The sequence below is a fragment of the Sardina pilchardus genome, chromosome 2, assembly GCF_963854185.1.
Source record: "Sardina pilchardus chromosome 2, fSarPil1.1, whole genome shotgun sequence".
Taxonomy (NCBI): domain Eukaryota; kingdom Metazoa; phylum Chordata; class Actinopteri; order Clupeiformes; family Clupeidae; genus Sardina; species Sardina pilchardus.
In genome coordinates, this window is record NC_084995.1 from 22,576,387 (window position 1) to 22,696,834 (window position 120,448).

The 120,448-nt window shown below is 42.9% G+C and overlaps 10 protein-coding genes across 13 annotated transcripts; 4 read left to right on the top strand and 6 right to left on the bottom strand.

Moving 5' to 3' along the window:
• Window positions 1-3,823: 3,823 nt before the first annotated feature.
• On the bottom strand, window positions 3,824-26,942 carry ap1m1 (adaptor related protein complex 1 subunit mu 1). Of its 2 annotated transcripts, none has more exons than XM_062522092.1 (12): window positions 26,832-26,942; window positions 18,031-18,187; window positions 17,554-17,621; window positions 16,915-17,045; window positions 15,714-15,861; window positions 14,964-15,090; window positions 14,234-14,376; window positions 13,906-13,977; window positions 13,254-13,412; window positions 12,825-12,950; window positions 6,905-6,980; window positions 3,824-5,090 (listed from the first exon to the last, which is right to left on the bottom strand). In XM_062522092.1, exons 1-12 carry the CDS (start codon window positions 26,880-26,882, stop codon window positions 5,068-5,070), a joined length of 1,281 nt encoding a protein of 426 aa, XP_062378076.1. In that variant the 5' UTR covers window positions 26,883-26,942; the 3' UTR covers window positions 3,824-5,067. The 2 variants fall into 2 exon arrangements, with proteins under 2 accessions (XP_062378076.1, XP_062378084.1); XM_062522100.1 differs by lacking the exon at window positions 26,832-26,942 and adding an exon at window positions 22,232-22,437.
• Window positions 26,943-31,975: 5,033 nt separating this feature from the next.
• LOC134067057 (lipoprotein lipase) lies at window positions 31,976-36,941 on the bottom strand. The gene is made up of 10 exons (XM_062522114.1): window positions 36,742-36,941; window positions 36,295-36,470; window positions 35,696-35,875; window positions 35,029-35,137; window positions 34,231-34,464; window positions 33,766-34,008; window positions 33,354-33,474; window positions 32,834-33,010; window positions 32,570-32,677; window positions 31,976-32,416 (listed from the first exon to the last, which is right to left on the bottom strand). The coding sequence occupies exons 1-10, from the start codon at window positions 36,833-36,835 to the stop codon at window positions 32,365-32,367; spliced, it is 1,494 nt and encodes a 497-aa protein (XP_062378098.1). The 5' UTR covers window positions 36,836-36,941; the 3' UTR covers window positions 31,976-32,364.
• Window positions 36,942-50,379: 13,438 nt separating this feature from the next.
• Window positions 50,380-64,285, top strand: tpm4b (tropomyosin 4b). Of its 3 annotated transcripts, none has more exons than XM_062522143.1 (9): window positions 50,380-50,821; window positions 52,998-53,123; window positions 60,152-60,285; window positions 60,574-60,691; window positions 61,383-61,453; window positions 61,665-61,740; window positions 61,880-61,942; window positions 62,037-62,106; window positions 62,662-62,940. In XM_062522143.1, exons 1-9 carry the CDS (start codon window positions 50,708-50,710, stop codon window positions 62,742-62,744), a joined length of 855 nt encoding a protein of 284 aa, XP_062378127.1. In that variant the 5' UTR covers window positions 50,380-50,707; the 3' UTR covers window positions 62,745-62,940. The 3 variants fall into 3 exon arrangements, with proteins under 3 accessions (XP_062378127.1, XP_062378111.1, XP_062378119.1); XM_062522127.1 differs by lacking the exon at window positions 62,662-62,940 and adding an exon at window positions 63,391-64,285 and having other exon boundaries at window positions 50,383-50,821; XM_062522135.1 differs by lacking the exons at window positions 50,380-50,821; window positions 52,998-53,123; window positions 62,662-62,940 and adding exons at window positions 55,966-56,405; window positions 63,391-64,285.
• A 445-nt stretch (window positions 64,286-64,730) lies between these two features.
• rab8a (RAB8A, member RAS oncogene family) lies at window positions 64,731-69,366 on the top strand. Its single transcript, XM_062522157.1, has 8 exons — window positions 64,731-64,893; window positions 66,010-66,070; window positions 66,196-66,256; window positions 66,441-66,518; window positions 66,766-66,855; window positions 67,167-67,232; window positions 67,363-67,413; window positions 67,528-69,366. The coding sequence occupies exons 1-8, from the start codon at window positions 64,770-64,772 to the stop codon at window positions 67,621-67,623; spliced, it is 627 nt and encodes a 208-aa protein (XP_062378141.1). The 5' UTR covers window positions 64,731-64,769; the 3' UTR covers window positions 67,624-69,366.
• Window positions 69,367-72,021: 2,655 nt separating this feature from the next.
• On the bottom strand, window positions 72,022-76,698 carry cib3 (calcium and integrin binding family member 3). Its single transcript, XM_062522168.1, has 6 exons — window positions 76,648-76,698; window positions 76,074-76,108; window positions 74,877-74,988; window positions 74,056-74,203; window positions 72,865-73,060; window positions 72,022-72,043 (listed from the first exon to the last, which is right to left on the bottom strand). The coding sequence occupies exons 1-6, from the start codon at window positions 76,696-76,698 to the stop codon at window positions 72,022-72,024; spliced, it is 564 nt and encodes a 187-aa protein (XP_062378152.1).
• Window positions 76,699-79,355: 2,657 nt separating this feature from the next.
• On the top strand, window positions 79,356-84,600 carry LOC134067098 (excitatory amino acid transporter 1-like). The gene is made up of 10 exons (XM_062522178.1): window positions 79,356-79,441; window positions 79,941-80,085; window positions 80,188-80,328; window positions 81,445-81,655; window positions 81,786-81,828; window positions 81,924-82,126; window positions 82,583-82,816; window positions 83,182-83,376; window positions 83,544-83,678; window positions 84,027-84,600. Exons 2-10 carry the CDS (start codon window positions 79,944-79,946, stop codon window positions 84,223-84,225), a joined length of 1,503 nt encoding a protein of 500 aa, XP_062378162.1. The 5' UTR covers window positions 79,356-79,441; window positions 79,941-79,943; the 3' UTR covers window positions 84,226-84,600.
• admp (anti-dorsalizing morphogenic protein) lies at window positions 84,562-87,240 on the bottom strand. Its single transcript, XM_062522188.1, has 5 exons — window positions 86,787-87,240; window positions 86,507-86,643; window positions 86,269-86,391; window positions 85,942-86,137; window positions 84,562-85,615 (listed from the first exon to the last, which is right to left on the bottom strand). The coding sequence occupies exons 1-5, from the start codon at window positions 87,079-87,081 to the stop codon at window positions 85,200-85,202; spliced, it is 1,167 nt and encodes a 388-aa protein (XP_062378172.1). The 5' UTR covers window positions 87,082-87,240; the 3' UTR covers window positions 84,562-85,199.
• A 2,516-nt stretch (window positions 87,241-89,756) lies between these two features.
• On the bottom strand, window positions 89,757-93,869 carry pnhd (pinhead). The gene is made up of 6 exons (XM_062551658.1): window positions 93,797-93,869; window positions 93,058-93,203; window positions 92,500-92,776; window positions 91,783-91,964; window positions 90,591-90,649; window positions 89,757-89,907 (listed from the first exon to the last, which is right to left on the bottom strand). The coding sequence occupies exons 1-6, from the start codon at window positions 93,867-93,869 to the stop codon at window positions 89,757-89,759; spliced, it is 888 nt and encodes a 295-aa protein (XP_062407642.1).
• Window positions 93,870-98,202: 4,333 nt separating this feature from the next.
• Window positions 98,203-101,748, top strand: LOC134098601 (serine/threonine-protein kinase NIM1). Its single transcript, XM_062551659.1, has 3 exons — window positions 98,203-98,506; window positions 99,647-99,915; window positions 100,711-101,748. The coding sequence occupies exons 1-3, from the start codon at window positions 98,203-98,205 to the stop codon at window positions 101,473-101,475; spliced, it is 1,338 nt and encodes a 445-aa protein (XP_062407643.1). The 3' UTR covers window positions 101,476-101,748.
• Window positions 101,749-108,295: 6,547 nt separating this feature from the next.
• Window positions 108,296-110,840, bottom strand: ccl25a (chemokine (C-C motif) ligand 25a). The gene is made up of 5 exons (XM_062522199.1): window positions 110,674-110,840; window positions 109,982-110,058; window positions 109,315-109,438; window positions 108,999-109,110; window positions 108,296-108,897 (listed from the first exon to the last, which is right to left on the bottom strand). The coding sequence occupies exons 1-5, from the start codon at window positions 110,823-110,825 to the stop codon at window positions 108,883-108,885; spliced, it is 480 nt and encodes a 159-aa protein (XP_062378183.1). The 5' UTR covers window positions 110,826-110,840; the 3' UTR covers window positions 108,296-108,882.
• Between the last annotated feature and the right edge of the window lie 9,608 nt (window positions 110,841-120,448).

A 120,448-nucleotide genomic window follows, 5' to 3' on the forward strand; every position in this document is an offset into this window, starting at 1 on the left:
CAAATTGAAGTGTGTGTGTGTGTGTTTATGTGCATGTGCGTGTGTGTGTGTGTGTATGAACATCATTGTGTGTTGAAAAATGCTCCCATCTAGTAACAGCTGTCAACTCGGCGTCCCTGCTTTTGGAGAACCGTGCATGGCTCAGATCTCGTCTCCTGGCCTGATGTGTGAGCTGATGTTGGAATGTTTAACATGGGTAGGAAATGCTGCCGGAGTGTGTTACGTAAGATGTGGCAGCCTGCCCTCCTACACCCCGCCGCCCCCCCTCCCCTCTGCACGCCACTCACGTCAGGGCTCCCTCTACAATGGCCCAGACTTTGATCTTTCCCCGGGAGTCCTGCTTCCAAGGCAACGCGAAATCACAACACAAACGTGCTGCGTGACCTGCTGCCTGCTGTTGGCTCTGCTGGTGCTGGTCGAAGATCCTCCGATTTAGTGCTTTAGCGCTTATCACGTAGAAAACATTGGGAAAGCGGTTATGAAAGTAGGCCAGTGGCCAAGGCCGAAGCAGTGAAAGCGTTTCCAACACAGAAGAGTTGAAAAGGTCATGATCAACTGACTGAATACAGTCGAGTAACATGATCACTTTACACTATGAGTCACTATGAATTGGCATCAAGTGATTTGTCGAGTGTGTGGGTAGTTATTGGGCAAATATTTTAAATCGTCGGCCTATATCATTTGATTAAGCATCATGTATTTTATCAAAAAGTCTGAGCAAAAAGGTCAAAAAGGTTCTGGAAAATAGGCATGTTGAAGGCATGGACATGGACAATAGACAGCCACTATATGCATATATTAGTCATGTAGTTTAGTGTTTAAAATTGTTTTTATCATGTCATTTTGCCAGCTATGACTCAAATGTTTTGAAATGTAACAGGTAAGCTTTTTTGAGATACACTTTCAGCAGTTTTGTACTTTGTTGGTCTGAATATAATTGCAAATCAAGCCTACAGTATGAACTAACTCCTGACATAGCCTAATTGCACACAGACACAAGGCTACAGATCTGTAGATTATTATTCGAATAAAAACTAGTAATATATTGGCAAAGCAAACAAACGTTTGTGATGCTGTGTAGTCTAAGAAAAGCAATAAAATATCAAAATCTGGTCTAATCTGGTGTGTATTCTGAGACCTGTTGCTGAGTTTGCTGATAACTGTGGTAACTTTCCATGTTCTCTGTTCGGTTCAAATTTCATGACTATCTTGCAAAGGCCTGTGTCATGTTAATTACAGGGCTCGCACGACAGGTACGGGGAACGACCGTCCATTGACGTCACGCAGGGGATCACAGTCCGCCTGAAGCGCTAGGGCTTCCCCAGGACTAGTACTGTTGCTAGGCACCGGAGTCCCGATGCTGAAACAAACAAGGAGATCCCCTTTGTGGCGCACCTCGCAGCGACCCTTTGGAATGCCACGCGGTAGGTCAGAGCACCCTGAATCTGTGTCAAAAGTCCCACGCTTACGTGCGAGTAAATGCCATACAGTTATTAAACATTATTGCACCTGCTTCCGGTGGAATATCCTATCGACACAAAGGTGCCACGTTGATAATAGTGTCGCCTGTGAATGAACAATAACGAGAATTTTCATGTCTAAGTGAAACCATCCTGCTCTGTAGTCTCCATGCGTGATTTGCCGAGAGATCATTGCAAATGCAACAAACGCATCGTCATCATAAATAATTTAGCCTACGACATCATGATATGAAGTGATAGCCTACATAAACGATTAAAAGGTTTCAGAATGCGTGGAATACTTGGCTAGGTTGTTCAAGATTGTTTCCTTGCCAAGTGGTGTAAAAGAGTTAGGCTACCTGTAAAACAACTGACAAGAGGACAGGATTTTTTGTTCTGTTTTTGTTTCCGCCTTGGGTAGGCTAACTACACCGTGTGAAAATACTTTTACAACAAAATAATTACAATGACACATGCGAAAAAAAATTGTTCGCATGTTCGTGTGATATTTTGGAATGCAACGATTTGCTTTGACGCACCTTAACACTCGCCCACGCACCGTCTGGCAGGTGATAAACTTGCAGGTAAGTAGGATGGGCTGTGTTTCGGAAATTTGAGGCGCCAAAATAGTAGTCATAGCAACTGTAAGGAGCGCTTTGTGAAAAGTGTGGTGAGAGCAGGAAGGTAGGCTAAGGTAGCCAAGGTAATGTAATATTTTGAACCGCATGTTTTTGTTTTGCTTCAAGTACTTCAAGTACAAGTATTCATATATTGCCTCATAAACCACAAGATGAGACAGGCTAAAGAACCTCAATCTATAAGTGCATGTATTTTCTCACATAGCCTACCTAGGCCTACAGCAAGCAAGGCAGGGACATCAGCAGGGTTGTAGTGGAGGCTAAACGCAAGGAAACGTTTATCCTCTGAAATGTCATAAATAGAGTTTGTCCATCACTCAAAAGTTGATTCACTTATTGCAACTTCTAACATCAAAAATCACTCTGTATTATCCACATTCACAAGATGTAGGTTACACTCATCAACATTCTAAGAAGCATTAAATACCACTAGTAATGTTATGAACATTAGACAATAACCTCCACCATCATCAAACATGCTCTGAATGGCTTTAAAAAAAAAAAAAAACTCAGAATGCAGAATTCATAGTTTACCCACCTCTAATTTTACACCTACACTGCTGGACGTCAGTGGCCCTTAGTGTATTTTTCCAGACACTAATCAGGACCTTGATCTGAAAGCCCAGTCAATCATGATAACAGTTACACAGAAAACATACATTTAAACCTGTCAATCAAAATGTCTGACAAAATGCACGGAATGAAGACTGCGTGGGCTGTGCATGTTTTTTTTTTTAACGGCGGTTCAAAGGAGGCCAAAGGGCTGCTCTTTTAGCAAACCAAAGTGAACATTAAGGTAAGGAAGAATGCAAATAAATAAGCAAAAGAAATGGCCTCCTGAGGCCCGGTTCTCACTGCTCCGTGGCTCCGAGAGGTTCCAGGAAACCCTGCGGTGAGAGAGCGGCTCACGGGCCTAAAGTGAGAGCCATGACCTCACTCCAGTCCAGGGTCTGGCGGCGTGGGAACAATGGCTGCTCTATGCGCAGCCGAACGTCCCCCGCCGTAATGGCCGGAGGGAGGCCGCTGGGGTGAGATGGCGTAGCGCTGGTCCGATGCCTGAGTCACTTCCTCCCGCGCATTCCTCCCGCTTTAGCCAGCGTCGGATGAAACCGGCAGGTGACATCAGAGGCCCAGTAGCCCACATAACACCACAGTGGGAGTTTAAAATCAAGTAAAGAAAATTAAAAAAAAAAAAAACAGCACCAAACTCTTTTACTGACTCAAAATATCTCCTGGAAATGTGTGTGGACATTCAATCTTGTTTGTCATGGAGCAGTGTTAAAGATTTCTCTGAAAGGGGACGGCAAGCTTAAAAGGGGCCTAGAGCAGGTGCACGGAGGTGAACTTTTGTTAAGTCTCTTATAACACAACCACAACAAAAGGTTTCATAATGAAGTTTGATAGGGAGTTGGGGATAAAAGAGTCATCCGCCATCAGGAAAGTGTTCTGCCACAGGCTTCCTGTTTGACCGGCCAGAACTAATAAACGCAGTTGCCCTTCCGAACCTCTGAGGTCCACAGAGGCAGTGCCAAACAGGAGCCAATACCACCAGCCACATGATCAGAGGGGGCAACACTCACACAGCTGTTTGGGTATAGGCCTATTACCAAGATCCGTCTGGTTAGAATCTGCCTACAATTTCCATTTAGAAAGTGCTTTTTAAAACATGGCTCTTGCAACAGCCAACGGCCATGAACAAAGCTGACACAGCAGAGACAGAAAGAGTTGTTTTCAAAAGAGGTACTTTATATGATTTCCAGAGTAAAGACAGAGCCACTGTTTGGGAGATGTGGGAGGAAGTTGATAGGAATTTAACCGACAGCATTGTACCCTAAAACTTCCGCTCATGGCCATCTTTAAAAAGGGGAGTTAGATCATGGCAACGCAGCAAACTTCATTGTAATTGTTTTTTGGCTTACTAAGGGTCATTTCATAGAACATATATATATATATAAAAAAAAATACAACTTTTTATCCATGGTCAAAACACCATGAAATGGCATCAAACATTACATGCAGGTCTACTGATGGGAGTGAAAGATTAAGTGCTAGCTTAAGCAAAGCGATAACCTGCTTCGACATGGCACAAAGAGCTCTACGGCAAACGAACATCGGACTAACAGCGCTCTAAGTGTAGACAGTCATGACGTCTCTCTCGCTGTAAACTGAAGGCTAAAACAGCAACAGTGGTTTGAACATTCACCTTCAATACAGTCCTGGCAATACTGAATTGAATATGGACAAGAAAAAAAAAAACAAAACAAAAAAAAACACACACACATACAGAGACACAAAAGAAACAATAAATACTGACACTGTAACTGTTTGTCATGGAATATGGTTGGGGAAAAAATACTGATGACAAAAGAATAATAAAAAAAAAAATACTAAGATTGACCTTTCAATGACACTGCTGATGACGGAGCGTGCGAGTGGATATGACCCGTTGACCTCTCTACGCATCGCTTCTGTGTAACATCTAATCTACTCTCTAAAGGCGGTCATGTTAGTGACTAATATAACGTAACCGAGGTTTTGGCCAAGCTACGTGTGATTTCTTTAACCGTCAAATAGTCCCCCCCTCCCCTCCTTCATACGGACACAATTGGCCTGTTAGTGAGTTTGCGGCGTAGATTAAGATGGGAGTTTTGTTTGTTTGTTTGCTTAAGTAAACCTCTTGTTTTGCATTGATTCTGAAATGAACATGATCTGACTCACACAGAGACATGCTCACCCATACTTTCTCTCTCTCAGTCAAACACACACACACACACACACACACACACACACACAGACAGACAGACACACACACACGCAATAAAGACACTGGTGGTCCGTGGAAAAACGGGGACTGGGGTTTCGCTCTCTCGCTCTCTCTCTCTCTCTCTCTCTCTCTCTCTCTCTCTCTCATTCTGTTTTCGTTGACGGCCCTTGATGATGAATGAGGGACGGTGATCCGCATCTCTCCTCTACTGGGTCCTGAGCTGGTAGTCTGCAGAACAGAAGGAAATGGACTCACTTAATTAAAAGACCCAAACGACAGGAAATCAGGAGGAGAAAAAAAAAACACAAAGAAAATGAAGAAGAACAAGAAAAAGAAGAAAAGAAGCTAATTGTGACAGCTGGGTAGCTCCACCCTGAACAGGGAGAGCGCAAGAAGGGCAGGAACTGCAGGAGAGGATGTACACCAGAGGCGAGCAGGGACACACAGGGCTTACACAACTAGCTAGCCACCGGAAGGACCCATCAAGAGACATTACGCGGAAAGAGACAAATCACTGGAGGGAAAAACCAACGGGGGGTTCACTGTGACTGTAAATATGGCAGATCTTTAACTGTACGCCCTGCCCTGGTCAAATCACACGGTCAGAAGAACCACAACTGGTGTTTCGTCTCACCTGAAAGTTCAGTTCATATGCACTGATAGGAAAAGCAGCACGGCTACATTTGATGCATACACAACGAGCCAATCAATCAGAAACAGAATTTGCTGGTTAATAGCTAATGTCATGTACGTCACTTGTGGAGTCTCTCCCCAAGTCTCCATTCATTCCTCTTGTTTGGTCGAAAACGCAAGACTTTAAGCAGCCTATGAGCGTCAATTTGTCACTAGTCGAGTCCAACACCAATGTGCTGATTAACAGAAACGAGAGGGACGCAAAGGACCAATTAGGCTGGACTGTACAACCCGCGACATCCGTTACATTTTTATTCATGGTCAACGTGGGGCAAGATTTCAGTGTCCCTGCCACTGATGCTGCACCAGCAGCACCACGGGTCCAGAGTAGGAGCTCAGAGAGCGCCCTGTTCCAGACAGCCTTTAGATGATGAGCAATTTCCTCACGCGGCTCGCCCCTGTCCGCTTTCACTTCAGCAACAGTGAGGCCTTTACGAGAAACTTCACACAGTTTCAACATCGCAAGATCAGGAATTGATATTGTTGTCCCATTGCATATTCTGGGGTCGACTTGGATTTGGCAATAAGTCATTGCTCAAACGGTGTTTTGCTGCTCTACTCCGACTCCAATTGACGGTCATGCAGTGGAACGCCTGATCTCTTTCCAAGGAGCCTCTATGAATGCAGGCCCAGGCTACATTCTGCATTGGAGATGTTATGCTTTCCGTAAAACGCTTTCCTAACAACTACAGGTTAAGTGCAGGAATGTTGGCCAGGTGTAGTGGCCCTTTTGTGACACTGCTGATTAATCCACCTGGCTCAAGACTGGCTCATTGCCTGAACAGCATCATGTTTAGGCAAATTATGCATTTCCCAATTCAGGTGCGGGCGCGGCTGAGAAACCCTAGCGACTGACTGTTATCTGGACCCTGCTACAGAAAATAATATTGATTCGCCCCCATATGCTACATTTAACATGCATCTGGATTCATTCATATGCACACACAGTCTACAGAAGGCTTAGAATCTGAATCCTTGCTGTGCTGCTTTTCCAACAAAATGCCATCGATGCTTCTGTTCGGCGTGGAGCATTACGGAGATTGCCATCTTCAAATTGACATTTCATTTCTAAACTACAGCACTTCAACACATTATATTAACAAAACCTTACGGTAGGAAGGAAGCTGAATCACACTAGGACATTCTGCAAATATGTCACAAATGATTATGAAAATAGGGTAGAATTATCATCATTTCAACGGAAATGGTGGGCATTTCCGTCAAACTTAGATTTCTAAATATAGTTGAACTGGTTTAATTTATTTAGCAGAGAAAATGCTCCAGATGTACATCAGACTTAGTGCCAGTCTACCAAACAAAGTGTCCAGATATTCAAGGTCTGTTCTTACCCCCGTTCTGGGTGATGTAGCGCACCCATGGTAAGGCCTGGTAACCACTCTTCTCAATGATCTTCAGGTAACGCACCTGCAACAAGAAAACACACACACAAACAAACATAAGGGTAAATAAAAAAGTCAGAGTACACCTGAACTCAGACAGAGCATGCGAGTCATGGAAAAACTGGAAGAAAAAAAAAGTCAGCCGCAACATCATCATCCAGCCGCAACATCATTGTGAACTGATCGACATTCCACGGCCCATTTAAATGCTATACTTTTCACCACATGGACAGTCGTCCAAAGAGAAGTAGTGGCCTCACATTGTTCTACTGTACAACACAAACAAATTGCAGGACTAAATGCAGATGCGAGCTGGCACAGACTGCTCGGGCCAATCGTACGACAGGAGTTCACTGTCAAGTCAAACCATCTCTCCAGCCGCATTTGTAACACTTTAAATAAACTTCCCACGCCCATGCTTGTTGTCAAGGTCACGCAAGTTCGAGTTTAAGAAAAAAGTTTATTTATAAAAGTCTATTTGCATGCCATGTACATTAAATAAAGGCTTCATGCATCAACGCGCTTTAATACGCAAATCTGTGCGCGCGTGTAGGTTTTTGTGGGTACCACAAAAAAAAAAAAAAAAGCTCGAGTCGGTTTCGGTCAAGCACGTGCCTCGTACTACAACGTTACAACAGCAAGCAGGATCTGGGTAGCGAGGAGCGAGAGTATCGGAGCCTGGGAAAGTTCACGCGCTCTGAGCCGTGAGCAGCTGCAGATGAAGAAGTGGTTAAGATAGGCACGGCGATTGAGGAACTGGCACCTTCTGCCCCTTCCATGACTGTGCTGTCATGCTCATGCCCCCAACCGCCACGCCGTTGCACAACCCAATAGATCGAGTAATTTAAAACTAAACAAAAAAAAAATCATGTTCCCTCAGCAGCTCCTGAAAGTGCCTGTGTGCGCAGTCTCCACTGCATTCCCCAGCACAAACACACACACACACACACACACACACACACACACACACACACACACACACGTCTCTGGAGATGATTTAGCAACAGCGCTGACATGCCAAACACTACACCAATGCTCTTGCCAGTAACTGCATGGAACACCATGACATGCTAGGCTTTGCGTTCAAGCTGTGGGTCCCAGTAAGAGTTAATTAGTATGCGAGTTTATCTTTAAAAAAAAAAAAAAAACGCAGGAGGTGAAATGGATGGCACCACTCCTGAGACATTTTCGGAGAGGAGAGATTTTTCCATGTTAAGAGAACCACTCCTGTCTCAAAGAATGAAAATAGCCGTTCGCAAAACAACATGGCAGCCGAGCAGAGGTCGCTTTTACGCAGGTTAAAAATGATTCGAGACACTGTAAAAACTGGTATTTACAACGAAGGTATGGCAGAACACTCCTTTCCACACACACAGAAAACACACACAGGCACGCACGCACACACACACACACACACTCACTCGCGGAGTGCTGTCTCGCCTCATAGAGCCGCCAGGCGAGCAGGCAGACAGACAGACAGACAGTCAGGAGTCTAAAACTGACTACAGACGCCTTCCATACGCTCGACTCTGACAGCTCTGAACAACGCAGCCAGGATTTATGGGTTGGGATTAAGTGAGGAGTTTGTGTTGAATTTGGAGTGCTGTTGGTCTTTTTATGGCACTTTATAGTTGTGCGTACATGTGGGTGTGGGTGTGTGTGTGTGTGTGTGTGTGTGTGTGTATTCTCTCACTGGCTCCCCAAGAAATCTCTTACTATCGGTCCTTCCCCACCCCCAAAACACACACATCCACCCACCCTCCAAATCATTCACACACACACACACACACACACACACGTGCCCCCAATTCCACCCCAACACACACACATGCTCCCTCAGATTCTCCTGCAGGGTCAGTGTAAACTACATGCTGCTTTTCTGGCAGTGCGGTGTCTCCAGGGAGCCGTAAGGCCCTCTGACCGTCCTGATGGTCGGTGCTGGACACCCTCTCATTACTGCGGTGGTGTGTGTGTGTGTGTGTGTGTGTGTGTGTGTGTGTGTGTGTGTGTGTGTGTGTATGCCCTTGTTCACGGGCCGGTGCACTTCAGGGAAATCTGATGGCGAGACTCTCATAGGCTCTCATAAGTCACGTAGACAATGACTCTGGGTGCTTGGAGGAGAGAGACCCGTGCCAGCAGCTGGCGACCAGCTGGAGCGACTCGGCCCTGCGGCTCCACTGCCATATATCTGTCATTTCGCAAAAACTCCAATCTGATTTGAATTTGATTTGAAGTTTTGCATGACTGTTTGACGTGTACGACATATTTAGCAATCTTGAGTATACACACTCACGCATACACACACACACACACACATGTAATGTAAATGTGAATACTCAATTACAAGTGACTAAAAGAATGGACTTCATCCATCATGGCAGGACGAAAAAAAACAACAAAACAAAAAACACGCTGTTAAACACTGCAAACATGCCTGGTTGTCTGGAGGGTAGCCGCAGTGGCCCAGCTCAGCGCTCCATGAGAGGCTGTGGTCAGCTACACCAGACTGCCAAGCAAGCACCTGATCTGGGGCCAGCCTGGGACTGCCTCCTGTCTCCTGTCATGATGGGGCATTCCCAATTAGAGCTGGCACAATTAATGTGGTGACTTTGACGCCTGGATCAGTGTGCCAGAGGCGGCCGGCGGGAGTGCAATTGCAAGTGTATGTGAGTATGTGTGTGTGTGTGTGTGTGTGTGTGTGTGTGTGTGTGTGTGTGTGTGTGTGTGCGTGTGTGTGTGTGTATGTATGTGGATGTGTGTGTGCATGTGTGTGAGTATTTGTGTGTGGGTGTGCATGTGTGTGTCTCTGTGTGTGTGTGTCTGTGTGGGTGTGCATGTGTATGTCTGTGTGTGTGTGTGTGTGTGCGTCTGAATGTCTGCCTCAGGACCATCAAACCCGTCTGCAGACAGCCCGACCACACACGCATCGGGGGGTGGAAGATTATCAAAAAGCGCCTCGGCGGTTTCGCTCCGGGTTCTTGGCCTCGCCGCTCCGAGACTCGGCTGGTGTGTGTGAAAATGGCTGCCAGTCGCCGCGGCGACAGCGGAGCTAACCTCGGTGAACTCCGGCTCAGGCCTCGCGCTTCTCCCGCCATGCTGCGCTGCGCCAGTAATGACATGGTGAAAAATACGGAAAGTTACGAAAGCCTTATTTTTATTCGGCTTCTCTTTTTTTCTCTCTCTCTTTCTCATTCGAAAACCTCAGCGGTACCTGCCAAAGAGGCACTGTGTGCAGTTGGACGACTCGAGCTCGGTGCACCTGCCTTTCCACTGGCGCAAGGTGGATAGAATGGAGCAGGAGAGCCATGGAAAAACAAACAAACAAACAAACAAACAAACAAACAAACAAACACACACACACACAAACAAATAATCCAAACTAACAAAAAATCCAACATCTTTATCTACAATGTGTCAAAACACGACAGTGTACCGCTGGGGAGTGCGGAAGACAGAATAAAAGAAAAAAGGGAACATACAAAGAGTATGTGGAGTGGTGGTGGGCTGGGGGGGTCAAGAAGAGGAAATCAATTTTAAATGGGTAAATCAGTGTCTTAATCTGATTAAAAGATGACTGACTTTTTCATAACCCTGCCAAAAGTCCGTCTCATTTGCTGGCAGATTGGATTAAAACAGTGGTTTTCTGCCCTTGATTTCCGTGTGGGCAGTTTTAATACAACTTATTACTCCACAAAGGAGGAAATTCTGCGCTCCTCCCTAGCTTAACGCAGGGAGAAAATAAGATCACTTCTGACTAATTATCATTAAAAAACCAATGCAGACCAAGGAGTTCAGCAGGAACGCAGGCACAGAGAGAGAGAGAGAGAGAGAGAGAGAGAGAGAGAGAGAGAGAGAGAGAGAGAGAGAGAGAGAGAGAGAGAGAGAGAGAGAGAGAGAGAGAGAGAGAGAGAGAGAGAGAGAGAGAGCCCTGGTCACACGCTAGGTCTCTGGACACACCGTCTGCTGTGTCCATGTTCCACGGGACAGGTGACATCGGACAGGCTGGATACAACACGGCCTAATTCAGCCCTGGAGCTTTTTATCTTTACTGAGCTTTTATGTGGAAGTTATGCTTAACACACACAGATATGGAGTGATAGAAACACAAGCATACACACCTGCACACACATATGACACACACTAAAAATCACAAGATCATGCTGACTGATGAAAACACTCTCACACACACACTCACATATATGAGTATCCACACTGATAACACATTCATGACCAGGCTAAAACACATACTGTACACACAGTCACACACACACACACACACACACACACACACACACAGAAACAAAGTGACTCAGTCCCAACAAAAACACACACAGTCAGTGTTTTTCTAGGAGGCCTCGGTCAGAAGGTCCAGTGGATTAGGCAGTCAGCTATCCGTCACCACGGATACATTCTCTGCTGTCTTTCCCACACACACACACACACCACTTGGAAACTATGAGCCCTACGGCTCAATCTGTGACACATCCAGATGAGGCCGTATGGATTCTGTGCGTGCCTGCAACAGTCACGAGGACACGGAGAGGGAACCACCCAACACAACACAACACAACAAAACACACACACACACGCTCACACTCGCATTCTGCCTGCGCTGACTTCAGTCCCAGACCTGCCAGTGATGTGTGGAACTCTGATTAAGAGAGTCCAACTCTATCTCAGGTCAACTGAGCACGTGTGTGTGTGTGTGTGTGTGTGTGTGTGAGAGACAGAGAGAGAGAGAGACACACACACACAGTGAGAGATAGAGAGAGAGAGAGAGAAGGAGGGAGTATTTGGGGTGAGTATGAGTAAGTGTCAGTGAATGTGTGTGTGTGAGTAAGTGTCAGCGACTGTATGCGTGTGTGTGTGTGAGAGAGTAAGTGTGAGTGAATGTGTGTGTGTGTGTGTGTGTGTGTGTGTGTGTGTGTCTCAGGTGGCGGGAGAGGGGAGGGGTGGGACGGCCAGGATTCCTGCCTCCCAGCGTGAGGCGGGCCGCGGGCCGTAACGTGAGCCCGGCTCCGCTCCTCTCCCACCTGCTCTCCACCAGATGTGGGTCAGAGGGGGGTCATCATTACGCATTCACCGGCCCGTCCAAAACACACAGATCCCTTTACACCGTCCCCGTCCCCGTCCCGCACACGAGAGGAGTGCAGAGCGCACGTACGAAGCAGGACGGCGCACCTGAGGAGTCGACGTGAGGCCGAGTAATCGCAACGGCGCATACGGAACGGAACATATCGATTACGTCTTGATGAATTTAGTATGCTAGAGCTTAATAAGTAGCAGAAAACAGCCTCTGTGGTGGCGAAACGATACTATCGTAAACACTGAACGCTCCGAGTACTTCAACATCTCAACAGCAACACTGGCAAAAGCTGCACGACTATATAGAGGACTTGCTCTGTGGACCATGTTACAATACGGGCAGATTAATCACTCTGCCAGTTGCAATGGCGCCATCTTGTGTTTGAATTGGGTAGCACTCACCCAGCCCTGCACATAACTGCAGCAGAGAGTCAACAAGACAGCCTGTGTTTGTGCAGTCAAAATGATTCCTTTATTTTTCCCACTTTTTTTTTTTTTTTTTTTTTTTTTATAAGAGTCCCACTTTTCTTGTACGGTTTTCTTGTAAACCATCTACACTGTTATCCGCGATTTACGGTTAAGGTCATGGGTTGGGTTTGGTTACGGTGATGAAGGTTCAGTAACCTATTCAAAAACCATTTTACAGACCGAAACTGAATTTCAACAAACCACCTGTAAAAGTCTCTGTATAGGCAGACCACTCAAGTGAAGTGAAGTGTTAACCAAGAGGAGTTCTCCTGCAGCTGTCTAAAGGTGTGGGCACTGGGTGGAGGGTGTGACTGACCTGGATACCGGAGGTGGTGAAGTAGGGGATCTCAAACTTCACGCTGATGGGCGGCTTCCCCTCTTTGTCCTCAGCCTCCACACTGGGCAGCCCAAAGTGAGCCCGCATCAGGTACTCCTTCCCACCCTGAGACACACACACACACACACACACACACACACACACACACACACACACACACACACACACACACACACACACACACACACACACACACACACACACACACACACACACACACACACACACACACACACACACACACACACACACACACACACACACACACACACACACACACACACACAACACACAACACAGCCTTAAGTTCTCGCAAATGACTCCATTACAGAACTCTGCGGTGAGTGCCGACCAAACTTCATGTCCATAGAACACCACAATCATCCCGTGTAGCGGGCGTCTACTCACAGGGAAGGACTTGATGGACCAAACGATCTCACTGTTCTCTGGCACCCACTTCACGCTACCCACTGTGGTCTTGAACTTGGGCGAGTCGGCATCGGTGGGCACGGGAATGTGGATCTCGACATTGTTGGCGGTCGAGCGCCTCTTAAACTGGCTCTTCGCCTGGGTGAGGAGAAAAAGGACACGTGTGAAAAGACAAGCTTTCGATCAAAAACAAATAACCATCCGTCAGAACACAGCACCCTTGCAAAACGTATCCAAAAAATGCGCTGGCATTTTGCTATTTCATGAGAAGAAATAAAAGTGGTTATGTCACTAAAAATACTACCGTAATTTCCCAACTATTATAACTATTAACTCTTATCCCAACTTATACACTGATTTTGCAAAATTTCTTCAGCTATGAGGTTAATACACAAGGACAGTTATTATGGTTTTGTTTCTTTTAACTTGCATAAAACACTGTCCTGCGGCTTATAAACAGGAAATTACTGTAGTGATTTAATGAACACAACAAAAGCATTTGGAATAACTACTGTGGAGCTGAATTTAAATAAAACCATACACGAATAACAAAATCTACACAAGGGAGAGCTGTTGCTGAGCTGGGGTCATTTGGTGCTGCTGAGGTCATTTGATGCTGCTGAGGTCGTACCTTGATCATGTACTCGATTCTGCTGTGGGAGTGTTTCTCAATCACAGACTCAATCCAGATCAGAGGCTTCACCTGCAAATCAGAGAGAGAGAGAGACGGTTCAACCCTCAACCTCAAACATCAATGAAGAGATTGTACGTGGTGAACCACAACACAGACGTCACAGGGCTAAAGCACGATTGCCACCTACTGGCATTGCTTTGACATTACAGGCTTCCGCTCTGATGAACATGGGGACAATTAACACTCCAACCAGAACATGCCGACGTCTCATGCGTGTGCATGCACACAGAACGCTAGGGCATCAAAGCGTGATACGAACACTCACGTGTGTGTTGAGTCGGTACGACATGAGCTCAAACTCGCCGTCGGGCGGGATGAAGGAGATGGTGCGGTCGTTCTCAAAGCGAGACAGACGCACGCACTGGTGGAACTTCACATCCTCAAGCTCCACAGACTTGCTCTTACCACCTGGGCCACATACATGAACACACACACACACACACATATAGGCAGGCAGACAGACAGACAAACAGACACACACAGACAGACACACCATCCTTAAATACCAGCAGAATCACTGCTACTGCTTGGCACCAGATAAATACATACATACAGACCAAACTTTTGTTTATCCGTATGCTGCACACTTTTGCTTCAATACGTATACTATCCTTTCAAACACTTCAACGTCACTGCATTATATCAAGAAAACAAAATAAACGATAAAACTTTTTTTCCATGTAGTCATATTTGTGTTACTCTATATACACTGCATTTAAATGAGATAAGATCTGCCTTGAGCTTATTTATGCCGTCTAACGTCTTGAGGCTTGACATCATACAGAACTGTTCTGTAAGAATGCATTGAAACTAATCTAATGACTACAGCGTGGCAAAGGGACACCGCGGCCATTTTCACTCCGCAAACAGATTAATGTCCACTTAATTAGCCCACTTATCTAAATGGCCTATGCAGTGGCTCTGAATGTGAGGCCGATAGGCCTTTCCCTATCTGGGGCATCTCTGGTGCCGCGGAGGCGAAGAGTGGAACTCACGGCCAGTGTTCTCAAAGAGAACCTTGTCGTTGAGGCCCAGGCGCAGTTCTGGCATGCCGGACAGGAACACGCGCATTTTGATGGAGCCCACGATCTCGCTGCGGAGCACGTTGCCGTTGGCGCTCACCTGCGGAAAAAGAAAACACGTCGGCTGAGAGCTCCCTTCTCCAGCCTCGCGGCCACGGCCTATTTAACGCTAAATAGTCGCGGCAAATAGTGCAGCGTCACAAAACTCTTCAATTGTGGCACAGTGGACGCTTGTGCACGCTGGTTTATGAATACCATTTGTGGTCGTATTTTTCGAGACATTAAAAGGGCATTTTTACGGAGCACAGAAATTACTCAAGTCCGGAACTAGGGGAAAAAAAGCAGCCCAAAATAATCTCAATCTTATATCACATTTAAATTACAGAGGTGCTAAAAATACGAGCAGGGGTAAGTGGTAAGGCTAAATCATATTCAATATTTACATCTGAATCACCCCTTGTTAGTGGCGCTCATGAATCAAGCCATTGTTGAGCTAAATAGCCACAGAGCTAAACATGGAAACAACTAATATTCACAGCAGTCAGCAGAGCCCATGGAGTTTACTCCTGAAATGACTGTTGTTTCCACACACACTCCCAAGCACACACACACACACACACACGCGCACATATTCAGAGACACAAACACAAAGAAACAGTCTGAGGAACAGGAAAGGTGCCATCCAAGAAAAGCAGAAGGGCTTTCTAAAAACGGTCTTCCTACCAGCAGGTTGACCGACTCGATGACGTCCAGGAACACCTCGTTCTTCCTGTACTTGATGCCCTCTGACCTCCAGGAGACGGCGTTGGTGACCGTGGCGGGGGGGCGGGGAGCCCCCGTGTCCAGCTTGTGGCCCTCCTGAGTGATGTATCTAAACACACACACACACACACACACACACACACAGAAACATAGACACAAACACACACAAACCCACATACACACAGTCAGCGAGAAACACAAGAAAGAGAGAGCTAGACTGTTGGCCAAAAGACTTGGCATACAGAGACACAACTCTTCACTTCTTCTGAACCCCTCTCCACTGGAAGGGGGATGTTTGGAACAAGAGGAAGTACAGCAGGAAGCCCAGCACCACTCACGCTACAATCAGTCAGTACACATAAGCAGTCACAAACATTAAACAGGATAGCCAGTCAGTGGTAACTGTTGACTCATGGGAAGTGCACAAATGTGTAGACGAGCTAATCTCTCACTGTGCACCTGATTTGCTAGAGCAGGTACTATGTTTCTTTACTGAGAATCGTCTCCGTGTATTATCTGAATAGACTACAATAGACTACAAACTCAACCATGATTGCTTGCTATTCCACTGAATAAAAACTGCCACAGTATTTTGGCAGAATCGGTATGTTTTTAATGCAATCCATCAAAGAATTCACTTAGTAGCCACAGTGTCTCAGTCACTTTCAAAGAGCTTTCACTCCTTCCTCTGTCCCTTGGAGTACAAAGAATCAGTAGACTGGCTGTTTCTCAAAGTCAAGGTTGGATCCTTCAAGGCTGCTATTTGAAGGATGCTACATCATAAAGTCCCACCAAAGTACTGTTCCAATGTCAAGCACCCATTAAATTCTACCATGGCTGAAGGCCTTCATTCTGATTAATTTTCAAGGATGCATGTGTATATGGGAGCGGGTAGGAGGCGTGATGTTCAATAATGCACACCTGCAGCTTCCAGCACACTCACTAGTCTGTTCCATTGTGTTTTCCGAAGGCTAAGAAGGAGCCTTGCCTCGTCTTTGAAGGATTTGTCTCGGCAGGACTCCGTTCTACCCAGCATGAATCTTTGAGGCTCCTCGACTTTGAGAAACAGCCTACTAGTATGCTTGACCTTATGGGTCAAAGTACAGCAGCAGAGCCCAAGGCTCCCTGTGGTGGTAAGTCTGAATGTGACACGGCCACTCACTCCTGCAGGATTTTGCTGTCTGTGGTCTGCGGGTAGCCAAAGTCCATGAGCTCGTCCAGCAGCTCGTAGATGATGACAAAGTTGTCCCTGATGCTCTCCTCCTCCAGCTCCTTGAAGTACTCCGAGAACACCTGAACAATGAACAAGACCCAACAACAACAGCATGAGGAGGGAGCAAGCACTTCCCAGAGGTCAAAGGTCAGGCCAGAGGTCGGAGGGCACCGGCCAGTAACTGGTGGCACCGCTGATATGTGCTTTAACCTGTTAAACATTTTCAATTTCACTTCATCAATCAGATAAACTTCATCGGTTGACCAGAGCTCATTTGGAGATCAGATCAATCATACAATGCTCATGATGGGTGTACACCATTAGTATGTAGTAGGCTGTGAACACATCACCAAACAGATTTGTCATAGATGACCATGCAGCAAGAACAACTGTAACTGATTTTTCAGATCCCTCCTCCCCCCACCCTCTACCCACGCATGTGCCCTTGTTGGAGGCAGCTTGCCCTGCACTTTGAGATGCACTGGATTATGCAAAAGCACACCGTGTGTCGTTCAGACGTCTGTCAGAAAAACATTAACTGATGATCTGGCTGCGATGAGAAATCATTGTTTGAGATGATGGACATACCTGCACAATCTTGTAGAGGAAGGAGAAGACCAGTGAAACACAAGCATTCTTCTTCGATGTAGCAACAACTGGAGACAAGACTGGTCAAGGAGAATCAGCTGTACAGTAGGAACAAGGACACTAGACGCAACATTGTCCACACAAAGATGCTCACCACAGCAAGCTCTACTGTATAAAACCAGCAATACAAACACCTCCGGTTGTTTCTACACACAGCATTACACAGTTCACCTGATTATTGGATGGATTGTGTGTGTTTCTTTCTGTGTGTGTGTGTGTGTGTGTGTGTGTGTGTGTGTGTGTGTGTGTGTGTGTGTGGTATAGAAGCGAGGTTGGTGGTGGTAGAGAAGCTGTTCAAAGAAAACAAGGGTCAAACTCAAACAAAACTCCTCGGTGACCACCGATGGCCATATATGGGTGGGCCATACAGTATGTGGGTGGGGCCAGTGGCCAGGCGTGAGGCGAGGGTTAGGATACGGTAGAGGTTGTTGTGCTTGATCCACATGAAACGCACTGCTCCGTGGGCCAGGATGGGCGAGAGCGTGCCCTCCTCCTCCTTATCCATCAGCAGGGTCATGAAGTGCTCGATCTCAGACATGTCCACATCGCCGCGGTAGTTACGGCAGATCAGCACCTGCACACAGGAACAAGGCCGCTGCTTTAGAACTGTGAGGATTAGAACCCTTTAGTTAGGGCAGATCAGCACCTGCACACAGGAACAAGGCAGCGGCTTTAGAACTGTGAGGATTAGAACCCTTTAGTTAGGGCAGATCAGCACCTGCACACAGGAACAAGGCCGCTGCTTTAGAACTGTGAGGATTAGAACCCTTTAGTTAGGGCAGATCAGCACCTGCACACAGGAACAAGCCAGCGGCTTTAGAACTGTGAGGAATAGAATGCTTTAGTTACGGCAGATCAGCACCTGCACACAGGAACAAGGCCGCTGCTTTAGAACTACGAGGAATAGAACCCTTTAGTTACGGCAGTGATGTTGGGAAACTCCTCCTGAGTCCTGACAAACCATACAAACAACCTTTAATGGTCAAGCCATACTGAGAAGAACATGTTTGTCTTTCATCCTACAAAGGTTGGTCAGGCTAGCAATTTACTATTTTTAAGTCATTATCCCAAAATATGGCTTTCAAGATAAGCCATTTTGAGAATGTAATATGCATTAGAATAGCATGAGTCGGAGTTATTAAAAATAAACCAGCGCACAAAGCGTCATTGGATTAAGCGGACAAGACAGGTAGCGTCAGGTACAGTAGCTTACAATGAAAGTCCCACATTTTGCGCCAAGGTGCAGCCTAAAACAGGTACACCACTGAAGCATTCAATATGCTGCAACAATTAGTTTCCACAATAGAACAGGTGTAGCCAGTTGAATAGAATCAACCAGTTCATAGTCATCATGACCAACCGAGGGCAAACAAACTTGAAACCATTGGAATAGCGTGTGTCAATAGAACTGGCTAGACCTGACGTGGTGGCAGTGGGAAAGTAGACCTGTCTTCTAAAACTACTTTCATGCTGTGTGAATGGAACCCTTCAGTTACGTGCCTGGTCTAGCCTGCCTGTAACTTATAGGCTGTGGCTAGTAAGGAGCAGTGTCCAAGGGCTTTGCTAATAGCACTGAGATTGGGCAGTGTCATGGAATGCGCATCAACCAAGCAATCAACCCATCAAATCGGGGGGGAAGATTTCATTAAGTGACTGCTAAAAACATAACAATGACGTAAACACTGTTTTCAATGCAATTAGAATTTACAATGGCTGATTGGCATTACAATGGCTGACTGGTGTGCTTTTCAGTGGCCAACATGTCCTACTTGCGGTGTTAGTCAGTTAGTTTGGCTTACAGTACGTGTGATATAGGCTGTTAAGGAAACAAAATGTATGCCACCAACCCACCATGTCATGAATGTTGTTCACATAATTGAAGATGGCAGATAAAAATGCAGATGTTGCATTTGAATCCCTTAAAGACATTCTATGTGTATTCAGACCAGTGCATCATGATGACCAGGTTTAGCAATGACTAAAATCTGAGGCGGTGCAGTAACAATTTTCCTGGATTCTGTCTGATTTGATACTGAATGCTAGCCTGGGTGTTCCCATCCTGCCTTGCACGGTGATTTCATTCACGCTGCTAAGGCAGTCTGGAAACTAACACCCAAATTTTCGCCTGATGTTGGTGACCAATCACAGAACAGGGGAGAAAGCAAGACCATGATGGGCTATGCACAGACACATTTGATATCCGTGGCGCCCAATGAACGGATCTGGGCATTTTTTTCAAATACGAGAAAATGAACGTCTGGTTGCCAGACCACGTCTCATTTGAGATGTGGTAGGCGCTAGCCAGGCTAACTGAATGCCCCAAGAGCATAAAATCCTCAGCTAAGAATGCACAGCTTAACAGCTTAGTCACGAGACAAGCCTATGGAGCCAGTTTCTCATGCACCCCGCATCACTACTGCACAGTCCAGTCATGCACCCTACTAAAAGATAGCCTAGCTCATTTGTCGATCAGACATCCTCAGGACATCAACATAGTATCCTGACCCTGAGTAATGCATTCTCTATTAGACATACACGGACAAATGATATGTCACTGATCTCAGCTCAGCCTTAATATTTGACATCTTAGGCTACATTATGTTCTGTCAAAAGAAGCCACTAACCTTGACCCACTTTTCTGACTACTAGGCAAGGCGATTATTCAAGAATCCACTCTAAAAGCAGACATGCTCGAGCAATACTGCTTGTCTTAAAATGGACTACATGCCACAGAAGGCTCTTCAGCTAGGACATTGTTTTTTCCCAGTGCCAGTAACTGTATCTTCTGTTATAATCTGCTCCTTCCGTGCTCACTCTGACACTTAATATCTTGTTTATGCCCAGAAGAGCAACTCTTTATTCATAAATACACTCATAAATCCTTCAGCGTTTTAACATGCTCATTCACTAGGTATAACACCCAACCGGGTCTGTGTAAACAGGTACACTGAAACAATGCAGGTGATGGCCCATGGGAAATGTTTGTGCTGGCTGAAAAGCCATCAAGGAAGTGTGTGGCATATGCAATTACTATGAGCACATTTTTAAGTGTGTGTACCATGAAACAACGCTTTTTCTGATTGCGGAGTTCCCAAAACCAAACACATCTTTCTCCCAGCCCTTTGACTGTGATAAAGCATCAAGGTCAGCCTGGCATCATTAGGAAAATAATACAATGACACTACAAATGGACATACAAATTTTAGCAATGACATTGAGAATACATTGCTCACTTAATAGAGTAAACGAGTTATTTTTAGCACTGGACACAAAAACAAAAACAGTAAAATCAATGTTTTATATTGCATTTTCTATCAAACTCAAAATCCAGGTTGTAAGTGAGTTTGGCTAATTCTGCATGCCATGCAGCCCCTTGACCTCTCTCTCCAGGCCATAGCCTTTGCTCCCGCCACTCATACACGGTTGTAACCATTACACCCACTGCCCATTACAATGAGAGGAATGGATTATTGCACTTGAAGCACAATATATCCCTAAAAAGAGTATTGTCTACCTTATGGCTACATACCTGCCTTACCTGTGTGTGCAATTTAGGATGTGAACTCGGATTTATATGTAAGTTGGGAAACGTGTTGTCTTCACAATGTTTTGTTTCCCTGCCTAAGAGGTGGATTTATGGACAAATGTAATTGCAATATCTTGGGTTTGAGATACATAAGCAGTAATTAAAGATGGATCAAATACTGACCCTGGGTGTCTGAAGGATAAGTAGGTTGTTGGACACAACACGGAAGTAGATATTTGTGAATATCAAATATCAGGTCAATCAGACATCAATAAACACACATCTTCCAAACACAGACACGAATGCTCATGCATCATCTGAGCATCAGGTGTGCAAAATCTGGCCTGATCACTGTAGGCTCACGTTTTATAAATGTTTTCTTTATTACGAGAACTAGACGCCCTCAATGAAAAAAACAGGCTTTTCAGGCTATAGTTACTTTGATCAAGTAATCTATATTATGATTATCATTGCAGCGCGTGTTATTCAGCCTCTTTCTAGCAGGTGCACCAACTATGGAGCATCATGACAGCTAGCTGGCTATCTAGCTAGCAGCTGCTTACTAGATACAAGTGATAGCAAATGCAACTCACTTCCAATTACAAGTGACAAATGACAAGTCAATTCGGTATATACGGGGTTATCTTGTAGTCCAGTCAATACTAACGTATTAACATCCTGGCTACAACAAACAAGCTAAATGTAGCCAATCTAGCTTACGTTGGCAGGTTGGCTGACGTTGGCAGAGTCAACACAACGCTAGCCAGCAACCTACCTAGCATGCTAATGTATGTCAACGTCAGCTATCTCACTTCTCGTTACCTACCTACGTTAGCTAACTTAGCACCACCGCATCAAACCATCTCTTGGATGAACAAATGTCAGAACACAGATATATGCGTGTTTAAATGGATAAACATGCAACATTGTCTTTTTTTAAATGATAAACCATGCAAGTCAAATACACCATTGCTGCAACTGGCGGACCAGAGCGCGAATACATTACGGACGGCTATCTATCGTAAATGCAGGATTTAGCTGCTTAGCTTAGCGATATACTACTAGCTTCTTGTCAACGTCCCGTTATCTTACCTTGCCTTTGAGATCTAACACATATACGGCACTTGCCGACATCTCGGGCGTCTTCGTTCGCTTCTTAACGAAGCGATTATAGTAACCTTGTTAAATGGTATCTTGTTTTTAAATACCAAATATCTCGCTAAATTGGACCATCGAAGTGTCTCAAATATTTTTAAATCCCGTTTTTTCTCAATGAGGAAAGAGATGCAACCGGTTTTCTTCAGCTGACATTGCGTGTATTCCAACCAAAAGACTCGATACCGCCGTCAATCGTTTTGGAATGAAAAGTGCATGTAAACCATGTAAACCAAGGGCTACACTCTCCAGATCCAGGGCCCCTTGATCAAAGAAAGACGCATTCTTTTATCATTCTTATTTTGGGAAATGTAGGAAATATTTTGGCAGAGGGACATCCCACAATATCGTATGATATTGTGTTGCTTAAACCAATCTAGCAATAAATTGTAGGGTGTGCTACTTTGTTATGATATGCTAAACTTTTCAAGTGAATTGTTGGAAGACTCATTTTTTTTTTGTCATTCTTATTTGGGGAAATTTGGAATCCATTTGATGGATGCCCGCCAAGACAAGGGGTCATGGACCAGATTGGCTTGTTGATCTGCCTTGGTGTCATATAATGAGTGGGCCTTTAGGCTACTGTATGACAGGCTATTAGGCTACTAGTGAAGCTTAAACTGAGTGAAAAATATGTGAAAAAAACTAGGCCTATAGGCTACCATTCAATTATACCAGCAAATGCAGTCTGTCACACCCAGAATCATTCGGCCCTGGTTTCACCATAATGGCTTTTAGGCTAAGGGTCTTAAGATTTCAGATTTTAACTGGACTTGTCTTGATAGGCCCACTGGGGAGATTGATTTAATTGATTACTGTAATGGTGCAGTTTAGGTGGCTACACACAGAGCCAAATGCACATGAAGTGAAGTGTAGTTTTTTCTCTAACCACAAGATGTCCTCACTACACTTTTACTTTGACCACATTCACTTCACCACATGCTGAGGAATTAATCTCTTAAACATTCTCCTGTGTTGAACATTTCATGGCGATTATCTTTAGGTAGCACACAGGCACACAAATCATCGTACACATGTCTATGTGTAATTATGATCGTCATTGTGTCTACTAGTGAAAGTCAAATGTCAGATCAAGTGTGGTGTGGTGTGGTGTGGTGTGGTGTGTGTGTGTGTGTGTGTGTGTGTGTGTGTGTGTGTGTGTGTGTGTGTGTGTGTGTGTGTGTGTGTGTGTGTGTGGGTGGGTGTGTGTGTGTGTGTGTGTGTGTGTGTGTGTGTGTGTGTGTGTGTGTGTGTGTAGCATATCAGAAGCATGCATGTATATCTCTGCATGAGTATGTTTGACTTGCCAAATGAAAACACATAGCTTCTCATGTGTCATTCTATCTCCATGGCCCCGTGCCTGTGTGTTGGGAGCTGAAAGAGGACCTGGGCAGCGTCCTGAGGTCGAGATACCACAGTTTATAAGCCCTCTGCTTTTCCTCTGACGTCAAGGGTATATTTTGAGCGTCATTGACCATACCAAAACTCCGTTTTCCAAAATAGACAACAAACTCATCCCATATAACAAGGAAATGCTAAATGCATGATATATGCTGTTGTATGTATTTATCCAATGTACAGATTTGTATTTAGTTGACTTGGTCAGCCAAAGTAATTACAAATGATCATTTTCTATTCAGAGGAAGCAAGAACGTGCTGGGCTTCTTGAGATGAATATCTGGGGAAAGGGGACAATTTGTGAGATAAAAATGTTACAAAGCAAAAACGAAATAATTCATATTATCCAATGGCTACCCTGGTGAGCTGGCAGACATCTTCCAGTGTTTGTCCAGGCATGCATGGTTCTGTCTGTAACAGTGCAGTGTTTCTGCAATATCTCCCAAGTGGCTTGATTGTCAAACCTTGCACAATTAAGACTACATGTTCTGATTATACACTCATGGCTGTGGGGTCAAAGGTCAAGGTCAGATGTAATCGGTCCAAACGGTTTGTGTTGAGCCCATTCCCATGCATGCCTTTTATCATGTTTTTTTTTTTTATGAACAATTCATTCTAGTGTTAGAATAATATGATTTAGTTAACATTATGTCCTAACAGAATGTCACTAACTCTGAAACGCTGAAACTTTGGGAACCAGCCCAGAGTAGCAACAATGTATGCACAGGCCCTATAGGCCAGTGACTGATAACAGCGAAGTATAAAACCTTAGCTGTAACTGTGAGCTGGAGGAACGCCTTCCCCAGCAGCCCATTGTGATTGCTGTACTCTCTGTCTTACAACCAGTAAACCGTCTTTCTTAACACAATCCTTGTGTCCGTCTCTCTCCCTGAACCAACACGCTGAAGAAAAGCATTTTCTTCTGACACTAGCATGGTCATTAACACTCTTCTTGCTACCTCACATATCAAAGTTGGATGGGGGGAGTATTGATCAGAGCTGCACTGATAAGTTGTTTATATACAGATGTTCTTATTTATGCTTCTTAATATGAGTACGTTTCCGGAATTATGGCTGGATAGAAGAATTGGCTACACTTTACTTGAAGGTATCTACATAACAGTGACATTGAACAACCCTAACCATAACCATAACCATAACCATAACCCTAACCTGGGAACCGCCAACAAACTCTAATCCTTACCCTAACACTAACTTGTCATGACAAAAACCAAATTACACTTAATGACAGTGTTATGTCATAAATGTTTCTGACTTGCTTCTAATGTTTATGACATGTTCACGACGGTGTCATGTCACTCCTATGTAGATAGGCTACTTTCAAGTTAAGTGTGACCGACAGAATGCAGCTCAAAGTGCTTTACATTTGGAACGTGCAACACAATAATGAAAAGAATCAGTCAACTCTTTTCGCTGCTGTGGCAGCTTATGATCTGATCAGCAACATATCAGAAATTACTACTTTCCGTCCTTGTACTTGGCTTAGCATGTCTGTGTGTGACTGAGATAAGGGGTGGATGTTATGGCGCTGTAGTGGTTCACTGTCTGCATCCCCTCTGTCAGTACCTATCTGCTCTGGATTAGAAGGTCACTAATCAGGGTCTGGTTCAGTGTGGTCCACATCACATGGGGTGACCAACGGCATCTCCTGTCAGCCCGGAAGGATACTGAAACCCCAACAATTGTCCTGTTTATTAGAGCAGCCGATGGGTCTAATTCTCCCTTGATGTGCATCATTGTCAATCAAACTGTTCCTGATTTTTGCCTGATGGGGTCATCTTTCATCTGTGGTTTTGAAATTCAAAATCAATGGATGCAATCAATCTCAAAATGCATGAGTAAATATCCAGGGGGGAAATACTCATATGATATATCCTCGACACCAAGGGGTCTGGTGGTGTTTTGTTTATATGTTTATATTAACACCAAAATAAGAATAAACTTATGGCGAAAACAATTAACTAAAAAAGCATGTTTTCAAAGTGAGATAAAAAAGAATACAGCGCTAAAACGGTAGAAAAACATCCACAACATCTGACTGAAAATCATTTATTCATTATTCTCCATTATAAAGGCAGTCATTTGGTTAACTTAGAATGTACTTTGTAGGCGAGCCACACGTCATCTAAGGACACATGTCACTAACTCATATCCTTTCAACATTTTCTGTCTAGACCTTGAACTTGCAGTGAACTAAGCCAGCAGTCACTGGGAAATACTGTATGGTGAAATTTTGGTTTAATTGTGAAATCCAGTAGGTATAATGAGTGTGGAAGATGAGATGGCCATGTAAATGTTTGCACACAGTTTCCCCTCAATGCTGAAATAAACTTTCAAAACATTGACTTTATCGCCATGGTCCTGCTACAAGTGTTGGTGTGTGTGTAAAGAATATACTTTGGAATGAAAGAGTAAACACGACTACGACAGAGAGGTGTATATGACATGCGCAATGACAGTCCATTCACATTGACAGTGTGTAAATACACAGTACCATGCGGGATGTTGGCTAAAAGCCCAGGCAAGCCATCAATAGCCAAAAGCTAGAGAGCAGGGACAAAATTAGCCCCGGCTTGTAAGGCTGTGTTTTCAAATAGAGACAACAGCTTTGTTTGAAAATCATTTGTACAATGACACTGCAGATGACCCATACTGATTGCTGTTAATGCTTGGCTTCATTTTGGATGGCAGCAGTCCCACAATGAAGGCATTGAGGGCAAAACAGATTCTTTCAATATGCTGGCCTAGTTTTCAAGCAGCTGGCCAAGGAAAAAAACAAAGGTCATATCAATGGTGGATGACGCTCTTGACGTTCCTCAACTTCAACAAAAAGGCTATCAAAGCTTAACCCCTATGCCTGCCACTAGAGCCTCACAGTCAAAGCAAATGGGTCATTTCTCTCAGCTCACTGAGCAGAAACGTGTAAACATACACAGACACGGCGGTGAAACCATTCCACTGACAAGGATCCAAGAGCACGTTTCACCTTCATGGTCATGTGACTGGCCAAACGTGTGACAAGGTAGTAGGGTGAACAAGTGCGCTATGTTAACTTTAAAATTTAATGTTTCCTTTAATAGAGACAGTGTTTGGCTACAGTAACCATGGGGACCCTTACCTTTTGGTGCCCTACATTGGGAGAACGAGTCCTATTGAGGCCCTGGAACATAGCAACATCAGCTCTGTGCAGCAGGGCACAGTGACGGGTGCCCTCTCTCCCATGCCCAGCTCTGCACCGCACGCTGTGCCACCATGACCTCTGTGCACCGTTGGTCACTGGTACAGCAGCGTCTGCTAAATCATCTTCCGTGGCTTGTCCTCTCTGGTCTAGTTCTCGACGTATGGCCCAGTTACGAGAACATTGCGTGACTGAGCAAATGCTCTCTAACCGCACAGGGCAGTGTGCCATCCTCTTCTGAGGAAAAGCTGAGAGGAGTTTACCGGTAGTAGGAATAAAATAAATACCAGTGTGGGCGATATACATGTGGGCGATACATGTGGGTGATACATGTGGGCGATCAAACAGAACGCAACTGTGCACTTTACTTATCTCTTTTTTCACTTTTTCTGAAGAGACCTCTAATGTAGATTGCTAAGAATACTAATCTTTGTAACAATCTAATAGCTTTGTAGCATGTAATGTATTGTTTGAACAATGATGGGATGATTAACAGCTCTAATATTTTTGTGAATGGCTATGAGGAGTCTATTTATGTCATTGATGTATCCAAACATGTGTGAGCTGTTCTAAGTTTATGACCTCTCTGATGGCTGAAAATAACAGCCATTCGCTAAAAGACACAAATCAGTGATTTCACTGAAATTACTTTGAAAGTCTTAGAGCAAAAGTATCTCTCAGTAGATCTCTCAGTGGTATGTGTAGGCCTACACGGCAGGCACAGTCACACACAAACTTGTTGTACATTTCTTGTTGAAATGCATAGTTTGTCAGTCACAAGGTGCCAGGCATCTTTCTCTGATCAAAATCCAGAGTCTAGAGTCTGTCTGTGTTCAGATTCATGAGTGGAAACAATCTGTACCGCCATGCCATTAGTGTCGCGGAGGAAGACTAGCTCTTGTGACAGGCTTGTGACATCTGATCTGTCTGCTATTGTAAGGACAGGGGACAAATGGTCCTCCAAATTTACTGTGTCCTCACATGGACGGCACGGTGCCCTTCAAGACCAAGTGACATAACATCTGCCACTTGTAAATGGCAAGCCATGTGCGCCACAACCAGTTCCAAGTACAGCATTGCATGGTTTAACTCCCGATCTTATCCATTGATTTTATTTTTAGATCATTTTCCCTTTTTTCTTTCCAGGGTTTATGTCTCTGGAGACACTTCTATTGCTCAAGCATGAAATAAATCAAGATTGCCAAGGAAGAAAGGAACTAACTTACACAATGATCAACACTAGGGCAAATCGCATCTTTACTCAATTTTGTTTCAGGTGGAACTAGAGTGAATGTGCTGTTGTCTGGTTAGTAGTCCACCTTACATGTGCATCTCTTACAGAATAGCACCATGTCAAACTTCTGAATATGCAAATATGTAAAAAAAAAAAAAAAAAACTTAATAGACAACAGTACAATTTCCTTCATAGGGGGGAACGTTTCCTCTCCGTCAATGTCAAGTGTCCATGGCGGCTGGTCAAGAGCCCAGAGGGGCTTGTGGATGTCTGCATCACGCGCAGGTGACACACCCCTCCAGGCCCACGTGGCAGCCGTGCAGGGAACTTGATACAGGACCACCGAGGAACCTGCCAGCACATAGCAACAGACCTGCAGGCAGGACCACAGACAAATACGGGATTAAAAGTGGGTGGTAAACCAGATCATTACTGTACGGGATCAGTATCAGGAACTGAGTGATTCATACAGTATATTCTGCATACATACAAACATACATTTAATTTAGAGACCTACATTTTTTTTTGTATGGGAAAGCGTGCAGTGCATTGGCACATTAAAGGGTATTAAAGATGTCACATTGAGATGGCCAGTCCTATATTTACACTCTGAGTACTCTATGCTGACTATGTGGGTCAGCTGCAGAGACAGTATATGAACAGGTTTGCAAAAGGTGTATGTGTTCATGGACATAAAAGGCATGGTAAATTGTCCATGTTATATATAAGGGGGACGGTAGATTACTCTTACAATATACAGGAAAATTCAGAAAAGGCTTGCACGACACCAGAGGAATTTTACTTCCATAAGGTAAAGTCCACTTTATGTGTACAGAAATTGTGTATTCAAGCTTATGCTGTGTTCAAAATGTAATGTAGCTGTTGCTAATTTACTTTTCTTTTTTTTTTTTTTTTTACAGTTGATTGAAATGAATGTTTGGTGCTGGTCCATGATGGATCAGCCGCATGGTTTGCCAGTGTTTTCTAGTTCCATCTCATGACCTCTCCTCCAGTGACTCTCCAGCACAAACACATCCGCAACCACACACGCTTACACTTCAGCATGCCAGCTATGCATGCAACGGCACATTACGTAAAGGAGTGAAATAACTATTGCTGTGATGTCAGTTTCACGACTTCCCATGCACATATGGCGGTGGGAGGCTGTGTTAATGACCCTAAACACTTCAAAGCCACTGCACGCCGCATCAGAATCATTGTAGGGGCCGCTCCACGGGGACCACATTCGTTCTGCACACTCACAGCAACCGAACAGGTGCCTGGACGGACTCACACACCTGTGTGTGTGTGTGTGTGTGTGTGTGTGTGTGTGTGTGTGTGTGTATCTGTAAGGGACAGATGGGAAGCAGGAGTGGTCCATCAGCACAGGCGATTTATGAGGTTGCAGAGGCGTCTGTGCCCTTTGCCCCATTTCGCAGTGTTTACCCCTCGGAGCCTGAGGCCTTGCAGCAGCCCCCATCTCCATCTCCACCTCCACTACTACGGCGATATGACTGTGCGGTTGCCCGCTGGCAGGTCACAGGTGAGTGGCACACATGACTTCCTTGTTTTCACTTGACATATAGCAGTCCTGTCAGACTGGAGTGCAGTGGAACATTTTTGTTATTGTTTTGTTTGATTGTTTTGTCCTGGTAGAGAAATGTTGTCCTCAGAGGTGAAACTTTCTGCTTATCAGTTGTTAGATGATGATATCACTATGGCCTTGAGTTTACTCTTAAATGTCCGTTAGCGAGAAATGGTGTCCGTTAGCAAGGAATGGCATGATGGGGTGTCCCTTCTGCTTTGTATAGAAATAGTGCAGTCATTCTCTCAGCCATGTATTCTGTTTTTCAGCATGATATTTCAGTAATTGATATACTATTTCAGCAGAAGCATAGGATGTTCCTTGGTTTTATAGACTTGTTTTTGTTCTGTCTATGTGTCTATCTGTCATATTTGTGTTTTATGTATCTCAGTGAGCATATCAAATTGAGTATTTCCATCATGTCATCAACAACACTCTGAAATCTGGTCATAGCATGTGTTCTTTTAGCATTGGCCAATAACAGACTGTGAAAGTGCTGCAGAAGTACGTCAGCGATCTGTACAGTGGAATGTGCAGGTACAGGTGTTTAGGACAGAATATTCAAAACAAATGGTGCCTCAATCCCAACCATATCCTGAAACACATCTTTTGGAGAACGGCCAAGAAGCTCACACGGCACTTCAGCCGGTGTTCTCCAGCTGTATGGACGATCGTGGGACGTGTCAGTGATGAATCAGCCTCAAGAGGAAGTGATGTGCGGTGAATTATGGGGCCAAAATGCAACTTTATTATCATTATAATAATATAATATTATTATTATTATTGTTTTTCTACACTGGCCCAATAATTAACATATACTTAAGATACTTTTATCCAGCACTATTTAAGATACTTTTATCCAACACACAACAAGAACCACATTCAAGATGCAAATATTCATATAATGTTCAAGTCTTAATATGATATACAATTCAACATGATATCTTCTTAATTGCACAATGCACATAATATGCACACAAAGTGCAAATGTTCTCATCTGGACCTTCAGAAGGCCTAGTGTTTTTGCACTTGTTGATGCATAACTCAGCTAATCAAAATGTTGCCTACGACCATCACATGTTGGCACTAAGAAATTAAAGTAGGCTTACTGTATGTCCCATCCCCTACTCCTCCAATAAGATGTGTTATGAAACCTTTTTTGCACACATTTACACACATTTTTACCTGAGACACCTTTCTTGGTAAATAACACAAAACCGCTGCACTGCAACAGCACAGGGCTCATAACTTCCTTCCTGAGCTGATGGACCACAAGAGGAGGTGTGTGTGTGTGTGTGTGTGCATCTTTGTGCATGCACACCTGTGCTGTTACACACGTTGTTCTTTTTGTCACAATGTGACATGGTGTCTGCCTTTGTTTATTGAAGATTAAACGAACTACAGTATTATGGTCAAATGCAGTAGCTATAGACTGAGAACCTCCAGAACCATCACACAATGTGTACACTCACTTTGTACACATAATATATAGCAGGAATGAAACAAAATACTGACATTACAAATTCTGAATGTCCATGAGATATTTCTTTCCAATCCACACAACAAATCAGTGATTAACAGGTCAAAACATAAGACACATATTCATGACTTTATCAAGACAGCAGATGAGCTCTGATTTCAGAAAGTGAGTATCCTTCAAGGTAAGCACATTAGCTTTGATCAGTGGTCGTGGCTTTGCGAGTTATACATCTCTGCAGGACTATTACTCTGAGACTGAGAACAGTAGTCTCTTCTGCAAATCCTAACACTGATATTTACACTGAGATCTCTATCCACGTGCAAACCATGGCGGTAATACTGTGGATTGTGTAGAATGATCAGAACCATTTTGTTTGTTGATTTAATTGCTTTAATTGTGGACTTTTACATAAGTTATATACAAAACCATTAACACACTTAGGAAATAGTTTCCTGAGGATCATATTTTATATGATCAAAGGATATGGCAATATACATTTGTATGGCTTCAAAAAGTTCTCCATGCAGCTGTTTAAATGTACACCTTGAGAATATCATGATATATTACAAACCTACAATTTTCATGAAAACAACATGTGTCAAATGTAACAACATTTTCAGCAAATTGTACCGAAGAGTATTTACATCTCCAGAGAGATGGGGAGGAACTAAACTGATGTTTAGACTTGATTGTTCAAATCAAGAGGGAAACATAAGAAAGTCTGCATTTCTAAATGGAATGTTTTCTACAGTAACAGGCAGAAATATGTGGAGGTAGCTTATGGGTGATGTCAGATCACTGTTACTTTATTGACTTCCTGATCATGTCTACATGAGATCTATATTTTCATTTATTATTTACATCTTATTGTTAAGTTAAAACACAAACAAGCAAAGTTAACAATACATCATTTCAAATACATTCAGCAACTTAAGAATTTTTCTAAAGATGTCACTTCATTCCTACAAAGTGATTTTAGTAACATGCTCAATAAGTGCACAGTGCACCGCAAATATAAGATATACAGTATATCAGCTTATTGTTCATCAACACAGCACACTTTGCATTGTCACTGAAACGGCAGTTTGGCTGATAGCCAGACTCTGTTTTTGGTGCAAAATCTTCGACTTCTGGAAGCATTACCGACCCCGAGTGCATTCTCACAGATGATGTTTCACTCTGTGGTCTGATTGAAGAAGCTGCCGTGCATCTTCAGCCTGTGGAGTCTGAAAAAGAAAGGATGATCAACTGTTGAACCTCCGAGGTTTTAATAATACAATAATATTTGATCATGATGCAACCGTTTCAAAAGGATGACTGCCTCTCTCTTTCTATCTATGTTTTTATTCCTTGATCCCAAACACAGTTGGATCACTCACCTTGCCTCTCTCCTGCTCTCTTGGTCCTCCTTGGACTTCACAAAGAGCGTCTCTTCTCCACCCTGGGTCAGATACGCAAACTCACCATCTTTCGAGCTGAAAATCAGCCTGTGAACAAACACACACACACCTCGATCAATCACACTTAATTCCAAAAACGAGAGTTGTACCAGGACATCGCAAAATGAGCTGTGATTAAATAGGGAAAAAAATGGCCATCATTTATAACACAGGAACTGGTATGCATTCTGTGGTGGTGCTTACTTGGACTGAGTTTCTCCAGATTTGACGCGCAGTCTGCGAATCATGAACTCATTCTTGCCAAAGAAACCCGACAGGTAGGAATCCTTCTCCCACTTCAGCTTGATCATCAACAACTCACCGATGTCCACATCAGAGGCCACGAGGAAAGAGATGGTGGTGTTGCTGGACATGATTGGCCTGAGGAAAACCAAGGATTCATACTGTAAGACCCACAATAGAGCATAGCATAGACAAGGCTGTAGAATGACTAGAACAGTATTGCAACAGCAATTATGATCATTATCATAAATATGATAATTGAATACATGTACCGTAAAATACACAGTGACACGGGATACCCATCATTTCTGCTGTAGGTGTTGAACTGAACTGACAGCAGATCATTAACACACTAACAGCATCTGTGACCTTTTTAAGAGAGACTAATTTGCTTTCCTCCTGCTAACATGATGAATGCTGTACATGACAAGAGCTATAGCAGAGTGTTCATAATGTGCACACTCTCTCTGGCTATACATACACAGTCACAGCAATGTCCTCTTGTTCTCCGTGGGTTCCGTGAAGGGACACAAGCATGGGCTGCTCCAAAACAGTGAGGTTCTTCTGACCGAACACATGGACTTTCACCTGGTAGTGGAAAACTTGACACAAAACATACATCTTCACTCACTTGAATTTGCACATTCCATGTAAATATTAATGCTTTCCTATTTCTGGGAGTACCACAAAAGAAACTTTCTAGCACAGACACTTTAAAAGTCATAGAAAGAACTGTCCATGATCTGTTTCTGTGAAAATATGTTCAGAGATTCATCTAGCTAAGCCCTTGTGCTCAAACGGAAAATAGTTCTAATACACACAGTATATACACATTAGCTGAACTGTCACTAAGGATGAGTGACATTTCTGTGCAGACATACTGCATTATATACCTTTGTAAGGCATCATTTCTCTGGTCTTGAGGTACATCTTGGCACTTCTGGTGTTGCGTATCTTCTTGACTCCATAGCCCATCTTATTGCAGCGGTTCTTGCGGCAGCTCAGGCACATGCCCTTGTAGAAGGCCTCCTTGGAGCTACAGCGAAACGCCATGCTCTGCTGTTGCTGGTTCACCAGGGAGTCGATGAAGAGGTGGATGGATCTCTCATGAGAACACTTCACAATCTGGTCCATATCTGCAAGAAATGAACAAGACCGTCGTTAAGAACGATTTTAGTTCTGGGAACTAACAAATGACATATGGTTGAGAAAAATGAATCATTCAAAATTTACCGTACCGTACAGTATATACATGTACACATATCTTGTGAACTACAGTACTTAAAAGCGATCATACTACAAGATTACACATCAAAAAGTGCATGAAAACAATAAAAAAACAATATATTTCTACATACTGTTAATGCCAAAAGAGGCAATCATCTTCATAGTGTTCTGCAGACTGCACCCAGGCTGGAAAGTTCCGCCGTTCGGGTAGATGTCAATATGCCCCACAGGTCTTTGGATACCGATGCTCAAGTCTGGCGTGCCTCTGGTGTTGGTGTGCAGGACATCCACAAAGTTGGCATCGTCAGGAGAGAGACGCCTTACATCTTCTGCATGCTCAAAGCGGGGGCCTGCTGGGTCAAGGCCTACAGAATGACAGAGAGCGAGAGAGAGCGAGAGCGAGAGCGAGAGCTAAGTTGCTGCATTTGAAAAAAGAAGGTGTGTTTTCTTGGAGTTAAGTTGTATGTTTGTTACTGCCAGTCAGAGTGTAACAATGGCTGACCCGATCTGTTATACAAAAGAAGTGCACACAAACAACCTCACTCACAGACAAACAAACTCAACCATAAACACACAGAGCATTCATGAATCATTATGGTTATGGTGCTATTTTTGTCTGCCCTTTTCTTTGAGAACATGGATGAAGTATATAGTACAGCTTGAATGGAACAATAGCACACATCTATCCATATAGTGAAGTTAACGGAAGAATACAGAATATAGAGGTAATAATGGCACAACTGAACCACACTCAGTTCAGACTAACAATGCAGAGAGATCATACCATTTCATATCACTTTGTTTGTGTCTAGTCAACAATGGGGACTTAACAGAGGCCGAGTAAAAAAAAAATGTGCACATCCAGTCCAGTGCGTCCTGTAATTGTGGGCAGGCAAGTGAGGGGACGGCAACAGAGAGCCCACTCTAACCTGTGATTCTGTTGACTTTGTGGTTCATGAGGTTTCCTGCTACTCCAGCCACATGTGCTCCCAAGCTGTAGCCAAGCAGGTGAAGCTTATCCAGGGGATACCCGAGGCCCTGTGCAAAGAAAGAGGCCATGCTGAACGAAATCACAGAGACTCGCAATGACAAAGCGGAAATATTTAATACATCAGTGTTCAGTGGAGGAATATGACATGAGACAAGGCTGAAGAGAATGGCTGTCAGTTTAGACAGACCTGTTTGAAGAAGTTATGTGATGTTGAGACTAGGTGTGGCTCTGTTGCCCAAAATCAAAACAACTTTAATAAATGTAGCCTGTATCTGAGGGTGATAGTGAAATGTTGATTTCCCCCAATAATCCTGTTCCTATCTCTTTTCATTAGTCCCTAGATTTGTTTACACTTTAGATCAGAAAAAGAACACAAATAGCCTAATACGATGCGACATAAGAGAAACAGGACTGTAAAATGCCATACTAGAAGGCAACATCTCTCTGATCAGGCCCAGAATTGGCAAAAGGCCCATTTTAATTTTTTAATAATAAAAAAAATCCCACACACCACTTTGAATTTGTATTGAATGGTCTGGTTTCGGAATGTTTTTTTTACAGACAACAAAATTATAACATTTGAATCCTGGCCCTCCCTTTCTCACCTCCAGCCAGTTGACAAATTTGGCCACATCCTTGCCCACCAATTTGGTGTTTTCCGCAGAGGTGGGGTAGTGTTGGCTGGCCCTGTCTAGCCAGTCCACCACGATGACATTGGCAGTGGGCTCCCGCTCGAAGAGTGCAGTCACCAGCTTGTGGAGCCAGCTCTCAAACAACCCGGCAACCTATCAAGAGACAGTCAGTGGTCAGAACTCAGAAGTATGCTTTCAACACAGGAGAAACCAATGTGTTTACCACCTGTCATTAGCATGCATGGCTAATGGTGTGTTAGCAACGCTGTTAAATGACATGCCTAATCAAAACGTGGTGGTGAATTGTAAACTAACAGGTAAGGAAGCAACTTGTCCTACTTTGTAGCCAATATGCTCACGGTCTAAATTATCTTCAACTGGAGTTTACGTTTTAGAGTGCATGCATGCATGCATGCGTTGTAGGCCTAATCTTTATTTAACAATGTAGCCTATTTCACCCGTTGTTGTAGTCTATGGAGCTGAAAGTAAGGAAAGTACAAACTTGCACGACTAGCCTACTACATCTATACACGACACCGGTATCTGCAAGCCTAAGGCGCACCAATACGCACCGACCATCCGTGGATGACCACAAAAGTTTGCGAGCTGAGATTGAATCCACATTCTGAGATGCTGTCCCTGTTCCCGAGAGTAAGATAGCAGATATCCTCCTCCGGATCTTCAGAGTCCCGCACTGAAAACCTGGTTTCGATGTTGCTGTAATCTTCAGTGTAAAGAGTGGTGTTGCCTGGAAGCGCAAAGGGGAACAATTAACGCAATAGATTGCACCTGTTTCAGCCCCGGTTGAGCATGTGTTCTGATTTTCAGTTGTTCATTGTCCAGTCTTCCACTTCATTTAAGATGAATATTGCATATAAAAATATAAATTCACTGGCAAATGTAACAGATTTAGGCTATTTATATAAAATTAGCTGTTCGATCATTTGTTGTTATATTAGTTAGGATCTTATCAATTAACCAATTAATTTCTTTGAAGTAATACAATCATTGTCACTTACGGTAGAAAACGGACTCAGTTGTCGTGTTTAAAGGTTCGCAGCTCTTAATCAAAGAAAACCCAATCACAAGAAGCCATAGATTTCCTTGTCCCATATTATAGTAGATTCAGACGTGTTAGTAATTACTTTGTTTCAGAGATGAGAAACGGTGTAACCGTTATGTTGTTCCTTGATATCTATCAGTTTATAAACAATCTAACCTTCGTTGCTGTTGGTCTGGCTTTATATCAAGGAGCGACTCTCTATACCCGTTTGCTATTGGCTAAAAGTGAGACAGGGCGTCACCGATTGTCTTGTCCCAACAAACATGCGTTGATTGCTCACGCGCGACCCTGAACTTGAAGGGCTCTGACGCTACTAAAGCAGACAGTGAACGTGCCTTATGTTCTGACACAAATATAGCACAGTCGTATATACATTGATTGTGTATAATGAAGCAATAACTAACATGCTTGGAAACAGACACTCATAGCTAGAGAATAGGTATAAGCACGGAGTGATATTAAGATATATTTTAAGCCACTTTCTTCATGGGAGTAGGCTTAGGCTATACTAAATAACAACCTCATACAGTACATCTTCTCATCTATCAATAACAACCTCATGAATCTTGGCATTGTCACACCGCTTACAGGACCCCACAACAATGCATAAGTAAAGGTTCGCCTACAGATAATATAGTCATGAGTATCACTGAGTAGTGTTTAAGAATCACACTGATTCTAACTGTGCTGATGATATCAATAGGATGGTTGCGTGTTTGATTAAAAAGAAACAATCTGAACTCTGAAGTTCTCTATAGGTCACAGTCACGGTCACCACAAAATTGTTTCATCACTGTTGTTGCAGGGGAGGTGTCTGCAGTCTCTGATATTCTCTGGAAGTGCACCATTGTCAGTGGTTGCTATTCAAACCGTACATAATGATCCTTTATTGGAATCAGAAACAAAATCAATTTGGAAAAATATATATTGAAGCACATATTATGAAGATGACTTGAAACATTCACGGCAAAGCTCCCCTGGGGCACATATACACACTGAAATGTTCAAGACTACCACCTGCCCATTAAAGACAGGTGTTTTCCCCTGAAGCATTTATTTTGGGTTGTAATGTGCTGCATGTTTGGGTAGACGTCAGCCTTGCGTCTCGCCCAATCCCACTCCACCATTACTGACACCTTCCGCACACAACCAATGGAGCAGAGAGAGAGGGCACCTCCCCTGGCCACGCCGTCTGAGTTGCCTGCGCGAGTTGTGCAGCCTGCAGGGGCGTAGCTCTGCATCTTTGGGACCGCTGAACAATCTCAAACCTTTGTTGTCTAAATCTCAAAAAAACCCTAAACCCTATGCTGACTGAGTATGTGCCAGGACCCCTGCCAAGTGATGGGCCCCCTGAAACTTTCAGCCAGAATCCCCCACCCAAGCACACCCACCGACACCCCTCCCGACAGTATAGGCCCCATTCTCCGAACTTCTGTCTACCTCCTGGAAATCCCTGAGACAAGGATCTTTTTTTTTTTTTCGTTCACAAAAAAATGTGAGCACCTTTGTTCTTTTTCAAGCGACAGGTTAATCCAGACGCTGAACTGGATATATGACTGTGAGGCAGCAACAGCATGTCCTCTTTCTGCAGAGGAATGATGGATGTCTGCATTCGTTACCAAAATATTTGTGTACATTTTACTTCCGTTGCAGGTCAGCGATGGCACATCCACAACACCTTTGCTATTGGTACATAGGGGCCTAATCAAGACTAATCTCACTGACATGAGTTTTCTGACAATTCTGTGACAAACTAATTCAGTGAACCTTAAAAGAAATGCACTGATCCCCCTTATGATGGCAGGCAGCTCAAGACACATGACAGCTATCTCATTGGATAACCAATAATCCTTTTTTTTCAGTGCAAAAGAGATTGAACCTGTTGCAGCTTGTTCTTACGTCAGAATAGTTCTTTGAGCTCATGAGCATGTTAGATGAATCAAGAGAAGCAAGGCAGCATATCAAGATATCATAAAACAACAAATTTTTATGCATGGACAAAAAAGCAGCAAATCTTAACTAAACGCAGTTTGATAAAATTGTCCACAATGTTTTAAATGAAGACCTCTTATCATTCTCCTAAAGTAGAGATTAACAGACAAACCTTACTACTATCAATAACCTTTATCAGACTTGCTGTATCAGCATTCAGAATGTAATTTATTTTAGATAAATCAGTACAAAAAACATTGCGCAAATGCTATTAGTCACAGATCTTGTCAACATTTGTCTCAAGGCATTTTCATACATAGTGGCCTTATTGTTGAAATACAAAGATTCTCTCTCCCTGTGACTGCTTGCTGTTACTTAACTGATGTGCCACTGATAGTGGTACTTCTCTATAAAATGATAAGTATTTTGCTCAGATTTGAACTTTTGAAAGAAAGAAGACCCCACTGTAGCATAATACTACATTTCCTATGATGTCACATTTAACCCAAGCCGATTACAGTCAAAAGAGTATGACAAAGCTGGAAAGAAGTGGAAGATGTTGGAAGCTGAGGTCACTAGCCTACCGGATATAATGCTATAGAGTGGACCAGCCCTAATCTCTACAAAGCGGGTCACTTTGGGCTGTCACACATTCTTGAGGATTAAAGATGCCAATGCAACCCATTTCTGTAGGAATTTGGGGCCCTGCGAGTCAAAGAATGGGTGCGTGTCATTCAGAAGCGCTATCTGAATGAGGCTTCGGTTGTCTGAACAATGGCAAACAAGAGCAGGACACATTTACAGACAGGAGATAGAAGGCTTAAGACGCCTCTGGTAGCACTGCAAGTCCCAAAAATGTTCTGTGGAAAAAAAAAGAAAAAAGATTGTTCTCTTGAAAATCATCAGTTTGATATCATGAATGGGTCCATTTTGGGATCACGTTGGGATCAAAAAGGTTCAGAGACACCCACTGAGCTGCCTTACCATGTAGGTGTCATTATTTGTTTTGGTCTCAGGTCAAGCATGCAGGTGCTGTCCCTGCTGTAGTGCTGGACAGGGCCTGATCTCTGATGGTCCTCACTGGGGGTGGTTCTGTATATCTTACACACACACACACACACACACACACACACACACACACACACACACACACACACACACACATAAATACACACACATCTATATACACACACACACACACACACACACATACACACACACACCCACACACATAATACATACACAAACAAGATGTTACCTAACATGTGGACGGACCCCAGTGCCAGTGTGGAGAATAGGATCAGCCTGCACGACAGGATTCCATAGGCAGTTTCAGGTGGGTCTACTCTGGCTCACTAACCGATAGTGAACCCTGGGCATACATACCGCATGACTATACAGTGCATGCACGAGTGACACGTACACACCTCGTCCCATACAAACCCATGGAATACATAGTGTACTCTGTATGTCAGTGAACGTCAGTAAACTTTGTATGTCAGTAAACGGCCACTGTCAGTATTTCTCTCAAATGTCACAGTTTACAAATTCAAATAATGATGAATATTAATCATAACCATATGCCAGAGAAAGAGTATCACACCTACAATCATATGGGATGTCAAAAGGACATGAAAGATGTCAGGAAATTAGTTTTATATATGCATATTAGTAGTAACGTTATGTATGATGAGGACCAAGGCAATTTTCAGGAAGGTGCAAATTCGCCAGCATGCTTCGTGGCACAAACCTTGACTCCCCTGCTTTCCCCCCCTATACACGTGACGTGACTCAAGGCACCAGTTGCCCTGGACCTCCACTCATCTTGCTTTGATCACAAAGCCACACAATCCTACAGTAGTGATGGGTAGTGTTGACTACCTCTTGCTGGTCCTCCTGGAGAGCTCGAGGTAGAGAGGAAGGGGGGGGGGGTGTTTGATCTTTGTCTGGCATTTGTGTGTGTGTGTGTGTGTGTGTCGGGGGGCTCCTCCATTAAACCACTTTCTTTTTCTCTCACCCTCCCTCGCCTCCAAGGCACTTGGACAATATTAGCCTTAGCCCTCTCTTAATGCCTCCATCTCCTGACCTGAGAGAGAGAGAGAGAGAGAGAGAGAGAGAGAGCGCTTGAGTCTGCCACTCATCGCAGCCTGGGCCATAGCTCCCGCCAGCTGCTGTTTGTTTGCCTTGGTCAGGGGGCTCCTGGACTACAGCAGAGATCAAGCGCAGAGAGCCAGACGAGCCTGGAGCGAGGAGAGCCTGGCGGTCGGGACTTCCTCAGCTCCTGTGAGAAAAATAAAGTGAATGTTGTGGAGCAAACTCCCAGCCTCCCTATATAGGCCAAGAGGAGTTAGAGACCGATGATAACAGTGATGATGAATGATCGGCACTGTACACTTGCAGTATTTTTCACACTTCTATGATTCTAACATGGAGAAGGCTGTCCAATTTCCCTTCAACGCTCAACAGCATAGTTCTATTTCTTCATGTCGCAGATGTCTTCATCCAGAGAAACCTTCAATTGTATTAACAATAATCACCCTTTGATAAGTTACTCAACCTGACAAGTATGAAGACATCTACTGTGGGTTTTAGGTTTTGGCTGAATCTTTTGAAGTCTGTGTTCTGCTAGCCTACTCCCATACAACCCCTGCACAACTAGGCAACACAACCGCATGCACAGCATGCCGATGATAAGCAACAACTTTCACTGTTTCAAAACCTTTTTGGAGCAGGGCGCTTGCATTGTGTCATGTAATGATGATTTAATGAAACACTCCCAATTCACCCTACAGTGTATAAAGGATTTGACTGTCTACTGGTTTCTGTAATAGTTCATAAATCTTGTCAATCCATTCAGCACCTGGCTGTTCTCATCAGCCGTGTATTGCCAACAACACCCTGTCCTGTGTCTCCCTCTGCTGGTTACCCAAGCAACTGTATAACATTACTGTAAAATACCCATAGGGAAACTTTAAGAAATTCAAATATGTTTAATATGCCTATTCAGTAGCCTGTAAAAGATAAAGGTTTCTAGAGCAGAATACTAAATGTCAATTCTCCCACAGTAATGGCAAGTGATACATTGGCCTGTCCAATTTATAATCTGTTTCTTTATACTGACAATAGAGAGCACTCTAAATCACAGGCAATAGGGACTGCTTACCGTAACTTTATTGCCAGTTAGGATAAAAGTTAATTGACTGATGACTTGGTTAAGTCTTTCCTATTCATTGAGAATGTCAAAACTGTAGTTTTGTTTAGAGATGGTGATTTATGAGCATGTGGTCAAATAAGAGACAGACATGTTACAGTACCTCAGCCTCATTCCGTTTCACTGAAGTAAGTCAGGCTTGATCCATCATATGTACGTCTATGCATGAATGTATGCATGCATGTACACTATATAGCCTACACTAGGGCACATCAAGTGCCCCTATTTCTCTCAAAACCTCTTCTATGGTGGATAATATCATGCCATTTGATGAATAAACAATAAATATGAAGTTTGGTGAAGATTGCTAATGATCTAGGGGTACCACAATGCACCTGAAGTTTGACAATATCGCCAATTTTGGTTATTTTCCAATAATCTTCTTTACACTAGGCCTACATTTAAACTTAACTTAATAATGTCAATTAATGATATAGCTTCTGATCATTATCAATCTTCACCAAACTTCATGTTTATTGTTTATTCATCAAATGGCATAATATTATCCACCATAGAAGAGGTTTTGAGAGAAAGAGGGGCGCTTGATGCGCCCTAATGTACACTACTGAACAAAAGTTTAAAACACCCCCATTTTTATTTTCATTTTTATTTTTTTTTAACTTGAAGCAGTTCAAGTCCAATGAATAGCTTGGAAGGGTACAAAGTAAGTGCTGAAGTGCCAGAGGTTAAAACATGTAAGGTTACCTAAAATTGAATAATATAAAAAATATATACAGACTAGAAAAGCACTCAGAGAGCGCAGACCTCCGCCTGCATTGTTCTTCCTAGGTTGTCATACATTTGAACCAAATCTATTCAGGTCGCCACCACGTGGCCATACCATGCCATTACACCACTAAGCTAAATACATGAACGCCTCCGGAATCCAGACGGAATTACGGATGACTCCCAACATTTTATCGTTTCTTCCTTCGGTCATGTCTGACCTTCCCTGAAAGTTTCACCAAATTCCATCCATTACTTTTTGAGTTATCATGCTAACAAACAGACAGACAGACAGACAGACAGACAGACAGACAGACAAACACCGGTCCCCGATGAAAACATATACCTCCTTGGCGGAGGTAAAATATACTATTTCAGAAGTACTGTTTCCTTCACCATCAAAAGGCACTCAGAGACTGGGGGAAACTCTGACTTGAAGAAGTCTGGTAGACCAGAGGCACAACAAAACCAGAAGACAAGTTTCTGAGAGCCAACGGCTTGTGTGATAGGCAGCTCACAGGACAACTGCTTCAACCATAGCTTAATGGTGGTCGTAGTAAGCAAGTCTCTGTTTCAACTGTGAAGAGAAGACTTTGACCTGCAGGTTAGACAGGCTGAGTTGCAGCAAGAAAGCCATTCCTAAGGCATCAGAATAAGAAAAAGAGACTTGAATGAATCACCGCCAATGGACTAGTGAAGACTGGAAGAAGATGTTTGAAATCTTTGAAATCTTTGGTTCATCACGCAAGATTTTTGTACGCCATATAATAGGCGAAAGGATGGTTCCTCAGTGTGTGACATCACTGTCAAACATAGAGGAGGAAGCGTGATGGTCTGGGGCTGTTTTGCCGGATGCAGGGTCGGTGACTTGTACAGTGTGATAGGCACCCTGAGCATTCTGCAGTGGCATGTAATACCCTTTGGTCAGGGGTTCATCCTACAGCAAGATAATGACCCAAAACATAAGCTGGAAAACTTGGGGTGTTTTAAATCTATTGACGGTGTTCCATGTATTTCTGTATGTACAGCATATAATGGTTTTCCATGTATGTATGTATTTGTGTATGTATATAATAGTTTTCCACGTGTTTATGTATGTATTTGTGTGTGTATTTAATGGTTTTCCATGTTTATGTACACCACTTATCTACGATCACATGAAGAGCAAACACTTTTTAGACCGCTTTGACATTGGTAGGTGTGGAGTGATGTATATGCTGACGGTGGGTCTATCTATTTGTGCTTGGGTCAGTTCCCTGTGTGGCCATACTTGGAATCCTAACTCGCCTTGGGGAGACCTAGAAGCAGACAGCCAGCTCAAGACCTCTGGCCAACAGATTCTTCCCAGCTAGCCCACAGCTCTTTAAATAGGAATGATTTAGGAAAGACTTGAAAGTGCTAATACAGACATCATTACTCACAATATGTTCTCATAGGTGAGGTTTTGTGTGTGTGTGTGTGTGTGTGTGTGCGCGTGTGTGTGCGCGCGTGCGCATGCGTTCGTGTGTGTGAGTGGGCGCATGTGTGTTTGCTCTGAAGACCATTAGCTTTTGTCAGGTCTTCAGGGTGAAAAACAGCATACCCAAGACGGCTTTGGGAGGATGAATTTTGGACTTTAGCTGCTAGATTCTTTGAATGATGCTGCTGTCTCTGTGTTTATTTCTAATGTCAATGATGTGCTGACCAACCAAGTGCTCTTTGTTCAAGTGGACCATAATCTAATCTACAACAATCAGCAGCAAGTATGTAACTATTGTCCACTGACTGGCAAAGCATGTGTTTTGGATACAAACAATTAGATATCATCATGGTCAGGAATGTTTGCAGCTTAACAAATCAAATTGTGCTAAATAAATTATTTATCAGTGGTGATTCTGACATGAAGATTTACAGATCTCCTTCTTTGGTCATTTCCCTTCCCGACCCTGGTCAGTTTAATTACTTCAGTAAGTCACTCTACGGACGGAAGTGAAGGAATTCCTACCATTCTTAGTACCCTGCATGTCAAATGTATGTACATGTTTTAAAGTGCATAAAATACTTGAAAGGTTATCCACAAAGTTTTTTTTTTACATGCACACTATAAGGTTGAGATAAGGTTGTGTGCATATCTGAAATGATGGAGTGGACACTGTTTTACTGCTAAGGAAATTAATATACGGTACAGTGTGTGTGTGTGTGTGTGTGTGTGTGTGTGTGTGTGTGTACACACCAAGGAGCCAAGACAATGTCTCATCCTTCATTTGCGTACTGCGGTCACTATCTAGAATATTTAATCATTGCCACATTCTTCAGTGGTATCTCAATAGTACCATGTGCTCCCTTTTTTCAACTGACCACATTCATATCCTGATTTTAGTGACGTAAACATCAGACAAGACAAGTTCGGTGTAAAGATTTATGTGTGTGTGTGTGTGTGTATCATCTTGCCTATTGGCCATGGAGTGAATCTGGCACCGTGATCTCTCTCTCTCTCTCACTCTCTAATCCCAGATCCAGGCCTCGGCCAGCGGCTGTCTGGATGCTTCCCTGTCACACACTGAAACACCGCAGGCCTTTAGTCATCGGCCAGGGCCGCGGGGGTGGAGAAAGGGCTTATGGGTAGAGCTGGAGCTGGAGTTCATCAAGCTGTCACAAACAGCCATTATGAATGTTAAGGCTGATGTGGTTACAAGTGATACACAGCAAGATAAATCAGATAACAATCTGACCTTTCAGAAGGAAAAGAAACCACGAAGAGAAGACTTGGAAAGGGACAAAGGAAGGGGGAGAGAGGGACACAGAGAGCAAGAGAGAGAGAGAAAGCAAAAGAAAGAGAGAGATAAAGAGAGAGAGAGAGAGAGAGAGAGAGAGAGAGAGAGAGAGAGAGAGAGAGAGAGAGCAGGCAAGAGAACACTTTGAATGAGTAAATATTCCCAGATAGCAGATTGCCCTGGAACGGCTCCAGGCCTGACCTGGCGTGATTCCACCACATCTGGGCCAGCTCTGGGCCACAGGCGTACCAGACCCGGGTCCCTTGCAGGCTTTTGGCTCCCTGTCAGCTCCCACAGTGCAGGAGCATCACTCCTCTCTCCCCCTTCTTACCCTCTTCCTTCGTCTCTGGGAGAGGAACAACTCCTCCACTATAACTCTATCCAGTCTTTTGCTTGGCTGGAGTTCTATCTGCAGCCCAATGCAGTTAAGGCCTAGAGAGTTCATTCATATCGAGAGCTGTTAAAGGTCGTATTATTTTGGCTTTTGGAGAGAGAATTCCCAAAGACCTACTGTAATTGTGCTGGGCCATTTGCAGAAATGCAAGACAGTTCACACTCCACAGACCCTTTTCGCTCTTACACCCTATAAATCAACATTCATTTGAAACCTGATACTGAACAAATCAGCACACATTTAAACCTTGCAGTGAAAATGTTGTCACCTGTGCCAAATCATATTCGTACACACAATCATGACTAGTGTACTAAACGTCATTTATGTGTACCAAACAGCTGGAGAGCTGCAGACCCCTTTTATATATATAAAAAGAGAGAGAGAGAGAGAGAGAGAGAGAGAGAGAGAGAGAGAGAGAGAGAGAGAGAGAGAGAGAGAGAGAGAGAGAGAGAGAGGGAGTGGGCCACAGATCTCTGTGTAGTTTACATGGTTTTGGCTTCTGGCCTTTACACAAATTCAGTGTTTACATTCTCCTCACAGAGCCTCTCTAACTACCCAGGGTAGCTCTCAGTCTTCCCTCTGGACAGTTTGCGCTTAGCCTACTATTCTTCTCTGCACCTCTCCTGCATCTGCATATATGATGGTGAACCTTTTCGTTCCATCGACTCACACACTACATTTCTGATCCATCAAGTTTCACCAACGGGACTTTGTGCAGTTTAATTATGCCTGTTCTCCACAGCACACTTCATGAAGTCGTACTGATAATGGTTTTCCTCTGGGCTCGAGGGACCTTGTGAGTCCATCCACTCTCTGAGGCCGTTTTTATCTCACTTGCAGAGTATTCCCACGGCGTCCAGGCTTCTTTTTGGGGAGTTTTTACCATAAAAGGAGAAGAGGAGTTGAGTTGTGTTTCCTGTGGGAGGGACAGGGTATCGGAATACCCTGTCAGTGTTAGAGCAAGTGTGGCGATCTCCCTCTCACTCATGCTTCCTTTCTCTCTCTCTCTCTCTCTCTCTCTCTCTTGTTCTCTCTCTCCCCCTCTCTCTCTCCCTAGCTTTCTCTCTCATCCCATTTTCTTCTCTCTTTCTCTCACACTCTCCTACAATTTTCCCTGACTTTCCACTCACCCCAAGATTCTTCAGTATATCTTCTCCCACATCCATGTATGCGAAGACTGAACACAAATTTGACTTCAATTTAAGACTCCTCAATATTTCAGGGAATCAAAGAAGAAATCTACTTACACTACTAGAGAATGAAGAAATCACTAAATGCTGTGGTTTGAACATTACAGTAGTAATGTGAGTCTACACTGCAGATATTACAATGGAATGGGTTGTGGTTTACTTTACAGTGATGCTTTTCACTCCTGATGGCTGCAGTGCAGACACAAGCTAAAACCAAACTCCAACCGCTTGCCTGGCCCGTGGGTTATCCGATGAAACTGACTGGTTAACACCATCCTTTAGAATTCATTATTTACCACAGCATGAAGGGTCCACTGGAGATCTGAATGCGTCACCCAGTGGACGCCACACACTGAACCCATAGACAGTAAAAGGACTGAAACTCATGTTGTTTGTGCCACTTAGAGTGCTATTGCAAACACAGATTAAGTGGCAGGATGTTGCAGATTGTGGTCTTTATATCAGGGAAGACTAAGGTTACCTTTCTATTTAAAAAAGAGAAACTGATGAACATAAAATTCATTTGGACAGTTGCAACTTTCTGTTTTCAAATCCAGCGAGTCAGCTAAAAACACTGAGCTGTCTCAATGCGCAGCTATTGTCATGTTATAAAATTCAACTATCATAAACGTTCAGTCATCTGTTTGCCATAAACAGCCTTGCTAAAGAGGAATCTGACACGGAGGAAATGGCATTATGAACAGGCCATCTCCACCAAAGCCCTTTTGTCTACTCTCTCTCTGGCCTTTGGACTTAAAAACACAACTGAACCATCTCTGCTGGCATACTGTCTGTTATTACCTTAAAGACACAACAACAAAGGGCCTATTTCTCCACGGAGGGCTGCTAGCATGTCGAGACATTCCTCATCTCAGCAGACACTGAAATCCTCTTGGCAGCACCTCTCTCTGTGTGTGTGTGTGTGTGTGTGTGTGTGCATGCGCGCTCGCGTGCGCGCGCCCGCGTGTGTGCTTGTTGGGGCTGAGGATGCCACCGAACTCCTGCAGCTTTGCACCTTAGACACTCTTTCAACATTAGGACAAATGCAATCCCTGTGGCATGGTGAGAACCTGCCACTGTCTGCTGAGAGTGAGTTATTAGGGTCACACACCACCTTCTGTAAATCACGTGCAAAGAAAACTAGTCTCTGATCTCGGTTCCGTGAGGGTAGTCATCTGTGTTCTCTTGACGGCTAACAAGACAGAGGTACGTGTTCTTGTCCAGGATCGTGTGCCGTCCATCTAGAGCGGTAGCTCTGGACATCTGAGCTTGCACACTTGTAGAACGTGAAGCTCTGCTAAACCACAACGCCTCCAGCTATGCAGTCTGATGACAGCTCATCACAAAAACATGTGTTGTTGTGAACAAACATCAATGGAATGTAACTTCAGAACCAATGTGAGGGCCTCAATGTCTTTACGGCCACAAACACAAATTACGAAAATCTAGTGCTGATGTGTGGTATGCGATATGAAAGCTCAAAACTCAGCGTGGCATATTTGTTTTTAGCTGAGACCAGGTCCACTAAATTAGCACTTAAACAGCAACTGGCCACAGCCACTAAACAAGTCCACTTAAATGGGTCTTGTTCTCTTGTCAGATAAGATGGAGTGGTGCAGAGTGTTTAGCCTAGTGTTGGCCTTCCTGCGGCAAAGCTCCTTGACTGGTGTCAACAATGTAGTACTGGGCGAGTGGGAAGTGTTGTAGTAGGACACCTCTCTAATCTAGCGTAAGGCCTTTGAAAGTGTCTTCGCTGCTTGTGAAAGCAACATTCTTCTGGTGATTATCCTCCGGGTCTGCTATATGCCTTGGATCTTTCATTACATTATGCCTTCTGTATTTTTAGAAGCTGCAGCTGCCGCGCTGGTGAACACAGAACAGAGAGGCTGAGGAAAGGAAGAGAGTGTACCACCACCACCAGCACCACCACCACCACCCCCAGCAGCACCACCACCACCACCAGCACAAGGGAAGGTCTCTCCCAAACAACCTTGCTGCCGTTGCTGCCTCTTCCGATGCCTTCCCTGAGTTGGCCTCATATTTGCCACAGCAAGAGTTTGTTCTTTGACTGTTCGTAGAAGCCTCACAAAGCTAGTTGTCCTTAATGATAATAGCCTACTGTCTTAGAAGCAGTAAATCCAGTAAATCATGGACAAAAATGTCAGCTACAGCATATGGACAATGAAACCCTGTTACAGTGTGTGTGTGTGTGTGTGTGTGTGTGTGTGTGTGTGTGTGTGTGTGTGTGTGTGCTTGCTGTTATGCTACTACACCTCATGTTCATATTTCATATTGCATCAGTATCTTCCATTTCCTGCTAATGATGTCAGTGTATGTGGGTACCTTAAGAAGCAGAGCAGCTGCTATGAGAAGAACACTTCTACCCAAGGGGAAGCCCATTTGCTTATGGCAGTCATTAATGCCACAGCAGAACTCTTGAAGTAAAGTATGGATGGCAAATGCCGGAGCACTCCGTTGCCTATGGCAGGCATTATATCCCCAGTGGCATTAAAGTATGTGTGCATGGGAATACCTACTGTATAAGCTTTTCATATGCAGGTTTTACCAGACACTGCTGAACTATTAACAAAGTACAAGCATTCAACTCAATATAGCCACTGGACCTTGAGAGACAATAAACATGAAGGATCAGAGGATCTGTGCAATTCTTCGCCTGAGTTCAGAGGGGTAAAGCTGATCGAACACGAGGTTCACATTTCCGACCCTTTTCTGCTTGGCTCAGGAGGAGCCTTTTTTTCCATGGGCTCTTTTTTCCCCCCTTTCCAGAGGAGGAAGGGAAAACTTTTCACCCTCTTAAAGCTTTAACCAATCCTGTTATTACCATTAATTTCAACATTCCTCCGTGCTAGGACTGCGATTGAAGGAAAACCATGAAGTATCTGCTGTGGAACGAACTGTTGCTCCACCATCATGAAGTGCTTCAAGGACAGAGGCTGCAGACACATTAAAACAGGCATTAAAACTCATTTTTTTTTACAGCTGTGGTCTGATCACAGGATTGTTCAATGTTTTATAATACAGCTGCACCATTTTCTCCCAAACTGCCTGGATCAAATCCACTTGACATGTTCATTCCAGGTGGTCCTCGCAGGTTAAATACAGCATCAAGACCTTTTCCCTTCTCTCCCGGGCTCTCCTCAACCCACTGTAAACAAACCATCACAACCCAAATAAGGAGCTGAGCAGAGGTCCACTCACAGGGGTGCTGGCCCAGCTAAGGGTTTTGGGAAGGGGGGGGGGGTGGGGGGGGGGGTTACTGTATGTTCTAGGGGTGGTCTGTGGTGGTAGTGGTGGAGACTGGGTTAGGGGGGAGTGAACTGGGTACAGGAGGGGAGGGGGTCATTGGGGACCTTGGCTGTCTCCACAACCCCAGGCTTTAAACCACTGAAAGCAGCATCGCATATCAGTCTGCATACTCGGCTCTCTTTTCTCCCTTGCTCTTTCTCTCTCTCTTCTTCACTTTCTCTCTCTCCCTCGCTCCTTGTGGCTGTACTTGCCCCTCTGTTTGACAGGGAAAAAAGGCTGTGCAATTTCCCTCTCTGCTCTTTTGTCCGAGAAGGCAGTACCTCCAACTGCTGCGCCCATTGCTCCTCCACCCCTCTACCTCTCAGACTTTTCTCTCGTGCCTTTATTCTGTTGCCTCCACTCTTTTCTCCTCTTCTTCGTTGAGCTCGACCACACAAAGCGGCAAAAAAATGGAGGCCATCAAGAAGAAGATGCAGATGCTGAAGCTGGATAAGGAGAACGCCATCGACCGGGCGGAGCAGGCAGAGTCGGAGCAGAAAGCAGCGGAGGACAAGTGCAAGCAGGTGAGGATGGAGGGATGGATGGAGGGATGGTGGAGGGATGGAGGGATGGGAGACAGGTTGGTGTGGTCCAGGGTGGAGATGTCTGCATGACTGCACAGGCGATGAAGGACTCAAGTCCACAGAGTGAGGAGAGGAGGTGAGACTCTTAATTCACCAAGAGTAGAGGGAATCTTAATTGTAATGCTTTTTAAAAGCAGTACGCATTGCTATATTTTAAGGACTGTTCGTCTTTGACAGTGTTTTAGGTCTTCGTGTCATGATTGGAAAGCTTGGAGAGTTGTGTTAAGTTTCTACTACTGGGAAGAGCTCACTTATGAAACACATTAGTAGAAGGCTTATACGCTTAGAGACAGAATGTCGAGCATCTGTGTTCCAACAAATAAACACACGCAGTGGCGGTTTTAGGTACGGGCGAACCGGGCGGTCGCCCGGGGCGGCATCTTGTATGGGGCGGCACGAGCGCTTAACCCTATGAGCCCGACTGACGCAAAGTGCGTCAAAAAACACTCATGGGGGCGCTCGTGGAGGATCTCGCCCGGGGAGTAATTCAGTCTAGAACCGCCACTGAACACACGCTTCAGTATCTGCTGACTGTATATTTCTGTAGTTGCACCAGACCTCTCTCTTATCTGTTTATGGGATTCTGATTACAGCCGCTTAAACAATCTTAATTGGCCAGCCAGGATCCTCAATCCAGTTTCATTACGACTGAAGACTCAAGTCAGCCACCAGCACGCATACTGTAAACACTTTAAGCTTTTGACAAGAGTCAGGCAGAATGCGAAGCATCGCTCCTCTGGCGTCCAGCATCCCCCATCAGTATCTCCACTGAGAGATCCCTAACTGCAGCCGCTGATGGAGATGAGACACTGTGGGGGGTGGCAGCATGGATCATCCCTGCGTGGGGCTGGCATCAGATGCCCTTCACCGGTGCAGGGTCCAGAGGGTGGAGCTCGCCCGGAATGAAACCCCAGCCATGTCAGCTGCTGCCAGTCCAGGCCTCACTTTGGTGCTAGTTAAAGGGCTCTGGGGTGCACTGTGGCGTCACTCAGCATTCCACATTCTAGAACATTCCACGGCTCCACTACTTATCACTCGCTCTCTCTCTGTTTCTCCTCCACTCCCTTTCTCTCTCTCCTTACATGTCCTTATTTAGAAGGCTCATATTGGGAGAGTTCTATGGGATCGAGTGCAAAGTATGGGCTCGGTTTTTAGTCCTGATTTCAATCACTTACAAGTCAGACGTATCTCAAAAAAAAAAAAAATGTCTCTTAGAGTCTATGCTCAACAGAATGCACTGATGCTCCTAAAAGACCAGAGGTATAACAGGTATGCAGTGCCTTGAGATGCAGTCAGACAAGACAATGGTATACTGTATAGACAAAGAGGAGTCTAGAAAGAGGAAAATGCCAAAAGGTCATCTAAATGGACTGGACAAAACCAGAGTGGTTGCTAACATGGTAGCAGATGATTGAGCAGTGGCTTTTAGCATCCAAGTGGATTATCAGATGTAGTCCCTTTAGAATCATTTCAGCTTGGTTGAACTTTGACCTTTAAAGAATACCTTGGCGATTTTTGTATGAGCTCATCAGGTGGAGACAGGCAATGAGTGTCACTGAAATAATCTGATTAGTGAGAGACAGACTTAAGCAACCATCTGGTTGCAGTACTTGTCACTCAAGTCAGGTTCATTTTTGGGGTAGCTGAATCAAAATCTATACAATCACTCATTTGCCCTTCAAACAGTTTGGACATACAATTTATCTTCACCTATCTTCACAAACTTATGAATCTAATTCATCCTCCGCAAAGTTGTCAAGTAATATGATAACAAACATTAAGTCAGGTATACATGAGTAAAATTTCTACCTAACTGTTGTCACTGTGTTTACCTAAATAAATACAATCACATTTTCTCGCTATAGGAATTTAAAGTCTAGCTAATATAATAAATAGATTAGCTAATTTAGCACAACAATCCTAAAATAGCTTAAACATCAGTGGATCAGTTCAATGCTCCCATAATGCTCTTTGCCCATCATTTAAATATTGGCCCGCGTATGACATATTTCCCTTTAATCAATAGTCTCCATCACCTCTCACACACAGCACCAGGATCACATAAGACCTTTATGTATGCCCCTTCTGAGGGATTCACTCTGCTGTTGTCCCTCAGCTTGAGGAGGAGTTGGCCGGTCTGCAGAAGAAGCTGAAGGGAACGGAGGATGAGCTGGACACCTTCTCCGAGGCGCTGAAGGATGCCCAGGAGAAGCTCGAACTCTCGGAGAAGAAGGCGGCTGATGTGAGTATCCCTGTGTCAGTCACTGATGATCGGGTGTCCGAAGGGAAATGTCTGAGTCTGTCTGTCTGTCTGTGGCCAGCCTGATAAGGGTCTACACAGAGGCAGGATGTATTCTCACAAAGGAAAAGAGCAAATAAACAGAAACATCTCCAAGAAGCTTGTTTTTATTCAAATGAGGCTCACCACGATAACAAAAAATCTAAGGTGCAAATATTTTATTCTACACTCTTAAAACAAATGTGATAGAAAAAACATAAACTGTGTTGTCCCTATCTGGACACACAGATGTAAGTTGTGTTATGTACAACACATTTGTTGTAAGAGTGTGCACAGTATAACAAAAGCAATGTGTCAGAAACAGCATACATTGCGTTGTCCCTATCTGGGCGTGTTAAAAACAACACAAGATGTGTTATTTTCAACACATTCATTTTGAGAATGTACTGTTGGATTAATTTCTCCAACATCTCCTGTGTTTCCTCTGTTTTGGTGTCATAATTCCGATTGGTATCCTCTATGATCAGATCCAGTTATCATCTGGAAAGGAGAATTGAGTATTTTGAGAATATGAGAATTATGCTCTGTTCAAAGCAGCAGTAGGCTATAGTACTGGCATTGACCACAAAGAATATTACACACACACACTTTGTTTTTGGTGAGGCCCTTTAAACCCAGTACAGTTGCAGCTGGCTGCCTGGGGAATGTGCAGTCTGGCAGGTTAATTACCCGGCATGGAAGGCCTTTGATCATAGTCGGACTGTCAATAGCTATGCTGATGAACAGACAGGGGGGAAAAACACATTTTCATTGCAGTTTGAGAACAGTGGAATTGAGTACAAATGGTAACTTAAACAGAAGAGTTTTGTGTACTGCATCAGCTCTGAGAGATCATCATCACATTGTGAGAAAACACCACAAGTCTCCCAGGTTGAGACATGTATGTGTGCGCACACACACAGACACACTCTCTCTCTCTCTCTCTCTCTCTCTCTCTCTCTCTCTCTCTCTCTCTCTCTCACTCTCTCTCTCTCTCTCACACACACACACATACACATTTCTGTCTGATGCAGTAACTGACTCCAGATCAGGGGCATACCATTTGTTTGTTCCTGTGTATGGGATAAGAGTTGGAGCTGCTCTGGGAGCTGCCTGAAGGCTGCATCCAGCCCCAGTCCCAGCCCCAGCCCCAGCCCCAGCCCCAGCAGTGGGCCCCGCCCCACCATGCCTCAGCAGCCACACTGGAATGCCAGGAATGCAGCTAAAGCAAACAGCACAAACCAACAGACGTGTGTCCAAAGAACCTGGCGCGGAGAGAGAGAGAGAGAGAGAGAGAGAGAGAGAGAGAGAGAGAGAGAGAGAGAGAGAGAGAGAGAGAGAGAGAGAGAGAGAGAGTTAGTGTACTTCCGCTGGGAGGTTGGGATGGGGGGTTATGTTGGAGAAGTATTTGGAATACTCCTCAGCCTACACTTACATTAGCCTCCCTACAGTGATTATAAATACGCTCACAGCACCCAAGGGGATACGCTTACCTGCTGACCTCATGAGGCAACCAAGGTGGTCTAACGCTGTGCTGTGATGTGTTTGTTTTTCTACACTGGCATGGAAGCAACATATGAATGTGATAAATAATAATAATAAAATAAATAAATAAATACATAAATAATAAAAAAAAAATTGTCTCTACGAATGCATGACAAGTCACTCATAGTGAGTAAACTATTTCTGATAAGCCTCTACCTGAGTCTGCTCCTCTCTTAGAGGGAAAGAGAGAGTATGTGCCAAGGACTAAAGAGCATGAGAGACTGACCCAGTCTCCACACAGAGGAGCAGTTTTTAATTGAATTATCTTGGCAGGCTCTATGACGGATGTAAGACAGTGCCTACATGTTGTTTATCAAAGCACTTCCCGTGCTTAGACTCAAGAGCAGCTCGGGCTTACTTTCGTCACATACAGACCGTGCGTTACTGTGACTGATGACGCTCATTATCAGATCACTCTCCACTTTTCTTGCTTGCTGCACAGACATATCACTCACTCACCCATAACACACACACACACACACACACACACACACACACACACACACACACACACACACACACACACACACACTCACGAATTATTGCAGAGTAAGATTCCATCTATATCTGCAGCCTTGCCAGCCATTAGTGTGCCAAACAAAGCTGCTGTATAAACTCCTGAACTCCTGATGGCAAGGTTGAGTCAATATGACTAGTGATTACACTCTTGGTAGTCTTACACAGCCATTGGTTATGTCATCCAGTGCCAATAACAGTTTACAAGGTAGAGCTGAGAGAGAGAGAGAGAGAGAGAGAGAGAGAGAGAGAGAGAGAGAGAGAGAGAATGCAGAGGGCATGATAGGTGCATGTCGCCGCCCCATGGCTACAGGGGATGTCAACAAAAAAGATGAATTAACATTCCACAAGTTGGACATTTGGTATGGTATGCCAATGCACACAGACAATAACGGGTGGAGTTTTTCTATTCAAATCATACAAATGAGTATTTTTAGGTGGATCCTAGTCTTGTAGCCTACGTGACTTCATATGTTTAGCGTATTCAGTGTCCGTAGCTTAATGATGCCACCCATGCGCCCAACCTCACATGCCAAGCGGCTGGTAAACCGCTCTATCTCCCTAGATCATCCCTTTCACTCCAAATATGTTCAGTAAATTACTAAGAGAATCCAGACGCCAACTAGGGGGAAAAAATCAAACAGGAACCCCATCCCCCTCCTGTCCGTGATGTCATCTGAAACCAACTTCTTCCCAGGATTGGAGGATTTAGCCATAACTTTCTTGTAGACTCCTACCCCTTTTCCAAGCTTCCTCATTCTCTCGGCGCTTCTCTAATGCAGCCGCCACTCTTTCAAAAGATTGAATGGCAAATGGAAAATTGCTGCTAGAGGGAATAACAGTGTAGCACCTCGTTTCGAATAGTGTCGTAAGAAACATCTGGAAAGGCGGCGTTTTCTCAGGTTTTTCTTGCCTGTGAAGCAAAGACCAGGCTTACGCTACACCGTCGATATATTCTGACTGAAGCTGGTCTTGGGGATTTGGGTGGTCGATTTTCACCAGAAACATTTTCTATTTCTTGTATAAACGTAGTATTATCAAATCAGTACAACAATGACAGGTGTGAATTCACTGGACGCAGTGAAAAGAAAGATCCAGAGTCTGCAGCAGCAAGCTGACGATGCAGAAGACCGTGCCCAACTTTTGCAGAGAGAACTGGACAATGAACGGGACCAGCGAGAAAAAGTGAGGGCTGACTTTTTTCGAGCCTACCTCGGTTCTTCTTTTCCCTATATTCTTTCCTTCTCTTCCCTCCGTTCCTGCTGCCTTTGCATCCATTTCTCTACTGCTACTGGTCCTCTGCTCTCCGTGATTTTATAAGCACGCATCACAACTCTTGTTTTTTCTTAGTGTGATCATTTTTGTTATATTCTTATGTGCTATATGTATTTTTACAAGTCACCTTTCACCAAGAAAGGCTATCTTTTGATGAGGTGTGCGTCCGAGGTATCCAATAGCACATGCGTTAGTCAGCTCGATTAGATATTCCAATTGAGCTGTTCCAAGGCCTCCCTTTCAAAGCAAATGTGTAGGTGTGGGTGACTGAGAGGTAGTCTTTGCTGTGTAGATCACCAGGTATAATGAGCATAATAGGCTATTGCAGATATGGGTCATTGCAGTTAGTAGGCCTATTTCACTATAGGGCCAGTTATTTTAGGTAGAACCACAGGAAATAATCTTGAAATAGAGATTGATTGTCTAAAATTTGCCAATAGATCCTAATAATCACCCTGTGGTCTATTAAGTATTGATAATCATTTTATAAATTATTGCATAACTCTGGCATTGTAGTCTAAGGGCTTTCGTTGATCGTTTAAGGCCATCAAGAACTTGATCTGACATTGTTCAAAGTTGAAGACACAAACGTTTGTAAAATGAATGAATATCCACTTAGAGTAATTTGCGATCTACGTCACATCCTGTGGTTCCCAGGGAGATGCTATTTCCTGCCAGAGGACCTTTTCTGTTTCACTTCCTGCCATCTGCATGTCCTTTGAGTACTCCTAAATGCACCTCATACTGACCACAACCATTCCCCGGTTTCAAGACCGAAGCTATCTTTTCATCGGAGTGAAAATCCCTTCCTATACGCACCTATACCATACAATGGCCGGGTTTCCCAAAATTGTTAAGAAGCTCTTAAGTGCTAAGAACTTCATAGGAGCGTTGTAAGAATGTTCTAAGAACGCTCCTAAGAAGTTCTTAGGACTTAAGAGCTTCTTAACGATTTTGGGAAACCCGGCCAATGTCAGTGGCCAGTGGTGGGAAGAGAGGCGTGCTCAATGGAGAAGGTTTAAGGTTCTAAGGTTAGGTGTTATGGGAACCTCAAAATCATTTGACCCAAGATAGGGGCTGCACTGCACAGAGGTTTGACCTCCACATTTTTGGTGGACATTTTGCTGCTTTAGGGAATGCAATTTCCAGGTCTGGCCTGTGTTTGTTATACTGGTTGAGTCCTAGTATAGAGTGGAAAGGGATGAGTGCTCAGTCGAGGAGTTTTAATATTCTTAGGTTAGAATGGGAGTCTTGAGACCCATGTTAGTTGTACCAGTTTAGTCCCAAGAAAAGGAAGTAGTCCTAACATAGAAAATCCTTATTTCCCATCCAGCTCACTGACCAATTCCCCAGGGTTATCTGGTGTGTGTGGCCATCCTGTCTGTGAGGACACAGCTAAGCTCCATTTACTCATAAGGAAACCACCACATAGCTTATCTATGGGTATTCTCTCTCTCTCTCTCTCTCTCTCAGCTCAGAAACGAAAGTGATTGTCAGACCTAATTGGCTTGGTGGCTTATCGTGTTAATTGTTTACCTGGATCAAACTTTGTGTCAAGAACCCAGCCCTCAACCTCTGCACCCTTGGAAAAAAAACAGAACATGAGAAAACCATGTGCTCCACTCCCTGAAAATGGTCTCCATATTGTAACTGGAATATAACATGATCTGTCCATAATGGTAAAGAATATGCAGTAAACATGTAAACAAGACTGGCTATAGTTTCTTGTTAGCACTCGTCTGATTGATCAGAAGAGTCCTAATTAAAGCTTAGCTGCACTGCTGAATGACCCCGCTGAGACATCGGCACGCCCTGTGTTGGCAGCCAGGGGTCTAGGGACCTGTCACAGTAATACACGGAATTTCCAATTACTCACATCCTGCTATTTCAAAAGTAGACTTAGATCTCTCACCATTAAACATGACATAGTTTAAGCCGTGCTTGGGTCTCTGACTGCCTCACCGAACTCACTTGAACTCACTAACTTGAGTTTTCTAAAATGTTAAAATACAGGCCTTTCAGCAGACACAAGCTCAAAGTTTCTGGTCTGATTTTCAACTAACTAACAGGAGACTCAAGGGGCTTTTTATATTGCTACTGCTACATAAACCACAACCATATATCCAGAGGTCCATGGCTGTGGATTGTGTGCCTTTACAAAGGCAGTAATATCCTCCAACACTAACATGGCAGTGCTTTATATGCCTACAGGGGTCAAAGATCAATTCTCCCTCACAAGTGTGAATGAACTGTGTTAACCGAATGTGACAGCTATCTATCTGATATGAACTCTTCAACTTCCAAGAAAAGCTTTTAACACAGTGCTATCATTGTTGGCGTTGAGAAACCAAACCCAAGTAAACACAGGTTAAGCGATCGTCCCCTCTGAGTGATTTAAAGGGGTCTCGATGGTACATGCAAGCCCCTTTTAATCACGTTGTAACAGATAGTTTCGTTCTGTGAAACAGCCTGCGGAACTTTGTGACAGTCTCGCGCGCGTTCCCCAGCATCTGTTTTACCATATATGGCGTCTGGCCCAGGCAGCTGTAGAATGTGGTGAGTAAGGAGGGGGCGTGTCCAGCCCTCTGAACCCAACAATAAAGGCAGACAGAGAGACAGAGAGAGAGCGAGAGAGAGAAAGACTGAGAGAGAGGATGTGCACTCGTGGGGAACAGCCCTATTTGTTTACTCCAGGTCCACAGAGACGGTATCTAAGGGTCTTGTGGTTTATTTACTTCATACACGAGGGGTTCCCACACTGGGATATTAACCTTAGATGAATGTTCAAGAGTGCCCCTACTCCTGCGAGGCCTTTGATATGCTCATATGGTGTAAATAAGCACTAACGACCTCTCTCTTACAGTAAACACAGACTTGGCTTTTCTGCTCTCTTTACCTTCATCAGGTGTTGAAGTATTGACCAGTGTGGAAATATATTTCATCGCTTTAACACTGGAGATGAGACCAGTGCATCTATGGAGTGCGTGAGTGTGTGTGTGTGTGTGTGTGTGTGTGTGTGTGTGTGTGTGTGTGTGTGTGTGTTTGTGATTGAGAGAGAGAAAGAGAGAGAGTGAGAGACTTCATGTATCTTCCTGGGGCTCAGGCTAATTAATATCACCATTTTATTTTTTCAGATAAACATATAAAGGAATACTTTAAAAATATTTATGAGTGTGCAGTCACAGTAGCATCTTCAATTTGGCAAAAGAGTGATGATTTTCCACATCTGGGAGACTCAGACGCGGTGACTTGGCATAGAGCCTGGCCCCAGTTCACTACACACCAGAGTAAATCTCACCATGGAGATTGTGCAGACAGATAGGACAGACTCAATAAATACTGGACCATTATTGGAAATAGGTCTTTCAGCCGTCAGTGTTACTTTTTTGGGACCGTGCAATAGTATTTGAAGTCAAGTGTTATAGATGGGTAGAATAAGGGAGTCGGTACATGCGTGAGGACTTGCAGGGTCTGGTCTGGTCTCTGGTCTGGCTGTTGTTTTGCTGCATATTGTCAGGTAAATCCTAATTAAGGTAGTCAGTTGCATACCATACTGTCTCTTGCGAGAGGCGTTGAAAGCCACGGCTACTCCACCACTCTGACCCCAAAACGTTGGCGCTGTCCCTTATCCCTTGTCCCTTGTCCCTTGTGCTCAGGCTGAGGGGGACGTGGCAGCCCTGAACCGCAGGATTCAGCTGGTGGAGGAGGAGCTGGACCGGGCCCAGGAGAGACTGGCCACAGCGCTGCAGAAGCTGGAGGAGGCAGAGAAGGCCGCCGACGAGAGCGAGAGGTAAACACGTCGGGAAGAATCCCACGGATTGGCCTGTCCCGAGCTCTTTTACCATGCTCACACACAGCAGCAGTAATGATAAATAACTCCCTCTCGAAGCACAGAGTTTGCTTTTAACATTTTTCAAAGCTTTTGTGCACTTGGAATTAAAAGCATGCTCATTGCACAATAGACTAATAAATTAATGAGTGCATGTTGACAGAACACTTTAAGGCATTCCTTTAACAGGAGTTAGCTGCATTCACAGATAATTGTGTGTGTGTGTCTGTGTGTGTTCTGTCCCATCAGAGGTATGAAGGTGATTGAGAACCGTGCAATGAAAGACGAGGAGAAGATGGAGATTCAGGAGTTGCAGCTGAAGGAGGCTAAGCACATCGCTGAGGAGGCCGACCGCAAATACGAGGAGGTGAGTGGAGAGAGAGAGAGGTGCCCACAGGACTAAAGTCCCATTCACATATACAAACATACACACATTCACACATTCACACATTCACACATACACAAATATTCATATTCACCCATACACACAATAGCAAGACCATGTTGGCTGATGCTCATGTAATTCAGGCAGGCGGAATAGCCACTGGCAATGCAACATTTTGCACAATGAAGTTCAAATAATGTGAACGTTTTAAGCGACAAATGATTCACCATATTTACTGTATGTGCACGGGTCTTAGAACAGTTGACTGAAATACCTCTGTCACTGACATCTCCAAAATGTGCACAGATATTTCTCCTAATATTGTGGAGGGGCATATTTATTTAACATTTTAAACTATTACATTAATCTTGTGCTCTTAATTCATGTGTTATTAAATCAGAATAACTCACATATTGTATATCTTAATCACTCAAACAAGTATTTGTTTTTGATCAGATATTCTTAATCCAGACTGGCAGCCTAATAATACTTTTCCCCCATGCAAATTAGTCTGTGCCTTACCTACTGTGTATTATAGTCAGCTGCTTGTATCTCAGCAGTGAGTATATGGCTATGATGCTGTCTCTCTCTGTCCTTATATGACTAGTCTGTGCTGCGGGTCACATTGGGAAAGTGAGCTCTATTTTGAGGAAGCTGTGTCTGTGTGTCTCAGGTGGCCCGCAAGCTGGTCATCCTAGAGGGTGACCTGGAGAGAGCCGAGGAGAGGGCCGAGGTGTCAGAACTGTAAGTGTCACACACATCCATCCATCCTGTCCAGTCCTGTTTCACTAGTACAGTAACACAGTACTGTAACTAACTGAAATTGTTAGTGTAACAAGCTAATAGTAACAATTCAAATATGATATTGAAAATTATGGAAGCAGACTTTATGGTTTTTATGAAGTTGGGTGATAGAGACATAGACACAATTACAACTGTTCTTTGTTCTTCTCAGTAAAAGCGGAGATTTGGAAGAGGAATTGAAAAATGTCACTAACAACCTCAAGTCTTTAGAAGCCCAGTCTGAGAAGGTAAGTCAAAAGAGTATGGATTATGTAGACATAATGCTGACTTCAATCCTTTATCTAACAAGAAAATATATTCAGATAGTGTGCATGTGTGATTTTCCCATCCAAATCAAAAGGCACAAAACATTATAATTTATTTCAGTACTCAGAGAAAGAGGACAAATATGAAGAAGAGATCAAGATGCTCACTGACAAGCTGAAAGAGGTAAACTGATGCTCAACACGGTTTGAAAAGCCCTACATAGGAAGTCTTGTGAATATTTGGGAAAGTAGCCTTACCTGTTACCTGTGTGTCACAGGCAGAGACACGGGCCGAGTTTGCAGAGAGGACGGTGGCCAAACTGGAAAAGACCATCGATGATCTAGAGGGTATGAACATTCTCTTATTGCTGTATCCCTGGTGGCTTATGTGTTCCAGTGCCACATTTGTCCGGAATGGGGTTGGTGCACCATTCTTTGATTCCAGAAGTCTTCCTTCAGTACTGCAGGCCTGTTAGTCCTGTGGGCTTGTGTGTGATTTTATTTTTATATGATACATTGGGGCCCCTAGAGCAACACCATAAGGTAAAAGGAGCTTTGCAACATTGCAAGATTTGGACATAGTGTATTTTCAATTTCTCCTTTCATCTCCATAGTGGCTCAGTGGTTGCATCCTTCTAGGACCAGTCCTTAGCAGTTCTTTTCTTTCCCTGACTCCAGGCCTTAGTATTTCCTGTCAGTCTGAAACTGCACTGCTCTTTGTTCTTTTTCTCTTTGTTTGGTAACCTGTGACTTTAGCATCTCTCCTGAGTTATTTTCTCTTTTTCTTTCCTTCTTTCTTTCTTTCTTTCTTTCATCTGTTTCCTGTTCCTGTTTCCTCTGCGCTGCTGACTCTGCTTTGCCCTGTCATCCTTCACCTATCGACCTTTGACCTCCTCCTCCTAGATGAACTGTACGCCCAGAAGCTTAAATATAAGGCCATCAGTGAGGAGCTGGATCATGCTCTTAATGACATGACATCCTTGTAAATGGTCCTGCTGTAGTCTGATATGCTTTGCCAAGTGGCTTCCAGACCATTCTTCTCTGCCACCTGAATTTCTGTTTCCCTTTACCACCCTGTCTCTCTCTGTTTTCTCACTGCTCTTACCAAAATAAAATTCAAATAAAGCTTTGTTTGCTTTTCTGACTTCACTTGCTTTGATTTTATGAAACTGCTCTGTCACATTTATGTAGGCCTACAAAAATAGAATTTCTTAGTGGTTGTTCTTTTTGTCCAAGTATTGATGTTAATATTATAATAGTTTTACGTAACTTGTTTGTGATTGTTGTTTTTTAAATTATCAATGGAATACAATTAGATTGCAAAATGTTCATAACCAGTGGTGTGATCAACGGGGAATAAAACAGGGTGATATTACCCTATCATTCAAACTAATGTTTGAATGTCACTGTCAGTGGCAAACACTAGCCTATATTGATTTTATATAAATATCACCCATTATGTTTAAGCTTTGCTTGTGTATAGATTAGTCTGATATATCTAGATGTTTGTCATAGTTATTTAGATTGTCATACATTTCTTAATTTAGGTTAGAATCCCCTCGCCTTAAATATTTCTGTATCAGATGTCATGCAGAATGCAGTCTGTTTAACAGTACCAAACCTTCACAACAGAAAACCTATCTAATGCAAAAGAGGAGAATCTGGAGATGCAGCAAATGTTGGACCAGACACTACAGGAGCTGAACAGCTTGTAAACACCTGGAGGGACAAAGCAGATTGAATCATCAACATTCCACGGTTTCAGCTTAGAAGTCTCTAAGCTTTTTAAAGCTGGCTTTGTCTCACTCTGTCTCTCTATTTTGTCAAAAAAACATTCCAGAAACTATTTTCAAATTGTCCAGCTTATTGCTATCACTAGTTTGTGTCTGTGCACATTCCTGTTAACCACTTTTTAATTGGTTATATTTTTTTGTTGTTGAAGAAGAATTTCATATCAGTGAATCCACCAGTGAGGTCAAGTCTTATTGAAAAAGTTGAAAAGCAAATGACTCACTATTTGTTTGTATAATCCAGGTCTATTCTTTACATTACGTGTTATTTCACATGAACAAACTACATTCCCAGGTAAAATTGTAATAATAAGTAACACAGACAGAACTTTATTTATTTCTGGTAGGATAATAATAAATCATCTCCAGATGACCTGTGTAAAGAACCGTAGCCTACATGCCATGCCAAGAGCACCCCCTCTCTGTTGTATTCAAAAATATGTGACAATCTTCTAAAAAAAAGTATATACGGTATTATTACTCAAGACTGTTGTAGGCTATAGTCTATAGCTTGATGGTGCTAAAATGTATCATTCTGAAATACTTTTATAAAAATAGTGCTTGTAAAACACACAAAACCAAAGATTTTGACCGTGTTCCCTCAGTGTACTTCCCTTCCCCCACACACCCATACTTGTTTCTTTTATTTTTCTAAGGGCTTCCCTTCCCTTAGCCTATGTCTATCTTAATTTGTTTTGTATCTCTGAAGAAGTTGTAATAAAGTTTTATAAATTTTGGAGAGGTGTTTATGCTGCCATGACAAACATGCAATGTTATGTCACTTGTCAGACAGGGAACCAGTTTAGGCATATAATGACGAGGTAAGCTATAGGTCAGATGTTCAAGGCACTGAAGCATCAGCCAAGCCTACAAGCAGGCTAGGCCTAACCAGTTATGTAGGCCTAGCCCCTTCTAATGATGCTGATAAATATTGAAGGCGAATGGCGACTGCCACAATAGTGGTACAGCAGATGAACTAGCAGTGCCGTGTTCCTCCTATTCATGTCTGTGAGACTGTGAGACACATAGCCTACAGAGTGACGATTTTGTGATTCTAAAGAATAGAAATCTGCACCCATGCTGGAAAATTGACCAACCATTCATCATGCACAGCAAGCAACTTTAAGGGGGGCGTGGTCATAGAGGTGCTAGTCACATTCACCATACCAGTGTCTACGCGGCGCAGAGCTATTGCCGGGCGGGATTTCCGCAATATCAAGTATGGCGAAGACCTACGATTATTTGTTCAAACTACTATTAATCGGAGATTCCGGAGTCGGAAAAACATGCGTATTGTTCAGATTTTCAGAGGATGCATTCAACTCCACCTTTATCTCTACAATAGGTATTTATCATTGGCTTATATAAAGCAGAGGCTGACGTTTTAAGTGTTTGGATTGTTAGCGTTACCCGAGGGCTCAGCTATGCTAGCTGGCAAGGTAGCCACTGTCATCTGCTAGCCTAATAGCTATACCTATCAGGTAGCCTGTGTGAACCTAATTGAATTTAATTGGCCCGACAGCACGATATGTACCAATGTATGTGTAACTGAGATATGCATATCCTAATTGTCATTGAAAACTATTTTCTTCCGCCTTAGTTATGGGATTTAGACCACTAGCGTTAGCTAAACGGGTTATGACGATGGTTATGTTGATGGCTAACATTAGCTGAGTAATAGCTTATTGACGGTAGCATAGCTGACATAGCATGGCAGGTATTTGTTTTCTTAGCTAACAAAACACTGGCCACAACTAACCTAGAGAGTGTGGTATGAATGTGTGTCTGTGTTTTAACACTGTGTGCATTACTTTTGTGTGTATGTTCGAGTGCATATGTTGTGTTCATATCATCTAGGAACTGCTTCCGCTCAACCAAATGGTTAGCCCTTGTGTCAGTTTGATTCACGTTAGCTAGCTAACTTGACAATGACTTAGCCCAATGCTCACCGGTAAGGTATCAACCCAGCTAATTAACTACATTGGCAACTTGGCTGATATGCATGTTGCTAACAACATATCAAAGCATATGTATTTAGTTAAATCACCATAGCTGCATACAGTAGTCAATTGTCGTCATGAATAGGGAATCGCTGTCTTTTGGTCAGTGAGCTTCAAAGCTAACTTGCAGTTTAGTTAGCTGGCTAGCGTCATATATGGCCAGCATTCCAGTTAGATTGGCGAAATGGCAAGCCCCATATGATTTCCTGTGCGAGATGTAGCCTGGAAATTTACTATGTAACTGATGGTTCTTAGTTTAGCAATGACTTAGGCCAACCTATATTCAGCCTATAGCTGTCTTTCCCCTATTTGTCATTTGTTAGACAGCAATTATACTCTTTGTCTTCGCATGACTTCAACAATTGGTAACGCATTGAGTCTCGCTATCAACAGTCCTCACAGTCAACTTGTGCTGCTTTGGCTATTGTACTCTTCCCTGGTAACGAGCATCTATTTTATAGGCATTGACTTCAAGATTAGGACAATAGAACTAGATGGCAAGAAGATTAAGCTGCAGATATGGTAAGTTGACCTATGTCTCCGCACTGTTGGCATTTTCACAGCACTACTGTGTAATACTGCGAGATTGAACCCCCCCCCCCCCCTTTCAGTACAAACTGTTAAATGGCTCTTTGTGTGCTTTGCAGGGACACAGCAGGCCAGGAGAGATTCAGAACGATCACAACAGCATACTACAGGGGAGCCATGGTAAGTTTAGGTTATGCTCATGCACTTCAGACCGAAGACATGCCAGTGACACATTTCGTTGTTCAAATAAGGAGGGATGTTGAGGGAGGGCTATGTTGTGTATGTGTTGGGTTTTGATACCCAGGATCTGTGAATGCTATTTTATCATTACACGAATTGAAACTGATGTGGTTCTCTTTTCCAGGGTATTATGTTGGTGTATGACATCACCAATGAAAAATCCTTCGACAACATAAAGAACTGGATAAGGAACATTGAAGAAGTTAGTATTAGTCATATACTACCAAGACATTGTTTTGTTGTTATGCTAGGGTTTCTAATGTGTCACACCAGCATTAAATATAAAACACACTGATGTTTATTTCAGCTATGACATTCTGTGGTAACAATACCATTCCAACTTTGTTTGAAAAAAATCGTCTATAGAATTGCTATGTTATTGTCTGTAATGTAATACTTTATTAAGGCATACAGTTAAAACTGATGTGATGTTCATGTTTTGTACCTAGCATGCATCGGCAGATGTTGAGAAGATGATTCTTGGCAACAAGTGTGACATCAATGAAAAACGACAGGTTTCCAAAGACAGAGGCGAGAAGGTACAGTTAGTATTTTTGGCTGAGGTTATCCCTGCCCACATAAGAGTTCAGGGACTTGTTTGGGTTGGCAACAAAAGAGTGTAATCTAACTAAAGACGAGAGAAATGGAAAATCTGATGTTTTTGAAAACTGTAGTCTCTGTAGATTGCAGAGGTTGTATCATCATAGATGCATTTTTTGAGAAGATATGGTGCAATTACGTGGATCGCCATCGTAGATTACATGGTTTTGTTTTAATCTTTTGTTTTAATCGTTTGCTGCCCTATGCACTGTACGAGCTCAACCACTGTCTTCCTTCTCTTTTAATGTAGCTGGCTCTGGAGTATGGCATCAAGTTCATGGAGACCAGTGCAAAGGCCAATATAAATGTTGAAAATGTGAGTTAAAAGTACTAAAAAAAGAACAGTTAATGTTTTCAGTAACATACGGTATGTACAGTAATATTGTGGTGCTGTTGGATGTAGTGAGTCCTGTCTGATTGGAGATTGTGTTGTCTTCCATATTCAGGCATTCCTAACACTTGCCAGAGACATCAAAGCAAAAATGGACACGAAATTGGTAAGGTTCTCCTTCTTTTTCCATGTGATATCTGAAGGAAGAAAAGAATGTGCTTTGTGTGTAAAGCAGCCGGGAGACTAAGCTTGTCCTCTGGGGCTCCTTCTTCCTCTGCAGGAGGGCAACAGTCCGCAGGGCAGCAACCACGGGGTGAAAATCACCACGGAGCAGCAGCAGAAAAAGACCAGCTTCTTCCGCTGTGTGCTCCTGTGAGGCTGCGCCTGCCTGTCCGCCTTACCGTCCACCTGTACGAGCTGGACGCCACTGGACTGTGCTCTTGCTCTCAGCACTCCCCAGACCAACCCTTTCCCTCCATCCCTCTCTCTCTCTCTCTCTCTCTCTCTCTCTCTTCCTCTCTGTCTGGATCTGTCTTTTAATCTCTTTTGCTTCTCTCTCTTCGTTTGCCCCCCCCTCTCTCTCTCTCTCTCTCCCTGCCCCACTTTCCTTCTCCTACCAGTTGGCTGATGGACGTAGTTTGCTCTCTGTCCATCTTCTTCCATAAGACACACACACCGGTGATGGCATTCTCTTCCAGGCTTATGATCCTTTGCCAATATTGCCGCGCTTCCGATTGGCTGTACCTGGTCGAGGTGAAGAGCTGAGCCGGCTTGTGCCGGTCTGAAGGGCCGTGCGCTCTCTCTCTCTCTCTCTCTCTCTCTCTCTCTCTCTCTCTCTCTCTCTCTCTCTCTCTCTCTCTCTCTCTCTGTGCGTACATCCACACTTCAGGAAGAAGAGGCCCACCGCTCCTGTTTGTCCAACAGCCCTGTCTTGGAGCGCTCTCATCTGAGCATGTCGCTGCCAAACTCTTGCCCCAGCCCCCTCAGCCCCAGTCAGCCCCGATCTAGTTCCGGAGGTAGCAGATTGGTTTGAGAGTTGTTCTTCCTGGGTCAAGCTGTAGAGCACAATTTGTTGCTGAGTGTTTTGGAGCACTGTTTAAGAAGCTTCTATCCTTCATTCCATTCTGTTGTTTTGTGTTTCTGTTTTTCTAAATCCCCATGCATTCCGTGACAATCACTTGACCTAACTTTTGAGAAAAATAGGAAGCTGGTAGCGGGCCTCTTGTTTTCTGGGCATCGTTCCTCTTGTATGTTAGAATTTATTTTTTCTTCAGAAACTTTTTTTTTTTTTATTTCCCCGAAAAAAATCTCCCATAATCACCATCTGGACATTGGGTCTGAAACGGCATATTTATGCAGATAGTACACCTTGCCATCTTTGTTTACCTTTGTTCATGCTATTGAGATTTTCTTGCAGAATCTGTGCACAACTTGTTATTTCAAGTTAGGCTTATTGATTTTCTTTTGATTTTTTTTTTTTTTCTTTTTTTCACTTTCTTTTTTAAACATGTTTCATGATTTCCCCCCAAAGCATCATATTGACAGTCTGGGCTTTTTTTGTTTGTTGGTTTTTAATCATTATTTTCATCACTTGGCAATTCACTTCTCAAATCCCCCTCCGTGGACGGTCCACTGTGGATGGTATACTGTAAGCGTGTGCCCAGCTCACTGGACTCATTGCTACCATCTGATCCAAAAACCTCAGGACTTGTCTCAGTAAAGATCTGAGGGATTGTAGCAGAATGCCCCCCCCACTCCCCACCTTCCCTTGGTAACAACACACATTTCTTAACCATATACATTTGGCCCTCACGGGTAGCATCAAGACCCAAACTGGCAAAGAACGTCATCTCTGTAGAAAGACATCTTGGGCTGCCTCCAGCAGTGCTTCACTGGGAGGGGGAACTTGTCCGGTCGCCCACGGTCCCTTGCACTTTATGAGTGACCTTTTGTGTCGTGAGTAGTCTGTGTGGAGTGGTAGTGTTTTTGCATAATGCAAAAATGATCTGTTCCTTTTGTCATTATTGGAGAGCGAAAACATATATTGAGACCTAATATAGACCTGATGACTTAATATTTTGATAAGTTTCATTTGACTTGTATTTTTTTTTTTTTTTTTTTTTAAAGACATTTATAAAAATCAAAAAAGGCCACAACCCTGCCCTGTGCAGTCTGAATAATTCTGCCCGCAACACCTGTAGTCTTTATGAAAGCAGTCTTCATCACAAGAGATGTTGCACAATGCACAGCCGATTTGAAATGCCTTGGCTTCCATCAGCTTGCCAAAGTTGACGGCGCAAAGCTCTTGAGCTTCTAGAAACCTCTGCTACTGTGCAGTGAGGGGAGCGGGCTAGTCTCCGGCCTTAGAACTGTGCTGCTGTGTCTTAGCCCTTAGAGCTGTGTTGTGCTGTGCTGTGCAGTGCTGTGTCGTGTGTGTGTGTGTGTGCGTGTGTGTGTGCGTGCGCGTGAGTGTGTGCGTGCGATCAAGATAGCACACCTCAGCCCGTAAGAGCTGTGCTGTCGCTGGCTTCCTCTGTGTGGGATGACTCACCCCCGGCAGAGCAGAGTGGAGGCCGCTCGGCCCCCTCTGGTTTTCCTTTCAGTCACAGGCACTTCCCTACGTCAGCCTTAGGTGGTGCACTCATTCTGGCTAGCTCGCTCACGCGCTCTTGGCCTTCAGTCCAGGGGCGTCTACTCCGTCTGCTCTCTGCTCTCCCTTCGCCCGCAGTTTTGTAGAAGTGAGCCTTTCCGATTGGGTGGAGACGCTCAGACATGGTGTGTTTAGAATAGGAAGGAGATCTTAAACCACAAAGGCCCGGTAGGGGCTGTGGATTTTCACAGAAACCCCAAGGAGTGCAGCTAACATATTTCACCATAACATTACACCAGCACCTTCCAGTCTTTAAATAACCACACACCTTTCCCGGCTGCCAGTCTTTGGGCGTGTTGCAGCCTCACCAGCCCATTGTAGGAGCTTGTCGGTTCTGAGCTTGCTTTTCCCCTTAATTCTCAGCATACCAACATGGCCAGTTGTGACTGCCATCTACTCTTTGGAAGTCAGTTTGTGAGCCAGCATACTGCATTGGAGGTCAGACAAGTACACTGGGGACACTCTGGTGGTTAAAGCATTCCGTTAGAAACAAAAAAAGAACAGTGTTCTGTATGTTGAATCAAGGAGAAGCTTGTGGTGTTTTTTTTTCCTTTTCTTTTTTTTCAGGAGATTAAAAGTTACGGCAACTTTCTCTTCCATTTTGAGGTATTTTTGTCTTGGGTGTTGAGCAGTTTGCCTATTTAAACCAATTTGCTGGCTTCCCCTTTCAATTCATCAATTCCTTTTGTCCAAAGAGATCAAATGATCACATCCCTTTCTTTTTCCCCTTTCCATTGGTACCTTGGATCAAAAGTGTCCCCTATTATTATTATTATTATTATTATTATTATTATTATTATTATTGATGTTATTAATATTATTATAATATGGGCTTGATGCCCTTTTTTTCTGCCACTCTCTGTTGAGTGTTTGCTGAGCTCAGACCCGCATGCGTTCACAGCCGAACCTTTTGTCTTAATTGCTAATACTTGATCTCTTTTCGTTCTGAAACTATGCATCATGAAGGTTCATATTGACAACCTTTAACAACCTACTTGGTTATGATTTTTTTTTTTTTTTTTTTTTTGGAAATGTCAAAAGCTGTTCATTGACACTGAGCACATTCCTGTATGATTTGTGTTGTGGTCCCCTCCATCTTTTCATGTGCAATGCTCTCTTTTTTTGTGATTTTAGTTGAATTCCATTAATCTGTCTGGCTCAGGTGTGAAATTTGGCACAAAACAGTGTTGAGCTTGCCCTTACCGCAAGGGAAGCTGAGGAAGGTCACAGGTCTGCCGTTGGTGGCTGATCACAGATCAGTGATCCTACCTGCGTTTAAGGGAGTCCAGTCACTCAACTCCTGTCAAATCGATTCCTCTCCCAGTGTGCTTTCAGGTCCCCTTCCCTCTCTCTCTCTCTTTCATTCTTTTTGTTTTGTTTTGGCATTGCTGTCTCATATCATATCCATTTCCCCCTTTTTTTTTTTTTTTTTTTAAATGGAAGGCTGTTTTCATGTATCTGTTTATTTGAGAGGTATTTGGGGAGAGAATTTAAAAGAAATGACCTTTTGAAAAAAAAACAAATTGTAAATAACACTCTAAAAAAGAGATCTACGTAAAAAAAAATTGTACTGTACTTTCTAAAATCATATGAAATTGATCTACAGTTTTGTAGATATCTGTACTTTTGATTTATTAAAATAAGACTTTTAAAAAAAGATGTCTCATTAATGTCTTTATTTTACAGAAGTATCCACAATAGTTTGGGTGAGTGTGTTAAACGCAAAGACCTAGGCAGGTGACATGATAACCTTTAATACACTCCAGTACCCAGCTCAGACCAGCCCTGTGTCTCACTCATGGTCTCACTGGCTCCGTGTGTCCCTTCACAACTCGGTGTAACAGAGACCTCCTTCCCACACTCACCACAAGCTACTGTTGCAGGATAGGATCGCCTTTAACGAGGCCCAGTCACCCTGCGGGGCTCTTATTTACCACACACTGGTCAGCTGAGTCTTGCGCAGCCTCCATTGGCCACTGAGATCTGCCTAAGATGAAGTGAAGTCGAAGACCTTTATGTCGAGTGTCACTCAGGAGTGTCGGGCTTGTTGCTCTGGGCGTCCCGTCTTTGTCATACACTGTGCAGCCAGTCTGCTGATCTATCCAGATGGATGCACGGTGGCTTTTATATCCTTATATGGAAAGTGCTGAGGAGAAAAACAAGTTACCGTTTTATAAAGGGGATTCCTACTAACAGTGCCCTACCACCTGATTGAATTTGAAAAGAAAACGGTCACCTTCTTTATAAGGAAACATGAAGAGTGAACTCTATAGCTTTGTGTTCCCTACTAACGTCCTTCATAACATAACGCTCCTACCCCTTATGTTTGTATGAAACTTGCTGCTTATCCATCAGCAGAGAACAATGCCTCAAATGAACCATTAACAGAGCAGTCTGTGAATAACCTAGTCAGATTCACACTTTCTTCGTATGTCTTTCTCCTTATTCTTTTAATTTGGTTGACACTATAATCTGTAACAATTTACAGGCCCGATCGTGTTCAGGCTTGAACTCGGCCATGTATGATGATGTTAGAGAAGGTTATTCTCTATATTGTCTTTGAACGTTTGGTAATTTCAGGCAAGGATAATTTCCTGTCCATCAGCCCTGAATTTGCACACAGTATGTTGATTATCACAGGAGCAAATCTGCTCAGAGTCATTTGGGGTTAAGTGCCTTGTTCAAGAGCGCAACATTGTGCAACCGGAAATAGAACCCACAACTTTTCTGACAACTGCATGCCAGCCAAGTTCTCTGGCCACTATATGCTACTGCCGCCCCCTTTAGTTTTGCTCTGCGTGTTTTCTGTTTATTTACAGTAGCCTATCTGGTTGCTCTGTAATCCGACTGAGTCAATCCGCACATTGCCACAGGAGGAGATGTAGCCAAAAACACACACTACACATTGAAGTCCACACTCTCTTTCTCACACGCACACACACACACACACACACACACAAATCTCACCTAAGGAATTCTGGAGCGCGGACAATCATGTGTTGAAAGTCCTCTAGCGACAGACGCCCGTCATTGTCCAGGTCAGCCTCGTCCATGACCTTTTCACAGACCATCCTGACCTCATCCTCTGTCAGCTCGTTTCGTGTCAGCTTGTTCAGTGTCTTCTCAAGGTCCGACTTACAGATGAAGTCATCATTGTTGAAATCTTTAGAAAACAGACACTACTCATTGTATGTATACATATCCATATTTCTATCCAATTTTCTTTCTTTTTAAAAAAAAAAAAAAAAAAAACAGCACAGTGATATAACAAGTATTAAGTAGTTTTGTTTGTTCATGTTTTCAGTCATTAACTATGAATATAAATGACTGAACTTTAAGGGCTCCTTTAGTCCCACAATCTTCAGGTAACCAATAAACACTTTCCGAAGGACACCACACAATCACACACTCCACAAGTCAAGAATTTCAAGCTTGAGTGGTTTCACCAGCACCTTCTAGGGCACCCTCGAGGATAGAACAACTAACTGACCTTGACCCTGTGATCCTCAACTGCAAGCTCTTTTTCTGAGCGTTGAAACGGTTAACAGCACCAACGTGCTCCTTAAGCTATCTTAAACTATCTCTTCAATACGCCTGAATAATGGATGAAAACTTTCTTTCACCCATGACCAGAGAGCACGGTGCAGGCCCGTGGAACTTCTGCGCTCGCCGTCATTTAATTAGAGCGACTCCCGCACATGCTCCTTTCACGGGCAGACCATGGCTATAACGGACGGGTGAATAATTGAACAGGCTTTTTGTTTGCTTGCTCAAAGACATTGCTTCAGTCTCCATTAGTTATCCTGCATCATCAGACAGACATAATGACTGCTGACAGCAAGTCGGTCACACGTCTCTGGGCCCGGTTATGAGTCCAAGAGCCTGCAGCATATCAAAACCACAACTTCACATTTCATACACTATTGTGAACTCCAGATGTATCTGAAGTGCATAACTAATTCATGATGATGTCATGTTTCTTTCATAATCAGGTGTTTATTTTTTGATACATATACAGTATATACAAAAATACTGGACCATATGAATGAAAAGGATATTGTAATGGTGCATTATGTGGAATTCTTTAAAATAACAAACACAATATGAATATCTGAGATTTGTAGAGTTTAGTAACTTTTGGAGTGGAGTGCTACTAACCATAGATCTTGAAAGCGTAGTAGGCTTTCAGCTCTCTGGGTGCCATTTCACTCAGAACTGAAAACATGTCTAAGAAGTCATCTAGAGTCATGTTTCCCTGGCCATCTTCGGAGAACACCTCAGCTATTCTTTGGCGGAAAGGATTATCCTGCAAGAAAGACACAGAAATGTCATTCAGAGAGTAACGCACTTCCATACAACCTCAATTGATCCACATAGGGGATCAATCAGATCACAAGCAAAATAATATGATTTCTGGAGCTGAAAGCTCAAGCTCAAAACATTTCCTCATTCACACAGAACTGTTTGAGTAATCCCGGCTGGTATGTTGGCAGAACCCATATTATTGGACTTTGGCAGTCCACAACAGGCTAATCTTCTAAGATGGATTTTGAGGCTCAGCATGATGTGAGATCCATTTCAGAATTTTCTTCCTCTCGGCATGGAGGGTTGTTTAGCTGCCATTAAACACCACTAATAGTGTCTGCCACCACTCCTGACCGTGACCCCTCTCTGTTTCTCCGCTCCGCTCTTTCAAAGAGCCGGGGACACACAGGGGGGGGCCCCTCTGCTTTCATGGAGCCTGAAAGGATCTGGTGACACGTAAACTCTCCAAGACTACTGACAATTAGTATGAGATTAATAATACATGAACAACAGAGTACAGGGTGGTGAGTGAGTGAATGAATGAGTGAGAGGGAGGGAAAGAAAGAGAGAAGGAGAGAGAGAGAGAGAAAATTAAGGAAGGAAATAGAGAGTGGACCATGCAGCGGCGTCCACGGAGGCCAAGGTGCCGGTGTTGGGCCAGACGCGGAGCGCACCTTCAACTCTGGCATGCTGCCGATCAGCTCATAGGGCAGCTTCACATCTGGTCGGCTGGTGTAGTCAAGCGGCACTAGCTGTGGGGCCAGGTCACGGTAGCGCTCGTACAGCCTGGCAGGCGGACGCAGAAGAAATCATTCATAAATATGTAGTATACAGTATATGTACTCTTTTGATCCCGTGAGAGAAATTCGATCTCTGTATTTATCCCAATCCATGAATCCACGAATCCGTGAAATATGAAAGAATACCGAGACACATTATATAAACCAACCGTACACTCCACGTCACAGTTATACTGTATTATACTGTATTGTGTGTCAAAAATACACTGGGAAGTAATAAGTCAGTATGTGCAATGGCAAATAAATCAAACAATATAGCAAACACATTTTGAGTGCACAGAAAAAGAACATAATAATTGTGTTTTTAATTTTTAATTTTTATCTAGAGGATAAGGATGCTTTGAAGAGTGCAACCGTACATCCCACATCACAGCTGTACTGTATTATGTTTTGTGTCACAAATACACTGGGAAGTATAGTAATAAGTCAGTATATGCACTGGCAAATAAATCAAACATAGAAAACACATTTTGAGTACACAGAAAATAATATATAATAATAATAATAATACATAATAATTTTTCATTTAAATTTTGAGGATAAGGTCGCTTTGAAGAGTGCATTTTAAAGAGGGTGTATCAACACCTCTAGGCTACCTTACAGCTCAATCTGTAGGAACAGTTTAAAAGCAGCTTTAAGGTGTGGGATACATCTGTACAGCCTGCAGGGAAATAGCTACAGTACATGTCAGTGATGTGATCGATGTGACCTCTTCTGTTTATTTACTTTTACTTCTTACTTCTTACTTACTACTTTACTGGAAAATTCCCTCCTCATCTAAAAATAGATCTTTAGGGGCCTGTGAGGACACATTACCAGCAGACATTTCTCATGTCATCTAGACAGCTATCTCGCCATCTCGCGTGCACTCCTGTAGCAGCTGTGCTTGATCGTGCATAGCATGACTTTCACCTTACTTGGAGATTTACTGAGGCAGAACACAACAAACCACAGAGATGAAAGTAGGGATTGTTGTCTGTTTCAGTCTTGGGATTTGCTCATTAAAGGCTAAAGTTATCCATCTTTGTGCCTTATTCTTTTGGAATTAGCAACAAATAGGCGTCCACTTACCTCAAAATTTCCTTTCTGGTGAAGAATGTGCAGTCCTACAGAATGAAATGCATACTGTAAACTTGCATATTCATGACTCATTCCAAGTGACATATAATGTAGAAAGCCTTACAGGACCATTATCCCTATATTAAGCGCAGGACAAACATAGGCCTATACAGTATATACATTAAAAAAAACGTAGTTACAACGACATACATCCGTCTATCTTCGGCATGAGTGGATTCAAGCAACATCTGTGCAATGTGAAGACAGTGTGTATGATCTGTGTTGTATGTTCATATGGGTTTGTGTCATGTCTCATGTTAGACCCCTCTGTTGTCATAACACTGTCTTCATGAATATTAATTTAATCGTTAAACACTGAACTCCTAATGTGGCTCATCTCGACTTTGTATGAAATAGTGTGTTTGCTTTAAGAAAAATGAGAGTTTGAGAGCTAATCAATAATTATTGGTAAATAAGCTCTCCCAATAATTTTATGAAACAATCATCGTACATCCCACAACCCTATAACTTTACCCTCTGCAGACATTACGTGTAAAGTATTAGAGAGAAGGCTCATGGCACGTACCTGGTAGGCATCTAGCTGCTGTTGGGTGAAGATGGTCTGTTTGTTCCCCATTTCCGAGCAGAGGGGTTTTCCCTCACTGCCATCCCAGATCCATCCAGCACGGAGTGCGTCTGTACCCATCCGGCTGTGTCTGTTATGAAAAGACAGTGTGGAGGTGGGGTGGGGTTGTGTGTGTGTGTGTGTGTATGAGAGAGAGAGAGAGAGAGAGAGAGAGAGAGAGAGAGAGAGAGTGTGTGTGTGTGTGTGTGTGTGTGTGTGTGTGTGTGTGTGTGTGTGTGTTGGGGGTATCAGGTGTCTGTTGGCCCTTTGGTTCTCCATCATAATGGGAGCATTTCAGCATTTCATAGCAGCCCTTTTAGAGTGGAGGAAGATGGGCAGCGGGCCAGCATCAGTCCCAGGGCTGGTGTGGTCAACGTGACGCCCCGGTGCACCGCAGTGCCCCGCACAGGACTCCAGTTACCCAGCAGACACCTCAACAGGTTCAGCTTCTTATGGAGCTCAGAGCTCACAAGCAGCTTCATTTGAGGTGCCCATTTCTGAGTCAGTGTGCACCCTCCCTTTATGGACCATCAGTAGGGTTGGGCATCGATAACCGGTTCCGTCTTGGAACCGGGTTTAACTTATCAATTCCATCGACATCGTACGTCTTTTTTGTTATCGATTCCCTTAACGATTCCCTCAGCCTGCATGACGTCGGACTTTTTCCGGTTTTCCCGAAATTTTGTGTTACTACACGCCCTCTGCGACGACTCTTACTACAAGTCAACCCCGAGAGGAGGAAGAGATCCAAAGCCTGGCCCCATTTCACTAAACGTGATGAATATTCTGCCGTCTGCAACCAGTAGGCCTACTAGTATTGTTATCGTGTAAGGGTAGTAATACCAGCAATATGTTAAAACATTTGTCCGTGAAGCATGGGATTAAGCTCTAGAGTGTCATGTGTTCGACAGCCTACGGAGGGGTGCTAGTCGCCCGGTCCAGGGCTCCAGAGTGCATATGCGCCCAAAATGTTTAAGAGTGTGCCTGAAAATAATTCTAGGTGCACCTGACGCTGCTCGGGTGAAAGCATACGTTTCCTTCACAAGTTTTAATTGTAGATTATGCGTGCAACTTTGCCAAACTGTATAAGTAGCCCCCGCTTGGCCCGCTCTCTCTCCCTCTCCCTCTCCCTCTCCCGTGCGCGCTCAATGGACACCCGCCTCTCGACATGCACATTCACAATCGTGAAAGCAATGACGCATAGAAGACAACTAGCGACATTATAATTCATTTCGGTTAGCATCATAGCGTAGGCTACTGCATAAATTTGATTCAAACTCTTGCATTCAAGTTGACTGATCATCTCAATGTTTTCCAACTCTAAGACTCAAAAGGGCCTGTCCCAAGGACAAAAAAGTATTAGCCTACCTTGCAACTTAAACACACGTGGGGAAACTGAACAGTCCAACCAGTGGACTATAATAAGCTAGCCAACTATGCTACTTTGTTTACAATTTGAGGCTTCAAGCCGACAGCTGAATTAGAGGCAGAGTTGTAATATGAATAGTCATGAATGTCATGAATATCAGAAATGTCAGTAGTATAGATTAGAATATATAAAGAATTATATTATATTATATATATATATATACTGTAGGCTATATATACATATTTATAATTCTTTATAAAGAAAAGGCCTATGTATATTCCTTATTGTGTTTTAAATAAAGACAAGCTTTTTCTACGCCTTATTGTTAAAAAATCATTCACATTATATGAAAGGAGAGCGATAAAAGGTGACCTTTTGGCGTTAAAGGTGATGCAATGAAAAATGTGGGTGCACCTACATTTTTTGGGAATCGATAAGAGAATTGATAAGGAATTGGATTGATAGGCAGAATCGATAATGCCATCGATATTGATAAAAACTTATCAATACCCATCCCTAACCATCAGGGTCATAAAAGTAATTTTTATTGTAATTGTAAAGTACTGTAATTATTGTTTACAGATATTTTCGGGGTAATGAATAGTAGTGGTCAGTGAAAATGTCCATTTTTACTTGTATCAGTGATCAACTCAAAATCCAAGGTTGTGTTTCACAACTTCAGAAAGTATACTGATGACTTTTACTGATGGCAATACTGAATACTTAATACTAATATGGGAAAAACATTGTTCAATAGCTTTGTATATCTTTACTGTAATATAATTTGAGGCACACACGCACGCACGCACGCATGCACGCACGCACGCACACACACACTCACGCACACGCGCACACACACACACACACACACACACACACACACACACACACACACACACACACACACACACACACAGACACGCTATATAAACACAGAAAGGGCTTATCTATTGGCCTGTGCTGCCCACATGTGAGACAGTGGTAAGAAGTGATGATAAGGAGCCAACAGACAGCCTCAAACAGAAAGTTTTACAAAAGTCAAAATGCTTTTCAACCATTTATATCAGGTAACTTGACTTGATATCAGAATAACTGACACGTGTTCTTATTCTTATTCTCTTATGGTTGTTTTGCACGTGGTGATTTTGTTATTATTCAGCAGCCTTGTTCAAGGCTTCAGTTTGTAAACTCACAGCCGTTACTTGGAGCGCCTAATCTGTGGCGGGCCACACTATGATAGATCCATCCACACCCCAAACACTTACGAGAAGTGTTGACATGTGTCCTCATGTACTCCACATGTTAATTCACCACTTTGACTTCGCTCGACGCTTTACACTAGGATTTACACAGCGGTATAAACAAGTGTAGACCTCAGCAGCCAAGGTAACTTAATTGATCAGTGCTTAAATGTTGTGATGTTGTAACATTTTTTACTTGTGGTATATTGAGCATTTGAAGCCTCTGAAATAATTAAAATGACCTCACTGCAGTTGTCATGGGCAAGTATGCATGATCATAATTCTGTGTAAGCATTTGGTTTAGGATTAGGAGCAGTAGTAGACATTGTTATATATCAATATATTCATTATCTGATCAATTGTTTCCACCACATACCGAAGGTATGCTAAATGTAGATTCGTTATGAATCAAAATAATATTTCTGAATTGCATTGTACATTAGGGTTGAAAGGGGTTATTCCCATTCAGGACAAAAGAAAAATAGTATTTCACCTTTTAAAATATTCAACCTGTATGGAAATTATTCTAGACTCTGACTGTGTTGTATAAATTAATTTTAATATGCATAAATTAATGTGTTGTATATTAATTATTATTTTATTTTTAAAGAAGAAAAAAAACATCTCTGATTTTCTTTTTACAGAATATGGAAACAGAGAAATCCCTTCATCTCAACGGACTTCACAAGACAGAAAATAAAGTCAGACGACGAACTTCCTTAGTCTCTGTGCAAACTTTTCTACAACAAAATGCATTTGTTATCCTGACAGTAGCGGCAGTCTTTGCTGGTGGGTGACTTCATCTCTGCTCTTCTTCGCCTCACTCCAGTCTTGCTTTTATACTCTGTAATGCTTCAGCAACTTCCAACTGCTGTCATTGTCCTCTTGCAGGAGTTATACTTGGCTATATGTTGCGATCCTGGTCTCCAAAAGATGTTCAGAGTCAAGACATGATCTCATTCCCTGGAGAGATTCTCATGAGGATGTTGCAGATGCTGGTGTTGCCTTTGATAGTGTCGAGCCTTATCACAGGTATGGGAAGTGCTTTTGTAAAGGTCAAGACTACGGCATAGAAAAACACATTCTTAAAGATGCAGTCAGCGATCGCACAGGAAGTCGCATATGTTTATGTTTATATTCATTAGCAGACACTTTTATCCAAAACAACATACATTGTATTTTAACCAAGGACCAAACAAAACACACTGGAGAGGTAGCTCTCCCCTCCCATCAGTATTCCCTGAGAAATTCCACACAAGATTTTGCTTTTGTTAGGGGGACAGGCTGCCCAGGGAGCCTGGGCTGGGCTATATAGACCTGTACACTGTATACTCATGGAATGGGCAGCCAACGGTTGTGATGATTGCTGAATGTGACCAAAAAGGTTATGATCTTGAAATCACAAATGCTTTCTGTACCTTTAAGGGAAAATGACATACAGTATAGGCATGGTATGTTATATCCAGGGATGGTTTACTGAACGGCCCCCTAAGACTCGTCACGGCCCCCTAAGACTGGTCGCTACTATGTTCTCCACCCCTGATATCTATAAACAGCCCCTCAATAAAATGTGTGGTTTATGTTATGTGATACAGTAGCCTATATCGCAATATCATATACCAAGGGTTATGTTTTTCACCCCTGATATCTGAATGGGGCCCCTCCCCAGATGCAAATTACACAGGTTATGCTATGTGATAATAACTGGCATATTTTTCCACATCAAGTTGTCTCAAACCGCCCATTTATTTCACAAAACTCATCAGAAGCCTTAATATAAGGGGCTATTTCTGAAGGGTAGGCTTTCCAAGGCAGCTGGGGGTTCCCTTTTAATGTCTGTGGCTATGGGCCCAGTGGCTCATGTCATAATTCATCCTTTATCAATATTTATTGATAAAATATGGATAAATTGATCATTTAACAAGTAATTGAAGTGAAGTGAGTGGGGATTAGCAGAGACTTTTAGAAGAAGCTTTTATCAAAATTGACTGCGACTTGCAACATCGGGATTCCAGCATTAAGATTTTAACTCTGGCTCACCTTTGTGGCAATGTGCTGCTCCAACACGCCCAATGATTTTACTATGAGCATCCAGTAAAGTGAACTATATATCATAATATTTCCTTTCCTTTTCTTTCCTTTCTACAGGAATCTCCTCACTGGACAATAATGCCGGCAGGATGGGACTGCAGGCGCTCACATATTACATGCTGACCACCCTCATAGCTGTCTTCACTGGCATCGTTTTGGTGCTGACGCTCCAGCCAGGGAAAAGAGGCAGCGCAGGTCAGACGCCCCCTGGTGGTGGAAGCTATAATAAGTCTGTGCAGGCCACAGACGCATTTCTGGATCTCATCAGGTCTGCAAACCTTCCCATTGCATCCTCTGTCTGTGTTTAAAGCCAATAGAATACATTACATACAGATATCCCATAAGGTACATGACTATAAGCTGCCTGTGATGATGTCGTTTGAAACTTTGTCCCCTAGAAATATGTTCCCATCCAATATTCTGGAGGCTTGCTTCAAACAGGTAACAACATTCAACTCAGTATCTAGTGATTTATCCCCAATTCAACCAATCAGCTCAAACACATCTAACAAAAGCAATTTTCTTGATTTCTACAGTACAAAACTAGTTATAAGACCACCAGTGCCGGGTTGGTGCCCACGCCAGGCTCCAGCAGTGGGGTCAACGCTCTGGGCCTGGTGGTGTTCTCCATAGCCTTCGGCGCTGTGCTGGGCAGGATGGGGGAGCAGGGCCGGCCACTGCGCAAGTTCTTCCACTGCCTGAATGATGCCATCATGCAACTGGTGGGCATTGTGATCTGGTGAGGATCATTAAGAATGATAGGTCATAGGTGTAGTACTATAGTGTACAGTGACAGACAGGCAGACAAACAGACTGACAGGCAGGTGGACATAGTCATCACCTGTCTTTCTGTGAGACCAAAATGTGAGAACATTTTGAACATGTCTGTCATTCTCTCTGTCACCATGGTTGACGCACAATGGCACTTTTAGTAAACAAACCATTCATCAAGATTGGTCATAGAAACAGATGTGCTCTGGGTCCACATCATTAAATAGACTGCCTCAAAAGTAGCTGTGAACAAGTTAAACTTTGATCTTGAACAAGTTAAACTTTCATTTCATTACAATCTGATTCTGAACAACTGAAAGTCGCATAATTACTGTCTGTGCTTTGAATGTGAACAAGTTAAAGCCACACATTCTAAATGACCACCAGGTGAGATAAACATCTCAAATCTGGCTGCTCTCCTCAGGTATGCTCCTGTGGGCATTTTGTTCCTGATCGCCGGAAAGATCCGTGAGATGGAGGACCTGGGGCAGATGGGCAGTCAGCTGCTGTGGTATATGCTCTGTGTGGTCCTCGGCCTCCTGATCCACAGCCTGCTGCTGCTGCCTCTGCTCTACTTCCTGGCCACCTGGAAGAACCCTTACCTGTTCATAGCAGGTCTGCTGCAGGCGCTGCTCACTGCCCTGGGCACGTCGTCCAGGTGAGAGAGGAACACCAGGCCAGGGACACAGCACTCAAAGAATCCTCTAGAAATGCATGGGATTAGTTTATAATGCCAATATGGCAGTAGTCTCTACACATATCTCGCCCCTTCCTGTGTGCCTCCCTATTAAGTGCCTGAAGTGTGTTGCAAGATGGCAAGATGGTTTTAAATTTGAGCCTGGTGACATGTGTGACTACCCCCTTAGGTGTCCACCAGAGGGCACCAGAGAGCCCAGGGTTTTCTATACGACTTGGCCAATTCTAACTTAATACTTATTTGAACGATTCCTTGTCTTCCTCTTCCTCTGTATGTGTGTGTGTGTGTGTGTATGTGTGTGTGTGTGTTTGTACTTTCCCTGTTAGTTCTGCCTCTCTCCCCATCACCTTTCGGTGCCTGGAGGAGAACAACGGGGTGGACAAGCGCGTGAGCCGCTTCATGCTTCCTGTCGGGGCCACGGTGAACATGGACGGCACAGCTCTGTACGAGGCCGTGGCCGCCATCTTCATCGCACAGGTGGCTGACATAGAGCTCACCTTTGTGCAAGTCATCACCATAAGGTGATCATTGAATTGATTGATTGCATGATTCATAATTCATCTTTTCCAAAGTAACAGATTGCACAGGACCTATGTTATTTGTATTTAACACAATGGCATGTAGTGGAGATTGATGGATTACATAACAAATGCATTTTTGTCGAACATTCTGATATTCTCTTCCACAGCGTCACTGCAACAGCAGCCAGTATCGGTGCAGCAGGTATACCCCAGGCTGGCCTTGTAACCATGGTGATAGTGCTGACGTCAGTCAATCTGCCCACAGAACTCATCTCAGTCATCATTGCTGTTGATTGGCTGCTGTACGTCTGCTTCATTGTTCTGTCATTATCATACAAGGATGTGGGAAGGATTTATGTCTTGCTTTCTTGCAGTAGATCTCTCTGTCTCTCTCTCTCTCTTCCTGTCTGTCAACAGAAACTGTTTTGGGGTATTATAAAGTGAACTAGAAGGGGAAGGGTCAGTTACTGTAAAAAGTACTCACACTTTCTTTCTTTCTTTCTCTGTCTGTCTCTCTCTCTCTCGCTCCCTCAGCAGTGTAGCTCTATGTCTATGGATCTGTACAATACATTTAGGCCTACTTAGGCTATTTAACCGAACCGGCCACTATACCGCTATACCATCTGCATCATATTTGTGTTTCTGACCAGGGACCGTCTGAGGACCGTGACCAATGTGTTGGGTGATTCCCTGGGTGTTGGCATTGTGTCGCATCTGTCTCGTAAGGAGCTGCAGAGCCGGGACAACACCACTGCCAACCACTGTGACGCAGAGGGGGGCGGGATGTCTGGCCCGTTTGAGAACAGAGCAGCGGTGCACACAGGTCACAGCAGAGAGTCTTCTGTTTAACGACACAGACCTTGTATGTACTTCTTAGCACTTTACTTGAAGCAGCAACTGTTGTGTTCTCTAAAGTGTGATGAGCTCTGTCATTAGGATTTGCAAATGTTTTTTTTTTCCCTAATACCAAAGCGTTTAATTTATTTTCAAATTGGTAGAAAGTGTTCATACTAATTCCCTGCTTGAGTGTCAAGCTTTATTCGGCTGCAAGATTTTGTAAATGTATTCATTGTGTGTAAATATGTTGCAGCCATGAAATGTCTTTTGAATGTTGGATGTACAGTATTTTCTAATTTGTTTGTATGTATGATATTGTGTTACAACAAATGTTATACACTCTTTTTGTCATTTCAAAATTTATTAAAGCTTTATAATAGTTCACAACATGCTATATACAAAATTACATCCTTTACAGGTTGACGCATACCCCGCCATATATTAAACATTTATATCTATGTACATATTTTACAACTTGGTGAAAAGGCCTTGTAAACTCGTCCGTCATGGCAGCTTTGTAAGCAGCACCTTATCAACATGTCAACTACTGACCACAACAGAGAAACACTGGGCCTCTTCTGCACTCTACCCCACTGGGACACACCTTCGTGATCTCATAGTGCTACTGGCTTCCGGTAGAGCCGAGCGGCTATTGCAGAATAATGGTGCCCAGTGACTTTTAAAATGGGCCTGATGAGAGATGATAGTGTCCTTTACAGAGAGTTGCAATCCTGTCAGTGTTGAGTAGTAACAAAAAGGGTGCTATATAGAACCAACAATGGTTCTATTACATGCTTCATATATGGCACCTCTAGATGGTTCTTTAAACCATTTTGAAGCATTCATCAAAGGAACCCCTAAGGATTCTTTAAAGCCTGTATGGTTCTATTTAGCACCCTAAGAACCCCTTTTTTTTTTAAAGACTGCAGGTCTAGAGTGTGGTGTGTTAGGCAGCCCAGAGGGAAGAGAGTTCACACAGGGAAGTCTCAGTGGCAGCCACAGCTCCCAGCCACCATGTCGTCATACTGCTTCAGCACCACGTTCTCGTCGTCGTCGAAGTAGAGCAGGTTGATGGAGTAGAGCTTGTCTGGCACGCAGCAGGGCGTGTCGATGCCCTTGGTGAGCTTCAGGGCGTTGATGATGGACTGGACGGTGGCGTGGTTGGTGGGCCGCATGTTCTGGCCCAGCGGGAAGGGGCAGGAGCCCTTGCAGTGGTAGGCGTTGTAGCCGCGCGGCGACACGATCCAGCCGGACCAGCCGATCTCCTCGAAGTCCACGTAGAGCGGCTGGCGCTGGCAGGACGTCCTCTCGGCGCCCTCGTCGTAGTCCAGAGAGCGGGCGCTGCGCCGGCCTGCGCCGAGCATGGGCAGCATGGGCAGGGTGGGCACAGGGGCTTCACCATCTGAAGGTAAAGGTAAACACATTCATTTAGTGCACACATTCAGAACAGATGTTTCACAAAGTGCATGGCTGAAGACAGACATCGGTCTAAAATGCCCTGGTTTTACAAGAAACATTGATTACTATCTTATAGTGCATCTGCAGAGGGTGTCCTTATTGTTCTGCATCTCACTTTCACTCTGATAGAGTTATTTCTACATCCTCTTAACAGACCTCTGTACAATTAATCACTCCTCCATTTCTATGTATATACTGACCCGGCATTAAAAACTGTGCACATCACGGAAACCAAACACAAAAATAAAGTGGAGGTTCAATCTGACATACCTTTTATGTTGCTCTCGGGACTGGCAGTGCGTCGTCCGTCATCAGTGAATAAGACCAGCATGGGCTGCTTGCTATGGTGGTGGTCACGGCCAGAGGCAAACCTCAGCACACTGCTGTCCATCTGGCTGCCTGCTAGGGTTTTCACAGTCACCAACAGCCCCAAGTTGCTGCTCTTATCTGACATCCAGGAGCGGACCTGTAGAGAAGGAAAGGATTTAACAACTCCACTCTGTACAATTCAAATGCCTACGCATAAAATGTTGTATGCTGTGAACACACACTCACACAACATCATTATTACTGATTTAGTACAAAAACTGAACTCACTGCTTGGGTGATGGTGAACACCTCCCATCCATTGGAGTGGACAGGAATGAGACGCGAGGACAGCAGTTTCTTTCCCTGAGAAGCATCCGTTTTCCCACCATCCAGAAGCTGGTAGACATTGACCTGTTGGTGTTAAGAGAGGCATTCATGTAAGGTTAAGGTGGTTGAGAATTCTACATAGGCAGGCAGTTATTTTGTTTCCATGCACACTGGGATTGACACTTAATAAAATGTTTACCTGGCAGTAATGATGCCTGTTGAAAGCCACTGACACTTGAGGCCTTAGTTTGAATAGATGGAGCTCTGCAGTGAGGATCTTTTCGCTCTTAGCCACCGTTGACAAATTGAACATGTATTCAACTTGCTCACTGCGTACTGTAAAGGGAAACAGCAGTTATGTTAGGTGACCATTACGAGGAAACTTATGAATTTCTTTGTAATTTAGGAAACTGTTTATGGAATAAGATGGTAATCTACAAGCTGCAGACTACAAAAAAACAACAATTCTATTGTCTTACGTTTGTCGAAGAAACTGCGAACCGTGTTTCCCTCGAGAAGATGTGGATCCTTGGTCACCCCGTCCACATCAGCCACAGTGTTGTACAAGTCCAACATGTACTGAGGTGCTTGTTTGTTTCCTCTGGTTAGAGGAGGGTCCTCCATCCCAAATACTTCTAAAAGTTGTTTGATAGCCTTAGAGCGAACCTCTTTAGGCTCGTTTGCCAAATTAAAGTGATTTTCCAAGTAGTCCATGGAGGGCCTGGCGATGAGAACTCTCACAATGGAGATGACGATAAGCACAACAGGTAACATTCTGAATTTCTTTTCAGGCTCGTCCACTTATCTAGAGCATGTAGTAGTCTGGCCTGGTCAAACCTTCAAACCCGACTGACTCTGACGGTGCAGAGCAGCGTTTTATATGATATGACGAGGCTGTGTGTGTAACAGCAATACAAGATGGCATTTAGTCGCAAATGTAAATCAACAATCAGCGAATGTAAAGGCAAACTAATGGCGTTGTTAACAAGGTGTGAACTTGATTACTCGGGTGAGCCGCGTTAACCAGCCTACAGGAATTAAGGAGGAAATTACCTTGCCTTTCAAATGTCTAGGCTATAATTAGAAAACTGTGTCTTGAAACGTGTTCAAGTTCATGTGTTCAGGGCACGAGTAAAGTTTTATTTATTTTTTTAAATAAAGAAGACCTTTTGATTTGTAACACAGCCATCGATAGCGCCATGGTTCGAACACAGTGGGGAAACTGTGAACTGCCTGCTGTCTGTTCAGGAGACAGCAAGGAAGTTTACCCACCACAGGAGGTTAATGTTTCAAGAAATGGATCAATTAATTTAGACAAATGGGGATAGTGTTATACAGGAACGTCTATTACTTCGATAAACAAGACCAGAAAGACCGCATACATTGTTACACCTAGTTTAATTTGCTCGCACCTGGTCAAACACTGCAATAAAGAATGAAAAGAGAATGAAAAGTCGTCTCAACAGGTTTGCTCCATCGATTCTATTTACGAAATGTAAATGACCGTATTAATTCAACGGATCATGTTACCAGAAGATAAAGTCACCAGCTACGCCAGCATATGGTGCTGCATGCGTATGCAGCCAATGTGTTAACGTTTGTTTTCCTCTTTGAGTCATTTAGTGAAGATATCCAACAATAGCCTCTATAATCTCTATGCATCCTAATTGATCCGCATAATCGATTCCAATTGACACCGGGAAAACCGTGCGTAATTGAGGATTTTTGTCTCCCACCTTTGCGCCTAACGTTTTCTTTTGTCTCATGCCCGCATCTAGCCTAACCCATACACCATTTAAAATGTATTACTTATTATAGACTTATTATAGACTTAAAATGCCGTATAATGCAGGGCAACTATAGTGATGCTAATTTCACCTATCCAAAAGAGCGTATGCTATCTTTTTTTGGATGGTGGAATTGGTGGCCTCAGTTTTGTTTATTGTTCCGCTGATCCGCTCCTACACAGTTTGTTTATTTTAGGTGGCTCTGCGTGCAGCCTGCACCATATAAGAGAATAACAGTTTCAAAGAACACCAAGGCCGCTAACAAGTAGATGGCTTTCTTTCGCTTGCCTGACACTTGCAACAAGTCAATGCAAGCAAACAAATCAAAAGATACCGTCAGAGGTGGGTCCCAGTAAACACATGAAAAGCAGACGTTTACTTTCTGCAATTACAAACACGTGTCTGCAACCACTTGTAAAGACGTTAGGAGAGGTAATCAAATCTTACGAATTGCGTATTGCCCACACCAAGAAGAAAGCACTGCTTTCGCATTTATGGTACTTAGGTCTCTCTCATTTTTTTTCCTTTCTTTTTTTAATTCTCTTTGGCGCAAACTAAACTCGTTTCAAGGAACTAGTACTTCAGCAGTGTTTCAGTTGTGGGATGATTGACAGATTGACAGATTCCGATATCAGCAGATGTATCCAGATGTACACATATAGCAGTACTGTGCCATGTGAAGATACTGTATCATACTAAAGGAAAGTGTATTTAAGTGTTTAGCAGACACTTTTGTCCAAAGTAACTTACAGAACATCAACAAGACAATAGTTGAAATAATAGTAAACTGTTTTTAAAAGTTGGTAAGCCTACATTAAGCAACATAGTAATAATAGCAGCAATATCAACCAATCAAATCAATATCATAATATCATAAACAACACCCATAAATATGCAAACCATATCTCTAAGAGTGAATACATTACGTTTAAGATGAACAGATCAGTCTTCAGACCCCTTTTGAAATACCTAAAACTATCATAGGAACACAGAAAACTAGGCAACTCATTCCACCGATAAGGAAACGCTCGTGGATAAAAGTCTTGAATTCGACCTCTTAGTGTTAATGGCTGGTCGACACAGCAGACACTTATCAGAGGACCGCAATGGGCAATTTGGGATGTAGAGCTGAATCATATAATTCGTATAGCAGGGAGCAGAAGTGTCCTATAGGCCAGAGTGAAGGATTCCAATGTAATTCTGGCTGCTGCAGGAATCCAATGGAGAATAACTAAGAGAGGAGTTACATGTGTCCTCTTAGGGCACTCTGAATCAACTATAATGGTCTCACTCCATAAGCAAGCAGGCCAGCTAACAATGAATTACAATACTCCAGTTTGGAAATAACCATGGCCTGCACAAGAAATTGACTGGCATCTACTGTCAGATAAGGTTCCTAATGTTGTACAGGATAAATATGAATAACACAAACCACACACTAAGAAGGCTCACATAAATTTTATTTACAAAATTAATTAATACATATTTACATATATTACAAGGATGTATGCAACACTTTAGCTCAAGTAATATCTTATAGCCAAGTTATGGATTGGCAAGGGTAATGCTGAGTAGTGCAAATGGCTCTGGCCCAGGGATCACTTCAGAAATCAAGATCAAGACTGAGCTGTGTGTGTGTGTGTGGTAGCAGGGTCATCATGTTTAGGATTGGCATAAGCAGGACGTTATGGATAGAACAGTACGGAGTTGGCCGTGCTGGTTTAGGAATGTGTTGCTCTCATAACCTTGAGGAACACATGCATTCCCTGGACCTTCTGCCCACAGCAAACAGTCCTCTGGATTAGCAGCACTCCTGCAACATGGACACAAACAGAGAAGTTAGGCAAATGATAATTGGCTGCTTCACTGTCTATAAATATTCTTTAGGCTTTGTTTTGCTATCTGGCTTAATGAAATTCAGTTGAATTTGGGGAGGACATACAAGCCTCCATGCCACTACAGAGAATAAAAATCAAACAATTAGTGAGTTTTTGGCAAAGGTAGCTCTTTCTCTTCTATTGTTTTTTGTTGTTGTTTTCTCCACTTTTTCATAACAACCACAATATTCATTAATAGTGGTATGGCAGTTTAGAGCCATTTGGTATCAGATGTGTTAGACAGACCATAATGCTCAGAACCCTATCAGCTCTGTGTCTTTCACATACTCTTCCTATCAAAACATGAGCACAAAGGCATTTAAACCTCTAAATTTAAACCTGTGCTGATCACAAAAGCTTTTAAGAATGCCGAATCTAAATTAAATTAATCAAAGTATTTGTGGAGATCAGTAGTGCTAATTGGAAATGAAACCAGACGTTGATCCCCAACTCTTGACACTGACCAGGGCTCTGAGGTGTCAAAGCAAACAGTTCTAAGATGGGTGAAGGGTGAGTGGAGAAGGAGGAGTGCTGGAGACTAGTGTGGTGTGGTGTGTTGTGTTGTGCGGTGCGGTGTCCTGGAGGGGGTTGCAGTTGTCCCAGCTGTGCTGGCGCTTACCTGAGAAGGCATCGGTTTCCTGTGGCACAGCTCCCCAGACACCTGCCCACATCAATTTCCTGTGGAACATTAGCAAGACAAGAGAATCGGCCATCAGCTCACCGCCACTTGCAAACATTCACCCCCCGCACCTCTGAAACTGGGGATGGGGTAGGGGGCAGGCCGTTAAGCAGATTGAGTGCTTTGATTTGACACCTGCAGCCACCATTTGGACACTCTCTTCTTCACACATTTTGGGAGAGGGGTGTTAGACGGTGACAAACTAAACAAACTAGAAGTTTTACTCACAGGAGTGAGGTCGGTTAGTGTAGTGACACAATTTGTTTGAAAATAAAAGTACTTTAGATAGATACAATGGTAATGCTACAATTATTGTTAAGCACACGTTTGTAAGTATACTTTATGTGCGATAATGTCAAATTAAATGCTTCTGTAGCTACAAGAAACTATATATCATTTTAGCACAGTGTATACATCTTCCTTATTTGTTTGTAGTTATGACGTATGTAGTAGAGCATTTTGTTTACATTTTTAGGGCCTCAATGTGAACAACTGACAAAATGCCTGAGAGAACAGAGAAGCAGTATGCATAAGCAATATTTCACCTCAAGAATGTCATTCGTTATTATGGTCTAGATATGTGGACTGTTTCAGAATTTTACACTATGTGGACTTCCTCAATGAAAAATGTCTCTCCCATAATTACTGCTATACTGAACTAATTTAATATCTCCTGTAAAGTAGCACTGGCATATCTCATTTAGTTCAGTTATTTCATAGATGTCCTGCAGTGATATCTGGATAAGTGAAGAACTCTGTCATCCCCAGGACCCCCACCCAGTGAGCTGGATTTGGAGGAAATGGATTATCCTGGGCCCAGGTGAGAGGACTCACAAATGTAGATGACTTATTAGCTATGTCTGTCACCTCACTTCAATGACAAGCTCCCATTTCCTGATCCCGGGACATTGGTGAAAATGTCAATTAAACATGTGAATTCAGAGCAGGGATAATCATTGCAGGGGTTTTTCCAACCAAAAACTTGAATTTCAGCCTCAATCTGAATTTCCTTGAATTTCCCCTTGGGGATCAATAAAGTATCTATCTATCTATCTATCTCTATCATCAATCTGCAATTGATCCCTCGCTGCTAAAGTCAGATCGGTTAGCTGGAGAAGTCAGAGTAGCTTACCTTGAGTTTCTCGTTCTTGACTCCGTCGGGGCCATAGGCCAGCTCGTAGTGGTACTCAATGTATGGGATTCTGTAGCACCCTTCCTTCATCTCACAGTTCTCTACCGTCTGCACCAGCTCGACTTTGTTTGGGGTCTCCACCAGCGCAGCGTCAAATTTAGTGGGGACACAGGAGAAGCCCTCTGTAGGAAAATGGAAGCATTAATACTAATGTCACGAAATATAGGGCCCACATTTTATTTTCAATTTCAATTTAATTTCGCTTATAGAGCGCCAAAACATTACACATGTCTCATGGCGCTTTACAGAGTGTTAAACATTCAAAGAGAGCCCATGAGTAACAGGGGCAAGGAAAAACTCCCTAGAATTGGAGATACATATAGGAAGAAACCTCAGACAGATCCACGACTCAAGGGCCCAACACATTTATCAGTGGGTGTCAGGCATTATAATTAGAATAAAATAGGCCTATATCTCACACCTCATCCATTTCTGTTATGAACCTTTTCTTATTATGCCTAAACAATCGTTATCTTGGATTAGATTAGATTAGATTAGATTCAACTTTATTGTAATTGTGCAGAGTACAAGTACAAAGACAGTGAAATGCAGTTAAACAATGAAATGCAGTACATGGCAGTACATTATTTGACATGTCAATTTCCTGACTAGGGTAGTGGAAATATCATATATATTATTTATTTGAGTAAAACACACCTCGTTCAGCCTTGGAGCCTGCACACTTCCCCACATCCACGACAGTCTCGTAGGGTGTTTGGAAGTTGAAGGTCTTAAGTGCGGGAACCCGCATACACTGGGTCACTTTTGTCTCGCAGTGGCAGTCCTCGATGATCTCAACCTCTCGGAGGCCATCGAAAAGCATCACCTTGTCCACTCTCAGGCCGGTCGGTTCGCACGTTAGATCTGCTCTGCACGAGGGAGCTTTGCTGGAGGTGTCTGTAGTATGTGGAGACGCATCCTCACTTGATTTAACCTGATGAAGCTGGACAAGCACAAAGAATATGGTTAGCTTTTATTTATTGACCCTGAATAGTCAACAATGTTATCCAGGACAAAAGCTAAGATTATATGTTATTTTATTATATTAATATGCCATGTTGTAGATTCTATATTAATTGTATTTCTATGAGGTAATCTACAGCCACAAAAAGCTTTCAGACATGGACTATTCCAGGCTTGACCATAAGACCATATACAACAGCGTCCTCTTGTGGCTGTTAATGTTATTGCTGGAACAGTTCCAGAGTGCCTTACCTTTTTGCTCCTGAGGTAATCCAGCATTGAGGAATGCCTAGGATTAACACGTGTGACTGTGTCATGTGATGATGAGGCTTTTATAGGTCCCCCGCAATGGCTTCTGCATTTGCCCACATCCACATTAACTGGACTTCCTGAAATATCTGTAAAAAAAAATATTTTTAAAAAATTGTAAAGTAATTTTTTTCATCATATTAACAATATTTTTAAGACGTTGACATCTACGATCGGCTCTCCACTAGCCACATTAAACACAGCAAGTCATAGAAAGGATGTGTTTAGGAAAATAGTGCAGACAATTAGGTCTTAGAGCATCATTAGAATGGATAAAATCAAATAATGTTCCTTCAAAGATGTAAGGCCATGTGATACGGCCACACCAGGTTCTTGGTAGAACATAATGAAGAGCTCAGATGCAAAACCCTCTAAATGCCACCTCTGTCAAAAATGAGATCACAATGGTGAGTGAATGCTCTCCACATATAGTATTCGCCAAATCATTTCACTTGAAAACCCACTCAATTACGACTGTCTTGAAATATTATAGATTTGTATGCAGAAATCTATAGGAGCTTGATAAAAAAAAATGCTCTTTTAAACTGGTCAGACGAATTTTGAGGGTTTTGCATCTGAACTCTTCACAGGAGAGGTCAGTGTCATGTGAAGATTCTGTCTCTTGTCTACTAAGACTAAGGCCACGAGTGGGGGGCGCCAGAGACTAAGGCCAGCCTCTTACCTCGGCCGATGTAAACAAGGTGGCTCTGGCGCCTGCAACAGGCCCTGTCTGTGAACAGGTTCCTGGGCTCCATATGCTCCGCTAACACAGCACCTACTGAGGGGGCGACAAGAACAACAGCAGCAGGCAATTAGGGCACTTGTGGACTGCAACACTACACTGCAACTGCATTACAACATGGCAGCAAATCTGTGTGTGCCAACAGGATTGATTATTCAAAACAGAACGCTAATGTAAACAAATGGACCGACATTAAGGCCTATTTTTTATGAGGCATTTTTAAGTTGAAATAATAAGATCCATTTTTTGTAAAAAATTGTCTTAACAGTTTTAATAACATAGTATATATAACTGTAGATTCACCACTGTTTCATTTGCTAATATTTGGTATTGACAATAATTATGCTCAGGCACTCCATTCAAGAACCTTGGCTTTAGTGAAACAGGTATCACTATGTTTGACAGAGGACTGCAGTGAAACATGTTGGGGATCTTATGCTAATATTCTCCAGGAAAAATATATATTATAAATGTATCAAGTATAAAAATAAAGGAGAGCTTGAAAAGACCCAGTACTTACAGACAAGACAGGGAGTGTAGAGAAGAATGAAGAGACACAGGGTTGGCATATCCATAGTGCTACCTCTCTGCTTTGCAGTAGCCTCTCCTGACTCTGTGGATCCACTCTGACCCCTGAGTGCCACTGGCCAGGGATATTTATATGGGCCTGTTGTTCTGACCACAGTTGTCACTGGCTGATGGTGTGGAGTTTCAGGGGAGAGGAGCAAAAAAAAGGACAGGACCTAATCAAATTTCCATGCCTGAAAAGCCACTTCGGGGACGGTGTTTAAGGCGGAGGGCCACATCAAAGGCAGTCCCGCTGGAAAGCTCCTGGAGTTTTCACCTTGGAGTTTTCACCTTGGTCCCCTTTGGTGGTGGTGGGTGGGGGGGGGATCTAAACTGATACGTGTGCCTGAGATCTGCCTAATTAAGTGCTTAAAGAGCTTTGAGACCCATAAGCACCACTCACTGAAAGGCATTAATCATCTTTTATCTCAGGGGGATAGGTGTTTAGCACCTCCACTTAAAACAAAAATGGTCCCGGCCGTGTAAACAAGATCAGCGAGGGGTCTGCACCACCCAGAGATAGCTCTGAGGGGTGGGGGGTGGGTGGCTTTGGTCACGCACTCACCCATGTGTTTATTCAGCGCTGGGACCAAATGGTGCCCCAGGAGCCCAGGGCTCAAGGGCCAGGTCATTGACACACTCTGGAGAATCAGGAGGGGATAAGCCTCAGAGGGCAAACTGATATATATGTCATTTAGACGTCATTTAGACGCCATAATTACAGATAAGCACTCGCGTTACAGATTTGCTGATAAAGCTGCTGCTCTTTGGAGTAAAACAACAACAGCTAAAGAAAAAAAGAGAGGTGTGTGATCTCACTGATGCCCGCCCACACACATCCCACACACACACACACACAAGCATTCTCTACCTCACCTTATTATCCATATTTGTCTCACACATACTTAGTTTTTATTATGGTATTGCTTGATTTGGCCATGGAGCAATTTTGATGTGGTTGCTGGGATGAGGAAACACACCCAACTTGGACCCGATTCAGAGCATGTTGCGGTCTCAACATGCTGATTCTTTCCACATCAAATTTGTACTTACCGAAACCAAACCCAATAAATTTCCGAAATCATAATAAGCCAACAAAGGAACAGGACAGCTCATTTGCAAACACTAGGAATCCTGCGTGATCCAACTCGTTCGCTTCTCAGTTTGGGATCCAAGTGTATTCTTTCACAATAGGTTGAGCGGGAAAGAGAAACTCGAACAAAAATATTTTTTTTATTTATGGTTACAGAATTGTGATGAGGTCTTGCCGATGCAAAGAGAAACTCTCTCCAGCTCTGAAAACTGAGCAAAGAGGTTGGCAAGCTTCTGACTGTCAGCATCTTGAGGGATTTACACTTTTTAATATGTGAATTCTACAGCAGAAACTGACAGTTCTTTGAAGTCTATCCTTCATCCTCAGCCATTTTCACCTTGGCTTGCTTCATTGATTGAAGTTGGGTTACACCTTCAGGAGCACATCACACAAACTCGTGCACTGAATACACTGATACCAGAGGGAAGGGGTTTCAATCAACACAAACAACTCACAGCTAATCACTGATCATCCCCATGATCATTGCTAATAGGGACTTAAAGTAGTCTTCCTAAGATATGATCATTCATCACAAAGCAATGTTTCTTATTCTGTTATTTACAGTGCAATAAACCCCACCCCAGCTCAAAATTATTTGACATGAATTTATTATAGACCTTTCAAAATCCTTTCTTTTCTGTTAGCACATAATAACCAACTCCTGAACAATGGTACCTTTCAGTCTTTCTTTGTCTATCTCTCTCTCTCTTTCTCTCTCTCTCACTCTCTCTCTGTCACACACAAAACACACACACACGCACACACACACACACACACACACACACACACACACACACACACACAAACACACACACTCAGGTGTGCTGCTCAGAAGATTATATATGAATCATCTGGATGAGTATACGCTGCTCACGTGCTCATGTGATAACTACCAGGTCAGACAGATCAGGATCACAGTCTGCATGTGAGCATGTGTGTGTGTGAGAGTGTGTGTGTGTGTGTGTGTGCTACCTATAAGGATGTCTGACCACTGTCTCCCCATTTGTTTAGTCTGGTCTGGCTGGTAGGTGTCTGGTTCACAGGACCTGTCTCCTCCTGTCCTTCATCTTGACCTGGGTTTGGACGAGCACTGTACACCTCTCCACATGAGGGGTTCAGTTATTCTGTTATTAATCTGAAGGCTGCAAGGAATGAATGCACCATTCACTAGAGCTCTCAATGGTCTCATGTAGAAATATATGATCACAAAACGTTTGTCTAGGAGCGCTTCTTTGACTCACAAAAAGTTTGTTTTAGGTGCGCTTTGGATGGGAAAATTCACATTCGGCTTGGTCACATTACGTAACACTTTCTTAAAAAGCTCTCACGTTTCGGCAATCAAGCCTGATGAAGGAGTTCCTCTTGTTTTCTCTAGAAATATGTTGTTTTATGATGTTTTAGCCATGGATATGCAGTGTGTACAGTGTTGAATACACAGTGTTTATGAATATGATTATGACTAATTAACACAATCAGTGAATGAGTCATACTGTGTTCACAGAAATTAATATAATTCAATATTATAATGTAATGGACTTGTGTGATATATATATATATATATATATATATATATATATATATATATTCACAAAAGTGTGTGTGTCTGTGTGTGTGTGCTTAAGCTTATATAATACAATGACATAACTGTGTTTTTAAGCACAGCACTAATGTCTTCACTCACACTAATGTCTTCACTCACAACTCTCCCGGTCTCACTTGTCCAACAAATAACAATCTTACACACATGATTAATACTCATTGTGCATATATATATATATATATATATATATAAAATCTTTTTTGCAGTGACCCAGACTGTTTTGAAGGACAAGGCTTGTGTTATGCCATTAGTCTGTCCTTCACCTGGGGGCCAGTGAGCGGCCAGACAGCGTCCAGACACCTCTGGAGAATGTGCAGCTGCAGCAGGCGGTCATCTCAAAAGCCTCCTGTCTGGCAGCGCCGATCAGACCAGACCAGAGCAGAGCATCAGTCGCGTCTGGAGGATTAGTGCGCTCTGAGACCACGGCGCGGCACGTGGACGAGAACGCAGCCACTCGGAGCATCATCAGGGTGTAAGAGGGAAGACTCAGACACAGAGACAGGGAGTGCATTTGAGAGTGTGTGAGGGTGAGGGAGAGGAGCTTGACTTGACGTCCCTGAGTTGCAACAGGCTGTAGTGGACAGGTGAAGACCAGGGAAGATACTGACAGATCAACTGATAAAGACTAAGAGGTGGGGAATATCTATCCCTATCGGAGAGGGACAACCATCCGCATCTGTGGAGGAATTTTGGCACCGAAAAAATCTTGGCCGACTCAGACTGATAGACTGGCATAGACGGAAAAAGAGACAAACCCAGCGTCAGAAGAGTGTCTTGGATCATCTTTAGCTGTCAGATAAGGATCTCTGACTGTACTAATGATACTGGTTCTATTTCCTTTCATTTCTGGACTGTGTGGGGGCACGTGAAGAAGCAACTCTACACTCTCTCTTTTCAATACATCACTGAGGAAATGGCAGATATGCCCTTCTCACTCTTGGACGGAGAGAAGACATTTTGAGGAGAAACCACAAGACATATTATATTGCATTTATCAACCTTTTACGAACACTCCTTAAAGCGGAATTCGAAGTCGCCATCGGCTCTCACTAGGCTATAAAGGACACAAGAGCCAACGGACTCACAATGCCCTCTCACCCCAAAGAGCCCACCCCCCACATCGCCTGGGCGGCAGAAGTCAAAGCCACCGAGGCAGAGACGAGCGCAAAGATTGATGGGAAACATGAGGCCTCCAAGAGTGTCCCTGCAGTCCCAGAGGGGCAGCCCAAGCGGGCCTCTTTCAGCCAGGCTGTTAACAACCTGTCCCACATCGACAAGGTGATGAACGACCTGCCGTTCGGCCGCAGGGTGGGACTCTACGAGTTACGGGGGGAGATCGGCAGTGGGAACTTCTCCAAGGTCAAGATGGGGGTGCACGACCTGACAAAAGGTAAGGTGCTCTCGCACCAGGGATGGCTTGTTTTCTTTTCGTCTAATACTTTCGAAATACTTTGCTTTTTACACAGAGTTCTTACATGTTTCTTCATACATTTTCAACATGTTGTAATTGACATATTTTCTTGCATTACATGTAACATGTAACATTGAACAATATTTTCAGTTGTGCAACAGGCATAACGCAATACAGGAAAAACTAATATAGTGCTGTATGTTGCAATCACCATCTTTGTAACTGAGAACCACAGCTTGAGTAATGTAACAAAAAAAATCCCTTTTCTTTGCACATCAGACACTTGGCACATCCCTGAGGTCTTCCCCAGGCACGCTACGCTACGCTGTGCTCTGGGAGGATATGCTAGTGAGTTGAAGCAGGTCTCCTTCCCTGTCTTACGTCGTCAACAGCACACACACTCACACACACACACACACACACACACACACACACACACGTGGCCCTTGTCTCGCGCACTGCTCAGTAAGTCTGCGGGCCTCCTAACTGGGTCAGAGTCTGGAGGGCAGGAGACGACTGGCTACTGAGCAGCTGCTAATCCCCCGAGAGCTCACCAGGCCGCGGCGCTGTAGACCCAGACAGAGGGCCAGGTGAAGAAGGGAAAGACTTGCTTCATCCACGAGGTCATGTCTTACATGTCATGTTAGATAAGTGTCTTTACGTTCTACACTCTTAAAAAATGGTTCTTGGGGTGCTATATAGAACCAAGCAGGCTTTAAAGAACCATTAGGTCTTCCTTTGATGAACTCAAACTTCAAAATGGTTTAAAGAACCATTTAGGGGTGCCATATACGAAGCATGCAATATAACCATATGTGGTTCTATATAGAACCTTTTTTTAAAGAGTGTATATGTAAATATTTCAAGTATGTTATTTTATATTATGAATGTTATTATTCACTCATTTATTTTTGTTGTAGTTAATTTAATTTGTTATTACAATGTTGTGCAAATGTTATACTTCTCATCTTCTCAACTTCTTCTCATCTCAATTCTAATTGTTCATTCTCTCTCATTCTTTCTCACTTTCATTCTCTTCTTCTCATTCTGGTTACTGTGACGTTTTCTCTCCTTTGCGTGTTCTCATCTTTGTGCTTCACATTCTTTCATGGCGCCAAGAGAGGGTAGCCATCAAAGTACTGGACAAAACACGGCTGGACAAGCGCTCACAGCGGATGTTCACCTCTGAGGTCTCGTGCATGGAGACACTGTCTCATCCCAACATCGTGCGTCTGTACGAGGTCGTGGAGACCCTGCAACGGCTCTACCTGGTGATGGAGTACGCAGGTGGAGGAGAGCTCTTCTCCCGCATCGTCACTAGGGGGCGTCTCCCTGAGTTGGAGAGCAAGGTGGTCTTCTCACAGATCCTGGCAGCAGTCAAGCACATGGTAAGTTGTTATGATCTAGGTAGGGGTAAGGCCACAACAAAAGAGGGAGTCAAGAGCTTGGATCTTTTACTAATATATGGATTTACTAACCAAATCAAATAAACCAATAACAAACAAACAAACAAACAAACAAACAAAGAGTGTGAGATGGTATTCTGTTCTGAGCCTTCCACTGGTCTCAGAAGCTTTGTGAATAGGTTTTCAGAGAAAACTCTTAGTTCTAAGAGTACTCTTAGTGCTGAGATGAAAAGCTTTGTGAATACAGGCCTTGGTCTCTAAAACATATTAGTGCGTTCGTAATTACTTACTTAGTGCATATGCATCAAGGTTGTGCAACATTTGAATTGCAATTCTGCCTCCTGTTTGCAATCTCAATTGAAATGCAAGTGAAATTCAAGAATTTAATTGGAATTTAGTTTCAATTAAATTCTGGAATTGTGCGCAACCCTGATATGCATGTTAAAAGTGTTGCCCTAATGTAGCCTTGTAATAGTTGTAGGGGCCCTCTGCCTGTAGCCTTCTATATCAAGATATATGTTGGTAGTTTTAATTTAACTCCACTGTCTTTTTCTGTCTTTCTTCAGGCAGCTTTTCTTTTATCTTCGCGACTGTTTTGATTCAGTTTTCATTTCTGTTTTGATTCAGTTTTCACACTATTATTTGGCCCTGTAAATTTCCTTCATCTTTTTTCTTTCCTTCCTTCCTCCCTTCCTTCTTTCTTTCTTTCTTTCTTTCTCTTTCCTTCCATCCTTCCTTCCCTTCCTGTCGTCCTTTCTTTGTGTCCCTGTCCCGCAGCATGACAACAACATAGTGCACAGGGACCTGAAGACAGAGAACATCTTCTACTCCAACAGCCACTGCATCAAAGTGGGGGACTTTGGCTTCAGCACGACGAGCCAGCCCGACGCCATCCTGAAAACCTTCTGCGGCTCGCCGCCCTACTCCGCCCCCGAGCTCTTCAGGGAGAAGTCCTACAACGGCCGCCACGTCGACATGTGGGCTCTGGGCGTGGTGCTGTACTTCATGGCGACCGCCACCCTGCCGTTCTGCGCCACCAACCTGGGCCGCCTGAAGCACTGCATCTTGCAGGGCTCCTACATGATCCCCTCCTACGTGCCCGACGGCTGCCAGGACATCGTCCGCGGCCTGCTGAGGATCGTGCCGGCCGACCGCTTCACCGTGGACCAGGCGATGTCCAGCGCGTGGCTGAAGGGCCTGGAGTACACGCAGCCGTACCCCGCGGCCTGCCTCACGCCCGCGCACCTGGCCGACCCCGCGAGGCCGCTGAGCGCGGAGGAGAGCGAGGTGAAGGTGGCGATGGAGGAGATGGGCATCGGGCGCGCGCAGCTGCTCAATAACTGTGGCCCGGGGACGGACGTGCGCAACCCCGTCACGGGCACCTACCGCATCCTCCTGCACCGCGCCCAGAGGAGGACCACGGTGGAGGCGGCCGGGTACGACGTGTTCCAGCCCACGGATTTTCGGCCGATCCGACGCTGGTCTCACCCCATCACGGTCCTGAGGAAGGAGGCGCCATCCAATGTGTGCTCCATCCTGTAGAGGGGACTCAGGCCTGATGGAGTTCAGGCGTGGTGCCTGAATTCAGGCTTGAGCTCGGCCATGTACAATGTCAAGAAAGGCTGTTCTCTATATTGTCTTTGAATGTATTTGATAATTACAGGCAGCAGGCACAGATCATTTCCTGTCTGTCAGCCCTGGTTATTGAATGGCAGCAGAAAGCAGACCTAGGGCCTTTACAAATACTAGACCCTATACCCACTACCCTTTGATTACCGAGTGTACTCGGGTGGGAATTACCTTCACAGTTAAGTGACGTTCCCTTGATTAGCACGTAGGCTTTGATACCGCGCTCAGCTTTGGGATGAACTGATGTAGCCTACCCATGGATTTGTTTACGGAACTCACATTTGTATGAAGCGTTGACGTGCCACGTTGTATACCTATTTATTTACAGAATGATTGTTTAGGATTGTTTGTTTATTTGATTATGTATCCCAGTTTTAGCAAATAACCCATTCATTCATGACATCCAGGATTTTAATTTATTTAAATGTAATTTATGTAAATATGTAAATATAATTTATTTAATTTATCATTGTGGAATCAAGTTATTATTTTATCAAGTGGAATCACTAACTAAAGGGGTCCAGTAGGGGACACTGGTGTTTCTGTTCAGTTCTTGAGTAGGCTACACCATGTAAATTCAACTGTGTGACAATTTAACATTCAACATTTTATTCTGATTGGGTGTAATGTATCAGTATGGATTTGTTTATTTATACATTGCAATGATAACAAATTAAAGTATTAAACAACTGTACAGGTTTTTGTTCTTGCAAGTAAATAAACTAGGGCCGGGACTTTAGCGCGTTAATTACGATTAATTAATTACACAAACATTAATGCGTTAAAAAAATTGACGCATTTTAATCGTATGCCTATTTATTTTTGCACCGCGGAACGTTTCTCACTGGATGAGTTTCAGACGGACCGATTATACTGGAGCACCAAGTAGTTCGGTTCAGACCATAGACTGTAAGGTTCAGACAAAACAAACCACAGTGGCACAGTGAACATGAACAAAGAAGCTGATGTGACCGCGTTGGTTGGCCCCGTGGATGGGAAATGTTGTTACAAAAAACGAACGGATGGAAGCGCAGATAAGAGCATGGTTGTGTGCAACCTATGCAACAAGGACGTATCACCACAGGTATCACCTCAGTGCAAAACATAAAGCAGCTAGCTGCTAGCGTGGACAAAGTATTGTGATACTCCAGTCCAGACACTTGAGGGAAACCTCTGAGCTTTATTTATTATTAAATAGCAACCGAGTTGCTGTTACAGCCACAACTCACGCTAATAACAGTAATCCACCGCACCTAATTCCATGTCCAACTTTCATAGACCTAAAAGAAACTTCACACTCAGAACCGCATACAAGCACACACGCACACACGTAAACTCCGCCCCCCAGTTCCCCTTAAAGGGACACAACAATTTCATGAACTCAACTCAAGGTAACAGGTGACACAATTAACAGGATATCACAGTATTATAGTTTACAGAAGGTCTACCTATCTATAGGCTACATGAATTTCTGAAAATGTACTATTTGTAAATATGGTATTGCTACACTTTATGGCAAAAATTGCACTGGTCTGTTGGACTTATTAATAAACAATATTTTTGTTGCTTAAGCTTAGGCCTATGTATTCAGTCATTATCCAATAGTAGGCTATACTAAAAATCCATGTGAAAAAAAAAATACTTCTCACTGTTCTCAGGTCATATATTTATATACAATTAAAATGCGATTAATTTCGATTAATTAATTACAAAGCCTCTAATTAATTAGATTAATTTTTTTAATCGAGTCCCAGCCCTAAAATAAACCTCACAACAAAACATCTATTACAGGAACACACAACAACATTAATCATCATTTTTGCAAAGGCAGCACAAAGACTTGAGTAAAATGATAAAAGGTAAAACAAAATCATTGTCCAACATACAGAATATGCCCTTCCCACACAAACACACACACACACACACACACACACACACACACACCAACTTTTACTAGCATTACATCAGATACAACAGATATATTATATATCTTATACCCTATCTTTATTAGTTGTCTTTCACATTTACTTTCAACCAGTAACTTATCTGACATACTGTAGGCTATGCTACTGTGCAAACACTTTACTCTATTGCAGCTAGCAATCCACTAATCCGTAAGAAGAAATATGATTAGAATACATATTTTTTTTAGAAGGGCAATGGATGCATTTCACATAAAGGTAGAGAGAGAGCAGATGTCATTTTCAGTGGCAATGGCAAATCACAAAAAAGGAATCAGTAAAACAATCAATCTGCTTTTAATCAAATCTGTCCCTTACACATAGCTTTTTCTCCTGGTGGTGTGGAAGCTTACACATGCATGGCCCTTTTGATAGCGTTTGCTTGCATTATGTAACATATCCACCGCTTTCCATCAGTGCCCTGATATCCTGTGCTGGCACTGTTTTGCAAGTACAGTGCTCTGTTCACAGGTGCACATTCACTGCAATGATCTATTGCTGTTTTATGCAATCCTCCTCATAGCACTCGGTTCAAGGGTGGGCCACCTCTCCTTCCCTTTCCCTGTATTTGTTGTGTCAACATCCTCCAGCCATACTGTATTTGTTCAGTTACCAGATTATGGCTCGACAGCTGCCTTACCGTAAGACCTTTTTTTGGCAGAACAGGAGAGTGCCATTAGTTTTGATTAGTACTGCCTGTTCTGTACCTATCTGTCACTTGGTGGAGCCGTTCAAGATGGGGTGTTAATGATGCAATGGTGGTCATGGGAAAAGGAGAGAGAGAGAGGAACAGAAAGAGAAACGGAAGCAAAAGAGAGAGCAAAACTATTGAAAAAAAACACTTGATACATGCAAACTGGCATTGCATGACCCCAGATAGCAAAATCAGATTGGCAGATATCGGACCACTAGTGGCATGCTGTCGGTGGCGTGCCACTTCTAGTCCACTGTTGGACCAACATCTCTTTAACTTGTCATGAATATTAAGAAAATCTATGAAATGTTTTAAATGATGGATGAAGTATAACGGAATAGATTAAAGATTTTATACCAATAGTGTATTTTTTTTGGCATTTCTTTTTTTTCTCTAAATATACTGAGATGTCCTGATGGTGGGCTGATAAAGACCTACACCAACAAAAACTCTGTCCATCTGTCCAAATCAAAGATTTATCTGTGTTCTTGAACACTTGGGATCTTATGGTCTTGTTATGAGCTCCTGTGTCAGAGCTGACATAGCCATTGCCCCAACCGTGCCAGCCCAGCTCAACAATTGGTTAATGGTATACACCGGGTTTGGTGGTTTGAGCTATATAAAGGATTGTTTCTCTCTCTCTCTCTCTCTCTCTCTCTCTCTCTCTCTCTCTCTCTCTCTTCTCTCTCTCTCTTTCTATTTCTCTTCCTCTTCTGTGTTCTGTTCATTTCTGCTTTGGAAGACACTTTGGTTGATTGGTCTCCCGCGCGCACCTTTTCTCATTCTTAAACTTTACTCACCTTTCTCAACACCATACAAACACTTGCCATGTTGTCTGCCTCCCTCTTTAATGTTGCAGTTCCGAGCCGGCTGTTACAGTCTCTTCCCAACTAAGGTGAATTGTACAAACATTTTGATTTGTGTCAGATAATTCGTCACACCTGTCACCAGTGCTTAACATTTTTGTGTTAAAAACATAATGGAGCTGTTTATTTCCTCGGGGCCTTCCTGTGAATGACGCTAGTTGAGCGAAGTTGTGGGACCCCAAGCCACTGAGTGGGTGGAAGTTAAGAAATGGAAGACCTTGACATAAACCTTTGAATTAGCTGAAGTAATAAAACCTTTGAATTAGCTGAAGTGATAAAAGTTGTTGTGGCAGTTACAGATATATATTCTGGTATGTGTTTCTACATGACTGTGTGTGAATGTGTGTGTGTGTGTGTGTGTGTGTGTGTGTGTGTGTGTGTGTGTGTGTGTGTGTGCGCGCGCAAACGTGTGTGCATGTGTATTTGTCTGGATGTGGGTTTTTGTCTTGATATGGTCTGGTGCCAGTTACGAAGACAATGTAACAGCCTCTCATTTCTCCAGAACCGTGCCAGGTGAAGTACAGTACATAGTGCATCACTGCTGCTGTCATGAAGCATTTCTAAAGGCATTTGTCTAACAGAACTGTCAGTCCAGCATCAGCGCCATTGAAAATATGGGCATATACAGACACATATAAATGGACCGCGATCAGCGCAATTAGTTGAGATATGACTCACTGGAGGGAAGATATGACTCACTGGTGAAGAAACGCTGATGCTCTGCCATCTTGGCACGAGAGCTTTGCATAGTGACTGCAGGCCATCGACATAAGTGGCCTAAATTGCGACGTTAGTCTCTTTAATCAACAGCTACAACAAGTATGACCCACTTTTCAAGGCTGTCTGACCTACTTCTGAAAGAAAAGTAGTCCAAATCCATTATCAAATATGTGCAGGTGACATCTTCATACCAATTCCTCTTAGACTCTCTCAACAGGACTGCAAGCAGCCCTCTTTACACTGATCTTCAATCTGAAATATCCAAGTGTTCACTCCACTCCATGCCTGCCATTGAATTTGGAGAGAGCCAAAAGAGGCGCCGTGCACCACGTCGGTTTGTTCACGCCGCTCCATTGCTGTTAACCACAGCAATGACAAGCATAACGATATGAATGATTGTCTGTATTGCGGTGTTGTCTGAGGATGTCGTGTTGTCGGAAAGTCAAGCACAGCCTTGGGCTATCGGAGTGCTGTGAAAACCTTCCTCTGATTTACCATGGTCAAGGCATGAAGGAAGAATAGGAACCTAATATTATGCCAGGGGCTAAAGCTATTAATCACATTATGAACCGCAGCCGATGGCTGAGATCTCTATCAGCAAAGTCAACAAGGCCTGGACAGGTTTAGTGTGCGGGAAATGCAGCAGTCTGTTTCAGGTTAAAAAAAGGGGACTTTACCCATTACCTACACTCTCAAAATATGAAAGGGGAGCAGGAATCAGCATGCTCACTGTCAACAGAGATGTCGACGCATTTGTTTGAGTGTCTGTGTGTGTGTGTGTGCGTACGTGCCTGCGTGTGTATATGTGTATGTGTGTATGTATGTCTGAATAGTCAAGAACCTTGATGCCAAATTGTGTGTCCTGTTGTGTCCGTGAATCTGACTTCTTTTTAACTCTGACCGATTTGCTGCAGTTATTTTGATTTGTGGGAAATGAAAGTGTGACAAGCACATGGAGCAGACTTAGAAAAGAGTGGAAGCAGTCAGTGCCAACATTCAGATAATTTGACTATTGTTTTGATATAGACCGAAACAAATGTATCACTTCAACATGAAAATGATGTGCAGTACAATAAGCCATGTTGTTTTTAAAAGTTTATTTTTACAAACAGTGGTAGTAAAAAAAAAAGCCAGTGTACTTACATTATGGCACTCCAGAAGTGTACAGGGTTATTAACCTTTGAGATTAGGATGCTATAAAATGGACATGCACTTTGATTACAACGATAGAACCCTCTACTTACAAACTCACCGCAGCATTGCATTAACATTCGTTCACATCAGCTTCTATCCAGAGAACTTAATGACACACTTCACTTATAATAACACTTATTTCAAGTGCATTAAAATAACACAAAATACACAAAAAAACGAATTTATTAAGGCGAGACACGGCAGGTGAAAATACTGTTTTTGTGACCTCCGGTCAATTTCGAGATTTTGAGCTAGTTTGCTACTTTAGCATGTATTCTACCACCCTACTATACAACAACAAAGTCCGATTTGCACATTTAAGTGTTTATTTCACGAACTTTTGTCTACTCGCGCCTGTATATTTCTCCTAATTTTACCAAAAGTTCCCATTCTAAAGTGTCATGTACTACCGTGATCGTGATCCAAATCATATCGTGTTTGATACCGTTTGAAAGCCCTGCTTCTCCTACAAGACGCTATGCTATCCAAATATGGGCATTTCCTTTGTATTAGCAACCAATCGCGAAAGTTCAAAGACGAGTCTAAGCTGAGAACGCATTTCATTGGCTGTGTTTCAAGGCTGTTTTCTCAAAACGAGTTTTCCCCCACACGCCATGCAAAGGATCTCCACTTCTGCAGCACCTACATACACCAAACTTTCCAGTCTTATTCCTAACTATATTAGGAAGATATTTACAGAGGGATTTGTTGATATAGCATTCTTGGCATGATTTACATGACTTTTTATGCCTAAAAATAGGGCGAAAATCCACTTTTTCAGCCAATTGGCAGTATTTTCTGATTTACTGGAAAACAAAAGAAGATATTCATAATCCCCTCTGTAAATGTTTTTTTATTTGATATATTAACACAACAAAAAAATAATTTTCAACCTGGCTTTTTCCAATGGTCAGATCCTTCGCATCAAAATATATGCAAATTAGCGCATATTTAATGAGATGTAGCCTAATTAGCATATTTAAACATTAAATTAAAGAAAACTTGCAATACATTTTATTCTGCTATTTATGTGAGTATTCAACTGGTAAAGTTTCATGAAGATATCTTTAAGTTTAAAATTTTCCCCTATTCACCTGGGGTGTCTCGCCTTAAGCCATAAGCTGGTGAATTTATACACTACCTTGATTATAGGTCTACAGAAATCTAGCTTCTTTGTAAAACACTCCAAAGTCAAAAGGTTGTCCTTGATTAGGTATCTGAGAGACATTCTTTCCCTGTTCTGTCCTTGCCTGTTTGTCAGTGGTAGAGAGGAGTAAACGGCTCTGAAGATTGGAAGGGTGAGATTCTCTCGGGCTTGTTCAAACATTTTCTGTGATAATGCGATCACTGACACAGAGAAGTGTACTGTTCCACACACACACACACACACACACACACACACACACACACACACACACACACACACCCACCCACACACACCCACACACACACACACACACACACACACACACACACACACACACACACACACAGATTACAAGGTGTCAGTAATGGGCAGACAGTTACAGTTTTCTGTCACATTGGATCTCTCTCTCTCTTTCTGTCTCTCTTTCAATAGTAGTGGGCCCTCAGCCAGCCTTACCGCCTAGTTGTGTCAGTTTGCCAGTGGTGTGTTTCATTGGCAAGCTATCGGTCTGTGTGTCTGCAAAAGAGGCAATAACAAAAGAACAGTTTGGCCTGTAACTGTGCGCTAAGCAGGAGGACGTGATCAGGTGAGCAGGGGGAGCAAACGGAGTCTGTGTCCAAATGTGCGCTGTCAAAGTCTCAGTCAGACAGCGTGGAGGAGGTGGAAATATTGTTCACTGCTACGCTGTTAATGCTCTCTCTCTCTCTCTTTCTTTCTCTCTCTCTCTCTCTTTCTCCATCATCCTCTGTAGGTCTGGAAAGAGAAGGACAATGTGATTAAAACACTTTATCACATTTTGGACCAGTGAATTGTGTCAGCCCCAGTGGTGTTTTGATTCGGGGTAATAAACATACCCTCTTCCTCTGCTTGCCAATCGTGTCATTCTTGTCAATGAAATTCATGAGGCGCTTCACCCAATGCTGCTTTGGGTCGGCACAGAAATCCTTGCCTCGGCTCCTCGAAAACCTGTCAAGGTACACAAGAGAGATTGGGACACCTTGTTTATGTGCTTTCCTGATAGAACAGGGTACATGCTTTCTTTTTGAGTGGTCCAAAGTGTACAAATAAGACACAGACTTTTCTTTATAATTGAGCCATGAAATGCAAAGGCACACAAAAACAGACATGGTGCTGATATTTACTGTACACTGAATGATGATGGAAACTCACACAATGGCAGGGATGTTGCATCCTCCATCTAGTTTTTGCTCCCGGTATTTTGTGACCACTTTCCTGAGTGACGTCCAGGATCTGTGGAGCTTCACATACTTCAGGCAGCAGTCCTCATAGGAACCTGGGCACAGAAAGGCCACCATGTTCAACAGCATAGAGCATCACGGCTATCCTGCACTTGACACTGGGCTGGCCTGTTTCTACATTCTTAATACACTTCTATTGTTTACACTCAGGACCGTTTCTGTATTATATCTATATTAGATAGCAAGGGCTGTTGTTTAGAGGAGAGGACCCACTTCAGCCCTGAGCTTTATTGGTGACCTACTAACTTTACAAGTACTCCAACAGTTACAGGTTAATCATCACACGCATAGCGACATAAATGCTATCACAAGCAAACAATGCGACTCCCCTGAGAGCACAGACGGACATTCAATCAATTTTCAATGAGGCCAGCAATAAAAGCCTGCCAGGAAATAACCTGTGAACGGTTTTCTTTTACAACATTTGATTGTCCAGTGAATACTGATAAGGAACTTGAAAGGAATCAAAGACGCGCAAACTTGTCTTTTTGTTTCGATACATAAGATCCTGCTCACTGTTTTTTTTTTTCTTTAGCAAACACACATTTTGTTTGAAACTAAATGAAAAGAGTGCTTACCTTGTGCCACGGTCAGGTACAAACAGGTGAGAATGACAAGGAAGAGAAGTGGGTAGAACCTCATGGCTGTTTGAGAGCTGAAAAGAAAAGAAGACAGAGTTCCCCATCATGGCTTTGTCTGGTATTGTAGGAACAGCCTTGAACATTGTACTGATGTGTGACACAAGAGAGAACAAAACGCTTCTCTTCCACTATAATCCAAGATTATAAAATGAAATGAAAGCTGGCATGACAGTAAGCATGTGATGAAATTCCAAGAATCCCCAAGAAGAACAAAAAAGGTCATGGTCTTACTGAAAAATAGAGCTACCTACTCTCCTTCTTGCTGTACAGCTTTTTCAAACAAAAAAACATGTTCAAATGTTGACATGTTGAAAAGCATTTAAATGATTGGGAATTGTAAAAAAAAATTGCACACCCAACTATAAATTATTGCTCTGCAGAATATTTAAAAGTTAAAATATTTTTGTTATACCATGCGGGCTGTATGAAGTTCTTCACAGGCTACACAAACAACACACAGCTTGAGCAAACCACAGACATTTGTTTTTGCAGCTCACTCACTGAATTCACTCTGTCACTTCTTTGGGGAAGGATTATTGGTTGAATGAACATAAATAAAATGTATTATGCATATTATGTCCAATAGCTAATTTTTTAAATATCCAATCTGCATGCATTGAGAGTCTTACCTTTGTCTTTGAAAGGAGAGCTGAAGGGGCTGTTGGCTGGTCTTTGGATGATTCCTTTTACAGGCTCTGCCTGCAAGCCAGGTTGCTTTATATGTGCTGGGACATACAGTAGGTGCTGGGACACACCTCTCTAAAATGTTAGGGCTGTTCATCAAACCATATTATGTTACAATTACATGAAACAGTTCTGAATGAAACACATCCTTATTGTGTTCACATAGTCAATCTGATTGAGTAATCCACTTTTTTCTAATTGAATCAAGTAAAGCAGGTGTATACACTAGAGGGGAAAGGAACAGGTTTTCACATTTACTAAACCACATAACATGAAAATAAACAAACTCATGTTTTTATTTCATACACAATGCTATTACATTGAACTGACATAATTTGCCACCGCAATGAATTAATCGAACAGAGTCATGTTAGATAAATGTGAAGCACCAAAGTACTGAACACTGAATAGGCCTACTCAACACTGAGATAATCATGCAGCTAACAATGTTGTCAAACGTTTTCACATGAGTATCTTAAGGAGGACTATGCTTAGAGAATAGTAGAATTTGGTGCCGAGTTGTGTCTTATATTTGAGATTAGATTTGTTCCAACCATGAAAGTGTTAGGTATTGAACATGCACAAAGTATCAGTGGTTCCACACATGTTGACTTGGACATGATCAAATCAAGTAAATTCAGTGATTTTTTTTTTTTTTTGTGCTGACAGACCTTATACAGCAATGAGCATGTTCAATTTACATAGTCAAAGGAAAACTGTCCGCACACTGTCTTATATGCTCCCGGTTTTCATGGCAAAGTACAACATTTCGACCACTCAGGTCTTTGTCAGGTATCTTTGTCATGTTCCAATTACGCCCACGCCTGTACAGATTTCATGAGTGCAGGATGATTATGGGAAAAAACGAGTGTTGAAATGATAATAAAAAGAAGAGTCTGAACAATACAGTCATTCTTTTCACTGTAGTTTGTGGTCCCGGTGGCTTTGGATGGTCATAAAATGTTCGATAAGGAAGAGATTGATTGTCTGGGACTGCTGACACCTCTCTTTGATGTGTAGCCGCTCTCACCTCTGACTTTATACACCCTTATTCATCTCCAGACTTAAAGAGGGGACTCTGTCTTGCACATGATGCCCCGACATACAGTAAACAAAAGCATTCATTAGGTTTCCCAAAATATAGCCACAAACAACTGAGTCATAAGTACACATGAGTATGATACTGTGTAGATTATGCTATTCAAAAATGTAATTCATTGACTGCCAGCTATTATGTAAGAGGTGAAATCTACCACATTCTTTATTAAAATTACCTGCCCAGGCTGATTTTTTAAGCGGAAACCCAATCTGACAAACAGTGCTGTTCAAACTTGACAAAATATGAACCCCGACTCTCCCACCTCATGAATTTCAATGGACCTGCCAAGACCATGTACTTGTTTGATGGAGACACCCCGGGTTCAGGTTGTGTGCAACCTTTGGGGGGGGGTGTTTTCTGTGTGTACTAATCATGGACAGTGTTACGGAGTGATACCTGGAACAGGTATTACGTATTTAGAATACGCAATATGACTAACCATATCCATTTTTACATTTACATTTATGAAGAAGACACTTTTGTCCAAAGCTACAGTCAAGGAACATTGCGAATTGGAGACAATAATGTAATAATAACCTTGCATAAGAGTTAGAATGATAGTTCAGAGTCAGGTTAAATCAAGGGGGGTGGATAAGAGGGATAGAGAGGATGGCAAAGAACGTGAGGATAGCGAAGAACGTGGAGATACAGTTAGAATTGAACTCTAGGTCAAAGGGATTACTTATTTGATTTATATAAAGCGTTAACAAACTCAAATTCAAATCACTCTGGAGCCCCATGTCTTATTCTCTTTGTGGTGATATTGATAAGCTAAATAAAAATGAATGTGACATGAGTTTTGTTAGGCTGATGTAGGTCTGTATTCAGCCAGCACATTTTAGGCCAAACAATTGCATATAAGGCATGCTACGGTTATGGTTACGGTTATATTGCTTAGCAGACGCCTTTGTCCAAAGCGACACACAAACAAAAAACAATAGGATACAATAATTAAATTTAGCAGTTGATCAGACTAGGGTTGACTAAAGGGAATAGCAACATAAACAATAAACAGAATCAATATAAAGCAATATAAAAAATAGTCAGTGTACACCATGGTGGAAAAGTCCAGAAAGTCGAAATAGAAATGTATTGGCTGCCTGTGTACTTAACACAGGTGACCTTACCAATTAACTACCTTGCTTAAGAGTTGTGCTAATTATAATCAGCTGGTTTAAATTATTAGTTGGCACAGATATGTGGACTTTTACTTTCTGTATCATTTCCATCTCAGGTGTATACATTATCTGTTGGTGGTTGTATAGATATGGATAAATACATCACTGTCAACACAACATGTTATAGCATTGGCTGTGGGTCTTGCAACCTTAACGTATGACTTTAATCCACAGCCATTACATAAGCAGTAATGTAAGTTTTCTGAATATGTTATTCACCTGAGTAATGTAATGGAAAGTGAAAAAAAGAAAAAGAAAAAAAATGAGGGCATACATTCTGTAACGTGTAGGCTTGTTCAATCTGATCTATGACACTGATCATGGATAATCAAACTTCAATATTTCTTTCCAATCAATGTAATTAAATTGATATATGATTCTTTAAATGAAGAAGCATTGACTACTGATCAATGATAAGACAGAACAATGTCACATGATACTTATTACATTGCATGTAAATGCAATGTACTGTTATCCCTGTTCTTCTTATTATCGTTATAATTATTCTGCTTCCGACCAAAATCAACGATCAAAGGCTCTAAAACCACTGAACCGTTTGACGTCATTCAAGCACTCTTACAAAGGTCTTGAAACGGAGATTTGTTCTATTTTTTTTTCACATTTGTGAACTTTATACTTTTTTGAGATATTTACGATAAAAGAGTTTAAAATTCCCATAGAGTTTACATTGAGACCCAAAGACTAATTGTTACATCAGTGCTCAGCTGAATTTTGATGCATTTTCATAAATCACTTTTTAAATGTGACTTTCCAAGTAATTTCAGTGGAATTGTAATTGGGTTATTGTTATTTATCTATTCGTCTGTGTAGCCTAGTTGTCTTTTTAACTATAGGCCTAATACAATGATGTCAGTAACCTTTTTGCATTTGCAATGGTAATTCCTTCCAAGGAATTACATTTTCTAGTATTTAAAATATGTGTTTCTTTCTATCTTTTACCTTTAACCTAAAAAGATAAAAATTCGATTAGATAATGTGGGAAAACTTGAAATGTGATAATGCAATAACTTCCGGACAGTAAAGAATGCTAAAAGTAATCATCATTAGATTGTTGATGTCAAAAACATCATATTATCGAGTTATTAAGTTATTTGTCCTTTTATTTTTCACAAAGGCAGAAAGACAGCAACCGGAGTCTTGGCGCTGCAATAAAGTCTTAGCTTGAGACTATAGCCCTAGACGAGAGGTCTACTATGTATCTGATAAGGGATTATTGATTGCTATTCTTGTATTATAATTAATCTTCCGATCAGGAATTGAGAATGCATAACTCAAATAAAGAATTATTTTTTAACTTGCAAATCTACTGGCAAAAGTTACTGAGCACTTATGTATATTATATATTACACACAAATGTTATATTTTACTTTGACTCCCTGCGAGTAACTTTTAGGGCTTCAGGGGAGTCAAGGCTTCATCATCTTGACATTGTTTTTTTCCCCTGAAATGTCTCTTCATGAGGCTCTAAACGTGGCACACTCTAACATGTTAGAACTCTCTCTGCCCAGTTGCAAAAAGCTTTAGATCATTATACTGAAGCGGACACCTGATACTGTTGTTCTCTGTGGATATGATCTTGATTTTGCGTATGGTCTCCAGTAGTCAATGGAGTGTGGCAGAAATATATAAATCTCCTGGACACTTGCATTTTCTGTTCAATTCTCTTTCGCTTCTGTTGTTTTTTGGTTTGCATTCAGCCTCTTTGTTCACTTTGTGTATTCTGGGAGGAGCTGTTGAAAAGACTTGTCTTTCTTACGATGGTGAGAAAATGTGTACACTCCTTTTCACAAGATAAAATGAAGACATCTCCTCTTCTTCTTGAGTCAGTGTTTGTCAAGGGATTAAGTATTTTCTACTGGTACCGGTGATCATGAGTAATTAACAATGGAGCCAGGAGATGCTTGAGGGTACTGGTTAAGACTGCCAGGGCCCCTGTTGCCAGAGGAAGGCTGAAAAAGTATGCCTGCATGGTTTTGGGATATATTCATAGGCCATTTCTTGTTTATGTGGGTGTGACAAGTATAGGCTATGGGTACCAGTATTATAGCCACCGGTATTGTGTAGCCCAATCACCTAAAATCACATCCTACTGCTCTTTTCGGAACAAGTGGCCAATTGAGGGGCTTCTCCCGTCATATCCCGACATCTAGGGCCAGGCAAAGAGGTGAGACAGCGCTGCAGCCTCACTAGACCAGCAGATACTCCGCCACAGCTAAACGCCTGGAGCTGGGTGGGCTTGGTCAGTAGTGGACAGAGGACCTTCTGGGAAAATGTATTTGCTGCTGGAAGTGGTGGTGTTGGTGGGATATTAGGGGAGAGTCCTCCTACTAGCCAAACAAATAATCCCAAAGCCTGAGTGATGTTAAAGGATGTTAAAGGAGAATTTTGGCCATTTCTCAATGTCCATGCCCCCAACTCTGTAGCTGCCTAGCAGCTCTAGCTGCTAGCTTTAGAAACTCAAGGTAGCACTGATTGTTTTTTGTTTTCAGTACTTGGTGACCTCGAGAAATAGAGATCTATGGGAAAATCACCCATATTCTCACATGCACGAGGCCCATATGAGTGTTCCGGCCACAAGTGATGAGGACACGGCACTATAGGAGATAGTCATCTGCGGTAATTGGTTGATAGAGTCCCATGGTGATTGTTCTGGCACGGGTGCTACACATTGTTAGTTAAATTGAGCCTCCTCTTCACTGTGAAGTGATTTGGGTCTGTTGCCATCATGCTTTATTTATCTGTGTGAATATTTAAATGAATTCCAATTGGACATGGACATAATGTTGACACGCTGAAGTTTCCCTTTCTCCTTTCTATTATGGTGACGCATCCAAATACTCAAGAATTCAGTGAGGGAACTCATATTTGCCAGTAAGCATGATCAGAGTGTCTTTTGTGTGAGTTTCGTGTCAGTGTTTAACTCGAAAGCGAGACCAAGTCTTGAGAACATAAATCTGGCCTGGGCTTGTGCAAATATTTCCTGGGAGTGCTGATGGGTTAATAGCAATCATATCAGACTCAATCAGAGAGCTCAACTTCTTCTTAGGTCAAAAATGACTGAAAGTTGAAACCTGATATGTTTTTGTAGTTTACGAATAGAGTGGCACGTTCAGTGCATTGAGTGCATTCAGTGGCATATTTTTTTGTGTGTGTGTTTCACAGTCGAGGTGATTTTCATGCACAAATTGAATAGGTGACACTGATGAAAATCAGTGTCTGCTAAGTCAACAATTTTTGACGATGATGGATTTAGCATGGACAGGCCAAAATGTTTCCCGGACTTCACCATCAGTGAAAGAGAAACAAAAAAGAACAGAGTGAAGTGAAATGACATTGAGGGCCTCAATGGAAATATGATTCTCGGCTTTGCTGTGCTGTCCTGGGTAACTTTGTCTCGAAAGTATCGAATATCTCTCGGCCTATCCAACAGGGCGTCACAACAAATCACTAATCTGCTACAAACACCTAAGAGATGTGCTAGCAAGCAATAATTCTCACCTCTCTCCAGGACACTCACATCCCAACGGCCACCCCCTGATCACTCTTACTGCTCTGAGTCATATATCATTTAATCATGAGTGTGACTAAAATAATGAAGGTGAAAAGGTTTGGCTTTTTTAGGTTAGTTCATGTCAACACATTGGCCTAAGATCCACAAAGTCAAGGTCAAGTCTGTACATCTGTCTGCATGATATTGGGTAATGTGAAGTCGAACAAAATCCAGGAAAATGGATTCAGCACCCTCTCAGATTTTGCTCAGAGTTTGTCTCGAAATTAAGATATGGATTTGTGTTAAATTTCAATGTTTTCATACATTTTTCACCCTTGATTTTGTATCATTTTTACACTCTCAGAAATGCCTTATCTTGGAGACCATGTTTAGCCATTTACTGTATATCTTGAGAAGTATTATTCCTAGCCTGTCCAAACTTTGTAAGGTGGAAGACAGAAATGCTCTTAGTATGATTGGACCACTAAAGGTTTATACTGCATGCCCGTTATGTAAGTCATATGGATAAAAGAGCTGATGATATCCAGGGTCTTGTAAACTCATATTTTGTATCCACATACTAATTATTTTGCCTGCAAATACAATAGGCTACTTTATTATTGTTGAGCTAATGACGTAATGACGCCTGATGTTTAAAAATGCGCCATGCTTTGCGTGGAAATAAGCGTACGCCTGTCATACGCCTGTTTTATGTCGTACGAACGTTTCATGAACGAGGGAACTGAGAGCATGTTTGTCTTCCACCCTACAAAGTTTGGGCTGCCTATCCTTTTTGTTAGCAATGCCCAAACACACTGTAACAGGCAATGTGATTTTCAGGCCATAAAATTGAAGTAAATTCAAGGGCAGATAATAATATAAAGATAAAGGATTTGAAAAAGAAATATTGTACAGGCCTTGGTTTTGAGATCCATTGTTGATATAGACAAGGTTTGAACAAAATCTGAGACACTTCAGCAACAACCTTATCTGATTTGACACGGAATTACCCAAATATGATATAGCTATAACTCTGAAGATAAGTTATCAAAAGCATGACTGACTGTCTAATAGTAGCCTACTTAATTTGAAGTGGCCAGTTGACCATAATTGACTTGAAAAACACTGAGCAACTTGCAAACTTGGAAAGCACCTCAACCAAGCTAATGTGGTCACAAGATATTGTCTTGGGACTTCCAAAGGTCCTCAAAACAAAAATACACACAGAGGAGAGTGAGGCCTTGTGTTGTCACTGCCTCTGTGTTTAACAGTTCAACATGTAAAGTGTTGTATTTTAAGAGAGAAAATCCAGATTGATGTTATTGTTAACGTAACTTACAGGTTGTTCAAAATTCAAAGTGAAAGTTGTTCCTTAGTCCTTATACCCTAAGTTTTTCCTTTAACAATGGGAGTATTGGCAAGACGGCACAATTGGGTTAAAGATGACATTGTAGAATGCAGCTTTTCGTTAGGACCATTATACAGTAAACAATTAATGAAAATAAACTATTCAAATGATGCTCTGTTGTTGTTTTTTTTTACTGGCTTTTCCAGTAATTCCGACCAACAGGAAGATATAAAAATAGTAAAAGTAATTAGCACCCTCTTCCACAAAGGTGTTGAAAAGTCTGGAATGTGTGTGTGTTTGGGCTTTGTGGATATGTGTGATTTGTAGTCATTATGATATACTGTTACTCTGTTTAGGTTTAAAGATGGACATGCTAATTATCTCAGTGTTTGGTGGCACTACCCCAGCAAGATAGTGTTGCCTGTATTCTGACTAATGAGCATCATCTTCACTTTCAGGTAGGGCTTTAAAAGCCAGGAAGTAAACGACCTCTGCCATTGTTAGTGGAGCATACTTAAGGGGTCTTTCATCTTCTTAGAGTGATGGATGTGTTTAAAGCCAATGCAGAGCCAGACATGTGGTTACCAGAAGTTTTTTGCCGTAGGGGCCCTGTCATACCCATCTCAGGCATTGTGAAATACAATTGCTCTCTCAGGGAGCTCTTAAGGTGCTTTTTCTCACCCTTTGTTTTTCACCTTTCCCATGCTGAGAGGTGAAGCCAACTAATCAACTTCAAGGCCATCTGCACCACTGACAGAATGTTTTCGGGCCAGCTGGTAAATCCTCTCTTATATCACCGAAAGTTGCTAAATTACCTTTTGTAATAATGGAAGGTTTTGTATTTTGGCTGTTTAGGCAATATAATCTGGATCTCTTGAAGTAGCCCTCAATTTTTATTGCAGACATAAATGTTGTATCGGTCTGGAAACTTTACAATACCCGGTGCTTTTCCATAAACAGGCAATTTAGATAACAGCATTCTTTGCATACATAAAATGCAGTAGTAGTTTCCTTTGCAACAGTCAGCAATTGCCTAATTGAATACTAATGTCTTAAACCAGTGATTCTCAAGCCCCCAAGACCGCTGTGTCCACAGAAGTACACAAGGGGGTGTGTTATCTATCTATCTGTCTGACAGCCTATTCCGTTTTCCATTTCAAAAAAAAAAAAAAAAAAAAATCTGTTCCAATAATCTAAATATTTCAAGTGCATGGCATAATAGATTAAAATAAAGGCTTTATTGTCACTGTACAGTATATAACAACCTTTGTAGCAACCATCTGAGTGGCTCATATGGCCTACAGTGAAAACACAACAAATATAATCTTCAAACAGATTCAAATAGGCTATATGCACTGCTTATTGAATAATGTGAGCTAAGAGCTAAGCCTGGGAGTGGGAGATCACTTGCTCTGCTGGGAGATTAATCCATCCATGATCATTGCGCAAGCTGCACTTCAGCCTCTGGTCAGAGAGTTCGCTCATCTACTCTGAGAAATCCACTTAACTGCTGATCTGTGATTCCAGTGCTCTCCAGATTTCCCACAGCAATTAGCTAGTTAGATTTTTATCAATGGACTAATTTAACTTGTGGATTTATTCTGCTGTTTGTTGTGTCTTCGTTTTATGTGTAGGCATATCACTCTATATTGCACTTTGTGAAAAATGCTATATAAATACACACTTACTTATTTACAAGAGAGTACACCCACATAAAATACCCACACACAGACATATTATCAATAAGAATAGTGATAAATAGCAGGGTTACTCATCGGACATGTTTATCATACAGTCCCCGATATTGCACAGGATATAGCCTACTGAAACACGGTGACAACTCGGTAGGGGGAGTTATACCTACCTTAGTTATGTGATGGAGTTGAGCGCCTTGATTGCGGAGGGGTAGAAGCTTTTCAGGAGTCTGGAAGTCGTAGACCTATAGCGCCTGCCAGTGGGGGAACTCTCTCAGTGATGGGTCCAAATGACACATTGCATGTTAGACTGGGACAACATTGTCTGTCCATTTCAACACAGCAATTGTGTGGTGGGTGAAAGCTGATAGAAAGATTTTGGCTAACAAAAAAAGCAAACAAACAAACAAACAAACAAACAAACAAACAAAAAATGCAGATACTCTTTTTGGAGATAGCTCTGTCTCTGTTTTCACCTGGCCAACCACACAATTGTGTGCTGAAATTGACACAAAAATTGTTGTCCCTGAGCACACTGATTTTTAACACATCACTTTTTAGAGTGAAGAGGTATACTGACAGGGTGAGTGCAAAAGTGCAAGTACTGTGTTCTGTAAATGTCTTCCAGTGAAGCTAACCAACTGTTGGTGGTATTCTGTGCTGCATGATATGATGACTCTCTTTAGCCCTGTCAGCCTCAGAGCAGCTGGCATATACCACACCAAGATGCCATAGGTGTGTAATGCTTTCCACAGAGGTGTGATAGAATGACAAAAAGCACCTGCTTGGACAGGTTGTCTTCCTGTGCTTAAGAAGTTCCACTGCTATGCGTTCTTTCTGTTGGCAGTCCATGGGAGGTCCTGGGAGATGTGTGTGCCAAGGAATTTGAA

Coding starts and splice junctions, on each gene's coding strand:
- ap1m1 (XM_062522092.1), bottom strand. CDS start 26,882: ATGTTCCAGGGCCTCAATAGGACTCGTTCTCCCAATGTAGGGCACCAA. Junction 18,188..26,831: donor CCAATGTAGGGCACCAAAAG/GTAAGGGTCCCC, acceptor TCCTGTGTGCAG/GTGCTGATCTGCCGTAACTA. Junction 15,862..16,914: donor GACAGCAAAATCCTGCAGGA/GTGAGTGGCCGT, acceptor GTGTGTGTTTAG/ATACATCACTCAGGAGGGCC.
- LOC134067057 (XM_062522114.1), bottom strand. CDS start 36,835: ATGGGACAAGGAAATCTATGGCTTCTTGTGATTGGGTTTTCTTTGATT. Junction 36,471..36,741: donor AACTGAGTCCGTTTTCTACC/GTAAGTGACAAT, acceptor TTGCGCTTCCAG/GCAACACCACTCTTTACACT. Junction 35,876..36,294: donor TGGTCATCCACGGATGGTCG/GTGCGTATTGGT, acceptor GTCTCTTGATAG/GTTGCCGGGTTGTTTGAGAG.
- tpm4b (XM_062522143.1), top strand. CDS start 50,708: ATGGAGGCCATCAAGAAGAAGATGCAGATGCTGAAGCTGGATAAGGAG. Junction 50,822..52,997: donor CGGAGGACAAGTGCAAGCAG/GTGAGGATGGAG, acceptor GTTGTCCCTCAG/CTTGAGGAGGAGTTGGCCGG. Junction 60,286..60,573: donor GCCGCCGACGAGAGCGAGAG/GTAAACACGTCG, acceptor CTGTCCCATCAG/AGGTATGAAGGTGATTGAGA.
- rab8a (XM_062522157.1), top strand. CDS start 64,770: ATGGCGAAGACCTACGATTATTTGTTCAAACTACTATTAATCGGAGAT. Junction 64,894..66,009: donor CACCTTTATCTCTACAATAG/GTATTTATCATT, acceptor TCTATTTTATAG/GCATTGACTTCAAGATTAGG. Junction 66,071..66,195: donor AAGATTAAGCTGCAGATATG/GTAAGTTGACCT, acceptor TGTGCTTTGCAG/GGACACAGCAGGCCAGGAGA.
- cib3 (XM_062522168.1), bottom strand. CDS start 76,698: ATGGGGAACAAACAGACCATCTTCACCCAACAGCAGCTAGATGCCTAC. Junction 74,204..74,876: donor GCAGCATGCCAGAGTTGAAG/GTGCGCTCCGCG, acceptor TCTTTCTTGCAG/GATAATCCTTTCCGCCAAAG. Junction 73,061..74,055: donor CTACGCTTTCAAGATCTATG/GTTAGTAGCACT, acceptor TGTTTTCTAAAG/ATTTCAACAATGATGACTTC.
- LOC134067098 (XM_062522178.1), top strand. CDS start 79,944: ATGGAAACAGAGAAATCCCTTCATCTCAACGGACTTCACAAGACAGAA. Junction 82,127..82,582: donor CTGGTGGGCATTGTGATCTG/GTGAGGATCATT, acceptor TGCTCTCCTCAG/GTATGCTCCTGTGGGCATTT. Junction 82,817..83,181: donor GCCCTGGGCACGTCGTCCAG/GTGAGAGAGGAA, acceptor TTTCCCTGTTAG/TTCTGCCTCTCTCCCCATCA.
- admp (XM_062522188.1), bottom strand. CDS start 87,081: ATGTTACCTGTTGTGCTTATCGTCATCTCCATTGTGAGAGTTCTCATC. Junction 86,644..86,786: donor TCGCAGTTTCTTCGACAAAC/GTAAGACAATAG, acceptor TTCCCTTTACAG/TACGCAGTGAGCAAGTTGAA. Junction 86,392..86,506: donor ACAGGCATCATTACTGCCAG/GTAAACATTTTA, acceptor TAACACCAACAG/GTCAATGTCTACCAGCTTCT.
- pnhd (XM_062551658.1), bottom strand. CDS start 93,869: ATGGAGCCCAGGAACCTGTTCACAGACAGGGCCTGTTGCAGGCGCCAG. Junction 92,777..93,057: donor ATTACCTCAGGAGCAAAAAG/GTAAGGCACTCT, acceptor CAGCTTCATCAG/GTTAAATCAAGTGAGGATGC. Junction 91,965..92,499: donor AGGCTCCAAGGCTGAACGAG/GTGTGTTTTACT, acceptor ATTTTCCTACAG/AGGGCTTCTCCTGTGTCCCC.
- LOC134098601 (XM_062551659.1), top strand. CDS start 98,203: ATGCCCTCTCACCCCAAAGAGCCCACCCCCCACATCGCCTGGGCGGCA. Junction 98,507..99,646: donor GGTGCACGACCTGACAAAAG/GTAAGGTGCTCT, acceptor CATGGCGCCAAG/AGAGGGTAGCCATCAAAGTA. Junction 99,916..100,710: donor TGGCAGCAGTCAAGCACATG/GTAAGTTGTTAT, acceptor CCTGTCCCGCAG/CATGACAACAACATAGTGCA.
- ccl25a (XM_062522199.1), bottom strand. CDS start 110,825: ATGAACAGCCCTAACATTTTAGAGAGGTGTGTCCCAGCACCTACTGTA. Junction 110,059..110,673: donor CTCTCCTTTCAAAGACAAAG/GTAAGACTCTCA, acceptor TTTTCTTTTCAG/CTCTCAAACAGCCATGAGGT. Junction 109,439..109,981: donor GTACCTGACCGTGGCACAAG/GTAAGCACTCTT, acceptor TTCTGTGCCCAG/GTTCCTATGAGGACTGCTGC.